The 144,179-nt window shown below is 44.4% G+C and overlaps 3 protein-coding genes and 1 long non-coding RNA gene across 9 annotated transcripts; 3 read left to right on the forward strand and 1 right to left on the reverse strand.

Moving 5' to 3' along the window:
* Positions 1–228: 228 nt before the first annotated feature.
* On the reverse strand, positions 229–51,094 carry LOC140741700 (phosphatidylserine synthase 1-like). 2 transcript variants are annotated; one of them, XM_073072030.1, is made up of 13 exons: positions 50,734–51,083; positions 48,371–48,462; positions 48,198–48,242; positions 46,775–46,899; positions 43,456–43,614; positions 36,848–36,999; positions 31,341–31,482; positions 24,771–24,883; positions 22,131–22,196; positions 12,254–12,353; positions 9,218–9,283; positions 7,979–8,057; positions 229–2,154 (listed from the first exon to the last, which is right to left on the reverse strand). In XM_073072030.1, the coding sequence occupies exons 1-13, from the start codon at positions 50,910–50,912 to the stop codon at positions 2,045–2,047; spliced, it is 1,428 nt and encodes a 475-aa protein (XP_072928131.1). In that variant the 5' UTR covers positions 50,913–51,083; the 3' UTR covers positions 229–2,044. The 2 variants fall into 2 exon arrangements, 1 of the variants encoding a protein (XP_072928131.1); XR_012102129.1 differs by having other exon boundaries at positions 2,097–2,154; positions 12,254–12,333; positions 50,734–51,094.
* On the forward strand, positions 18,879–43,070 carry LOC140741775 (uncharacterized). The gene is made up of 3 exons (XR_012102138.1): positions 18,879–19,115; positions 20,522–20,621; positions 42,578–43,070. It is a non-coding gene; the product is annotated as an uncharacterized lncRNA (long non-coding RNA).
* Positions 51,095–51,566: 472 nt separating the features above from the next.
* mterf3 (mitochondrial transcription termination factor 3) lies at positions 51,567–95,077 on the forward strand. 5 transcript variants are annotated; one of them, XM_073072260.1, is made up of 8 exons: positions 51,567–51,655; positions 52,821–53,168; positions 55,927–56,079; positions 68,737–68,926; positions 79,455–79,602; positions 84,003–84,074; positions 88,872–89,033; positions 92,713–95,077. In XM_073072260.1, the coding sequence occupies exons 2-8, from the start codon at positions 52,841–52,843 to the stop codon at positions 92,905–92,907; spliced, it is 1,248 nt and encodes a 415-aa protein (XP_072928361.1). In that variant the 5' UTR covers positions 51,567–51,655; positions 52,821–52,840; the 3' UTR covers positions 92,908–95,077. The 5 variants fall into 5 exon arrangements, with proteins under 5 accessions (XP_072928361.1, XP_072928700.1, XP_072928442.1 ...); XM_073072341.1 differs by having other exon boundaries at positions 51,568–51,679; XM_073072430.1 differs by having other exon boundaries at positions 51,607–51,662.
* A 3,783-nt stretch (positions 95,078–98,860) lies between these two features.
* uqcrb (ubiquinol-cytochrome c reductase binding protein) lies at positions 98,861–109,248 on the forward strand. The gene is made up of 4 exons (XM_073072721.1): positions 98,861–98,973; positions 102,952–103,023; positions 103,746–103,912; positions 108,420–109,248. Exons 1-4 carry the CDS (start codon positions 98,955–98,957, stop codon positions 108,495–108,497), a joined length of 336 nt encoding a protein of 111 aa, XP_072928822.1. The 5' UTR covers positions 98,861–98,954; the 3' UTR covers positions 108,498–109,248.
* The last annotated feature ends 34,931 nt before the right edge of the window (positions 109,249–144,179 follow it).

Below are 144,179 nucleotides of genomic sequence, written 5' to 3' on the forward strand. Positions count from 1 at the left end.
AATGGAGGGTTATGTGGTAGAGTGGGTTTAGTACTTTTTTTTAAGGATTATATGGGTCGGCACAACATGGAGGGTTGAAGGGCCTGTACTGTGCCGTACTGTTCTATGGTTCTATAGTTCAAATATTACTCACTTAACTATTCTTAGTAACAGAAATTTTGACCAAGGGTGCCCAAACTTTTGCATGCCACTGTATATTGAAAAGAAATCACACATAAATAGAATAGGTTGATATTTCTGAAGTGATTTATTTGGAACCCCTGTCTGTTAGTATTCCAAATGTAACAGATTTCCTGAGTGAAGACTGTCAGTTTTGAAAAGAAAGTTCATATAAGATTGGACATTAGTTTGTGTATCAGACCTGCCAGTTGCTATTGTGATGATTGTTGTACCATAGGCTCAAAAGAGACCAGTTCCACACAAAAATTATAATCAACATTATTTTCAGTGGCATCAAAGCTACAGAGTGCATTGTCCAGCATTTCATTACTCAAGTTTTCTGATGGATTATCATGATGAGAATTACAAACATGTCAAGAAATTGACCAAAGAAAATAAAGTCATTCATATTTCTATCTCATTTCTATTTGTAACAGGATGATAAACACTAATGATTCTGCAGATTCTGGAAATCCAGAGCAACACACAGAAAATGATGGGGGAGCCCAGCAAGGCAGGCAGCCTCTATAGAAATGAATAAACCTGTCATGTTTCAGGCCACGACCCTTCATCAGGACTGGGGAAGAAGGGGGAAGGTGCCAGAATAAGAAGATGGTGGGGTGGGGGGGGGGGGGGGGGGGGGGGGAGAGAGGAAAAGCTGCAGGTAACAGGTGAAGCCAGTGGGTGGGGTTGATGAAGTGAAGCTGGGAGTTGATAGGTGGAAAGGGCCGAAGAAGGAATCTGATAGGAGAGAAGAATGGCCCATGAGAGGAAAGGAAGGAGGATGGGCACCGGGGGAGGTGAAAGACAGGTGAAGAGAAGGTGGAGGTAAGAGGCCAGGGTAGGGATGGCAAGTTATCTTCATTCATGACTTATTCTTGTAACAAGTAAAACAGGATTATTTCATTCTAAAAATTGTCAGATGCAGTCAATATCAAATATGACTGCATTTCAAATCAGTGTACGAGTTCCACTGGATACTAGAATGAAGTAACTAGCACGATGTACTTAATGGAATTGTATTCTCTATTTATATTATCTATTGAATAAAAATACAACAGGTGAAATGTTCAAGACTTAAATGAAAATTCAGGAAAAAAATCTGGAATAAAGGTTATAAAACCCCTTCAACAGTTTGCAAGGGTTGGGCCTTCATTAACCAAGCAGTTTTACGCCATTTCACTCAACACAAATTGAAATCAATAACTACAGCATTTGGCACAAATTATATATACTGTATGACTGAAGCAAGCTTCACACAAACTCTTAACAGAGCAACTGTTCAGAGTGATCACATTGCAGCAGAAACCAGTCAAAAAGTGCTTTCCTGGAAACTGTTCCCTACGCTCCACTAACCTAACTGCATTTCAGTGTTAGTTAACGCTGTGGTTGGCTAACCTAACTGCATTTTAATGGTTAGTTAATGCTGCGTTCAGCTAACCTAACTGCATTTCATTGTTAGTTAATGCTGCGTTCCACTGACCTAACTGCATTTCAATGTTAGTTAACACTGCAGTTGGTTAACCTAACTAGTTAACGCTGCATTCCACTAACCTAACTGCATTTCAATGTTAGTTAACGCTGTGGTTGACTCTATCAACTCAAAACTAAATCGCCAGCAAAAAACTTAAAATGTTTTAAATAAAAATATACAAAAGCTTCAAGAATTTCTTTTCTTTAAACAAAATGGTAAGAAATAATGTAGGAACACGTTAAGCTGATGAGTTGCTCCAAAACACTAAAACTGCTTAGTCATCACGCACCATCCCTCAGCTACCAAACTCATCAACCAGCCTTTTCATTCTGTTTGTCGGCTTTCCAAACGCTTTCAGATCCAGCTCCGGACTTCCTCGTGGAAGATGGACTCCACCTCAGTGAAACCACCTTACTTCCTGCCAAAGCCATTACTCATCCGACATTTACCAGAAGGCCTTTTACGCTTCGTCATGCTCTTGTCCGCTCTGGTCACGTCTGACACTTCGCAATTTCCATCGCCTGGATAAAACAGAAAAGAATCTATTCTGTGAATAAAACAAAATGGAAGGCTAAAGTTCATCAACACAAAAGAAAATCTGAGATGCTGGAAATCAAGAACACAGACAAAATGCTGGAAGAACTCAGCAGGTCAGGCAGCATCTATGGAGGGGAATAAACAGTAAACATTCCAGGCCGACACCCTTAATCGACACTGGAAAGGAAGCAGGAAGATGCCATGATGGAGTGAGGGGAAGGAGGACAAGCTGGAAGGTGAAAGGTGAAGCCATGTGGGGGTTGGGCCATGTCCTCCTCTTCTGCCACGATGAGGCCACACTCAGGTTAGAGGAGCAACACCTCAGATGCTGTCTAGCTGGCCTCTAACCTGACAGAGTAAATATTGATTGCTTCAACTTCTGGTGTGTTTTCCCCCTCCACCTATCTTCTTCATCAATTTCCCACACTGGCCTCTTGCCTCTTCTCCTCACCTGCCAATCACCCCCTCCTTCCCTTTTTCCAATGATCCATCTCCTCTCCTATCAGATTCCTTCTTCTTCAGCCCTTTATTACCTTTCTCAGTGATCACCTCCAGCTTCTTACTCCCTCTCCATAGATGTTCATTCCTCACCACAGATGTTCATTCCTCTCCATAGATGTTCATTCCTCACCACAGATGTTCATTCCTCTCCATAGATGTTCATTCCTCTCCATAGATGTTCATTCCTCACCATAGATGTTCATTCCTCTCCATAGATGTTCATTCCTCACCATAGATGTTCATTCCTCACCATAGATGTTCATTCCTCACCATAGATGTTCATTCCTCACCATAGATGTTCATTCCTCTCCATAGATGTTCATTCCTCAACATAGATGTTCATTCCTCACCATAGATGTTCATTCCTCACCATAGATGTTCATTCCTCACCATAGATGTTCATTCCTCACCATAGATGTTCATTCCTCTCCATAGATGTTCATTCCTCTCCATAGATGTTCATTCCTCTCCATAGATGCTGCTTGACCTGCTAAGTTCCTCCAGCATTTTGTGTGTGATACTAAAGTTTACCAAGTTCCCTTTAGTCAATCAGCTAATTTATAAGAGTGTTGCTCAGAACGTTGACTGGTTTGTGTCAATTGTTCTCAGTTACTGATCTAAACTTACCAATGTTGTACTGAACCAGCTCAAAAGCAAATCAGAAACACCCAAACACACATCGCTCTCAGTTACTGATCTAAACTTACTAATGAAATTGCAGAGCTAGCTACAAATACACAAAAAATTTACCACTTTGTAGAGACATGAACAAACACAAAGGACACGAAAGCAATTCGTTGAAAATACTTGAACTAGAACTTACTTTCTGCAGGCTCAAAGTGAGTATTTTAATCCGTAAGTGGTGTCTATTGCATAACGTCTTCATTGTTTTACGAATACAGACATAGAACACTACAACACAGAAACAGGCCCTTCAGCCCTTTAGTCTATGCCAAACCATTAATCTATTTCCATCAACCTGCACCCCGACCATGGCCTTCCATACCCTTCCCACCCAGCTACCTATCCAAATTCTGTTAGATGTTGAAATCAAACCTGCATTCATCCCTTCTACTGGTATTTCACTTCACTCTCTCACCACCTTCTGAGTGAAGAAGTTCCTCCATAGTTTCTCATTAAACATTTTACCTTTCACCCTTAACCCCTGACCTCCAGCTCCAGTCTGATCCATAGATAGGGTAAATGCAAACTGGAATTTTCTACTATCTGACCCCTCATGAATATGTATATCTCTATCATATCTCCCCTCATTCTCCTACACTCCAGGGAATAAGGTTCTAACCTATTCAAACTTTCCCTATAACTCAGGTCCTCCAGTCCCAACAACTTCTTTTGAAAACCGGTTTGTTTCCTCATAGCCAATGTGGTTGTGGCTTTGAATTCCAGATGGGAACTATTTTCTCATCATTGTTGCAAACTGCTAATCCTCTGCCTGGTGACATAGCATTTGACTATTTAATTGATTTTATCTTTGCAATTTAACAATTAATTACCTGCTAGTATTTTTATAATTACTTATATATATATAACTGCTTAGTATGTTTCCTCATGGTCACAGTATGTATATACAGCTGTTCAGTGTGTCCCCTAGTGGTCACAGTCCGTATATGCAGTTGTTTAGAGTGCCCCTATTGGTTATAGTTGCTTATATCATTCTGGAAAGTTCAGGAGTTTCTCTGGTGTTACATTATTTGAATAGGGGCTATCTGATTGGTTAACTCTTATCTATCAATTTGAATGGAATGTTTATCTATGGGGTATAAAAAAGGTCAAGGTTGATACACCATCTTTTCCTCTGGTCTCTTTGAGTTTGAATGTACTTAGCTATCAGACTTTTTTCGGCTCTACATTTCCAACTCTTGGTGTTCTATTAACATGAAATAAAACAATAGTGAAGCAACGAGTTTTTGAAGGGTGTGAGGGAAGAGAAGTGAGTGCCATTACTATTACTAGAGAGAAGGTGCTCAAAAAGCTGAGAGATCTAATGGTAGCTAAGTCACCCAGACCAGATGAACTGCACTCTAGTGTTCTGAAAGAGGTAGTGGTACAGATTGGGGAGGCATTAGTAATGATCTATCAAAAATCATTGCACTATGTCATGGTGCCAGAGTAATGGAAAATTGCAAGTATCACTCCATTCCTTAAGCAAGGAGGAAAGCAGCAGAAAGGAAATCATACGACAGTTAGCCTGATCTCAGTGGTTGGGAAGATGTTGGAACCAATCATTAAGGATGAGGTTATGGAGTACTTAGTGACACAGGACAAGAGAGGACAAAGTCAGCAGAGTTTCCTTCTGGGAAAATCCTGCCTGACGAACCTGTTGGAATTCTTTGAGGAGATTACAAGTAGGACAGATAAAGAAGATGTAGTGGATGTTGTACATTTGTACTTTCAGAAGGCCTTTGACAAGGTGCCACAAATGATGCTGCTTACCAAGTTAAGAGCCCATGGTATTAACAGAAAAGTTACTGGCATTATTAGAGTATTGGCTGATTGGTAGGAGGCAGTGAGTGGGAATAAAAGGATCCTTTTCTGGTTGGCTGCGAGTGGTGTTCTGCAGGGACCACTTCTTTTTATGCTGTATATCAATGATTTAGATGATGTAATAGGTGGCTTTGTTGCCAAGTTTGTAGATGATACGAAGATTGGTGGAAGGGCAGGTAATGTTGAGGAAACAGGTAGGATGCAGAAGGACTTAAGACAGATTAGAAGAATGGGCAAGAAAGTGGTAAATGGAAAATGCATGGTCATGCATTTTGGTAGTAGAAATAAATGCGCAGACTATTTTCTAAATACGGAGAAAAGCCAAAAATCTGAGATGCAAAGGGACTTGGGAATCCTTGTGCAGAATGTCCTCAAGGTTAGCTTGCAGGTAGAGTCACTGGTGAAGAAGGCAAATGCAACTTTAGCATTCATTTCAAGAGGTCTACAATACAAGAGCAAGGATGTGATGCTGAGGCTTTAAGGCACTGGTGATGCCTCACCTTGAGTATCGTGAACAATTCTGGTCTCCTCATCTAAAAAAAGATGTGCTGGCATTGGAGAGGGTTCAGAGGAGGTTCACAAGGATGATTCTGGGAATGAAAGGGTTATCATACGAGGAATGTTTGATGGCTCTGGGTCTGTATTCGCTGGAATTTAGAAGGATGAGGGGGAATATCATTGAAACCTTTTGAATGTTGAAAGGCCTAGACAGAGTAGATGTGGAAAGGATGTTTCTCATGGTAGGGGAAATCTCAGACAAGAGGGCACATCCTCAGAATAGAGGGGCATCCATTTAAAACAGAGATACGGATAATTTCTTTAGCCAGCAGCTGGTGAACTTGTGGAATTTATTCCCACAGGCAGCTGTGGAGGCCAGGTTATTGGATGTATTTAAGGCAAAGCTTGATAGGTTCTTGATTGGACACAGAATCAAAGGTTATGGGGAGAAGGGTGGAGAGTGGAACTGAGGAGGGAAAAAAAGGATCAGCCACGATTGAATGGCGGACAGGATTCAATGGACCAAATGGCCTAATTCTGCTCCTATGTCTTATGGTATTATATTTAAGGCTTAGGTTTCCTGATCGGTCAGGGCATCAAAGGTTATGGTGAGAAGGCAGGTATATAGAACCATAGAACACTACAAACAGGCCATTCGGCCCTCCTAGTCTGTGCCAAAACTTTATTCTGCTAGTCTCATTGACCTGCACCCAGTTCATAACCCTCCAGACGTCTCCCATACATGTAACTATCCAATTTATTCTTAAAACTTAAGAGTGAGCCTGCATTTACCATGTCAGATGGCAGCTTGTTCCACACTCCCACCACTCTCTGAGTGAAGAAGCTCCCCCTAACGTTCCCCCTAAACCTTTCCACTTTCACCCTTAACCCATGTCCTCTAGTATTTATCTCTCCCAGTCTAAGTGGAAAGAGCCTACTCGCATTTACTCTGTCCATGCCCCTCATAATTTTGTAAACCTCCATCAAATCCCCCCTCATTCTTCTACGCTCCAAAGAATAAAGTCCTAACCTGTTCAATCTTTCCCTGTAGCTCAACTCCTGAAGACCCGGCAACATCCTAGTAAATCTTCTCCACACTTTTTCAATCTTACTGATATCCTTCCTATAGTTAGGTAACCAGAACTGCACACAATACTCCAAATTTGACCTAACAATGTCTTATACAACTTCACCATAACATCCCAACTCCTATACTCAATACTTTGATTTATGAATACCAGGATGCCAAAAGCCTTCTTTACAACCGTCTACCTGTGACGCCACTTTGTCCTTCTAAAATGCAACACCTCACATTTGTCTGCATTAAATCCCAACTGCCATTTTCTGGCCCATTTTTCCAGATCCCTCTGCAAGCTTTGAAAGCCTTCCTCACTGTCCACAACGCCTCCAATCTTAATGTCATCAGCAAACTTGCTGATCCAATTTACCACATTATCATCTAGATCATTGATATAGACAACAAACAACAATGGTCCCAGCACAGATCCCTGAGGCACACCACTAGTCACAGGCCTCCAGTCTGAGATGCAATCATCCACTACCACTCTCGTCTTCTCCCACAGAGCCAATTTCAAATCCAGTTTACAACCTCTCCATGGATAGCTAGTGTCTGAACCTTCTGAACTAACCTCCCATGTGGGACCTTGTTAAATGCCTTACTAAAGTCCACGTAGACAACATCCACAGCCTTTCCTTCATCTACTTTTTTGGCAACCTCCTCGAAAAACTCTACAGGATTCATTAAACACGATCTACCATGCATAAAGCCATGCTGACTATCCTTAATCAGCCCTTGGCTGACCAAATACTTGTATATCCGATCTTTCAGAACACCTTCCAATAACTTAACTACTACTGATGTCAGGCAAACCGGCCTGTAATTACCTAGTTTACTTTTGGAGCCTTTTTTAAACAACGGAACAACACAAGCTACCCTCCAATCCTCCGGCACCACACCCGTGACTAAGGACATTCTAAATATTTCTGCCAGGGCCCCTGCAATTTCTACACTAGTCTCTCTCAAGGTCCGAGGAAATATCATGTCAGGCCCGGGGGATTTATCTACCTTTATTTGCTGTGAGGCAGCAAGCACCTCCTCCTCTTTAATCTCTATATGTTCCATGACACTACTGCTTGTTTCCCTTCCTTCCATATCCGCTATGCCAGCATATGGAGTTGAGTGGGATCTGGGAATCAGCCAAGATGTAATGGTGGAGCAGTCTCAGTGGGCTGAATGGCCTAATTCTTCTCCTAGATGTCATGCTCTTATTTCAATGCACAAACCTTTTGCGTGTGTGTCACCAGGCAGTGGAGAGATATCAGTGCTGTTAACTGACTCCTCATATTCACACTCGGAAAGAGTCTGAAAGACAGAAAACATCAAAGGGAAAGTCAAAGTAATTTTTTAAAATCAAAGTACTTAGAGGCCACTTTATTAGGTACAATGCAAATATCTAATCAGCCAATCATGTGGCAGCAACTCAATTCATCAAAGCATGGAGACATGGTCAGGAGGTTCAGTTGTGTTGAGGCTAAACATCAGAATGGGGAAGAGATGTGATCTAAGTGACTTTGACTGTGGAGTGATTGTTGGTGCCAGACAGGGTGGTTTGAGTATCTCAGAAACTGATCTTATTTTATTTATTTACTTACAGATACAGCACACAGGAGACCCTTCCAGACTTACAAGCCACGCTGCCTCAGCAAACCCCGACAAGCCCAATTTAACCCTAACCCACTCAGGGGACAATTTACAATGACAAATTAACCTGCCTGGGACATCTTTGGACTGCGGGAGGAAAACTGGAGCATGTGGAGAAAACACACGCGTTGCCTGGGGAGGACATTACAAACACTTTAGAGGCCGGAATTGAGCTCCGAACACAGAGACCCTGAGCTGTAATAGGGCTGTGACCATGACAACCGCCATCTCCTGGGAGTTTTGCATGAACCACTCTCTGGAGTGTAAAGAACGAAGGAAAAGCAACCAGTGAGCGGCAGATCTGTGGGGGAAATCACCTCGTTAATGAGAGAGGTCAGAGGAGAATGGCCAGACTGGTTCGAGCTGACAGGAAGGCGACAGTAACTCAAATAACCACACGTTACAACCGCCATGTGCAGAGAGCATCTCTGAACGCACAGCACATTGAACATTGAAGTGGATGGGCTACAGCAGCAGAAAACCATGAGCATACTCGCAGTGGCCACCTTATTAGTTACAAAAGGCATTTAATAAAGTGGCCACTGATAAAAGTCACCACGTACTATCTTGAGATACATTTCTTTCTAGACAGTTACAGGAAAATAAAGAATACAATCGAATTGACAAAAACCTGTATGTAAGCCGAGACTGAGAAATGACCAATGTGGAAAAGGGGACAAAATGTGCAAACAGTCCGTGGGGTGGGGTGGGGGGGTTGGAGACCTCATTGCAATCTATTGAATATTGAAAGGTCTAGATAGAATGGATGCACAGAGGAAGTTTCTGGTAGTGGGGGAGAACAATGCCAGTCACAAACTCACCTTCTCACGTTCAGTCTGTTCAGCATACCACACCATTCCCGCAAGGCAAAGGAAGGTAATGAAAGCCTGGAATGAGTGAGAAATCCAGATAAATGATCTTCAGTCTTTTCCGAGACCAATTTACACACAATTTAACAAAACAGCAAACATCACATTTTTTTTGGATTCATTTATAGTTCGAATGTGGCAATTATATTCGAGCGGTTGGCAAGGAAGCACAGAACATTCCAGAACAGTGCAGGCCCTTCGGCCTATGATATTGTGCTGTCCTTTTAAACATATTCCAAGATCAATCTAACATTTCCAAAAAGCAGTTATCATTCATTCCCTCAACATCTCAGTTGCTGGTCTCAGACATTGTCACGAGGATGACTGGATTACTGTTTCTCATCACCACCATCAGGGAACAGGTACAGGAGCTTGAAGACATTTTAGGAACAGCCTCGTCCCACTCCATCAGATTTCTGAATGTTTTTTTACACAGAGTAGTGGGTGTGTGGAACACCCTGCCAGGGTGCTGGCAGAGGCAGATACATCAGGTGCATTTGAGAAACTCTTAGATAGGCACATGGATGATAGAAAAACAGAGGGTTATGTGGGAGGGAAGGGTTCGATTGGTCTCAGAGTATGTGGGCCGAAGGGCCTGTACTGTGCTGTAATGCTCTGTGTTCTATTGTATACACATTAGAATATCAAAATGTTCTTCATTACTAAGCAAGACCAAGAATGAATTGTTGCATTTTGTCTACAATAAACCACCTTGAGACCATCATTTTCCCCCATAATGAGACCATGAAATAAAATATTACCAGAAATATTAATTTCTCTGCAAATGTAAAATCCCAGCAAATTTATTAGTCATGTGAGTAAACAAGAGTTACATCAGAGCATTTGTAACCAATCCAAGCTTGAGTACAATTATAGCAGTTCTTTAGGCCTGTCCGGTGTCTGAGGGCTGTGTATGTGTGTGGGTGGGGGGAGGGAGGTTTTGCAGTTGTTATTTGTTGCTTCGTGTGTTGTTTTGCTTTTAATTTTATCACACTGATGTGACCAATGAACCCGTCTGTACGCCTTTAGAATGTGCAAGGCAACTGGAGCACCCAAAGGAAACCCACCCGTTCACAGGCGGCAGTCAGAAATGAATCTGTGTCGCGGATGACACCACTGTCACAGGCCGAATCAAAGTACACAAAATGCTGGAGGAACTCAGCAGGCCAGGCAGTGGAAAATGTTTCTCTATAGATGCTGCCTGGTCTGCTGACTTCCTTCAGCATTTTGTGTGTGTTGCTCAGATTTCCAGCATCTTGTTTATCAAAATCAGAATCTGATTTAACATCACCAGCATATGTTGTTGTTGAACTTGTTAACTTTGTGGAAGCAGTACAATGCAATACATGGTAAGTGTAGAAAAAAAAGTGTGTGTGTGTGTGTGTGTGTGTGTGTGTGTGTGTGTGTGTGTGTGTGTGTGTGTGTGTGTGTGTGTGTGTGTGTGTGTGTGTGTGTGTGTGTGTGTGTGTGTGTGTGTGTGTGTGTGTGTGAGACAGATAAATTAGAGTAAGTAGTACAAAAACAGAAATTAGAAAAAAGTTTAGGGGGTTCAAAGTCCATTTCAGAATCAGATGGTAGAGGGAAAGAAGCTGTTCCTGAATCGCTGAGTGTGTGCCTTCAGGCTTCTGCACCTCCTCCCTTATGATAACAGTGAGAAAAGGGCATGCCCTGGGTGCTGCAGCTCTGTGATGATGGATGCTTCTCCCTGAAGATGTCTTGGATACCACAGAGGTAGTATCCAGGATAGAGCTGACTAATTGAAAGAAAGTACAACAGCACATCTACTTGCTCAGGAGGTTCCACGAGTCATCAGAAACCTTGACAAACTTGTGTGGTGGAGAGTGTATTGACTGGGTAGATCAGAGTATGGATTGGGAACACCAATGCCTTTGAGTGGAAAATCCTACAAACGGTAGTGGATTCAGCCCAGTACATCGCAGGTAAAGCCCTCCCAACCATTGAGCACATCTACATATAACGTTGCCGTAGAAAAGCAGCATCCATCATCAAAGATCCTCACCACCCAGGCCATGCTTTTTTCTCGCTGCTGCCATCAGGTAGAAGGTAGGAGCCTCAGGTCTCGCACCACCAGGTTCAAGAACAGTTACTACCCCTCAAACATCAGGTTCTTAAACAGAAGGAGATAGCTACACTTATCTATTAAAATGTTCCCACAACCAATTATCTCACTTTAAGGACCCTTTATCTTGTTATTTCAATCTCTCATTATTTATTGCCATTTATTTATATTTGCATTTGCAGCTTGCTGTCTGCCACACTCTTGCTCTTTCTTGTTCACAGTTACTGTTCTACAGATTTGTTAAGTATACCCGCAGGAAGGAGAATCTCAGGGTTGTGTGCGGGGATGCATGTACTTTGATAATAAATTTTACTTTGAACTTTATTCAATTTCACTTGCCTCATCACTTAATTGTTCCTACACCTATGGATTCACTTTCAAGAACTCTTCATCTCATGTTCTCGATAGTTATTGCTTGCTTGCTTATTTATTTAGTTATTTATCTATCTAGCTAGTTAGCTATTTATTTATTTATCTTTTTCTCTTTTAGCATTTGCACAGTTTGGTGTTCTTGCACATTGGTTGTCTACCCTGTTGGTGTGGCCTTTCATCGATTCTATTATGGTTATTGGATTTATTGAGTATGCCCGCAAGAAAATGTGTCCCAGGTTCGTATACGGTGACATATCTGTACTTTGATAATAAATTTACCTTGAACTGCGAAGTGTTTTGCTAACCACTACACCACTAAGCTGCTGTGTTGTGCTCTGTGTTGTTCTGCCAAGGATGGTAGGAATGCTAAGTCGTTGCCGGAATGTGTGGCGATGCTTGTGGGCTGCCCCCAGTGCACCCACAGCCTGTGTTGATGCAAGTGACACATTTCACTGTATGCCTTGACGTACATGCATTAATAAATCTGAATCTGAAGCCAGTTGATTATTGGAGCAATAAGCAATGATCTTTCTTACCATGCAGAGCAGCCAGAGGATGACATACAAGCCCACGGTTTTGGAGAAAAGATCCTGACCGGACTTGATGCATACTATTGCTTCCAGAAAGGAAATGGCACTGTTAACATTTTTTAAAAAGAAAGTTAGACAGATCTCATAAATACAGCCCAACTCACAGCCAGGTACACACTCTAACAGATTTGGAATTAAGTTGAACTATTTTTGTATTGCAAAAGGCAATTGTTCTCAGAGATAGAAGACAGAACAATCCAGCAAGCTGCACTACACAGAAACCCACCTATCTAACCCTAGCCTAGTCTAATCACAGGGCAATTTACAATGACCAATTAACCTACTAACTGATATATCCTTGGACTGTGGGAGGAAACCAGAGCACCCGGAGGAAAACCACACGCACACTGGAAGGACGTACAAACCCTCACACTCGGCTTCAGAACCGAACTCTGAAACCCCCCCCCCCCCAGCTGTTATAGTGCTGCACTACCTGTTACGTCACTGTGGCGCCCAAATAATAAATTAAGTTCAAACTCCAGCAATAGATTAATACAAGACAGCAGATTGATACAATGACATGTAGCATTTATAAATGACAAATTCAATTGTTTACTGGGATGTGACTACTTGGGTGGGTTTGCAAGCAGGAACTTCGGAACAAGGTCAATGTTGAGGAGAACTGGAGGCTTGGGGAACGAGTAGATAATGGTTTTGTTTGTATTATATACAGACTCTGATGTGTAACCAAATGGTGTCAACAACAATCAGACCAAGATACAAGCAGGCGATGAGGCTGAAATCACAGTGGGCTACTTACAATGTTTGGAAACATGTAAAATAACAGGACACAACAGCACAGTACAGGCCCTTCAGCCCTCAATATTGTGCCAACATTTTAACCCAACCCTTCCCTCCATCTATCTGAGAGTTTCTCAAATGTCCCGGATGTAGCTGTCTCTATCACCACTCCTGTCAGGGCGTTCCATGCACCCACCATTCTCTGTGTTAAAAAAAAATCCACCTCTGACATCGCACCTATACATTTTCCCAGATGCCTTAAAAATTGTGACCCCATGTACTAGCCATTTCCTCTCTGGTAAAAAAAGACTGCCTGTCCAGTCAAACAATATCTCTTACATCTTGTACACCTCTATCAAGTCACCTCTCATCTTCCTTCACTCCAAACAGAGACGCCCTAGCTCACTTAACCTATCCTCTTAAGACATGCTCTCTAATCTAGGCAGCATCCTGGAAATTCTCCTCTGCACCCTCTCTAAAGCTTCCACATCCTTCCTATAATGAGGTGACCAGAACTGAACACAACACTCCAAGCGCAAATGGAATAGGAACTAAAAAGGAGCAAAAGTCGACCTCACATTTCACAAGAGTGGGGAGGGGAGAGGTGGTTAAAACCAGGGGGGTGGAGAACAACTTTAGGTTGAATGATAGAGTTACGTCAGAGTTACATTTTTACCTAGAGAGTGGTGGGTGTGCGCAAAGCCCTGCCGGGGTTGTGGTAGAAATGGTATACAAAATTATAGAAACATGGTTAACCCACAGCACAATACAGGCCCTTCGGCCCACAAAGCTGTGCTGAACACATACTTGCTTTAGAAATTACCTAGGGTTAACCATAGCCCTCTATTTTTCTGAGCTCCATGTACTTATCCAGGAGTCTCTTAAAAGACCCTATCGTATCCACCTCCACCACCATCGCCGGTAGACCATTCCATGCACTCACCACTCTCTGCATAATAAATTTACCCAACATCCCCTCTGTACCTACTTCCAAGCACCTTAAAACTATGCCCCCTCGTGTTAGCCATTTCAGCCCAGGGAAAAGCCTCTGACTATCCACACAATCAATGCCTCTCATCATCTTATACACCTCTATTAGGTCACTTCTCATCCTCCGTCGCTCCAAGGAGAAAAGGCTGAGTTCACTCAACCTATTCTCATAAGGCATGCTCTCCAATCCAGGCAACATCCTTGTAAATCTCCTCTGCACTCTTTCTATGGTTTCCACATCCTTCCTGTAGTGAGGCGACCAGAACTGAGCACAGAACTCTGAGTGGGGTCTGACCAGGGTCCTATATAGCTGCAACATTACCTCTCGGCTCTTAAATTCAGTTCCATGATTGATGAAGGCCAATGCACTGTATGCTTTCTAACCACAGAGTCAACCTGCGCAGCTGCTTTGAGTGTCCTATGGACTCGGACCCCAAGATCCCTCTGATCCTCCACACTGACAAGAGTTTTACCATTAATACTATAATTCTGCCATCATATTTGACCTACCAAAATGAACCACCTCACACTTATCTGGGTTGAACTCCATCTGCCACTTCTCAGCCCAGTTTTGCATCCTATCAATGTCCCGCTGTAACCTCTGACAGCCCTCCACACTATCCACAACACCCCCAACCTTTGCGTCATCAGATTTACTAACCCATCCCTTCACTTCCTCATCCAGGTAACTTATAATAATCACAAAGAGAAGGGGTCCCAGAACAGATCCCTGAGGCACACGACTGGTCACTGACCTCCATGCAGAATATGACTCGTCTACAACCACTCTTTGCCTTCTGTGGGCAAGACAGTTCTGGATCCACAAAGCAATGTCCCCTTGGACCCCATGCCTCCTTACTTTCTCAATAAGCCTTGCATGGGGTCCCTTGTCAAATGCCTTGCTGAAATCCATATACACTACATCTGCTGCTCTACCTTCATCAATGTGTTTAGTCACATCCTCAAAAAATTCAATCAGGCTCATAAGGCACGACCTGCCTTTGACAAAGCCATACTGACTATTCCTAATCATATTATGCCTCTCCAAATGTTCATAAATCCTGCCTCTCAGGATCTTTTCCATCATCTTACCAACCACTGAGGTAAGAGTCACTGGTCTATATTTTCCAGGGCTATCTCTGCTTTCTTTCTTGAATAAGGGAACAACATCCGCAACCCTCCAATCTTCCGGAACCTCTACCGTCCCTATTGATGATGCAAAGATCATCGCCACAGGCTCAGAAATCTCCTCCCTCACCTCCCACAGTAGCCTGGGATACATCTCATCTGGTCCAAGAGACTTATCCAACTTGATGCCTTCCAAAAGCTCCAGCACATCTTTTGAGGAAGTATAGATGAGGTGTATAGATAGGGTTAATGCAAACAAGCTTTGTCCACTGAGAGGTTGGGCGAGACTACAAGTAGAGGTCATGGCTTAAAGGTGAAAGGTGAGAAATTCAAGGGGAACATGAGAGAAAACTTCACTCAAAGGGTCGCGAGTGTGAACAAGCTACTAGCACAAGTGGTGCACGAGAGCTCAATTTCAACCTTTAATATGAGTTTAGATATATTTAAATGGATATATCTATGCATTAGAGTAAACATCTTTATGTTTATTTATTTATTGAGCTCGATTTCAACATTTAAGATAAGTCTGTAGAGGTACGTGGATGGGAGGGGCATGGAGGGCCATGGTCCCAGTGTAGGAGTTGACAGATTAAATGGTTCAGCACAGACTAGATGGGCTGAAGAGCCTGTTTCTGTTTCTGTACGTTTCTATAACTCTCTGTATTATCAACAGTTTTGGGCAACTTTGCTAAGAGAGGATGTGCTGGCATTGCAGAGAGCCCAGAGGAAATTTCCAATTGAAGAGTGTTTGATAGGTCTGGGCCTGTGCTCGCTGGAGTTTAGAAGGATGATGGTGGAATCTCATAGAGCATAGAAATCTACAGCACATTACAGGCCCTTCGGCCCACAATGTTGTGGCAACAGGTTACCTACTCTAGAAACTGCCTCGAATGTCCCCACCACATAGCCCTCTATTTTTCCAAGTTCCATGTACCTATCTAAGAGGCTCTTAAAAGACCCTGTTGTATCCGCCTCCACCACCGCTGCCGGTAGTGCATTCCACGCACCCACCACTCTCTGTGTGAAAAACTTACCTGACATTCCCCCTGAACCTACTTCCAAGCACCTTAAAACTACGCCCCCTCGTGTTAGCCATTTCAGCCCTGGAAAAATGCCTTCAGCTATCCACATGATCAATGCCTCTCATCACCTTAAACACCTCTTTCAGGTCACCTCTCATCCTCCGTCGCTCCAAGGAGAAAAGGCTGAGTTCACTCAACCTATTCTCATAAGGCATGCTCTGCAATCCAGGCAACATCCTTGTAAATCTCCTCTGCACTCTCTCTATAGTATCCATATCCTTCCTGTAGTGAGGTGACCAGAACTGAACACAGTACTCCAAGTGGGGTCTAACTAAGGTCTTGTATAGCTGTAACATTACTTCAGGCTCTTGAACTCGGTCGCACAGTTGTTGAATGCCAACACACCATACGTCTTCTTAACAACACTGTCAATCAGTGCACTGTGGACTCAGACCCCGAGATCGCTCAGATCCTCCACACTGCCAAGAGTCTTACCATTAATACAAATTCTGTCTTCAAATTTGACCTACCAAAATGAACAACTTTACACTTATCTGGGTTGAACTCCATCTGCCACTTCTCAGCCCAGTTTTGCATCCTATCAATGTCCTGCTGTTACCTTTGACGGCCCTGCAGAGTATCCACAACACCCTCAACCTTTGTGTCATCAGCAAACTTACTAACACATCCCTCCACTTCCTCATCCAGGTCACATAAAAATCACAAAGTGGAGGGGTCCTGGAGCAGATCCCCGTGGAACACCACTGGTCACCATCCTCCATGCAGAACACGAACCACCTACAACTCCCCTTTGCCTTCTGTGGGCAAGCCAATTCTCCATCCACAAAGCAAGGTCTCCTTGGATCCCATGCCTCCTTAGCTTCTGAATGAGCCTTGCATGCGGAACCTAATCTCATTGAAACCTATCAAATGTTGAAAGGCCTGGATAGAGGATGCTTCCTGCAGCGGAGGAGTCTAGGACCAGAGGGCACAGCCTCAGAACACAAGGACATCGCCTTAGAAAAGAGATAAGGAGAAATTTCTTTAGCCTGAGGGTGGTGACCATTGCCACACTTGGCTGTACAGGCCAAGTCATTGGGTATATTTAAAATGGAGGTTGATAGGGTCTTGATTAGTAAGGGTGTCAAACGTTACAGGGAGAGGGCAGGAGAGTGGGCTTGAGATGGACAATGGCGAATGGGCTGAATGGCCTCATTCTGATCCCATGTCTGATAGTCTGGAGAGCTAGGTGAAGAGTGAGGCAACAGGTCTCCTCCAAAGTGATGGTCATGTTTACTGCTTGAGGCACTGAAATCTCAGGAAAACTACTCGTCTAAATCCTTCTGTGATGTACCAGTACAATTCCTGTGGGATATGCTTCAAATCCAAAAAGGAGAATGTTACACACGCTGAGGTTATTTTGCACTGTGGCATCAGAAGCAAACAAGCTAATTGCACTACACACGGATTCCACAAAGAACAATAATCCATAACCAAGACATTATTCTTTGTAACTTTATTCAAAAACTAAGTTTTTTTGTTACACACCTTCAATTGTAAAACTTGGCTTTCAGTGAAATCTGTATTCAAATACTAAATTTTTTTATTACACATTTTCAATTGCAAAACTTGATTTTCAGTGAAAACTGTAACAACATGATTTGGAAATTTTGTAAAAAGAATTATGGCAAAGGAAGATAGCTAAATTTGGAGGCGGACAAATTCCTTGTTTCCTGGGAAGAGAAGGAGATTGGACTACCAGACTTAGGAACAGTTCTTGAACCAGAGGAGATAACTTCACTTGCCCCACCAGTGAAACTTTCCCACAACCTATGGACTACCTTTCAAGGACTCTTCATCTCAGGTTCTTGATATTTATTGCTTATTTATTTTGAGTTTATTATTATTTTGATCTTTTTTGTATTTACTGTGAAAGACCACAAAAGATGAATCTCAGGGCTGTATATGGTGGCATATATGTACTTTGATAATAAATTTATGTTGAACTTTGGCAGAAAAGCCAAAAAGAATTGCAAATATTTAGATCCCAGCACTGTAAAGTGAACACACAGTACACAATGGATCCCATCACAATACACAAATGTTTCTGGTAAATTTCTCTATCACTGTGCGGCAGTATAATAGTGTACTTTCCAGATCCATTTGTTTGCATGTGACACTAATGGTCAGAATGCCAGAAACACTCATCAGGTTAAGAGCAATCGTGGAGAGAGAGAAATAGTGAATGATTTAATCAAAGGACATTACCCTGAAATATCAGAACCTCCCTCTCCCCTCTCTCATTCATCCACAAACAGTTTTCAGCATTTTCTGTATTTCTAACATACAGACCATATTAACAATTTCTCGTTATTCGATTAACCTGTGAATCCATGAATACTACCTCACTATTTTGCTCCCTTCTTACACTATTTATTTTTTATGTTTCATATTGTTAAGTTTTTATGTATTGCACTGTACTGTTGCCACAGAACAAGTTTCATGACCTATATCAGTGATATTAAACAGGATTTGTGGAACGCATTATCATAACCACACCATGTCTCAAGGGAAAAATTTAGCTTCAACATAGGTTTAGTCAGCAGAGGGCAATCAAACCACCTTAGTGTATTTACCCTTAGTTTGAATATTTATACATTATCACCAGGTCTACACCTGTTCTTGATCAATAAATAGCAAGTCTTTCTGACAAGGGCAGTAAACAACCCTCCCTTACTGCCTGTACTGAGTGCAAGAATTCAACTTCAAACCCTGCTACAGAACCAGATACGAGGAAATCTGCAGATGCTGGAAATTCAAGCAAAATGCTGGGGGAAACGCAGCAGGCCAGGCAACATCTATAGGACTAAGTACAGTGGATGTTTCGGGCCGAGACCCTTCGTCAGGACTAATTGAAAGAAGAAATAGTAAGAGATTTGAAAGTGGGAGGGGGAGGGGAGATCCAAAATGATAGGAGAAGACAGGAGGGGGAGAGATGAAGCTAAGAGCTGGAAAGTTGATTGGCAAAAGGGACACAGAGCTGGCGAAGGTGGAGGATCATGAGACGGGGAAGCCTAGGGAGAAAGAAAGGGGGAGGGGAGCACCAGAGGAAGATGAGAGCAGGCAAGGAATGATTGTGAGAGGGACAGAGAGAGAAAAGAGAGTGAAAAAAAGGGGGAGTAATAAATAAATAAGGGATGGGGTAAGAAGGGGAGAAGGGGCATTAACGGAAGTTAGAGAAATCAATGTTCATGCCATCAGGTTGGAAGCTGCCCAGACGGAATATAAGGTGTTGTTCCTTCAACCTGAGTGCGGCTTCATCTTAACAGTAGAGGAGGCCATGGATTGACATATCAGAATGGGAACGGGACGTGGAATTAAAATGTGTGGCCACTGGGAGATCCTGCTTTCTCTGGCGGATCCAGCGTAGCCGTTCAGCGAAACAGTCTCCCAGTCTGCGTCAGGTCTCACCAATATATAAAAGACCACACCAGGAGCACCGGACGCAGTATGCCACACCAGCCGACTCACAGGTGAAGTGTCGCCTCACCTGGAAGGACTGTCTGACAGAACCAGATAATGGATGCACAGATTTACTGCAAAGCCAGCACCTATAAGCTCTGAACTCCCTACTTCTACAGTAACATATTCTCCCCTCTTCTTCATTTTCCCAGTCTTGCCTCTCACCTCTTCTCTTCACCTGCCTTTCACCTCCCCCTGCCGCCTCTGCTCTTTCCCTTTCTCCCATGGCCCACTCTGCTCTCCTATCAGATTCCTTCCTATCCAGCCTTTTATCTTTCCCACCCACCTGGCTTTCTACTTCAGCCTCCCTCCTCCACCCACCTGATCTCGATTGTACTCCCACCACTCCCCCACCTCCACCTTCTCATTCTGGCTTCATCCCCCTTCCTTTCCGGTCCTGATGAAGGGTTTCGGCCTGAAACACCGACTGTTCATTCCCCTCCATAGATGCTGCCTGACCTGCTGAGCTCCTCCAGCATTGTGTGTGTTGTTCAGGATTTCCTGTTTCTGCAGAATCTCTTGTGCTTATCATCTGGTACTGCCACGTAGCAGTTCGCTTCACAGTGCTAGCTGCTGTCTGTAAGGAGTTTGACTGTTCTCCCAGTGACCACGTGGATTTTCACCGGGTGCTTCACTGTCCTCCCACGTTCCAAAGATGTACCGGTTCGGGTTACTAAGTTGTGGGCATCCATTACAGGCCTCTCCCAGCATAATCCTCACTGATAAAACGACCCATTTCAATGTATGTTTTGATATACTTATGACAAAGAAAACTGATCTTTATCATTCTCTCCTTAATCTTTTCTTCAAGGCTGCAAGTTCAAGACAGGGACATACAGGCTGGTGAGCTGAACTTTGGAGCTGGGAAAGGTACTACCAATATTTAGAAAGACAAGAATTTGTTAGGGATGGTAAGTATCAAATTCCATGTGGAAAATGCGTCTTGTGAATTTGATCAAGTCCAGGATCAGAAACCGGTTTACTATCATTGACATGCATTGTGAAATCTGTCGTTTTGCAACAGCAGTACAGTGCAATATGTAAAGAGTTACTACAAATTGTGAGATAGACAGAAAGATTGAGCAAAATCCTGAGGTAGAATTCAAGAGTTCATTGTCAATTCAGAAATCTGGGGGCGGAGGGGAAGAAGTTGTTCAAAGTACAAAGCTTAAAAGTCTGAGACAGGTAGAGGGTTTACAGCGAAGCACAGGGAAATAAGACGTTAGTGGACTCTTTTCTCAACACTTCCATCAGGAAAAAGGTACAGGAGCCTCAGGACCTACAAACCAGGTTCAAGGACAGTTATTACCTCTCAACCATCAGGTGCAGATAACTTCACTCACCTCAACTCTGACCCGATTTCACACCCTACAGACGCACTTTCAAGGACTTGATAACTTATGCTCAGTATTATTTATTAAAATACTTATTATTAAAATTATTATTAAATTTAATTATTTATAATCTTTTATTAATTTAATTATTATTAAATAGCAGATTTCAAAAAGTATTTACACAAATTATCTACATGATGGACTGAATGATCTACATCTATGATTTATTTTGCACAGTTATTTATAGACTGACAAACAGCCAAAGATTTTCATAAATGTTACTGCATTTCCTTATTTCCCTGTAAATGCCCACAGAAAACGAATCTTGGGATTTATACACACACACACACACACACACACACACACACACACACACACACACACACACACACACACACACACACACACACACACACACACACACACACACACACACACACACACACACACACACACACACACACACACACACACACACACATTATACAAACACAAGATTCAAGACAGAGGTTGATAGATTCTTGATTGGTCAGGGCATAAAGGGATACAGGGAGAAGGCAGGAGACTGGGGCTGAGAGGAAAGTGGGATCAGCCATGATGAAATGGTGAAGCAGGCTTAATGGGCCAAATGGCCTAATTCTGCTCCTGTCTCTTATGGCCTTAGGGTCTAAGTTCAATAGACAATAGGTGCAGAAGTAGACCATTCGGCCTTTTGAGCCTGCACCGCCATTCTGAGATCATGGCTGATCATCTACTATCAATACCCGGTTCCTGCCTTGTCCCCATATCCCTTGATTCCCCTATCCATAAGATACCTATCTAGCTCCTTCTTGAAAGCATCCAGAGAATTGGCCTCCACTGCCTTCCGAGGCAGTGCATTCCAGACCCCCACAACTCTCTGGGAGAAGAAGTTTTTCCTTAACTCTGTCCTAAATGACCTACCCCTTATTCTCAAACCATGCCCTCTGGTACTGGACTCTCCCAGCATCTGGAACATATTTCCTGCCTCTATCTTGTCCAATCCCTTAATAATCTTATATGTTGCAATCAGATCCCCTCTCAATCTTCACAAACAAACACACTTACCCAAAGACCCAGCACTGAGTTCCGACTCTTTTGCATTGACTATCGGTAAGATATGCGTAATACTGTCTGTAAACAAAAAAAAAAAACAGCATTAAACACCAGTAACATAACCAAATCAAAATGTGTCATGACATGTATGGTCATGCACTTTGGTAGAAGAAATGAAAGCATTGACTATTTTCTAAATGGAAAGAAAATATAAAAAACGGAGGTGCAAAGGGACTTGGAGTCCTTATGCAGGATTCCCTAAAGGGTAATTTACAGGTTGAGTCAGAGGTGACGAGGCCAATGCAACGTTAGCATTCATTTCAAGAGGACTAGAACATAAAAGCAAGATGCAATGTTGGGGCTTTATAAAGCACTGGTGAGGCCTCACTTGGAGTATTGTGAGCAGTTTTGGCCCACTGATCAAAGAAAAGATATGCTGATATTGGAGAGGGTTCGATGGGGTTCACAAGAATGATTCTGGGAATGGAAGGGTTATTGTCTGAGCAGTGTTTGATGGCTCTGGATCTGTACTCACTGGAATTCAGAAGAATGACGGGGGATCTCATTGAAACCTATCAAATACGGAAAGGCCTAGATAGAATGGATGTGGAAAGTATATTTCCTCTCATGGGGAAGTCTGGAACCAAAGGACACAGCCTCAGAATACCAAGATGTCCCTTTAGAACAGAAATGGAGGAATTTCTTTTGCCCAGAGGGTGGTAAATTTGTGGAATTCATTGCCACAGAAGGCTGTGGAGGCCAGGTCATTGGATATATTAAAGCAGAGTTTGATAGATTCTTGATTAGTCGGGGTGTCAAAGGTTAAGGGGAGAAGGCAGAAAAATGATGAGCCCAAAGACGTACTGGTTAGGTTAATTGGTAAATTGTCCTGCGATTAGGTCTGGTTTAATCAGGGTTGTGGGGTTGCTGGGTCAGCAAGGTTCGAAGGGCTGGCTCTGGCTGTAATGCTAAATAACTGCATGGGGATGGGGTTGAGAGGGATAATAAATCAGTTATAACGTAACGGTGGAGCACACTTCATGGGCCAAAAGCACTAATTCTTCTCCTAAGTCTTATGGTCTAAATGGCAGGTCAGAAACATTTTGGAAAGTTAGTATTACAGAAGTTTTGGCAGTAAGTAATATTCCATCCAACAACTCCTTCATTAACACTTAGCCCCTGAACATCACAGGAAGATTTCAGTGAAATGCACGCCATTAAACAATTAAATGTTAGTGATGAAAAATGGTTTAGAATCTGTCTGTAGATTAAATAGTTTGTTATGTAGTTCAGTGAGCAAAAGGACATCAGGGGGGGAAACAGGGATGTTGTTCAACAGTGCGGTGCTTCAGCTCATCTGAAAATTAACATTGGAAAAGCTACAAACCGGCACGGAGGGCTTGAAGAGTGACGTGTAGTGGTGTACAGATGACGGAAATCAACAGCACCACACACAAAATGCTGCAGGAACTCAGCGGGTCACGCAGAATCAATGAAGGAGAAAAAACAGTCAAGGTTTTGGGCCGAGACCCTTCCTCAGGACTGGAAAGGAAGGGTCTCAGCCTGAAACATGAACTGTTCATTCCTCTCCATGGAAGCGGCTTCAACTGCTGAGTTCCTCCAACATTTTGCACGTGATGGCAGATAGCTCGACTGGTGGTGTCTAGATTGCCAACAGATGGTGTCATGGGAACAAGTTCAAATTCAAGTTTAATTGTGATTCAATCATACAAGAGTACCAATGAGCACAACCAAATGAAACAGCGTTACTCCAGGGCCAAGCTGCAAAACACAATCACACACAGCTCAAAGCTCGAAGTTATCAGTAAACATACAGTCACACAGAATAATAATCCAAGACGCTGAGTCGATAAATGTTGCAGCAGCCTGACCCATCTCCCTCTCTCATGACTACACTCGGGTGTGAGGTACAGGAGTGTTGGCCCAATACACTCGCCTCGATACCCAACTGCCTCTGGGGCTGTGCACTCACTTTTAGCGACTCTGTTTCACGTTCTGTGTGCTGTTCGTTGACTTTTTACATTGTATGTACAATTTGCTCCTCTTTTCGCATAATGGATGTTTTGACAGCCTTTGTGGAATGGGTTTCTTTGTGGATTCCATTGTTTCTTTGCTTTGTGACTGCCTGCATTGAGATGAATTGCGGGCTTGTATATACAGTACATGCTTTGATAATGAGCATATTTTGAACTTTGGAGGAAAGAACATCTTTAGAAGCATCTATGGAAATGAATAAAGAGTCCAGTCCTGATGAAGGGTCTCGGCCAGAAATATTGACTGCTTATTCAGTTCCATGGATGCTGCCTGGCCTGCTGAATTCCTCCAGCATTTTGTGTGCGTTGCTCTGGATTTCCAGCATCTGCAGAATCTCTTGTGTTTATTATCTGTGCAGTAACGTTCTGTGTTCTAGATTGATGGGTTCAAGAAACAATAAGAACAAAGGAAGCAGGAGATTGTGTATGATGTTTATACAGGGATGAGAAGAAATGAGGACAGGAAGAGGCAATGTAACTTCGGGAAAAGTAGGGTATAACAAATAAGCAGACTCTTGAAGAAGAGAAAACAAACCATCTTCATTTATAAACACCACAGGAGACCAGAGTTTTCATATAAAATGTAAAGTTTCTTTACCGTACAGTAGGAGCAGTGATCACACCAATAAAGAGGATTCGACCATAACTCAAGGCGTGGCTCGCTTGAAACACAAAGATATGTTTCAAGAAAAATGTATTCAGTTCAGTCAGCTGAAATAGAAAAGAGAAAAAAACCTCATGACACTCTCCAAAATAACCCTCAGCTTTCCTGAGCAAAATATGAAATTATCAGGAATAGAAACATAGAAAACCTACAGCACCATACAGGGGCTTCGGCCCACAATGGGGTGCCAAACATGTACTTACTTTAGAAATTACTTAGGGTTACCCATAGCTCTCTGTTTTTCTGAGCTCCATGTACCTGTCCAGGAGTCTCTTAAAAGACCCTATCGTATCTGCCTCCACCACCGTTGCCGGCAGCCCATTCCACGCACTCACCACTGTCTGTGTAAAAAACTTTCCCCGACATTCTCCTTTGTACCTACTTCCAAGCACCTTAAAACTGTGCCCTCTCATGTTAGCCATTTCAGCCCTGGGAAAAAGCCTCTGACTATCCACACGATCAATGCCTCTCATCATCTTATACACCTCTATCAGGCCACCTCTCATCCTCCGTCGCTCTAAGGAGAAAAGGCCGAGTTCCCTCAACCTATTCTCATAAGGCATGCTCCCCAATCCAGGCAACGTCCTTGTAAATCTCCTCTACACCCTTTCAATAGTTTACACATCCTTCCTGTAGTGAGGTGACCAGAAATGAGCACAGTACTCCAAGTGGGGTCTGACCAGGGTCCCAAATAGCTGTAACATTACTTCTCGGCTTGTAAACTCAATCTCACGGTTGATAAAGGCCAAAGCAATGTATGCCTTCTTAACCACAGAGTCAACCTGCGTAGCAGCTTTCAGTGTCCTATGGACTCAGAGCCCAAGATCCCTCTGATCCTCCACACTGCCAAGAGTTTTACCATTAATACTATAATTCTGCCATCATATTTGACCTACCAAAATGAACCACCTCACACATATCTGGGTTGAATTCCATCTGCCACTTCTCAGCCCAGTTTTGCATCCTATCAATGTCCCGTTGTAACCACTGACAGCCCCCCACACTATCCACAACACCCCAAACCTTTGTGTCATCAGCAAATTTACTAACCCATCCCTCCACTTCCTCATCCAGGCAATTTATAAAAATCACAAAGAGTAGGGGTCCCAGAACAGATCCTTGAGGCACACCACCGGTCACCGACCTCCATGCAGAATATGACCTGTCTACAACCACTCTTTGCCTTCTGTGGGCAAGCCAGTTCTGGATCCACAAAGCAATGTCCCCTTGGATTCCATGCCTCCTTACTTTCTCAATAAGCCTTGCATGGGGTACCTTATCAAATGCCTTGCTGAAATCCATATACTCTACATCTACTGCTCTTACTTCATCAACGTGTTTAGACTCCTCCCTTGCCTCCCACAGTAGCCTGGGGTACATCTCATCCGGTCCCGGAGACTTATCACAACTTGATGCTTCCCAAAAGCTCCTGCACATCCTGTTTCATAATGTCTATATGCTCAAGCTTTTCAGTCCTCTGTAAGTCATCCCTACAACCGCCAAGATCCTTTTCCGTAGTGAATACTGAAGCAAAGTATTCATTAAGACACTCTGCTATCTCCTCCGGTTCCATACTCACTTCTCCACTGTCACACTTGATTGGTCCATTTCTCTCATGTCTTATCCTCTTGCTCTTCACATACTTGTAGAATGCCTTGGGGTTTTCCTTAATCCTGTCCACCAAGGCCTTCTCATGGCCCCTTCTGGCTCTCCTAATTTCATTCTTCTTGCTAGCCTTATAATCTTTTAGATTTTTATCATTACCTAGTTTTTTGAACATTTCATAAGCTTTTCTTTTCTTCTTGAGATTTTCAACAGCCTTTGCACACCACGGTTCCTGTACCCTACCACCCTTTCCGTCTCATTGGAATGTATCTATGCAGAAAGCCACGCAAATATTCCCTGAAAATTTGCCACATTTCTGCTGTACATTTCCCTGAGAACATCGTTTCCAATTTATGCTTCCAAGTTCCTGCCTGACAGCTTCATATTTCCCCTTACTCCAATTAAACACTTTCCTAACTTGTCTGTTCCTATCCTTTTCCAACGTTATGGTAAAGGAGATAGAATTGTGATCACTATCTCCAAAATGTTCTCCCACTGAGAGATCTGACACCTGACCAGGTTCATTTCCCAATACCAAATCAAGTACAGCCTCTCCTCTTGTAGGCTTATCTACATATTGTGTCAGGAAACCTTCTTGAACACACCTAACACACTCCACCCCATCTAAACCCCTCGCTCTAGGGAGATGCCAATCAGTATTTGGGAAATTAAAATCTCCCACCACGGCAATCCTGTTGTTATTATACCTTTTCAGAATCTTTCTCCCTATCTGCCCCTCGATGTCCCTGTTACTATTGGGTGGTCTATAAAAAAATACTCAGCAGAGTTATTAACCCCTTCCTGTTTCTAACTTCCACCCACAGAGACTCAGTAGACAATCCCTCCATGACTTCCTCCTTTTCTGCAGCCGTTACACTCTCTCTGATCAACAGTGCCACGCCCACACCTCTTTTGCCTCCCTCCCTGTCCTTTCTGAAACATCTAAAGCCCAGCACTGTAAGTAACCATTCCAGCCCCTGAGCCATCCAAGTCTCTGCAATGGCCACAACGTCAAAGCTCTAAGTACTGATCCACGCTCTAAGCTCATCCGCTTTGTTCATGATGGTTATTGCATTAAATGTTGCAGACTGTTCAGCAATTTAGTAACATTTTCAAAACAGAAATCTACTCAAAATCAGAAAAAATGACTAAATATTGAATTCCAGGTCTTTATCTGAAAAATTGTCACTGTAAGCTTTCAGAACAAAACTTGAGCACGACATTGTGGGCCGAAGGGTGTACACTGTGCTGTAGTGTTCTAATGTCAATGTTCACAACAACCCCGTCTGGCATTGTCAGAGCAGAAGTAATATAAACAACTAACGCTCGGTGAATATTAATGTCAGCCTTCAAATCAAACCTTGTTAGATACACAAAAAACCATGTGCCGGTAAGCAGTGAAATCATTCAATAGACTAACGCTGAACCTGCAATGAAAACCTCACTCACTCAACCTCTGAACAGAATCGACAACCTGCACACTCACTTTCAAGGTCTTTTATTGTGTACCTTTGATAATTTTTTGTGTTAACCACCTGTTATTATTATTATTATTCCAAATGCAGCAACGTAAGATTTAGATGCAGTTTCAGAAACGGTGAGTACAAGCCCATGGCCTATGGACAACAGTATTCACTGGAGATTGGAGGAGTGGGGCAGGGAGAGGTCAGATCAACATTGAAATTTACCAAATATTGAAGACCCCAGATAGAGAGGGCATGCAGACAACATACAGTACACACGAGGAAATCTGCAGATGCTGGAAATTCAAACAACACACACAAAGTGCTGGTGGGACACAGCAGGCCAGGCAGCATCTATAAGAAGCACTGTCGACGTTTTGGGCCGACACCCTTCATCAGGACTAACTGAAAGTAAAGATAGTAAGAGATTTGAAAGTAGTGGGGGGAGGGGGAAATGAGAAATGATAGGAGAAGACCGGAGGGGGTGGGATGAAGCCAAGAGCTGGAAAGGTGATTGGTGAAAGTGATACAGAGCTGGAGAAGGGAAAGGATCATGGGACGGGAGGCCTCAGGAGAAAGAAGGGGGGGGGGGGGGGGGAGAAGCACCAGAGGGAGATGGAGAACAGGCAAACAACTAAATATGTCAGGGATGGGGTAAGAAGGAGAGGAGGGGCATTAACGGAAGTTAGAGAAGTCAATGTTCATGCCATCAGGTTGGAGGCTACCCAGCCGGTATATACGGTGTTGTTCCTCCAACCTGAGTTTGGATTCATTTTGACAGTAGAGGAGGCCATGGACAGACATATCAGAGTGGGAATGGGACGTGGAATTAAAATGTGTGGCCACTGGGAGATCCTGCTTTCTCTGGCGGACCGAGCGTAGGTGTACAGCGAAACGGTCTCCCAGTCTGTGTCGGGTCTCACCAATATATAAAAGGCCACACCGGGAGCACCGGACGCTTTATACCACACCAGCCAACTCACAGGTGAAGTGTCGCCTCACCTGGAAGGACTATCCGGGGCCCTGAATGGTGGTGAGGTATAGCACTTGTTCCGCTTACAAGGATAAGTGCCAGGAGGGAGATCGGTGGGAAGGGATGGGGGGGGGGGAGAGACGAGTGGACAAGGGAGTCGCGTAGGGAGCGATCCCTGCGGAAAGCAGAAGGGGGGGGGAGGGAGAGATGTGCTTGGTAGTGGGATCCCGTTGGAGGTGGCGGAAGTTACGGAGAATTATACGTTGGACCTGGAGGCTGGTGGGGTGGTAGGTGAGGACAAGGGGAACCCTATCCCGAGTGGGGTGGCGGGCGGATGGGGTGAGGGCAGATGTGCGGGAAATAGGAGAGATGCGTTTGAGAGCAGGGTTGATGGTGGAAGAAGGGAAGCCCCTTTGTTTAAAAAAGGAAGACATCTCCTTCGTCCTGGAATGAAAAGCCTCATCCTGAGAGCAGATGCGGCAGAGACGGAGGAATTGTGAGAAGGGGATAGCATTTTTGCAAGGGACAGGGTGGGAAGAGGAATAGTCCAGGTAGCTGTACATACAGTACAGGCCTTTCAGCCCACAATGCTGTATCGACTTTGTAATCTAATCTAAGATTAATCTAACCTCTCCCTTCTACATAACCCTTCATTTTTCTATCATCCATGTACTTATCTAAGAGTTTCTTAAATGTCCCTAATATATCTGCCTCTACCACCACCCCAGCAAGGTGTTCCACAGACCCACCACCCTTCGTGTAAAACTCTTACCTCTGATATCTCCCCTCACTATAGTTTCCTCCAATCACCTTAAAATCATGACCCCTAGTATTAACCCTTTCTGCCCTGGGAAAAGTCTCTGGCTGTCCACTCTATCTATGCCTCTTATCATTTTGTACATCTCTATCAAGTCACCTCTCATCCTCTTGCGCCTCAAAGAGAAAAGCCCGAGCTCACTCAACCTCTCCTCAACAGGCATTCTCTCTAATCAAGGTAGCAGCCTGGTAAACCTCCTCTGCACCCTCTCGAAAGCTTTTAAATGAAGAATATCTCTGTAAAGCATTCCTTGCATAAGGTAATGAGAACTGAACACATTATTGCAAGTGCGGTCTAACAGGGCTTTATAGCTAAACGATACCTCACAGCTCTTCTTTCTACATTATCTACCGCACCACCAACCTCGTATATAAACTCAGCAGTCTCTATTACAGAAAGGTCTCAGAAAGGCTTTGAATACAGAACATCCAAATTCAATGGAGGTGCATACCAGGCATGTGCTGTATACCCAAAGGGAGAATCAAATTCAAGATTCAAAATTCAAGATTGTTTAATGTCATTTCCAGTACACAAAATAATTGTTACTCTGGATCCAGTGCAGCACAAAAAACACAATTAGATAAAGAACACAATAATTAAAAAAAACAATAAATATAAATACATAAGACAGCTTACATTCATAGACTGATTGTATGCCCATAAAGTGATGATAGGTACAAGGGTGTCTGTACAGAATGTGACTGACAGGAAATGATGAAGTAGTGGTGTTTGGGGGTGTGGAGGGGTGGCTTAGTGGCTGGAGGTGTTGATCAGCCTTACTGCTTGGGGAAGGTCACTGTTTTTGAGTCTAGTGGATAGCCTCTCCCTGCTGGGAGTGGGACAACCAGTGTATTGGCAGGGTGGGTGGGAGCCTTCGTGACGTTACAGGACATTGAGGAAGAGGTTATAGGCCAGGCATCTAGCCTTGAGCTCTTCCACTTCCTCTGTGTGGGCCGCCCCATTGCTGTTGGTGATGAGCCCCACAGCTGTCGTGTCATCAGCCAACTTGCCGATGTGATTACCCGAGTGCCTGTCTGTGCAGCCATGTGTGATCAGAGTGTACGGCAATGGGCTCAGCACTCAGTTGCGTTGAGGGTGATAGGGAGGGCAGGGGCTGTGCATCCTGACTATCTGAGGTCAGTTGATTAGGAAGCCCGGCACTCAGTTGCACAGTGGAGTATTTAGACCAAGGAGTAGGAGTTTGTTCCCCAAGGTCTGTGAAACAATAACATTGAATGACGAGATGAAATCCAGAAACAGCTTTCTGACTCACGCCCCTCTTTTCTATGTGTGTCAGGGTCAGGCGAGTGACAACGGCAAATGGGATTCATTTATTTATTTTGCAACACAGTGTGGAATAGGCTCTCCCAACACTTCGAGCCGCGCAGCTCCAGCAACCCCCAACAACCCCTAAGCTAATCATGGGACAATTTACAATGACCAGCCGACCTACGTGGTACATCTTTAGGAAACCAGAGCACTTGGGGAAAACTCCCAGACAGCGCTGGAATTGAACTCCCAACCCGAGCTGTAATAGTGTTGTGCAAACCACTGGTCTGCCAGCACCCGTTCTGAGCCCCTGAAGCTGAGAACTGCACCAAGGAATCCTTTATTACACTGGATTATTTTCTAGGCTTGTTCTTTACCTGCCAAATTATCAGAAAGAGGTAAATTCCAGCAACTCTCTGCACAGAGGATTTCGGGTCAAACCAACGGACGTACGTCCAGCTGGCTGGCGTAAACTGCAACACGGCTCGTTTCAGCTTCCCACTGGTGCTGTGAATGGTCCTGATCAAAAGAGATATCGTCATTGCAAACATACACTCCCTCCACCCTCACAGAACAAATACATCCTCTAAAACACTCAAAATAACATCACATAACTCACTGTAAGCCCCCTTTGTAGGTATTATACATGTAATTTCACATTCTGAATAGTATCAATGTAAAGGTTGCCATGAACACAATGGGCCTGTGCCGTCAATTTCTTTGATTCTAAATGTGGCAGGGAATTAAGCAATGGCTCTCAGGTTGGAGGAGTAACACTTCATATTCAGTCTGGTTAGCCTCCATGATGGATGAACATCAATTTCTCCTTCTGCTAAAAAATGTTTTCCCCTCCCCCTTCCACTTTCTTCTATTCCCAATTCTGGCCTCTTACCTCGTCTCCTCACCTTCCCCTTATCCCCTTCCACCCTCCCTTTCTCCCATGGTCTACTCTCCTCCCGTCAGGTTCCTTCTTCTCTGACCCTTGACCTTACTCACCTATCACCTCCCAGCTTCTTACTTCACCCTCCCCCACCTGGTTTTATCTATCATCTAGCCTGCCCTGCACCCCTCCTACCATCGCCTTATTCTGGCATCTTCCCCCTTCCTTTCCAGTCCCGATGAAGGCTCTCGGCCTGAAACGTTGACTGTTTATTCCTCTCAATAGATCCTGCCTGACCTGCTGAGTTCCTCCAGCATTTTGTGTGTGTTGCTCTAAGCAACTGCTGTCTTGTTACAATAAAAATGAACAAAGTTGCAAGAAAGACCAGCTTAATAAATTAAATGTTAAGATCTTGGAAAAAGGTTAAAAGATTACTGATAAGACAACTGTAAGCCCTGTAAAACCTCACATAATGTCAAACATAACATCGTTTTATGTTCCACAGGGAGTGTGGGTTTCCTCCGTCTGCTCCAGGTTCCTCCCACATTCCAAAGACATATCGGTTAGTTGGTTAATTGGTCATATAGGTGTAATTGGGTGGTGCGGGCTCGTTGGGCTGTGTTGAATCACTAAATTAAAGAAAAATAAGTAACCCTAACTCAGATAGATGCATGAAATGAAATGAAAGCAACAACAAAGCTGAGAAGAAGAGGTAATAGAAAAATACTCAGAGAAAGGGTGTGGCCCAGTAGCAGAGCAGTTCGCCTTTTCTCCTTGAATGGCTCGAGTGAACTCAGCCTTTTCTCCTGGAGCGACAGAGGATGAGACGTGGCCGGATAGAGGTGTATAAGATGATGAGAGGCATTGATCGTGTGGATAGTCAGAGGCTTTTTCCCAGGGCTGAAATGGCTAACACGAGAGAGCAGTTTTAAGGTGCTTGGAAATAGGTACAGAGGAGATGTCGGGGGTAAGTTTTTTACTCAGAGTGGTGAGTGCGTGGAATGGGCTGCCGGAGTCAGATACGATAGGGTCTTTTAAGAGACTCCGGGATCGGTACATGGAGCTTAGAAAAATAGAGGCCTATGGGTAACCTTAGGTAATTTCTAAAGTAAGTACATGTTCAGTATAGCATTGTGGGCCGAAGGGCCTGTATTGTGCTGTGGGTTTTCTATGTTTAGCTTAATGCTTTACAGCACTAGTTCTCCCTGTGACCACCTGGGCCTTCTCCGGGTTCTCTGCTTTCCTCCCACAGTCGGAAGGTGTACAGGTTATGGCTGGTCAGTTTTGGCACGGTACGTTGATGTCAGAAGAATAACCACACTTGCTGGCTGCCCCCAGCACAGCCTTGGACCATGTTGGTCATCGAAGCAAACGACGCATTTCACTGTAAAGCTCATCTTTAATGGTTAAAAGGATTTCTAAGGAAATATATTTGGAAAGAATTTAAAAACTAGAAAAGCAAAGAGACGGATGAGATTAAATCGTCTTCAACCATGGGAAAATAAATGAAAAGAAAATTTAGAAAATAGAGTAAACACAACTAATTGATAACTATCAATTTGCGATAACAAAATGGTAGAAATAAGAGTTACTCAATCTCAATACCTCTATTTGGAAGTGACATTAGCACTGTGAATTCTGCCTGACCACGTGGGTTCCCCCACATTCCAAAGGCGTATGGTTAGGGTTTGTAAACTGTGGAGTTATGGGTATGCTATGTGGCGTAAGACACAGAACACTACAGCACAGTACAGGCCCTTCAGCCCATGATGTCTGCCAAACTTTTAACCTATTCTAAGATGAATCTAACCCTTCCCTCCCACATAACCCTCCATTTTTCTATCATCCATGCAGCTATCTAGGAGTTTCTTAATTGTCCTCTACCAGCACCCCTGTCAGGGTGTTCCACACACCCACCACTCTCTGTACGAAACCTACCTCTGATATCCCTTCCCTATATTTGGAAGAAAAAAGTCACAAAGGCATTTAAGACAGAAAAAGTGGGAGCGGTTGCAAGAGAATTCATAGATCATTTCAGTCTGGACAGATTGTATATTAAAAGAATTTAGTGAAGAGATGATACTGTTGGCCAGAAGAAACTAGTCTACAATTGGCGGATCTGATGAATCAAGGACAGGGGAGGCAAACAAACCAGTTATCTTGGCTTCCCCCCCATTTTGTGGCCTCTGAACTGATTCTGGATTATCTAATCAGAGCAATTGAATGTGGACACAAGGAGCTTCAGGTGATGACCTGCTGAACCAGAGACCATTCTCAGATGAATAGCTACATATTATGCAAAATGCCAAAGAAGCAATCTGTAATCTCGTTAGACTCCATCTGGGTCGCCTCATTTAACTGGTTTGGAAGACTCAAATACACAAGGCTGGGGTGGACAGAGGCATGAAACGATGTTGGCTGTAGCCCTGTACAATGACCAGTAAGGTGACCCAGGTAGGTCAGGTGACCTTGAGCCAAAGGGATGGAGATCCACCAGTTCAATTGATGAGGAACACGAGAAGAGTCAGGAGCTCCAAATACGCAGGGACAATACCTCTCCAGCAACCAAACAGCAATCATCGTGGATCAATAAAGCATGTTTGTCTGTCTGTAATACCTTTTCTCTTAATTGACTGTTCATGGCAGGTCAGGGATTCTACTAGGGTGCATACAGGTAGCTAGTTTGTTCTGGTTGTCAGATGCGAAATTTCCAGACTCCCAGGCTCCCCGATGGCCACATCTGCACTGAGATGCAGCTCTTTAGAGACCGTGTTAGGGAACTGGAGCTGCAGCTCAATTACCTTCGTCAGTGATAGACAGGAGCAACAGGAAGGTAGTCACCACAAGGCTACAGGAGACAGATAAATGGGTGACTGTCAATAGAGAGAAGGGAGAACATCAGATGGCGGAGAACACCCCTGTGGCCACTCCTTTCAACAATAAGTACTCCATTTTAAATACTGTTGGGGGGATGACGTAGCTAGGGGAAGCAACAGTGGCCACGCCTCTGGCACTGAGTCTGTCCTGTGACTGAGAAGGGTAGGGAACTGAAAACGATAGCAGCAGTAATAGGGCACTACATAGTCAGGGGACAGATAGGCGATTTTGTGGACGTGAAAAAGAAATATGGATGGTAGTTGCCTCCCAGGAGCCAGGGTCCCTGATGTTTCTAAATGTGTCCACAATGCCCTGAAATGAGGGTGAGCAGCCAGAAGCTGTGGTACATATTGGTACCAATGACATGGGTAGAAAAAGGGAGGAGGGCCTGAAACAAATACAGGGAGTTAGTTAGGAAGCTGAGATGCAGGAACTCAAGGGTAGTAATCTTGGGACTGTTGCCTGTGCCAAGCAACAGTGAGGATAGGAATAGAATGAGGTGGAGGATAAATGTAAGGCTGAAGAACTGGAGTGGGGGCAGGGATTCAGATTTCTGGATCATTGGGACCTCTCCTGGGGCAGGTGGGACCTGTATAAAAGTGAAGGGCTGCCGCTGACTCCAAGGTGGATCAATATCCTAGCGGGCAGGCTTACTACAATTAGCAAAAATTAGTGGGAAGACAGAGGATTGGGAAGTTTGTCTAAAACCTACAGAGAGCAACTAAAAGAATCATTAGAAGGGAAACGATGAAATATAAAAGCATGCTAGCGAACAATATCAAAGTGGATAGTAAAAGTTTTCTCAAGTATGTTAAAAATAAAACATTAATGAGAATGGACATAGGATCACTAGAAAATGAAGCAAGAGAAATAATAACAGGGGACAAGGAGATGCCTAATGAATTAAGTGAGTATTTTGCATCAGTCTTCACTGTGGAAGATAATAGCAGTATGCCTGATGCTGTAGTGTGTGAAGGAAAAGAAGTGGATGCAGTTACCATTACAATAGAGAAGGTGCTCAAAAAGCTAAAAGACATAAAGGTACATAAGTCACCTGGAGCAGATGAACTGCACCCTAGGGTTCTGAAAGAGGTAGCTGTAGAGATTGTGGTGGCATTAGAAATGATCTTTCAAAAATCATTTGACTCTGGCATGGTGCCAGAGGACTGGAAAACTGCAAATGTCACTCCCTTCTTTAAGAAAGGAGGAAGGCAGCAAAAGGGAGATTATAGTCCAGTTAGCCTGACCCCAGTGGTTAGAGTCAATTGTTAAGGATGAGGTGATGGAGTACTTGGTGACACAGGACAAAATAGTACAAAGTCAACATGGTTTCCTTCAGGGAAAATCCTGCCTGATGAACCTGTTAGAATTCTTTGAGGAGATTACAAGTAGGATCAAGGAGATGCAAGCAATGTCATATATTTGGACTCTCAGAAGGCCATTGACAAGGTGCCACACATGATGCTGCTTACCAAGTTAAGAGCCTGTAGTATTACAGAAAAGTTACTAACATGGTAGAGCATTGCCTGATTGGTAGGAGGCAGTGAGTGGGAATAAAATGATCCTTTCCTGGTTGGCTGCCAGCGACTAGTGGTGTTCCACAGGGGTTGATGTTGGGACTACTTTTTATGCAGTATGTAAATGATTGAGATGATGGAATATATGGCTTTGTGGCCAAGTTTACAGATTATGCGAAGATTGGTGGAGGGGCAGGTAGTGTTGAGGAAACAGGTAGGATACAGAAGGACTTAGACAAATAATGGGTGGGGACACCATTCTTGCAAAGACAGTGCCCAGAAGGCAATGGCAAACCAATTCTGTGGAAAATTTTTCCAAGAACAATCATGATCAAAGACCATGATCACCCACATCATACAACAGGGCACATAATGATGCTATCATACAACTTGGCACATAATGATGATAGAGTAAATACAAGCAGGTTTGTTCCATTGAGGTTGGCTGAGACTGGAACTAGAAATCAGGGGTTAAGGGTGAAAGATGAAGTGGTTAAGAGGCTTGTTCTATGTTCTTTAAATCAGGCAGTTTGGACCATTGGGGCAAAGGGTTCTGACATGCCATAAGTAGCTTTACTAAAAAAGTAGAGATGAACTTAACAATACCTACTTGAAACTTCCCCAGTGGTAGGTTCTCATTTCTAGGAAACGACAGACCACCATCCCCAGCCAGATGCCACCTCCATTGCACAGCAAGATGTCAAGAATAACCTGATCCCACCAGCATTCAGCAAAGTTCGGCAAAAGGTGCATAAAAAACAGCTGAAAGGAAACAAAAAGGAGCATTTGGGGATGGAGGAAAAATTAATTTCATTGTCTTTCTACATACACGTGTATATAACTAAACATAGAAATCTACAGCACGTTACAGGCCCTTCGGCCCACAATGTTGTGCCGACCATGTAACCTACTCTAGAGACTGCCTGGAGTTACCCTACCACATAGCCTTCTATTTTTCTAAGCTACATATACCTTTCTAAGAGTCTCTTAAAAGACAATATTGTATCCGCCTCTACCACCGTCGCTGGCAGTGCATTCCATGCACTCACCCCTCTCTGTGTGGAAAAACCTACCTCTGACATCCCCCTTTGTACCTACTTCCGAGCACCTCAAAACTATGTCCACTTGTGTTAGCCATTTTAGCCCTGAGAAAAAGCCTTTGGCTATCCACACCATCAATGCCTCTCATCATCTTATCAGGTCACCTCTCATCTTCCGTCTCTCCAAGGAGAAAAGGCCAAGTTCACTCAACTTATTCTCATAAGGCACGCTCCCCAATCCAGGCAACATTGTTCCTCTGGTGGCAAGGTGTGAAGCATAATATGTTGACACACAAGGTACATATAGTTATGATCCAGCACGTACAGTCACAAAATAATATCAGTACTTAAGTCCCTGAGTAGCACAGCCAGCTGACTGACAGGTTGACGTAAAGTGTGAGGTGCCTGTTTATGTAAGACAGTGTAATGTTACTGACACTTTTATCATAAAACAAGCAGTCTTATAAATAGGAGAATCAGCGGCAATGGAAGATGAAAAGTGAGACCAGTGTGGGACGAGAGTGTGTCTGTGAGTTGGAGACCTGGGAGAGAATTAAGAGCATTAAGCCAGGACATCCATGTTCTGGGTGTTAGCAAGGTGTTGAGAAGTTTATCATCCATAAGCTGTTACCCAGAATGACCGTTCTGATTCTTAAGCTGTGGTACCTTCTGTCTGATGGCTGGTCAAAGAACAGATGGGAGAGGACTTTGACAACGTGGAGACACTGTCTGATACATGTTCTCAATGAGGAGAGAGAGAAAGAGACCCTAATGATGTCTTCCAGAAATCTTGGCATGTTTAATGCACAAAATCAGCATTAATTAATATAGAACACTACGGCACAGTACAGGCCCTTCAGCCCACAATGTTGTGCTGATCTTTTAAACTACTTGAAGATCAATCCCTTCCTTTCTTAGCCCTCCATTTTTCTATCATCCATGTGTCTACCTAAGAATTTAAAAAAAATGTTTCTAGTGTAACTGCCTGTACCACTATCCCTGGCAGGGTGTCCCATGCACCCACCAATCTGTGTGTAAGAAAAACCTATCTCTGATATCCCCATACTTTCCTCCAATCACCTTAAAATTTAGCACCCTTGTATTAACCATTTCCATGCTGGAGAAAAGTCTCTGGCTCTCCACTCTATCAATGCCTCTTATCATCTTGTACACCTCTATCAACTCAGCTCTCATCCTCCTTCGCTCACGAGAAATGCCCTAGCTTGCTCCACCTGTCCTTATGCTCTGTAATCCAGACAGCATCCTGTCTCCTCTGCATCCAGAACTGAACACAACACTCCAAGTGTGGCTGAACCAGAGTTTTATAGAGCTGTAACATTACCTCACAGCTCTCGAACTCAATCCCCTGACTAATGAACCAGAATTCAGATCTAATATCACTGGCGTACGTCATCCTTTGTTAATTTTACAGCAGCAGTACAATGAAATACATGATAAATAAATACAGAGAAATACTGAGTTACATTAAATGCATCTATCTCTAATAAATAGTTAAGTTAAAATAAACAGTGCAAAGTAACAGAAATAAGAAAAAAGTGAGGTAGTGTCCAAGGGTTCAATGTCCATTCATGAATTGGATGGCAGAGGGGAAGAAGCTGTTCCTGAATCACTGAGTGTGTGCCTTCAGGCTTCTGTACCTCCTACCTGAAGGTAACAGTGAGAAAGGGGCATGTCCCGGGTGGTGAGGATCCTTAATGATGGACACTGCCTTCCTAATGCACTGCTCCATGAAGATAACTTAGATACTATGGAGGCTGGTACCCATGATGGAGCTGATTAATGAAAGTCAACACACCACACACCTCCTTACACCCTGACAGTCTGCACGACAACTTTGAGGGGTCTATGGACGTGAACCCCAGGTTCCCTCTATTCCTCCACACTGCCAAGAAACCTCTCATTAACACCTTCTGGGTGAAGGAGCTGCACCACCAACAACTCACCTATTTAACCTTAGCCAAATCATGGCACAGTTCACAGTGAACAATTAACCTACTAACCAGTATGTCACTGGACTGTGGGAGGAAACTCACACGGTCACGGTGAGAACGTACAAACTACTTACCAACAGTGCCGGAACTGAACTCTGACCTCCAGCACCCCAAATTGTAATAGCTAAACACAACGCTGCATGGGGTTCTCAAACACAATAAACACAACCTCTCCAGTACAGGTCCTCGCCCTTCCGGAATTGAGTTGTTTTCTTGGTTTCTCACTGGGAACTCTACAAATCCCCGTCATCCGGGAATTGAGTTGTCTTCTCGGTCTCTCACTGGGAATTCTACAAATCCCTGTCATCCGGGAATTGAGTTGTCTTCTCGGTCTCTCACTGGGAATTCTACAAATCCCCATCATCCGGGAATTGCTTTCCCTTCTCGGTCTCTCACTGGAAACTGCACCTGAAGCCCAGATGAGCCATGGAAAAACACGTCTCGCATAGGTGATCACGAGTTTTAACAGTGCTATCCACAAGATGTGTACCGATTTAAAAAAAAGATTACAAAAACAATTCTTCTCGGTTCCGACTGAAGATTGGATTCTTCACCACAAAAAATGCAAGATTGCAACTCTAAAATCATTGATATTTCAGGAGTTTGAAGAGAGTTGATATGTCACCAAAGACTCATGCAAATTTCTACAGATGTACTACGGAAAGAATTCTGTCTGAGAGCATTGTGATGCCACTGTACAGGACCTGTAAAAGCTGCATAAAGTTGTAAACTCAGCCAGCTCCATCATGAGCACTAGCCTCTCTAGCAACAAGAACATCTTCAAAAGGTGATGTGTTAAGAAGACGGCATCCATTATTAAGGACCCCCTTCACCCAGGTCATGCCCTCTTGTCATTGCTAACACCAGTGAGAAGGGAGGAGGGACAGGAGCCTGAAGACACACTCAATGATTCAGGAACAGTTTCTTCCCCTCCGCCATCAGATTCCTGAATGGACATTGAACCCACAAACACTACCTTTTTTTTTTCTTTTTTTTGGTTCAGGTTTTGCACTATTTAATATACATATATCTTACTGTAATTTATAGTTTTATTATGATAAATTGCAATGTACTGCTGCCACAAAACAATAAATTTCATGACTTATGCCTGTGAAATTAAACTTGATTCTGATTCTCAGTAAAAATATAAGCAGCAATTGTCAGTCACAATATTCTCCAAGGAACACCCGATGGCTCCTACAAAAAATATTTTCTCTTTGACAGTAACAACATGGAGAGCAGCTGCTCCAGTTACCAGGCTGTTAACCCCACACTGGCTTCGGTCTGATGCAATTGTACTGAGCAGATTTGTGCTGGCTTGGAGAGGCTCATGACAATGCTTCAAGGAGTGAAAGGATGAATGTGTGAGGAACGTTTGAAGGCTCTGTTACTGCCTCACTGGAGTTTAGAAGAATGGAAGGTGGGATGAATCTCATTTTTTTAAGCGGGGAATCTACAAGCATAGGGCACAGCCTCACCACAGAAGGGCTTCCGTTTACAATAGAGATGCGAAGGAATTTCTCAAGCCGGAGGATGATGAATCTATGGAATTCATTGCCACAGACAGCTGTGGAGGTGGCCATTGAGTACACTTACAGCAGAGGTTGATAGGTCAGGGTGTCAAAGGTTACAGGGAGAAAACAGGAGAATGGTTTTGAGAGGGCTGATAAATCAGCCATGATGGAATGGCAGAGCAGACTTGATGGGCCGAATGGCCTAAATGAGTTTTGGGAATTGTTGCACACTCCTTATAAACTCCCATCCCTGTTGCATTTAAACTGAAAACAATTCTGAAAGTGCACCAGTTTCTTATATTTTGCACACTTAGAATATTAAATTTACATCCATGCAGTTTGTTATTGCCTGGGTAGTATAATTTAGCCCTGTTCCTGAATTAACACTTTTATTCCGATATGAGATCATGATTAGCTTGACTTGTCACACATACATCGGAACATACAGTGAATTACGACACTTGCATCAATAACCAACACAGATCGAGGATGTGCTGGGGCAGCCTACAAGCGTTACCATGCTTCCAACACCAACACAGCATGACCACAGCTCCCTAAACCGTGGGTCTCGCAATGTGGGAGGACACTGGAGCACCTGGAAGAAACTGACGCAGTCCATGGAGAATGTACAAACTCCTTACAGACAGTGGCAGGAATCTTTCATAAGGTCATACGATATGGGAGCAGAATTGGGCAGTCATCCCAACAAGCCTTCTCCACCATTCCATCATGGCTGATTATTATTCCTCTCAACCCCATTCTCTGCCTTCTCCCAGTAATCTTGAACGCACTGACTAACCAAGAACATATACCTTTAAATATACCTAATTACCTGGTCTCCACATCTGTCTGTCACAATGAATTCCGTAGACTCGCCACCCTCAGACTAAAGAAATTTCTCCTCATCTCAGTTCCAAATGGACGTCCCTCAATTCTGAGATGTGCCCTCTGATTCTAGACTCCCCCACTATAAGAAACATCCACTCTATCCAGGCGTTTCAATATTCGATAGGTTTTCTTAAGACCATAAGATATAGCAGCACAATTAAGCCATTTGGCTCATCATGTCGGCTCTGCCATTTCTTCATGGCTGATCCAATTTTCCTCTCAGAGCCAATCTCCTGCTTTCTCCCCCTATCCCCTCATACCCTGATCAATCAAGGATCGATCAACCTCTGCCTTAAATATACAGAAAGACTTGGCTTCCACAGCTGCCTGCGTTAATGAATTCCACAGATTCACCACCCTCTGGCTAAAGAAATTCCTCCTCATTTCCATTCTAAAAGGATGTCCCTCTATTCTGAGGCTGTGTCCTCTGCTCTTAGGAGCACCATAGGAAACAGCCACTCTACATCCACTCTATCAAGACCTTTCACCGTTCAATATGTTTCAGTGAGATCCCCCTCCCACTCTTCTAAATTCCACCAAATACAGAACCAGAGCCATCAAACACTCCTAATATATTAACCCTTTCATTCCTGAGATCATTCTCATGAAACTCCTCTGAAATGTCGCCAATGTCAACACATCATTTCTCCGATAAGGGGCCCAAAACTGTTCACAATACTCCAAGCGCAATCTACGAATACCTTATAAGCCCTCGTCATTACATCCTTGCTTTTACATTCTAGTTTAGGTCTCTCAAAATGAATGCCAACATTGCACACCCAGATGTGGAGGCAGAGTTAAGATGGCGCTAAACGGCAACTCCTTTGCTTGCATCTTCAGAAACAGCTCTATTTCCATCTTTAATATCTTTATTTTTCCCTTTCAGGGTTCTTTTGAAGACCCGGACCTGGAGTTACACACAGACTTCGGTTCTTTGCAGGAATGGGACCCGTTCTCGGGGTTTCAGGACAGGCCGTTATCTGATATGCTAAGGTTTCGGCCTGAGAGTCTCACTTGTATTTGGAAGCCTAAGATCTCGGGGCTCTGGGGATGGGTGGATCGAGGGTTGGTGTCACGACAGTAGACACGAGTGTCATCAGGGAGGCCAGAAAATCTTTCACTGTGGGCCCGAAGACCCGAGATCTTTGTGACCTTCAGGCACAGAGCTCGTAAAAAGTGATGAAACAGACTTTTTAACATCGTAAACCAGCTGGTTGTTGATATGTCTCCCGCTTGCTGTGAAAATGGGGGACACCTCCCTCTCCCTTATTAGGGAGAAAGAGAGAACCTGTGGTTTGTCGAATGTAGGATGAAACACGAAGCTTTGGAGTAACTGCAAGTCTGTGTCTTTGCTGTTGCTTTGCTCACACTTGAGTGTTCGGTGGCGGGTGCTGATACTTTTGTTTTGCCAGTGGGGGGGAGGGGGGGTTGTTGTTCGCTGCCGCTCACACACAGGGAGGGGAGGACTTTGGGGTTCTAACATTTTACTGTCGTTCATTCTTTGGGGCACTCCTCTGTTTTTGTGGATGTTTGTGAAGAAAAAGCATTTCAGGATGTATATTGTATACATTTCTCTGACATTAAATTGAGCTTTGAACCTTCCTTATCTCAGACTTGACCTGCACGAGGACTCCCAAGTCCTTTGCAGCTCAGATTTTTGAATTTTCTCCCATTTAGAAAACAGTCCACGCCTTTATTTCTTTGACCAAGGTGCACAACTATGTACTTCTCAACACTGTATTCCTAGAAACTCCAAGGCCGTACCTCAGTCATCTCCCATGTGATACTGATGGTCCAGCAGAGGCCATAGCTGCGAATCAGCAATGCCTTCATAGCCCAGCCCCAGAAGTGTCCAAAGGCGAAGATGTCAAAGTGGCTGAGAATCCTCTCCCAACTTATGTCATGACAGTTTATGGCATATTCCTATCAAAAACAAAACACAAGCAAAACATCTTAAATACAAGAGATTCCGGAAATCCAGAGCAACACACACAAAATGCTGGAGGAACCCAGCAGGCTGGGCAGCATCTATGAAAAGGAATAAACAGTCAACGCTTCATGCCAAGACCCTTCATCCTATAATTTTTTTAATAGTGGCTCTGTTAAAAGACCAAGAAAAACAATTATAGTTTTTCTAATATTTGTTTTTACAGTTTCAAAAACCAGAGAAATAAAAGGTATTAAATTGCTATTTGTGCTAAGAACCACTGAAGGAAGGAGTAACACACAATGTATGCTGTGTGCTTGTATGCTGGAGATATAGAAAGTTCAAAGTAAATTTATTATCAATGTACATATATGCCATCACTTACAGCTTAAGATTTGTTTTCTTGCAGGCATTCTTAATAAATCCAATAACCATAAAAGAATCGATGAAAGACCGCAACAATAGGGCGGACAACCAGTGTACAAAAATCAAACTGTACAAATACAAAGAAAGAAAAATATAACAATAAATAAACAAGCAATAAATATTGAGAACATGGGAAGAGCCTTGGAAGTGAGTCCCTTGTGGGAACATTTCAGTGACGGGGCAAGTGAAGTTGAGTGAAGTTATCCCCTCCGGTTCAGGCACCTGATGGTTGAGGGGTAAAAACTGTTCCTGAACCTAGTGGTGTGAGTCCTGAGGCTCCTGTCCCTCCTTCCTGATGGCAGCAGAGAGAAAAGTGCATAACCTGGGTGGTGGGGTATGGAGAGCATGGCATGTCAGATGCCGGTGATAATAAACCCGATTTTGATGATGGATGCTGCTTTCCTGTGACACTGTTTCATGCAGATGCGCTCAATAGCAGGGAGGGCTTTACCCCGGTAGACTGGGCCGTATCCACGACTTTTTGTAGGTAGTTCCATTCAAGAGCATTGGTGTTTCCATACCAGGCTGTGATGCAGCTAGTCAATATACTCTCCACCACACATTTTTAGAAAATTGTCTAATTTTTTAGATATCATGCCGAATCTCCACAAACTCCTAAGTAGAAGTGCTGCCGTGCTTCCTTCCTAATTGCACTTGTGTGTTGGACCCAGGCCATGCCCTCCGAAATGGTAACACCAAGGAATTTAAAGTGGGTGACCCTTGACCCTCTCCATCTCTGATCCTTGGATGAGGACTGGCTCATGGACCTTCAGTTTCCTCCTGAAGACAATAATCAGCTCCTTGGTCTTGCTGACGTTGAGTCAGAGGTCAGATTTTCAATTTCCCTCTGATATGCTGATTCATCACCACCTATGAATCGGCCTACGATAGTGGTGTCATCAGCACACTTAAATATGGCATTGGAGCTGTGATCAGCCACACAGTCATGCATCAATTAATATTGTGAAATTCTGGACAGTATTAATAGTCAGCTACGAGAGACAGTGGAGAGATTGAGTGTCATAAATAAGGTGTCTCTGAAGTGTAATTCATTGGTCTGAACGCATTTGGAGTGTTGGAGCAGGTTTGGGTCCGATATATTTATAAATTTCACCAGTAAATCTTTGCCATTTTAAGATGAGACAATAAAACTGCAGAAACTTTTTTCCCCAGTTTTAATCAATGGTTAATTTATTGAATATGATTTGCAATGTCCAGTTTGTGTTGTACGCTGATATCCAGCATCACTATAGGCAACTAGCAACTTTATATATTAATATATATAAAGTGTACTCTAGTAAATTGGGACACATTGGAACCAGTACATTTTGATCCAATTATGCAGTTGTCCCATTTAGCCAAAGTTTCATGGAAATAGTTAAAAAGGTATTAAAAATATTGAAGTATTGTTTAACAGAGTGACAAGTTACGTACTTAAATGAAAAACTAAACAAATTAGAACACTACCAATACTACAGAACTGTGTATTAGTTACTAATAGTTATCAGCAGAGGAATTCATCCAGTGTATGTGTTCTTTTGATTGACTGTAAACGAACAAAACCAGTGCAGACACCTAGAGCAGATAATAGATTGCCTTCCTGCATGGAGCAGTGCCAAAAATCAGATTTTTAATTCAGCATCCATCTACCCAAATGGATAACATAACACAACTGATATAAAAATATGAACAATTTTAAAAATTTAAACAAGATTTAAAAATCTGTGCTCTAAGCACATTGCATTGTCTTAACAGCCACATAAAAATGTCAATGACTGACGCTATTTAGAAACTTTTAAGCAAGTCTCCTGTCCCAGTTAAGTAGCAGAATGTCCCAAATAAGCAGCACATTTAAAAGCAAAATACTACAAACATTGCGATTATCAGTGATGAATGAAAAAAGGAATATCGACCAGAAGCATTAACTGTTTCTCTCTCAACAGAAGCTGCCTTAGTTATTATTGATAACTGCAGCCTCCCAGTCCAACTGATATTCTGCCTTGTCCCACTGACCGGCACGCGGAGCCTTGTCCCACTGATCGGCACGCGGAGCCTTGTCCCACTGACCGGCACGCGGAGTCTTGTCCCACTGACCTGAACGTCTGTCTGTCTGTTTGCGGAGCCTTGTCCCACTGACCGGCACGCGGAGCCTTGTCCCACTGACCGGCACGCGGAGCCTTGTCCCACTGTCCGGCACGCGGAGCCTTGTCCCACTGACCTGAACGTCTGTCTGTCTGTTTGTGGAGCCTTGTCCCACTGACCGGCACGCGGAGCCTTGTCCCACTGACCTGAACGTCTGTCTGTCTGTTTGTGGAGCCTTGTCCCACTGACCGGCACGCGGAGCCTTGTCCCACTGACCGGCACACGGAGCCTTGTCCCACTGACCTGAACGTCTGTCTGTCTGTTTGTGGAGCCTTGTCCCACTGACCGGCACGCGGAGTCTTGTCCCACTGACCTTAACGTCTGTCTGTCTGTTTGCGGAGCCTTGTCCCACTGACCGGCACGCGGAGCCTTGTCCCACTGACCTTAACGTCTGTCTGTCTGTTTGCGGAGCCTTGTCCCACTGACCGGCACGTGGACCACAGCCGCCCACACCCCTCCCATCCAGGTGCTTATCCAAACCACTCTTAAATGTTGATTATTTCCAGCATGCCATTTCATTTCACGTTCGGTTGCAGTTAAAAGCATCTCTAAATCACAGAGAGAAAAGTTATTTCCTACAAGACGCACCATAATGTCGGCTTCTCGAGTGGCATAGCGCAGATTCGGGTCGAGCCAGTACATGACCGATTTCACTTGCTCAAAATTGAGGAAGAGCAGGAACACCAGGAAGAGGAAATAGAGCACGCTGAGACCTGCAGTATTACACAAGATACACAACAAGGTTACCATCGGGATAACCAACCTTCAGGAGAGCGGTCTCCAGATATTCATCCATTTCAAAATAAATACACGCTTAATCTAATCCTGATTTCAAAAAGTATTTGCACACGATTTCCTCCCACAGTTCAAAAACTGGTAGGTTAATTGGTCATTATAAACTGTCCTGCGATTAGGCTAGGATTAAATAGGTGGGTTGCTGGGCAGTAAGGGCCTATTCTGCAAGGTATCTATAAACAAACAGACTTACAGCTTTTGATAAATACAACTAGTAGAGATCTGTTCTGGGACCCCTCGGACGATGAGAGACTGGAGTTGGTGGACTGTGTATGTAGGTGGCTGGGTGGGAGGGGTGAACGGGGACTTGTTTATTGTTGTGTATGTTGTTCTGTTGAGCATGGTATGTAACGTTGGCACCAGAATGTTGCCCTCGCCTCAAACATTTAGAGGGGAAGGAGGACAAGCAAGAAGGTGACAGGTGAAGCCAGGTGGGTTCGGAATGGGGGCGGAAGGGGATGAAGTAAGAAGCTGGGAGGTGATAGGTGGATGAGGTAAAGGGTTAAAAAGGAATCTCATTGTAGAGAGTGAAACATGGGGGAAAGGGAAGGAGGGGAACTAGAGGGAATTGTTGAGCATGTGAGGAGAAGAGAAGGAGGGAGAGAAGCCAGAATGAGGAATGTAAAAAAGCGAGAAGACACTTCCTTACCCAATTTTTTATTGTCTCCTTCTCCCTTCCTTTTTAGTCTGAACCCAAAACATCGACTGCTTTTCTCCCTCCATAGATGCTGCCTGACTTGCTGAGTTCCCCCAACATTTGTGTGAGTTGTTCAAGATTTCCAGCATTTGTAGAACCTTTAGTGTTTATCTGGAAACTAAGTCTTCTGATCTATGACAAATCTACTGAAGACTCTGGCATAATGCAGTTGCAAAACACCCTCAAAAACAAAACAAATTCAAAACAGGGCACCACGACAGCACCATTACAGCTGAGGAGCATTCAATTTCAGCTCCAGTTTGTACATCCTTCTTGTGAGTGCATGGGTTTCCACCCAGTCCACAGACTTACCGGCTAGTAGATTAACTGCTCATTACAAAGTGTACTCTGAATGGGCCAGGATTAAATATGTGGTTTGCTGGGGGGGGGGGTCATTGGGACAGAAAGGCTCAATGTATCTCTAAATTAATTTTCTCAAAATGGAAAGGGATTTTCAATGAGTCCACCAAATCCATAATTCAGAAAGACAGGTAAGAGGAAACAATCATTTGGCCTTACCGAAAACCATCCTCCATATCGCTGGATGAGGTCGGGTAAAAGGACCTGAAATATTGAATTTAAAAGGCTGCTCAGCAGTATATTTTACAAAACAAAGCTGAAGAATGTATGAAAATTACTTTGTAAGAATTGTGTTTAATCACAATTCCCAATAATAACAATCAGAAACTTACCGTTAGGAAACGCTAAAACACTTACAATTAGAAAAAAGAACACCACTGAGAAAATGCCTTTCCAGATATTGTCTTCTGGACTTGAATCATCCCTAAAAAAATCACAAAGAATGTAGTCAAACAATTTGTGCACGCACTTGGCAAATCCATTAATATCACTTCACTGCTCTCTTCCCCCTATTTGTGATATTTACTGTGAACACTGCAGATGGAAGGACTAAAGCATTGTTGAGGATCCCGACCACAATCTCTTTGACTCTCAATCAGGAAGGAGGTACAGGAGCATCAGGAGTACGACTGTCAGACTGAGTAACAACTTCTTTCAGGCTGTGAGACTAACGAATACCCTGCCACTACAGAGGTCCCGTCAGGACATTGAGCTGGTTACTGTTTACTGTTTTTTTGGGCTGCACCTTATATGCATATTTATCAATTTACATGTGGTAATAATTTCATTTCTGTGGTGTGTTTTATCTAGTCATGATCTTATTGAATGGTGGGGTATGTGCAATGGGCCGAATGGCCTACTCCTGCTCCTATTTCTTATGTTCTATGTTTTGTGGGTGCACCGTGGTCCAGAGGAATATTGTTTCGTTTGGTTGGATACATCAATAGTCAGATGACGATAAACTTGACTATGGTCCGGAGGAACGTTGTTTCATTTGGTTGTATATACGTACAGTCAGATGACAATAAACTTGACTATGGTCCGGAGGAACGTTGTTTCATTTGGTTGTATATACGTACAGTCAGATGACAATAAACTTGACTATGGTCCGGAGGAACGTTGTTTCATTTGGTTGTATATACGTACAGTCAGATGATGATAAACTTGACTATGGTCCGGAGGAACGTTGTTTCATTTGGTTGTATATACGTACAGTCAGATGACAATAAACTTGACTATGGTCTGGAGGAACGTTGTTTCATTTGGTTGTATACATGTACAGTGGGGGGTGGGCGGGGTCTGGGCCTGATGTCCCGCTCACCCAGGGAAAGTGCACGCGCAATACCTTGCCTCTCCTTTCCCGGTGCAGTGATCGCCGCGTGGTCACTGTCTGGCTTGCTAGGCTGGAGGCCACTGCAAATGGCCTCTCCTACACTACTGCATCCGTAGCAACACCTTCTCGTTGGTGCCCCCCGTTTCCACCGAGCTTGCTACGTCATGGCGCGACTGAATGTCCGGCGGTATAATTGGATGGGTAGGCTGGGCTGGGCTCGTTAGCCTTGGTTGGCAGCCAGCCTAAGAGAAGGGCGACTCTGACTCCAAACCCGGGCTGTTGGGGCTTGTCAGGCCATCCACCTAGGAGAAGGACACTCCTACGTAACTCCTACGACCCGAGGACCTCGCTATCACCGCCCCAGCTTGGTAAGCTATGGCAGATGAACCCCAGGTGTAAAGGATGGAGCTAGTACCATGCACACTGCACTCCACCTAAAAAACCATTGTGCAGGCCGAAGGACACACCCACGTCTAAGACTGAAGCAGATGTGGGCAGCCCCCTTCCAAAAGCTTCGTTCACCAAGTCAAGCCACAATGATGATGATACATGTACAGTCAGCTGACAATAAACTTGAACAAAACAGAGATAATTGTATTAGGTTTGCTGTAATGTTCCTCAGGTTGATCATTCATACCTGCCCACCTCTCAGTAAACTGTCCACATGCCTCTCAACAACTATATTATTATTTTACTTAACAGTTCTTAGCTCTGGTTCCTTAACGGGGAGGGGAATAAGCTCCCACTGCTTGCGTCTGAAATGGACTCAGACAATCAGGTCCAGCTGCTGGCATTCATGTGTGACTTAGCTACAAAGCCCACCGTCAGGACACAATATGCCCAGCAGGTCCTCTGTGGCCGGAGTGACCCAAATGGACACGATGTGACCAGCGGGTCCTCTGTGGCCGGAGTGACCCAAACGGACACGATGTGACCAGTGGGTCCTCTCGGGCCGGAGTGACCCAAACGGACACGATGTGACCAGCGGGTCCTCTCGGGCCGGAGTGACCCAAACGGACACGATGTGACCAGTGGCTCCTCTCCGGCCAGGGTGACCCAAACGGACACGATGTGACCAGCGGGTCCTCTCGGGCCGGAGTGACCCAAACGGACACGATGTGACCAGCGGGTCCTCTCGGGCCGGAGTGACCCAAACGGACACGATGTGACCAGCGGGTCCTCTCGGGCCGGAGTGACCCAAACGGACACGATGTGACCAGCGGGTCCTCTCGGGCCGGAGTGACCCAAACGGACACGATGTGACCAGCGGGTCCTCTCGGGCCAGAGTGGCCCCATGGAGAAGAGCTGGGTCACTGCCGCCGGAGCGCAGACACGCCACAGCCGGGCGCGCCCCCACACTACCTGGTGAAGGCGAAGTACATGACGCTGACGATGGTGAAGGTGAGCAGAGTGATAGTGTGCGGCTTGTAGAAGAAGTCGATGGTGATGTCCTCCACTTGCTGCTCGTTGATCATTCTGAAATGCAGCCTGTACTCGGCGTCGTCCTTGCTGATGGTCCGGCTGTCTCCCGCCGCCGCCATGGCTGCAGGCCGCTCGCTTCCCCCGGGTCCCTCCGCCCGCCGCAGGGCACCGGCAATCAAACCGGGCACGGGGGAGGCTCGGTCCCGTCTCAACCACAAACCACCCCTGCACTCCCACAGAATTGCAGCAGATATCAGAGGAGTGAGGTATTACTCTAACAAATTGTAGCTGTTTGGTCAATGTTGTTTACTACATGGACACGATCAACAAAAGATGGAAGTATTTTTGTGTCCATCCCCGCTCCTTTGTGCGATGGGCTGACCCGCGCTGGAAGTGGCGCACCCTTGCCCACGTGGTCGGCTATGCCCTTTTATGATTGGTTGCTAGCTCTCCAATAGCGTACGGAAGCGCAGCTCTCTGCTGCCTCTCCCGGGTCCTATAACCCTCCCGATCGAAAGCGGAGAAACGAGAAGGGCGCAGGGAGGCATCCCCCAACGTCAAACACTCCCAGACATCTCACTCCCAGACGGATAGAGCTGCTATCATAGGAATTCCATTTACAAATTATACATATTATGTAATTGTTAAATATTGTTTGTATAATGGAAGAAATGAACAAAGCGAAGGATGTGTTTCTTTGTATCCCCCCCCCCCCCCAGTCCGCCGTGCGGTAGCCTCTCCCGCTGGAAATAATCACGTGGTCCAAGGGCTCGTCTCGCGCCCTCTTCCCGGAAGTGAATTTGGGCTCTTCCCGTCCCGAGTCTCACTCTCTCCCGGCAGAGCGGCCGTGAACGGTTCATCGGTATCTTGTAAACTTTATAAATTGGTGTGCTGTTATTGGTTTATTTATTATTAGCTTTTCGAACTCAATACCTAAAAATATACACACACAGTTAGCAGTTCTAACCGCCAGCTCCAGCTCATTTTTAACCTTGCATCTTTTTATATTTTAATTTCATGTCTATTTTTATGTTATCTTTTTTCATATTTCATTTTAGCTGTGTCATCTGAATGAAAAGTCTCTATAAATAAATATTATTTGTTGTCACATGTACCGAGATATAATGAAGGATTTGTCCTGCATGCTGAGAATAAATTACTATATAGTGTGTTGAGCACTAAAGAGTTTCAGTTACAGAGAAAGTGCAGGGCTCGCAGACAGTAAAGTGAAACGTCATATCGAGGTGAGGAGGCCAGCTTACTGTACAAGTTCTGATAGGCTGTTCTTGGGTCTGCTGGCTTTTGTATCTTCTCTATGGGAGGCAGGACAAGAGAGAATGTCTGGGGTGAGTGGGGTCTTTGATTAAGCTGGCTGCTTTTTTGAATTGGTGAGTTCTGCACAGCAGATATTTTTTGTCTGTACATTCAGCTTTTTTTAACTCTACTGACTGAACAAATCAGATATCAAGTTCAAGTTTATTGTCATCTAACTATACATAAATTCAACCAAATGAAACAACGTTCCTCCGTACCACGGTGCACCCACAAAATATATATCAGACAGCACATAAAACAAAATATGACCATAAATAAGTTAATAAAATATAATTTAGAATGTACATTGTGCACAGCACAGGTAAACAGCTTGCTGTCCTAATGATGAGACCCTGGTGGTGGCAGGGCATTCATTAGCCTCTCAGCCTGAGGGAAGAAGCTGTTACCCAGTCACAGTCCTAGTCCTGATGCTCCTGTACCTCCTTCCCGATGGTAGTGGGTCAGAGAGATTGTAGGATGGGTGGTATGGATCCTCAACGATACTTTAGTCCCTTTGTCTGCAATGCTCCCTGTAAATTGGGTGGGGAAGGGAGATCCCAGTGATCTCTGTGGTTTTTACTGCCTTCTCTAGAGTCTCCAGACACACACTGCTCAGAATTTCCCAACAGTTGAAATATATAGTTAGAGAATTAACTTTTAAGGCATTTCCTAAGAATACAACTCAGTTCATGCATTAACTTTCTTGTTTGCAGAATCGTAATTTGAGTGAAAGATGTCTTCAGCGCTTTGCAGCATTTGCTGCAGGTGGTCTGCATTGAGAATCTCTGGTCTGGTTTTTTCTTCAAACAAAACAATGAAGGCGATTCCTGTGGCGTCATTTACCCTTAAGTCTTGGACTGGCGTACATACACATCGACGTTCCCTCGTCCAAAGCCACCGAAGGCTGAGAAATCCAAACTTCAGCTCTTCGGCAACGGATTCACCACCAAGCAGAGAAGGTGACACGGTCCACTTTACAGAAAGCAGTCCGTTGCAATATACAAATTACGACCATGGCAAAGCAGAACTGCCTGGTCTGGAGGATGAGTTGCAACCTTTCGGTAAGCTGCTGCACTTTGTTTAGAATTTGTTGGTGAAAATGGTGTGCCTGCTCATTGACATTAACTAGATTTGAAATCTTCAAGTTTAATTGTCATTCAACCATGCACATGAATACAGCCATGCAAAACCTCGTTCCTCCAGAGCCAAGGGACAAAACACAGAACCAACAGCAGATGTAACGCATAATGATGATAGCAGAGAAACAAAAATTAATCTAGCCCAAGTCCCTGAGTGTCCTGGCCTGTAGATTGATGGTGTCCTGGAGCCATGTTTCTGTAAGGAAAAGCCAGCAGCAGTTCCTTTCCTTGTGCAGGTGCAGACGAACGTAATTCAGCTTGTCTCCCACAGGGCGAGCACTGACAGGAGGGACCAGTCCCCTATCCATTCATTACCATGTTGAAAAATCAGAATCAGGTTTATTATCACAGGCACATGACGTGAAATTTGTTAACTTAGCAGCAGCAGTTCAATGCAATATATAATCTAGCAGAGAGGAAAAAAAATAGTAATAATAAATAAACAAGTAAATCAATTACATTATATTGAATAGATTAAAAAAGTGCAAAAACTGAAATATTGCATATTAAAATGAGGTCGTGTCCAAAGATTCAAAGTCCATTTGGGAATCTGATGGCAGAGGGGAAGAAGCTGTTCCTGAATTGCTGAGTCTGTGTCTTCAGGCTTCTGTACCTCCTGCCTGATGGTAACAGTGAGAAAAGGGCATGCCCCGGGTGCTGGAGGTCCTTAATAATGGACACTGCCTTTCTGACACACCGCTCCCTAAAGACATCTTGGGTACTTTGTAGGCTAGTGCCCAAGATGGAGTTGACTAGATTTACAATCTTCTGCAGCTTCTTTCGGTCCTGTGTAATAGCCCCTCCATAACAGACAGTGATGCAGCCTGTCAGAATGCTCTCCACGGTACAACTATAGAAGTTTTTGAGTGTATTTGTTGACATGCCAAATCTCCTCAAACTCCTAATAAAGTATAGCCACTGTCTTGCCTTCTTTATAACTACATTGATATGTTGGGACCAGATTAATTCCTCCGAGATCTTCACACCCAGGAACTTGAAGCTGCTCACTCTCTCTCGTCTATGAGGATTAGTATGTGTTCCTTTGTCTCACCCTTCCTGAAGTCCACAATCAGCTCTTCCGTCTTACTGACGTTGAGTGCCAGGTTGTTGCTGCGGCACCACTCCACTAGTTGGCATATCTCACTCCTGTACGCCCTCTCATCACCACCTGAGATTCTACCAACAATGGTTGTATCATCACCAAATTTACAGATGGTATTTGAGCTATGCCTAGCCACACAATCGTGTGTACACAGAGAGAAGAGCATTTATCATGAGAAATCTAGTAAACTACACAAACAGTACAAATATCAAAGTAAATTTATTGTCAAGACTACATATGTCACCAGGTACAATCTTGAGATGTATTTTTGTGGGCATACACAGTAAATATTGACTTGTTGATTATTATTTCTTAGAGACAGCAGTTACAAGCATTTAGAGAAGCATATTCTGATAAGTCAACACATACAAAAGCTGGAGGAACTCAGCAGGTCGGGCAGCATCCGTGGAAACGAGCAGTCAACTTTTCAGGCCGAGACCCTTCGTCGGGACTGAAGAAGGAGGGGGCAGGGGCCCTATAAAGAAGGTGGGGGGAGGGTGGAAAACCAATCAGAGGAAAGATCAAGGGGAGGGGATAGGCAGGAGAGGTGAAGAGAGGAAAGGGGAAAAGCACTATGGGTAGTAGAAGAAGGCAGAATCGTGAGAGGTGATAGGCAGCTAGAAGAGGAGGCAGAGTGAAAGTGGGATAGTGGAAAGGAGAGTGAGGTTTCTATGTTTTCTTCACCTCTCCTGCCTATCCCCTCCCTGCTTCCCCTCCCCCACCCCTTGATCTTTCCTCTGATTGGTTTCCCACCCTCCCCCCACCTTTATAGGGCCCCTGTCCCCTCCTTCTTCAGTCCCAATGAAGGGTCTCGGCCCGAAACATTGACTGCTCGTTTCCACGAATGCTGCCCGATCTGCTGAGTTCATCCAGCTTTTGTACGTGTTGATTTGACCACAGCATCTGCAGTGTACTTTGTGTTTAATATTCTGATAAGGGTAGTTAGCATGGCTTTGTGAGATGCAGGTTATGCTACAGAGCCTGATTGAATTCTTTTGAAGGTATGGCAAAGCACATCGATGAAGATAGAGCAGTGGATGCATTGTACATAGATTTTACTGAGGTGTTTGAGGAGATTCCTAAAATAAGAACAAAATTATTTACCTCCTTCCTGCTGAATGGTCAGCTGTTTATTCCTCTCCATAGATGCTGCCTGACCAGCTGAGTGTCTCCAGCATTTTGTACGTATGGGAGGGTAATTGTTCCAACTGCTGGGGGCGTCTCAGTAGCATAGAGGGTAACATGACACCGGGAGTTCCTGAGTTTGGAGTTCAATTCCGGCACCGTCTGTGAGGAGTTTATATGTTCTCCCCATGACTGAGTGGATTTCCTCCGGGTGCTCCGGTTTCCTCTCACAGTCCAAAGACGTACCAATTACGAGGTTAATTAGTTTTTGTAAGTTGGCCTGTAACTAGGCTGGGTTTAAATCACTGGGTTACTGAACGCCACGGATCGTTGGGCCGGACAGGCCTGTAACACAGTGTATGTAAATAAAATAAATAAACTGTCTCACTTCATCATTCATCACATTTTCTTAACGTTTGCTCACTATGGAATTGTATTCCATTTAAATTCCAGTATTCAACGATGTCCCATCGCAATCTCCATTTCAAGATCTATCTGAGGAAAAAGCTTTGCACATTGAAGTTAGTCCACTCCTTCCTCCAACCTCTTTCACCCTCCGCGACTACGTTGACCGGTCGGAGACTCTAACGAAGCTGGTGCTCCTGGGTAAGTGCTAAACACAGAATGTAGACCTGTACAGCACACGAACAGGCCCTTCAGCCCACAATGTGGTGCTGAACCATTAAATTAGTAATCAAATGGCCAACTACCTAATCCCCTCTGCCTGCACAATGTCCATGTCCTTCCATTTCCCTCACATTCGTGTGTCTATCTAAACGTCTCTTACAAGTCCCTGATGTATCTATGTCTACCCCCACCCAAACACCACAATCCAGGCACCCACCACTCTGTGTGTAAAAAAAAAACTTGCCCCTCACATCTCCTTTGAAATTACCCCCTCTCTCTTTAAATACATTCTGTTCAAGATGGTTTAACGTCATTTCATTACACAAGGGTAAAGGAAAACAAAATAATTGTTACTCCAGATCCGATGCAGCACAAAATATAAACACAATAATAATAATCAAAGCACCGTAAATATAAATACATAATTGAGTTTAGATACACAGACTGGTTGTATGTCCATAAAGTGACGCTTGGTACTGGAGTGTCTGTACAGAAGGTGGCACTGACAGGATATGACCATGTATGATGGTTGAGGGTGTGGAGGGGTGGGTTAGTGGGCGGAGGTGTAGATCAGCCTTACTGCTTGGGGAAAGTAACTGTTTCGAGTCTGGTGGTCCTGGTGTGGATGTTACGTAGCCTCCTGCCTGATGGGAGTGGTATTAGACATTTTAACCTTGGGGGAAAAGACCCTGTAACTCGGTTTGGTTAGCGGCTTAATCTAGGGGGTGACAGCCCTTGGCCCGGACAAACTTAAGAAATCTTGTTTGGGTGGGGTGGATGCTGTGCGATGTTAAAAATTAGTACCAAGAAATAACAAACAGTACACAATATGCGATTAAACAATTGAGCTTTATAATTCTTAATTTGACTATATGGTTAGTAAAGAAACAAAAAGAAGAAAAGGGCCCACTCTCATAGAACAGTCTAATGCACAACGTTGGAGCTCACGGTTCAGTCCACTGGTTCCCTGTCAACCTCCTCCAGGCGTAGCCGGCCCTCGGACTCTCACTCCGTCCGGCGGCCTACCAACTCTCTCCATTCGCGTCTTCTCTCCTCATCTCTGCCCGGCAAAAGACCCCGAAATTAAAGAAACAACACGCCTCTCATTGGATGGCCCACATTCCAAAGTCCCCGTTATCTCTAGTCATAACCCAAACATTACTGCTACAGAGAAACCATTACCTTAGCAGTCAAACCTTACAGCGTGTTACACCCCTATCAGATCTCCCTCAGCAAAGAAAATAATCCTGGTACACTTCTATCAAGTCACCTCTCTTGAGTTCCTCCAGCATTTTGTGTGTTTTCCTCAAAGGAAAAGACCAGCTGGTCCGATGAGTCTTTCTGATAAAATTAAAAACACAGAAACATAGAAAACCTACAGCACAATACAGGCTCTTCGGCCCACAATGCTGTACCAAACATGTACTTACTTTAGAAATTGCCTACCGTTACCTATAGCCCTCTATTTTTCTAAGCTCCATGTACCTATCCAGGAGTCTCTTAAAAGACCGTATTGTATCCGCCTCCACCATCGTTGCTGGCAGCCCATTCCATGCACTCACCACTCTCTGTGTAAAAAACTTACTCCTGGTATCTCCTCTGTACCTACTCCCAAGCACCTTAAACCTGTGTCCTCTTGTGGCAACCATTTCAGCCCTGGGAAAAAGCCTCTGACTATCCACACGATCAATGCCTCTCATCATCTTATACACCTCTATCTGGTCACCTCTCATCCTCCGTCACTCCAAGGAGAAAAGGCCGAGTTCACTCAATCTATTCTAATCAGGCACGCTCCCCAATCCAGGCAACATCCTTGTAAATCTCCTCTGCACCCTTTCTATGGCTTCCACATCCTTACTGTAGTGAGGTGACCAGAACTGAGCACAGTACTCCAAGTGGGGTCTGACCAGGGTCCTATATAGCTGCAACATTACCTCTCGGCTTATGGAGTCATAGAAACCTGAAGCACAGAAACAGGCTCTTTGGCCGATCTAGTCCATGCAGACTAACCATTAGTCTGCCTACTCCCATTGACCTGCAGCTGGACCACAGCCCTCCATACCCCTCCCATCCAAGTACCTATCCAAACTCACTTAAAAGTTGAAATCGAGCTCACATGCACCACTTGTGCTGGCAGCTCATTCCACACTCTCGCCACCCTCTGAGTGAAGGAAGTTTCCCCTCAAACATTTCACTTTCACCCTTAACCCATGACCTCTGGTTCTAGTCTCACCCAAACTCAGTGGAAAAAGCCTGCTTGCATTTACCCTTTCTATACCCCTCAGAGTTTTGTCTTCATGGTGCACTAAGGAGATCTCACCCCACACATAGATCCCTCAAAGTTGACATGGTGGTTAAGGAGGAGTGGGGTGTCAGGGGACTGAGTTCCAGAGCTTCGAGGTAATGTTGCAGCTCTATAAACCCCAGTAAGACCACCCTTGGAGAATTGTGTTCAGTTTTGGAGCATCGTTTTTGGAAGGATATAGAAGCTTTAGAAGGTGCAGGGGAGATTTACCAGGATGCTGCCTGAATTAGAGAACATGGGGTAGGTTGAGCAAGCGAGGGCTTTTCTCTTTGGAGTGAAGGAGGATGAGAGGTGACTTGATAGAAGTGTACAAGATGGTAACAGGCATAGATCGAGTGGACAGCCAGAGACACTTTCCCAGGATAATAGGAGAGGGAGTAATTTTAAGATGATTGGAGGAAAGTGCAGGAGGATGTCGGGGTGAGTTTTTTTTACATAGATCGTGGTGGTTGTGTGGAATGTGCTGCCAGGGGTGGTGGTACAGACAGATACATCAGGGATATTTGAGAAACTCTTAGATGTACACATGGATGGTAGAGAAATGGAGGATTCTGTGGGAGGGTTGGATTGATCTTGAAGTGTGTTAGAAGGTGGGCACAACATTGTGGATTGAGGACCCTGTACTGGGCTGTAATGTTCTGAGTTATTTTATTGGCCTTCTGAACACTTAAGTAGCCCGCTGCGATTTCAGCCTCGTCGCCTGCTTGTATCTTGGTCTGATTGTTGTTGACACCATTTGGTTACACATCAGAGTCTGTATATAATACAAAACCATTATCTACTCGTTCCCCAAGCCTCCAGTTCTCCTCAACGTTAATCTTGTTCCGAAGTTCCTGCTTGCGAACCCACCCAAGTACAGTCACATCCCAAAGTGGGAGGGAAGGGCCAGATTGACCTTAGAGCAGATTAAAAGGTCGGCACAGCATTAAGGGCTGAAGGGCCTGTACTGTGCTGTGTTCTGAATAGTTCCTGGCAATCTGAATCACTGCTTGGAACAGAAACTGCTGAGGCAGACAGGAAGGTTGTAGTCAGAACTGCCCAATGCATCACCGGCCCCAGCCTACCCACCATTGCGGACACTCAGACAGAAAGGTGCCGGAAAAGGGCCAGTAACATAAAGGATCCCACCCACCCTGCTCATGGACTGTTTGTCCCACTCTCATCAAGGAAGAGGCTACGCAGTACCCACGCCGGGACCACCAGACACAAAAACAGTTACTTTGCCCAAGCAGTAAGACTGATCAATGCCACCACTCAGTAACCCTACCCCTCCCCCTCCCCAACCCCAACCACAACCACCATTGCTTTATCCCGACTAAATGATTCCACATCCACAATTCAGTCAGAATAAGTAAGGAAGGAGAAAGTAACCAATGATACAAACCCTGGTTAGTGAACAGTCTCAGTCAGGGACTTATCCTGTTGTGCAAACCCTGGTTAGTGATTGGATCAATGTAAACGGTCTCAGCCAGGGATTTATCCTGTCACAAACAAGAGATAATCTACAGATGCTGGATAACCAAGCAACACGTTCAACATGCTGGAGGAACTCAGCAGGCCAGGCAGCATCTATGGAAAAGAGTACAGTTGACGTTTTGGGCCGAAACCCTTCAACAGGACCACAGAAAAAAAGCTGAGGAGTCGGTTTAGAAGTTTGAGGGAAGGGATAGAGAAACACCAGGCGATAGGTGAAACCAGGAAGGGGAGGGATGAAGTAAAGAGCTGGGAGGCTGATTTGTGAAAGATATAGGGCTGGAGAAGAGGCTGGGACCTGATAGGAGAGGACAGAAGGCCATGGAAGAAAGAAAAGGGGGGAGGAGCACCAGAATTAGTGCTGGACGTGGAGGCTAATGAGGTGGTCTTGGTGGCAGAATCCTATTGGAGATGGCGCCAGTTGTTATCCTGTTATACAAACCATGGTTAGCGATTGGAACAACGTTAATGGTCTCAGCCAGGAATTTAATCCTATTGTTGTTTAAACTTTTCCAAAAATTAGTACTCCGTTATTTAATTTTGTTTTATTTGTGACACTTTTTTTCTGCTGTCGTAGTTATATGTGCTGTGTGCTGTTAGACCTGAGGAACACTGTTTTGTTTGGCTGTATTCAATGTGTGGTTAAATGACAGGCAAAATCATAAGACCATAAGATATAGGAGCAGAAGTAGGCCATTCAGCCCTTCGAGTCTGCTCTGCCATTCTATCATGGGCTGATCCAATTCTTCCAGTCATCCCCACTCCTCTGCCTTCTCCCCATACCCTTTGATGCCCTGGCTAATCAAGAACATATCAATCTCTGCCTTAAATACACCCAATGACTTGGCCTCCACAGCCACTCGTGGCAACAAATTCCACAGATTTTCCACCCTCTCACTAAAGTGCATCTCTGCATCTCTGTTCTAAATGGACGTCCTTCAATCCTGAAGTCATGCTCTCTTGTCCCAGACTCCCCTACCATGGGAAATAACTTTGCCATATCTAATCTGTTCAGGCCTTTTAACATTTGGAATGTTTCTATGAGATTCCCCCCTCATTCTCCTGAACTCCAGGGAATACAGCCCAAGAGCTGCCAGACGTTCCTCATACGGTAACCCTTTCATTCCTGAAATCATTCTTGTGAATCTTCTCATTGAACATTCTCCAATGTCAGTATATTCTTTCTAAAATAAGGAGCCCAAAACTGCACACAATACTCCAAGTGTGGTCTCTCAAGTGCCTTATAGAGCCTCAACATCACATCCCTGTTCTTATATTCTAAACCTCTAGAAATGAATGCCAACATTGCATTCACCTTCTTCATCACCAACTCAACCTGGAGGTTAACCTTTAGGGTATCCTGCACAAGGACTCCCAAGTCCCTTTGTATCTCTGCATTTTGAATTCTCTCCCCATCTAAATAATAGTCTGCCAGTTTACTTCTTCCACCAAAGTGCATGTCCATACACTTCCAACATTGTATTTCATTTACCACTTCTTTGCCCATTCCCCTAAACTATCTAAGTCTCTGCAGGCTCTCTGTTTTTTTCAATACTAACCATTTCTCCACCTATCTTTGTATCATCGGCAAATTTAGTCACAAATCCATTAATACCGTAGTCCAAATCATTGTCATATATTGTAAAAAGCAGCGGTCCCAACACTGACCCCTGTGGAACTCCACTGGTAACCAGCAACCAGCCAGAATAGGATCCCTTTATTCCCACTCTCTGCTTTCTGCCTATTAACCAATGGTCCACCCATGCTAGTAACTTCCCTGTAATTCCATGGGCCCTTATTTTGCTAAGCAGCCTCATGTGCGGCACCTTGTCAAAGGCCTTCCAAAAATCCAAGTACACCACATCTACTGCATCTCCTTTGTCTACCCTGCTTGTAAATTCCTCAAAGAATTGCAGTAGGTTAGTCAGGCAGGATTTTCCTTTCAGGAAACCATGCTGGCTTTGGCCTATCTTGTCATGTGCCTCCAGGTACACCGTAATCTCATCCCTAACAATCGAGTCCAACAATTTCCCAACCACTGATGTCAGGCTAACAGGTCATATGCATAAAGTTCCTCTGCCATCTCTGCTTCTCACGTTATAATATCTCCAGCTTCATTTTGTATTGGTCCTATATCTACCCTCAACTCTCTTTTACCCTTTATATACTTATAAAAGCTTCTAGTATCTTCTTTGATATTGGTCGCCAGTTTCCTTTCATAATTCGTCTTTTCCTTCCTGATGACCTTCTTAGTTTCCTTCTGCAAGTTTTTAAAAGCTCCCCAATCCTCTATCTTCCCACTAGCTCTGGCTTCCTTGTATGCCCTCTTTTTTGCTTTTACTTTGGCTCTGACTTCACTTGTCAACCACGGTAGTGTCATTCTTCCCTATGAAAATTTCTTATTTAGAATATATCTGTCTTTCACTTCCCTCATTTTTCGCAGAAACTCCAGCCATTGCTGCTCTGCTGTCCTTCCTGTTAGTGTCCCTTTCCAGTCAACCTTGGCCAGTCCCCTCTCATGTCATTGTAATTTCCTTTATTCCACTGAAATACTGACACATTGGATTTTACTTCTTCCCTCTCAAATTTCAAAGTGAACTCGATCATATTGTGGTCACTGTTCCCTAAGGGTTCCTTAACCTTAAGCTCTCTTATCACCTCCAGATCATTGCAAAACACCCAATCCAGCACAGCTGATCCCCTACTGAGCTCAACAACAGGCTGTTCTAAAAAGACATTCCTTATACATTCTACAGATTCTCTCTCTTGACGTCCATTACTGACCTGGTTTTCACAATCCACTTTCATGTTAAAATCCCCAACGATTATCATGACATTGCCCTTCTGACACGCCTTTTCTATTTCCTTCTGTAATTTGTAATCCACATCCCGGCTGCTGTTCGGAGGCCTGTATACAACTGCCATTAGGGTCCTTTTTCCCTTGCCATTTCTTAACTCAACCCATAGAGACTCTACACCTTCCGATCCAATGTCATCCCTTTCTAATGATTTAATATTATTTCTTATATAAGAGAGCCACACCACCCCTTCTGCTTACTAACCTATCTTTCTGATACACCGTATATCCTTGAATGTTCAGCTCCCAATGGCAGCCATCCTTTAGCCAAGTTTCAGAGATGGCCACAACGTCATACTTGCCAATCTGTAGCTGAATTTCAAGATTGTCCATTTTATTCCTTATGCTGTGTGCATTCAAATACAACACTCTCAGTCCAGTATTTGTTGCTTTCTGTTTTAACTGCACCATGTCTCTATTGCCCTGTAATTCATCCCACTGGCTGTGATTATGCCTCATCTCCTGCCTGTTCTTTCTATCATCTCTGTTGCATGCTATCTTTGATTTATTTCTGTTTTCCCCTTCCTCAACTCTATCACTCCGGTTCCCATCCCCCTGCCAAATTAGTTTAAACCCTCCCTAACAGCTCTATTAAATGTTCCTGCTAGGACATTGGACCCCTTTGGGTTCAGGTGTACCCTGTCCTTTTTGTACAGGTCTTACCTCACCCAGAAGAGGCCCCAATGATCCAGGAATCAAACGTGAACTTGTCTTCCTCATACAAACTGGCAACTTGATTCAGAGTTTAACCTTGAATGAGAAGAAAAATCTTTTACTGATTGAGTCCTGAGTATTTTGCTTTCTGCCAACATATAAAGTGCAGATAGTCTGCATAACTTTTAATACTTAAATCAAATTTCCCCAAAATCTAAGGCTTTCTCAACAAAAGCCCACTTTGTGTCTATGGATTTACAACCATGTTTATATTAATAGGCATTTGTTTGAAGTAGCTGCAGGCGTTTGAAATCTCACCCCGTGTGAAAGGCATAAAGCTTGATGCCATACTGCAGTTGTAGGTAGCCTTGTTAAGAATATTCAAATAGTTTTTATTGCATTATAACGTGTCTGTCTAAAATTGTCTTTATAAATGGCCGACAATATTCTCCGTTCACTTTGAGGCACCTGAGAAGCGGAAGTGATTATTTTTTCATTCTTCTGTTACGTTTTGCTTTCCTTGTGAAAACAATGCCTGCTCCTCTTCCTACCTGTGTGCGTGTGATGTAGAAGCAGAATCAGTACACTCCATCAGGGCAGATTCTCCATTCTCCAGCCTTCTCCCTGTACACTCCATCAGGGCTGATTCTCCATTCTCCTGCCTTCTCCCTGTACACTCCATCAGGGCTGATTCTCCATTCTCCTGCCTTCTCCCTGTACACTCCATCAGGGCTGATTCTCCATTCTCCTGCCTTCTCCCTGTGACTCCATCAGGGCTGATTCTCCAATCTCCTGCCTTCTCCCTGTACACTCCATCAGGGCTGATTCTCTAATCTCCTGCCTTCTCCCTGTACACTCCATCAGGGCAGATTCTCCATTCTCCTGCCTTCTCCCTGTACACTCCATCAGGGCTGATTCTCTAATCTCCTGCCTTCTCCCTGTACACTCCATCAGGGCTGATTCTCCAATCTCCTGCCTTCTCCCTGTACACTCCATCAGGGCTGATACTCCAATCTCCTGCCTTCTCCCTGTGACTCCATCAGGGCTGATTCTCCAATCTCCTGCCTTCTCCCTGTGACTCCATCAGGGCTGATTCTCCAATCTCCTGCCTTATCCCTGTACACTCCATCAGGGCTGATTCTCCATTCTCCTGCCTTCTCCCTGTGACTCCATCAGGGCTGATTCTCCATTCTCCTGCCTTCTCCCTGTACACTCCATCAGGGCTGATTCTCCAATCTCCTGCCTTCTCCCTGTACACTGCATCAGGGCTGATTCTCCATTCTCCTGCCTTCTCCCTGTACACTCCATCAGGGCTGATTCTCCAATCTCCTGCCTTCTCCCTGTACACTCCATCAGGGCTGATTCTCCAATCTCCAGCCTTCTCCCTGTGACTCCATCAGGGCTGATTCTCCATTCTCCTGCCTTCTCCCTGTGACTCCATCAGGGCTGATTCTCCATTCTCCTGCCTTCTCCCTGTGACTCCATCAGGGCTGATTCTCCAATCTCCTGCCTTCTCCCTGTACACTCCATCAGGGCTGATTCTCCATTCTCCTGCCTTCTCCCTGTGACTCCATCAGGGCTGATTCTCCAATCTCCTGCCTTCTCCCTGTACACCCCATCAGGGCTGATTCTCCATTCTCCTGCCTTCTCACTGTACACTCCATCAGGGCTGATTCTCCAATCTCCTGCCTTCTCCCTGTGACTCCATCAGGGCTGATTCTCCATTCTCCTGCCTTCTCCCTGTACACTCCATCAGGGCTGATTCTCCAATCTCCTGCCTTCTCCCTGTACACTCCATCAGGGCTGATTCTCCAATCTCCTGCCTTCTCCCTGTACACCCCATCAGGGCTGATTCTCCATTCTCCTGCCTTCTCCCTGTACACTCCATCAGGGCTGATTCTCCAATCTCCTGCCTTCTCCCTGTGACTCCATCAGGGCTGATTCTCCAATCTCCTGCCTTCTCCCTGTACACTCCATCAGGGCTGATTCTCCAATCTCCTGCCTTCTCCCTGTGACTCCATCAGGGCTGATTCTCCATTCTCCTGCCTTCTCCCTGTACACTCCATCAGGGCTGATTCTCCAATCTCCTGCCTTCTCCCTGTACACTCCATCAGGGCTGATTCTCCAATCTCCTGCCTTCTCCCTGTACACTCCATCAGGGCTGATTCTCCATTCTCCTGCCTTCTCCCTGTACACTCCATCAGGGCTGATTCTCCATTCTCCTGCCTTCTCCCTGTGACTCCATCAGGGCTGATTCTCCATTCTCCTGCCTTCTCCCTGTACACTCCATCAGGGCTGATTCTCCAATCTCCTGCCTTCTCCCTGTACACTCCATCAGGGCTGATTCTCCAATCTCCTGCCTTCTCCCTGTGACTCCATCAGGGCTGATTCTCCATTCTCCTGCCTTCTCCCTGTACACTCCATCAGGGCTGATTCTCCATTCTCCTGCCTTCTCCCTGTAACTCCATCAGGGCTGATTCTCCATTCTCCTGCCTTCACCCTGTACACTCCATCAGGGCTGATTCTCCATTCTCCTGCCTTCTCCCTGTAACTCCATCAGGGCTGATTCTCCAATCTCATGCCTTCTCCCTGTACACTCCATCAGGGCTGATTCTCCAATCTCCTGCCTTCTCCCTGTACACTCCATCAGGGCTGATTCTCCATTCTCCTGCCTTCTCCCTGTGACTCCATCAGGGCTGATTCTTCAATCTCCAGCCTTCTCCCTGTACACTCCATCAGGGCTGATTCTCCATTCTCCTGCCTTCTCCCTGTAACTCCATCAGGGCTGATTCTCCATTCTCCTGCCTTCTCCCTGTAACTCCATCAGGGCTGATTCTCCATTCTCCTGCCTTCTCCCTGTACACTCCATCAGGGCTGATTCTCCAATCTCCAGCCTTCTCCCTGTACACTCCATCAGGGCTGATTCTCCATTCTCCTGCCTTCTCCCTGTACACTCCATCAGGGCTGATTTATTGTCTCCAATCTCCAGCCTTCTCCCTGTAACTCCATCAGGGCTGATTCTCCAATCTCCTGCCTTCTCCCTGTACACTCCATCAGGGCTGATTCTCCATTCTCCTGCCTTCTCCCTGTGACTCCATCAGGGCTGATTCTCCAATCTCCTGCCTTCTCCCTGTACACTCCATCAGGGCTGATTCTCCATTCTCCTGCCTTCTCCCTGTACACTCCATCAGGGCTGATTCTCCATTCTCCTGCCTTCTCCCTGTGACTCCATCAGGGCTGATTCTCCATTTTCCTGCCTTCTCCCTGTGACTCCATCAGGGCTGATTCTCCAATCTCCTGCCTTCTCCCTGTACACTCCATCAGGGCTGATTCTCCAATCTCCTGCCTTCACCCTGTACACTCCATCAGGGCTGATTCTCCATTCTCCTGCCTTCTCCCTGTGACTCCATCAGGGCTGATTCTCCATTCTCCTGCCTTCTCCCTGTAACTCCATCAGGGCTGATTCTCCAATCTCCTGCCTTCTCCCTGTACACTCCATTAGGGCTGATTCTCCAATCTCCTGCCTTCTCCCTGTGACTCCATCAGGGCTGATTCTCCATTTTCCTGCCTTCTCCCTGTGACTCCATCAGGGCTGATTCTCCAATCTCCTGCCTTCTCCCTGTACACTCCATCAGGGCTGATTCTCCAATCTCCTGCCTTCTCCCTGTACACTCCATCAGGGCTGATTCTCCATTCTCCTGCCTTCTCCCTGTAACTCCATCAGGGCTGATTCTCCAATCTCCTGCCTTCTCCCTGTACACTCCATCAGGGCTGATTCTCCAATCTCCTGCCTTCTCCCTGTAACTCCATCAGGGCTGATTCTCCAATCTCCTGCCTTCTCCCTGTACACTCCATCAGGGCTGATTCTCCAATCTCCTGCCTTCTCCCTGTAACCTTTCACACCCTGCCTAATCTAAACCCTATCAACGTCCACTTTAAATATACCCAACGACTTGGCCTGCACAGCCGTTTGTGGCAATGAATTCCACCCTCTGGCTGAAGAAATTCCACCTCATCTCTTTTCAAAAGCAATGTCTTTGTGTTCTGAGTCTGTGCCCTCTGTTGTAAGCTCGCCCACTATAGGAAGTATCCTCTCCACATCCACTCCTTTCAATAGATGAGTTAGATAGAGCTCTTATAGATAGCGGGGTCAAGGGATATGGGGAGAGGGCAGGAACAGGGTACTGATTGTGTATGATCAGCCATGATCACAGTGAATGGCGGTGCTGGCTAGAAGGGCCAAATGGCCTACTCCTGCACCTACTGTCTATTTCCTATTGTCTATAATACAGACAGACATACTTTATTGATCCCGGGGGAAATTGGGTTTCGTTACAGTCGCACCAACCAAGAATAGTGTAGAAATATAGCAATATAAAACCATAAATAATTAAATAATAATAAGTTAATCATGCCAAGTGGAGATAAGTCCAGGACCAGCCTATTGGCTCAGGGTGTCTGACACTTCGAGGGAGGAGTTGTAAAGTTTGATGGCCACAGGCAGGAATGACTTCCTATGACGCTCAGTGTTACATCTCGGTGGAATGAGTCTCTGGCTGAATGTGCTCCTGTGCCTAACCAGTACATTATGGAGTGGATGGGAGTCATTGTCCAAGATGGCATGCAACTTGGACAGCAACCTCTTTTCAGACACCACCGTCAGAGAGTCCAGTTCCACCCCCACAACATCACTGGCCTTACGAATGAGTTTGTTGATTCTGTTGGTGTCTGCTACCCTCAGCCTGCTGCCCCAGCACACAACAGCAAACATGATAGCACTGGCCACCAGACTCGTAGAACATCCTCAGCATCATCCGGCAGATGTTAAAGGACCTCAGTCTCCTCAGGAAGTAGAGATGGCTCTGACCCTTCTTGTAGACAGCCTGAATGTTCTTTGACCAGTCCAGTTTATTGTCAATTCGTATCCCCAGGTTATTTGTAATCTTCCACTATGTCCACACTGACCCCTTGGATGGAAACAGGGGTCACCGGTGCCTTGGCCCTCCTCAGGTCCACCACCAGCTCCTTAGTCTTTTTCACATTAAGCTGCAGATGATTCTGCTCGCACCATGTGATATGTTTCAAATCCCTTGTCCATTCTTCTAATCTCCAGGGAGTACATACCCACCCTTTCATTCGTGAAATAATTCTTGACCCTCTGGACTCTTTCCAATGCCAGCCAATGATAAGGAGTCCAGAGCTGCTCACAATACTCCAAGTGCTGACTGACCAACGCCCTAGAAAGCCAGAAATTGTTGTTAGGCCTCTGTGGTCAGTATGTGCCTCTCTGAATCTGTGGTCAGCAATGAATTGTCACCATTTTACTGTCATGTATTTACAATTCCAGGTGTAGATCTGTCTAAACTAGAACGGCGACCCAATGTGGCCAACATGCTGTTGCGGCTAGATTTTGACAGAGATGTGAAAGAGCGACTTCTGTTCCTGAAAGATGTGGGAGTCAAAGAGGATTTTCTTGGAGCGTTCCTGACTCGAAATCCCTTCGTTCTAACCGAGAACATAGAGAATCTGCAGAAGAGGTAAAGAATGGGATTGGGGGAACAATAGAGAGAACTGAATTAGTATATTCTTGGAAGTATTTTCGGGAATACGCAGGGCCTTGGTCAGGTTGGATGGGACTGGGAGCATTGGAAACTGATAGGTACAGGGGAACACATTTCAAAGAGCTTTGACAAGTGGCTGGAGATATGGGAGATGGACCTTTAGCCAGCTTACTTGCCTTAGCCCATCAGCCCTACTGGGGCCCAGGCTGCGGACAACAGCTCACCAGACTTCTCTGTCCCAGGCCTGTCTTTCACATTGTGGAGCCATAGAACACTACAGCACAGAAACAGGCCCTTCAGCCCATCTAGTCTGGGTTTAGGGGATAGCATTGGTACCTCCATGTCTAACTCATCCTTTCGCAGCTGGCCTTGGGAACATCCACGGCAGAGTTATAAGACCATCAGATACAGGAGCAGAATTAGGCCACTTGGCCCATCGAGTCTGCTCCACCATTTCATCATGGCTGATTCAATTCCCGTCTCAGCCCCAATCTCCTGCCTTCTCATTGTATCACGCTATACCCTGACCAATCAAGAATCTATCAAACTTTGCCTTAAATATACATAAAGAATTGGCCTCCACAGCTGTCTGTGGCAAAGAATTTCGCAGATTTATCACTCTCTGGCTACAGAAATTCCTCCTCATCTCTGTTCTAAAAGGACATCCCCCCCCCCCCCCCCCCCATTCCGATGCTGTGTACTCTGGTGTAAGGCTCTCCTACCCTAGGAAACATCCTCTCCACATCCACTCTATCATGGCCTTTCAACATTCGATAGGTTTCAATGAGGTCACCCCTCATTCTTCTCAATTTGAGTGAATACAGGCCCAGAGCCATTAAAAGCTCTTCATATGACAAGCCATTCAATTCTAGAATAATTTTCGTGAACCTCCTTTGAACCCTCTCCAGTTTCAGCACAGCCTTCCTGAGGTAAGGGACCCAAACCTGCTCACGGCCTCAAGAGTGCTTTATAAAGTTTCAACATTACATCCTTGCATTAAAATTCTAGTCCTCTTGAAACGAATGCTAACATTGTTTTGCTCACCACATACTCAATCTGTAAATTAACCTTCAGGGAAACCTGCACAAAAGTCCTTTTGCGCCTTTGTTTTTTGGATTTCCTCTCCAGTTAGAAAATAGTCAACCTTTTCATTTCTTCTGTAAAAATGCATGACCGTACACTTCCTGACACTGTATTCCATCTGCCATTTCTTTGCCCATTATCCTAATCTGTTTTAAGTCTCGATGTGGACTCTCTTCTTCCTCAAAATTACTTGTCCCTCCACCTATCTTCATGTTGTCTGCAAAATCAGAGCAACAGGTCAACGGCAGATGCCATCTCTCTGGCACTACATTCCTCCTAGAACACCTGGAGAATAAAGACGCATATGTAAGGCTCCTTTTCATCGACTACAGCTCTGCCTTTAATACCATCATTCCAAATAAACTGATTCCTAAGCTCCGGAACCTGGGTCTTAGCACTCAGATCTGCAGCTGGATCTTCAACTTCTTTACAGACAGGACCCAGGCTGTAAAAATAGGGAACAAGCTCTCCTCTACAATCACTCTGAGCACCGATGCCCCACAAGGCTGTGTACTCAGCCCCCTGCTGTACTCACTGTACACCCATGATTGTGTAGCCAATTTTCCATTGAACTCAATATATAAGTTTGCTGATGACACCACAATTGTAGGCCGTATCTTGGGTAATGATGAGTCTGAGTACAGAGAGGAAATTAAGAACTTGGTGGCATGGTGCGAAGAGAATAACCTATCTCTCAACGTCAGCAAGATGAAGGAATTGGTTGTTGACTTCAGAAGGAGTAGCGGACCACATGACCCCATCTACATCGGTGGTGCGCAGGTGGAACAGGTCAAAAGCGTTAAGTTCTTCAGGGTGAATATCACAAGTGACCTGACTTGGTCTAACCAAGCAGAGTCCACTGCCAAGAAGGCCCACCAGCGCCTTTACTTCCTGAGAAAGCGGAAGAAATTTGGCCTGTCCCCTAAAACCCTCACTAATTTTTATAGGTTCACCATAGAAAGCATTCTTCTAGGGTGCATCACAACCTGGTATGGAGGTTGTCCTGTCCAAGACCGGAAGAAGCTGCAGAGGATCGTGAACATAGCCCAGCACATCACACAAACCAATCTTCCATCCTTGGACTCACTTTACACCGCACGCTGTCGGAGCAGTGCTGCCAGGATAATCAAGGACACGACCCACCCAGCCAACACACTTTTTGTCCCACTTCCCTGTGGGAGAAGGTTCAGGAGCATGAAGATTCATACAGCCAGATTTGGGAACAGCTTCTTTCCAACTGTGATAAGACTGCTGAACAGATCCTGACCCGGATCTGGGCTGTACCTTCCAAATATCTGGACCTGACTTGCACTACCTTACTTTCCCTTTTCTATTTTCTAATTATGGTTTATAATTTAAATTTGTATTATATTTGCTTCGATTTGTACTTCAGGGAGCGCGAAGCGCTGAAACAAATATCACTCTGATGATTGTACACTCCAGTATCAATTGTTTGGTGACAATAAAGTATTTGTATTTGTAAATTTGCTACAAAGCCATTAATTCCACCATCCAAATCATAGGTATATAACGTAAAAGGAATTGGTCCTAATGCAGACCCCAGTGGAACACCACTAGTCAGCAGCAGCCAACTAGAAAAGGCTCCCTTTATTCCCACTGTTTGCCTCCTGCCAATCAGCCACTGATTTATCCATGCTAGAATCTGCTGTAATACCGTGGGCTCGTAACTCATTAAGCAGCCTCGTGTGGCACCTTGTCAAGGCCTTCTGGGAATCTAAATACAGGCAGTCCCCGGGTTACGTACGAGTTCCGTTCCCGAGTCCGTCTTTAAGTCGGATTTGTACGTAAGTCGGAACAAGTACATCTGGTATTATTTAGCGTCAGTTAGTTAAACGTTTTTCTTAGTATATAGTATATATTTTACCTTTCTGTGCATATAAAACACTTAAGAAACGTATGTATTCCTATAATTAAACCACTGCGTTGCTTAATAATAATTGTAGCTTTCATCGGGGCAGGGCCTTTCACATGCTCCATTGTTCTCACTTTATCCTTTAACATTGTTCAGGTTGTTGACTGACTAGCCTAACGCTTTTCCAATGACCGATGGCATTTCACCTCTTTCCGATCGCTTTATTATTTCCACTTTATTTTCAATTGCGATCGCTTCCCGTCAATGGAACAGAAACACTGCGGGCAGCGGGTTCCGAGGTCCGCTGGGTCCTAAGGACCACCGTACTGAGGCAGGCCAAATGGGACAAGTGGGGGCTGTGCTGGGTTTGGGTATTTGATTCTCCACAATATTCTGTGTGGGAATTTAAACTGGAGGTGGCAGTGCTTTTTTTTACGAGGTCGAGTTGCGAGCTCAACATCAACCCGGCACGGATGATACGGGAGTCACTGGATCGACATCAACCCGGCATGGAGCGGTCTGTCACTAGATCGAACTCGGGAACTTCCGTTCTCCAGCCCGGCGCTGATCTCACTGCGCAACCAGCCAACCGGAACGGGGGGGGGGGGGGGGGGGGGTGGGGTGGGTGGTGGCGGGGTCAGGGTGAATCTTACTAAGAAAAATTTAAGCCAAATACAAAGTTAAACACTCAACACACTGTCAACGGCAATGACTTAAAATGGCGGACGGCGTCACGACCCAACTTAAAATGGCAGACGGCGTTCTTCCTCAGTTTGTAAGTACGAGTTGTCCGTAAGTCGGATGTTCGTAACTCGGGGATTACCTGTATATATCCTGTACCTTCCAGAAATTCCAGCCGTTGCCGCTCTGCCATCATCCTTGACAGTGTTCTTCTACGATCAATTCTGTCCAACTCCTCTCTCGTGCCTCTGTAGTTTCTTTTACTTCACTGTAATACTGACTTCAGCTTCTCCTTTTCAATTTTGATCATATGATTACATGCCCCTGAGGGTTCTTTTATCTTAAGCTCTCTAATGAATTCTGGTTCTTTGCACAGCACCCGATCGAGAATAATTAATCCTCCAGAGGGCACAATCATGAGCCGCTCTAAAAAGCCATCTCACAGCAACTCTAGAAATTCCCCCTCCTGGATTCCAGCACCAACCTGATTTGGACCATAAGACCGTAAGACAAAGGAGCAGAATTAGACCATATGGCCCATTGAGTCTGCTCCACCATTCAATCATGGCTGATCCTTTTCTCCCCCGGCTCAGTCCCACTGCCTGGCCTTCTTCCTGTAACCTTTGATGCTGTTTCCAATCAAGAATCTATCAATCTCTGCCTTAAATATGCCCAACGACCTGGCCTCCACAGCTGCCTGTGGTAATAAATTCCACAAGTTCACCACCCTCTGGCTAAAGAAATGTCTCCACATCTCTGTTTTAAATGGACATCCCTCTTTCCTGAGGCTGTGCCCACTTGTTCGAGACTCTACAACCATGAGAAACATCCTTTCCATATCCACCCTGTCTAGAACTTTCAACATTCAAAATGTTTCAATGAGATCCCTTCTGATCTTTCTAAATTCCAGTGAGTACAGACCCAGAGCCATCAAACGTTCCTTGTATGATAACCCTTTCAATCCCGGAATTCCTTGTGAACCTCCTCTGAACCCTCTCCGATGCCAGCACATCTTTTCTTAGATGAGGAGCCCAAAACTGTTCACAATACTCAAGGTGAGGCCTCACCAGTGCCTTATAAAGCCTCAGCATCACACCCTTGCTCTTGTAGCCTCGACTTCGTGAAATGAATGCTAACATAGCATTTGCCTCCTCACCACCGACTCTATCTGCAAATTAATCTTCAGGGTGTTCTGCACAAGGACTCCCAAGTCCCTTAACATCTCAGATTTTTGGATTTTCTCCCAATTTAGAAAATAGTCCGCACATTTACTTCAACTACCTAATTGCAGGACCATGCATTTTCCAACATTGTATTTCATTTGCCACTCCCTTGCCCATTCTCCTAATCTGTCCAAGTCTTGCAGCCTTCCTGTTTCCTCAACACTACCTGCCCCTCCACCAGTTTTCGTATCATCTGCCAACTTGGCACCAAAGCCATCTATTCCTTCATCTAAATCATTGATATACAGCATAAAGTTGTCTGAACACCAACCCCTGCGGAACACCACTAGTCAGTGGCAGCCAACCAGAAAAGGAACACCAGAGAGCATATGTACAAAATTAAGGGAGGGAAGTTTATGGGAGACATCGGGTAAGTTTTTTACACAGAGAGTTGTGAGTGCCTGGAATGACTTGCCAGGGATGGTGGTGGAGGCTAAAACATTAGGGGTATTTAAGAGCCTCTTGGACAGGCACTTGGATGAAAGAAAAATGGAGGGTTATGGGGTAGTGTGGGTTTAGTACTTTTTTTTAAGGATTATATGTGTCAGCACAACATGGAGGGCTGAAGGGCCTGTACTGTGCTGTAGTGTTCTATGGTTCTATGGATCCTTTTATTCCCACTCACTGCCTCCTATCAATCAGCCAGTGCTCTAACCATGTCAGTAACTTTCTTGTAATGCCATGGGCTCTTAATTTGGTAAACAGCCTCATGTATGGCACCTTATCAAAGGCCTTCTGAAATCGGGGATTGCTAGGCAGCATAGATTGAAGAGCTGGAAGTGCCTATTCCACACTGTATCTCAAATACGTCAATAAAATGGATGTTTAGATTTGAGGGTGTTGGCACCATTGCCACCCCTCCAGGCTGCATGTTCACACACTGTTTTAAATCTACCCAATGACTTGGTCTCACAGCTGTTTGTGGCCATGAATTCCACAGTCACCACTCCTCTTCACCTCCATTCTATTCTGAGGCTGTGCTCTCTGGTCCTAGACTCCCCTACTCTCGGAAACGTCTTCTCTCCACATCTACCATTCAGACCTTTCAATATCTCCAGAGCCAACTATTGAAATCAGTTTGTGTATCAATGAACTTTCTCCCCGATCCTTCAACTCTTGTGCTTGGGTAGTTCTGCTTTTTCTTTCCCCATCTCCTTAACCGAAATCCTCACACGTCCATGGGTAACCAATGGCTCCGGTTTTCCATCGTCTACAATTCTACATAGGGTATTGGGCATGGAAGTTGGAAGATGCAAAAAAGAACATTACAGCACAGTACAGGCCCTTCAGCCCACAATGCTGTGCTGACCCTGTAACCTACTAAGATCAATCTGCCCCTTCCCTCCTACATAGTCCTCCATTTTGCCATCATCTGTGTGCCTTAAAGTCTTATTACTGTCCCTAATGTATCTTCCTCTACCACCACACCCACCATTCACAAAACCACTGACATCCCTCCTATGCTTTCTTTTATAATCCTTTCCCTTCCCCCCCTTTTTAATGATGACAGAGACCCAGTCTCCTACAATGTCTTGATGTCGTTATGTGCCGAGTCGAATGGCGTGGGAAATCATAGTCTTTCCATGGCCATGAATGTACTTGGCAGTTTTTTTTCTGCAGAAGAGGTTTGCTATTGCCTCATTCTGGCCAGCGGGTGACCCCAGCCATTATCAGAGATGGTCTGCCTGGCGTCAGTGGCCACATAACCAAGGCTTGTGATGCTGCTCCCATGGCTTCACGTGACCCTGATCGGGGGTTGGGGGAGCAGCAGGGTAAGCACCTTGTCCAAGGGTAACCTGCAGGCTAGTGGAGGGAAGGATATTGGGCATTTATTTAAACCATATTATTTAAAATATGGCAAAGGGAGGGAAACCCACACAGAAAAGAAGAGACAAGTGATGCAGAGACCAAAGCTAGAGTTAGTGAAGAAAAAAGTAAGAGTAGAGTGCATAAAAGTAAAAAGCAAAAGTCGCGAAGGTCACTAGATTCTAAAAGGACAATGAGTATAAGGGCACTTTATCTAAATGCCCGTTGTTTTAGAAACAAGGTTAGTGAACTTGTGGCACAAATCAGTACCAAGGCATTTGATTTAGTGGCCATTACGGAAACCTGGTTGCAAGGTGGAGAAGATTGGGAATTAAATATCCAAGGGTATCACATAATACGGAAAGATGGGCAGGAAGGAAGAGGAGGTGGGGTGGCGCTCTTGATTAGGGATGAGATCAGGGCGATTGTGGGAGATTATATAACATCTATGGAGCAGAATGTTGAGTCCATCTGGGTAGAGATTGAGAAAAGTAAAGGGAAAAAAATCACTGGTGGGTGTTGTCTATTGGCCACCTAATAAAAATATTGCAGTGGCAGAGGTGATTAACCAAGAAATAACTGAGGCTTGTAAGGATGGAACGGCAGTTGTCATGGGGGATTTTAACTTCCACATAGATTGGGTGAATCAGGTTGGTCAAGGAAGTCTTGAGGAGGACTTCATAGAATGCATCCGTGATGGCTTTCTTGAGCAGCATGTTAGTGAACCTACAAGGGAAAATACTATCTTAAATCTAGTCCTGTGCAATGAGACAGGTAAGATTAACGATCTTGTAGTCAGGGATCCTCTTAGAAAGAGTGATCGTAGTATGATTGAATTTTGCATACAGATGGAGGATGAAATAGATCTAAAACTAGTGTATTATGCTTGAACAAGGGAGACTACAATGAGGGAGGAGTTGGCTAATGTGGATTGGGAGCACAGGCTATTTGGTAGGACAATTGAGGAACAGTGGAATACGTTCAAAGAGATTTTTCACAGTGTTCAACAAAAGTATATTCCAGTCAAAAGTAAGGACAGTAAGTGTGGGGAGAGCCGGCCTTGGATAACTAAGGAAGTAAAAGATAGTATCAAATTAAAAGCTTGTGTACAAAGTCACAAAGAGTAGTGGGAGACTGGAGGATTGGGAAAACTTTAAAAAGCAACAGAAAACAACTAAACAAGAAATAAGGAAAGGGAAGATAGAGAATGAAAATAAATTAGCACAAAATATAAAAGCAGATAGCAAAAGTTTTTATAAGTACAGTATATAAAGCGGAAGAGGGTAGCTAAAGTCAGCGAGGGTCCCTTGGAAGACAAGAAGAGGAAATTGATATTGGGTGATAAGGAAATGGCTGAGGCATTGACCAGCTATTTCGTGTCGGTCCTCACGGTGGAGGACACATCTGATATGCCAAAGAAGGATGTTATGGACGAAATGGGAGGTGAGGACCTCGATAATATCACTGTCACTAAAGAGATAGTGATGAGCAAACTAGAGGGCCTGAAAGTAGATAAGTCCTCTAGCCCTGTTGGGATGCATCCCAGGGTGTTGAAGGAATTGGTGGAGGTTATAGTAGGCGCGTTGGTAATCATTTACCAAAACTCTCTAGACTCTGGGCAGGTCCCAACGGATTGGAAGACAGCAAATGTCATGCCACTTTTTAAAAAAGGATGCAGGCAAAAGGCAGACAATTAGGCCAGTTAGCTTAACATCTGTAGTCAGGAAAATGCTAGAAGCTGTCATTAAGGAAGAAATAGCGAAACATTTAGAAAGGAGTAGTTGCATTAGACAGACGCAGCATGGATTCAGAAAGGACAGGTCCTGTTTGACAAACTGACTGGAGTTCTTTGAGGACATAATGAGTGCAGTGGATAGAGGGGAACAGTGGATGTCATATACTTGGATTTCCAGAAGGCGCTCGATAAGATGCCGCACAAGAGACTTATAGATAAGATACAGATGTATGGAGTTGGAGGAAGAGTATTGGCATGGATAGTGGATTGGTTAACCAATGTAAGGCAGAGAGTTGGTATAAATGGGTGTTTCTCCAGTTGGCAGTCAATGGTGAGTGGGGTGCTGCAGGGGTTGGTGCTGGGCTTGCAGCTGTTTACCATTTACATTGATGATTTGGAAGAGGGTACTGAGTGTAGCATAGCAAAATTTGCTGATAACACTAAAAAAGCAAATTGTACAGAGGATGTGGAAAGTCTGCAGAGGGATATAGATAGGTTAAGTGAGTGGGCCAAGGTCTGGCAGATGGAATACAACGTTGGTAAATGTGAGATCATGCACTTTGGAAGGAATAATAGAAGAGCAGATTATTATTTAAATGGTGAAAGATTGCAGCATGCTGTTGTGCAGAAGGACTTGGGAGTGATTGTTTATGAATCGCAAAAAGTTGGCTTGCAGGTACAACAGGTTATTCAGAAGGCAAACAGAATGTTGGCCTTCATTGCTAGAGGGATTGAATTCAGGAGCAGGGAGATCATGCTGCAAATATACAGGGTACTGGTGAGGCCGCACCTGGAGTACTGTGTGCAGTTCTGGTCTCTATACTTGAGGAAGGATATACTGGCTTTGGAGGCAGTGCAGAGGAGGTTCACCAGGTAGATTCCAGGGATGAAGGGTTAACCTATGGGGAGCGATTGAGTCATCTGGGACTGTACTCACTGGAATTCAGAAGAATGAGAGGATCCTATAGAAAAATACAAAATTTTGAAAGAGAGATATGATAGAGATAGAAAAGTTGTTTCCATTGCTAGGTGAGACTAGAACTAGGGGACATTGCCTGAAGATTCAGGGGAGAAGATTTAGGACAGATGAGGAGAAACTGTTTTTCCCAGAGAGTGGTGAATCTGTGGAGTTCTCTGCCCAGGGAAGCAGTTGAGGCTTCTTCACTAAATATATTTAAGATACAGTTAGATAGATTTTTACATAGTAAGGGAATTAAGGGTTATGGGGAAAAGGCAGGTAGATGGAGCTGAGTTTACGGTCAGATCAGCCATGATCTTATTGAATGGCGGGGCAGGCTCGATGGGCTGGATGGCCGACTCCTGCTCCTATTTCTTATGTTCTTATGTAGGAGCGCTTACTCTTCCCTTGGTACAGACATATCTCTGCCCCACCAACCTGTCGTGATGGTTCCGTGAAATACCGGTGACACTTTAGAAAAAAATAAACATGAATGTAAAATAGTTGTGCTGGTAGTAATATTAGTACTAATATTAAAGCCATTGAATAATCCTATCATACATAACAGCTGTTCAAAAAACATGGCTAAGTAAACTTTTAATTATATTGTCTTTATAGCTACAAAGCATTATATAATGTTTTATTAATTAGTATTAGGTATTTATAATTATTTATTTTATCAATATGATATCCTGATATTTGTTATTATTTACGAGAAAGGTTTCTGCACCACGAAGTCTCACGGTACTGAAGTGGTTAACATGACGCTATTACAGATCAGGACGTTCAATTCTGGTGCCCACTGTGTGTGCATGGGTTTCCTCTGGGTGCTCCGGTTTCCCCCCATGGTCCAAAGATGTACCAGTTAGTAGGTTAATCGGTCATTGTAAATTGCCCTGTGGTTGGGTTAGGGTTAAAAAGGGCCGGGCAGCTCAGTGGGTGGACAGAAGAAGCCTGTTCCACACTGTGTCTCCAAATAGAATAAATAAAATAATGTTTCTTTACAATGTGCTGTGTAAGGACAGTGTATTGTACTAGGTGTAGTATGATTCATTGTATATACAAATTTCTAGCCGTGCTGATGTAAATCACAGTCGGTTTTGTCATGTGAGTCTTTTAAGAAAGTATGTGCTTTTCCCTTTCAGAGTACATTATCTGCAATCTCAGAAATTCAGCAAAGAAGCCATTTCACGGATGGTGTCAGCAGCTCCTTACTTGTTGAATTTCAGTGTGGAAAGACTGGACAACAGGCTGGGATTCTACCAGAAAGAACTGCGGCTAAGTACACAAAAGGTAAGTGCACAACTTCTCACTTCAAAGTAAATTTATTATCAAACTACGTGTCTGTCACCATATACACCCCTGAGATTCATTTCCTCACAGGCATTCACTGTAGAACTGGAGTCAGATGCCTGAGGGATGGTGGATGTTGCCAGGTCAGTTTTGGGAAAGTTTGAATAGGTTAGGACTTTATTCCCTGGAGTGTAAGAGAATGAGGGGAGATTTGATAGAGATATATATAATTATGAGAGGTACAGACAGGGTAAATGCAAACATGCTGGTATTGGTGAGACCAGAATGCGAGGTCACGGGTTAAGGGTTACGGCAAAATATTGAAGGGGAACTTCTTTACTCAGAGGATGGTGTGAGTGTGGAACGAGCTGCCAGAGGAAGTGGTCAATGCAGGTTCAATTTCAACATTTAAGAGAAATTTGGATAAGTACATGGATGGGAGGGGTATGACGGTCTAAGTGCAGGTTGATGGAATTAGACAGAGTTATAGTTTATCACAGATTAGATGGGCTGAAGGACCAGTTTCTGTGCTGCAGTGTTCAATGACTTGCCACTTGAATGAGACTTCATGTAACTTCTCTTTCTATGCCAATCCTAGAGTCCAGTTTATTTATTTGTGTGTGTGTGTGTGTATGTACGTACACATACAAACACGCAGTGCCTATAAAAAGTCCTCATGTTTTATTTTTTTACAATATTGAATCACTGTGGATTTAATTTAGCTTTCTTTGACACTGATCAACAGGTAAAGATTCTTTGCTGTCAAAGTGAGAACAAATTTCTACAAAATGATTTAAATTAAATAGATATAAAACACAAAGTAATTGATTGCATAAGTATTCACCCCCTCCTTTAATATGACACACCAAATCATCACTGGTGCATCCAATTGGTTTCAGAAGTCACATAATTAGTTAAATGAAGATCACCTGTGTGCAGTCACCGTGTTTCAATTGATTGTAGTAAAATACACCTGTGTCTGGAAGCTCCGACTGCCGGTGAGTCAGTATCCTGGCAAAAACTACACCACGAAGACAAAAGAACACTCCAAGCAACTTCGCAAAAATGTTATTGAAAAGCACAAATCAGGAGATGGATAGAGGAAAATATCCAAGACATTGAATATCCCTCGGAGTACAGTTAAGTCAATAATCAAGAAATGGAAAGAATATGGCACATAGAACATAACAGCACAGAAACAGGCCTTTTGGCCCTTCTTGGTTGTGCCGAACCATTTTTCTGCCTAGTCCCACTGACCTGCACCTGGACCATATCCCTCCAAACCCCTCTCATCCATATACCTGTCCAAGTTTTTCTTAAATGTTAAAAGTGAGCCCGCATTTACCACTTCATCTGCCAGCTCATTCCACACTCCCACCACTCTCTGCGTGAAGAAGCCCCCCCAATGTTCCCTTTAAACTTTTCCCCCTTCACCCTTAACCCATGTCCTCTGGTTTTTTTCTCCCCTAGCCTCAGTGGAAAAAGCCTGCTTTCATTCACTCTATCTATACTCATCATACTTTTATACACCTCTATCAAATCACCCCTCATTCTTCTACGCTCCAGGGAATAAAGTCCTAACCTATTCAACCTTTCTCTGTAACTCCGTTTCTCAAGCCCCGGCAACATCCTTGTAAACCTTCTCTGCACTCTTTCAACCTTATTAATATCCTTCCTGTAATTTGGTGACCAAAACTGCACACAATACTCCAAATTCGGCCTCACCGATGCCTTATACAACCTCACCATAACATTCCAACTCTCATACTCAATACTTCATTCTTTATTGTCGCCAAACAATTGACACTAGAGCATACAATCATCACAGCGATATTTGATTCTGCGCTTCACGCTCCCTGGAGTGCAAATCGATAGTAAATATAATAAAAATTTAAAATTATAAATCATAAAAGTAAAAAAAATAGAAAAGGGAAAGTAAGGTAGTGCAAAAAAAAACTGAGAGACAAGTCCGGATATTTGGAAGGTACGGCCCAGATCCAGGTTAGAATCCGTTCAGCAGTCTTATCACAGTTGGAAAGGAGCTGTTCCCAAACCTGGCCGTACGAGTCTTCAAGCTCCTGAACCTTCTCCCGGAGGGAAGAGGGACAAAAATACTTTGATTTATAAAGGCCAATGTACCAAAAGCTCTCTTTACTACCCTATCTACTTGTGACGCCACTTTTAGGGAATTTTGTATCTGTATTCCCAGATCCCTCTGTTCTACTGCACTCCTCAGTGCCCTACCATTTACCTTGTATTTTCTACCTTGGTTTGACCTTCCAAAGTGCAATACCTCATACTTGTCTGCATTAAACTCCATTTGCCATTTTTCAGCCCATTTTTCCAGCTGGTCCAAATCCCTCTGCAAGCTTTGAAAACCTTCCTCACTGACCACTACACCTCCAATCTTTGTATCATCAGCAAATTTGCTGATCCAATTTACCACATTATCATCCACATCATTGATATAGATGGCAAATAACAATGGACCCAGCACTGATCCCTGTGGCACACCACTAGTCACAGGCCTCCACTCAGAGTAACAATCCTCCACTACCACTCTCTGGCTTCTTCCATTGAGCCAATGTCTAATCCAATTTAATACCTCTCCATGTATACCTAGTGACTGAATCTTCCTAACTAACCTCCCATGTGGGACCTTGTCAAAGGCCTTACTGAAGTCCATGTATACAACATCCACTGCCTTCCCTTCATCCACTTTCCTGGTAACTTCCTCGAAAAACTAATAGATTTGTTAACCATGACCTACCACACACAAAGCCGTGTTGACTCTCCCTAATAAGTCCCTGTCTATCTAAATACTTGTAGATCCTATCTCTTAGTATTCCTTCCAATAATTTACCTACTACCGACGTTAAACTTACCGGCCTATAATTTCCGGGATTACTTTTAGAGCCTTTTTTAAACAACGGAACAACATGAGCTATCCTCCACTACTATCACAACTTTCTGTCTTCTGCAGTTGTCTGTTATCTCTCTGCAGATTTGCTCCTCCAATTTTCACTGACTATTGGGTGGTCTATAATATAACCCCATTAATGTGGTCATACCTTTCCTGTTTCTCAGCTCCACCCATATGGCCTCAGTAGACAAGCCCTCTAATCTGTCTTGCCTGAGCACTGCTGTAACATTTTCCCTGAGTAGCAATGCCACCCCCCCCCCCCACCCTTCATCCCTCTGCCTCTATCACGTCTGAAACATCGGAACCCTGGAACATTGAGCTGCCAGTCCTGCCCCTCCTGTAGCCAGGTTTCAGTAATGGCTATGATGTCATAATTCCATGTGTCAATCCAGGCCCTTAGCTCGTCAGCCTTCCCCACAATACTCCTTGCATTGAAATATACACACCTCAGAAGATTATTGCCACCACACACAACCCTTCTATTTGTGACTTTGCATGAACCTTTAACATCATTTATTTTCACCCCCACTCCACTATCTACTCTGGCACTCTGGTTCCCATCCCCCTGCAAATCTAGTTTAAACCCTCCCCAATAGCACTAACAAACCTCCCTGCAAGTATATTGGGCCCTTGTAGTTCAGGTGTAACCCGTCTGTCTTGTACAGGTCCCACCTGCCCCAGAAGAGGTCCCAATGATCCTGAAAACTGAAACCCTGCCCCCTACACCAGTTCCTCAGCCACGTGTTCATCCTCCAGAGCATCCTACTCTTACCCTCACTAGCACGTGGCATGGGTAGCAATCCTGAGATTATCACCTTTGAGGTCCTACTTCTTAACTTCCTACCAAGCTCTCTATACTCACTCTTCAGGACCTCCTCACTCTTTCTTCGTGACATCTGTAAACCTGCCTAGAACAGGCTGTCCTCAAAAACTGAGTGACCGTGCAAGAAGGGGACTAGTGAGGGAGGCCACCAAGAGACCACTGACAACTCGGGAGGAGTTACAAGCTTCAGTGGCTGAGATGGGAGAGACTGTGCATACAACAACTGTTGCCTGGGTGCTTCACCAGTCACAGCTTTATGGGAGAGTGGAAAAGAGAAATCACTGTTGGAAAAAACTCACATGAAATCTCAGCTGTTCCTGAATCATTGAGGGTGTGTCTTCAGGCCCTTGTACCTCCTACCTGCTGGTGGCAATGAGAAGAGGGCATGTCCTGGGTGATGGGGGTTCATAACAGATGCTGCCTTTTTGAGGCGTCACCTTTTGAAAATATCTGGTGCTGGGGAGTCTGGTGCCCATGATGAAGCTGGTTAAGTTTACAACTCTGCAGCTTTTTCCAATCCTGTGCAGTGGCCCCTCCGTACCAGATGATCATGCAGCCGGTTAGAATGCTCTCCACGGTACATCTGGAAAGAGTTTTGCTTTTCTTCTCATTTAAAATGATGATTTTAGTAATGTGTCCTTTATCCTTTCCCAGACATGTGACCTGGTCACTCGACTCCCCAAATTGTTAACTAACAGCTTGGAGCCAGTGAAGGAAAATCTTAAAGTAAGTGGAATTTCACCCAAAATCGCTGTTTCTTCATATCAGATTCAAATAAAATTCCAGCCCTGAAGAAGGGTCTCAGCCCAAAGTGTCGACTGTTTGTTGATTTCTACAGATGCTGCCTGACCTGCTGAGTTCCTCCAGCATTTTGTCTGTGTTGCTTTGGATTTCCAGCATCTGCAGAATCTCTTGTCTTACAAATTTTTGGGAACATTATAGACATAGAAATTTTACAGCACATTACAGGCCCTTCGGCCCACAATGTTGTGCTGTCCATGTAACCTACTCTAGAGACTGCCTAGAATTTCCCTCGTGCGTAGCCCTCTATTTTTCTAAGCTCCTTGTACCATTATTTAGCCACTGGAGTCCAATTAGCTGGTAGACAACAGTGCATGCACGGACAACAGATCAATATATAGTGCTAGGAGGGTTCATTGCTCTAAAAGAAACAGATCCTCCCCCTTTAGAGTAATTGAACATAAAACTTTATGTACAAAACATTCAATTTCCCTTTCATAAAACCATATTCTAAATAACATGCTTTCACAATAACAGTCCATAACTAACTTCACTATACAGTCCTTTGGGTGGCTGTCTGTTTCTTTCAGGATACCCCTGTGGCCCTGTGGAGTGGCATCGGGTTTGTCTAAGACAATGTTCTCAGTTTCCGGTGTCATGTTGCTGTCAGTGACATGATCATCACTGAGAGGGAAGTCCAGTGACTGTCGTGTGTCCATCTTGTTGGATGCAGTCAGCTCAGGTGTGTTCTTTGACTGAGCATTCAGTACCTGGTTGACATAACGTCTCCGTGTCTGATCTCCAGCATCCACTTTGTACGTTAGTGATCCAGTTCTTGTAGCTTTCCCACCAGGTGTCCACCTGTCTTCTCAGTAATCACGTGCTGGGACCTCCTGTCCAGTCTCAAAGCTCCTTGCAGATTCACTTAGCAACTGGCTGAACTGCTTATTCTGCACTTTTATCTTTTACCAAATGCATTATCATACATTTCCCAACACTGTATTCCATCTGCCACTTTTTTGCCCTTTCTTCCTTAGTCTAAGTCCTGCTGCAATCACAATGCTTCCTCAGCACTACCTACCCCTCCACCTATCTTCATATCATTCGCAAACTTTGCCACATAGTCATCAATTCCATTATCCAGATCATTGACAAACAATGTGAAAAGCAGTGGTCCCAATACTGACCCCTGAGGAACACCTCTAGTCACTGGCAACAAAGGTTTCAAAGGTACATTTTATGTCAGAGAAATGTATACAATATACATCCTGAAAAGTTTTTTTATTCACAACCATCCAGGGGAGTGGCCTCAGAGAATGAACGACAGTTAAATGTTAGAACCCCAAAGCCCCCCCACCCCAGCTCCCCTCCCTCCCACGCGTAAGCGACAGCAAGCAACAATCCCCCCCTCCCCCACCAGCCAAAAAAACGTATCAGCACCCCCCCACCGAGCACTCAAGTGTGAGCAAAGCAACAGCAAAGACACAGACTCGCAGTTACTACAAAGACGGCTTGTTCACTCGATAATTCAACGTACCACAGGCTCTCTCTCTCCGTAATAGGGGAGAAAGAGATGTCTCCATTTCACAGCAAGAGGGGAGACATAACAAACAACTCGCTGGTTTACGATGTTAAAAGTCCGTTGCATTTCTTTTTCTGAGCTCTGTGCCCAAAGATCTCGGGTCTCTGGGCGCACAGCTGTAGATCTTTCAACTCCCCTGATGACACAGCGATCTCCTGCCCGGACACTGACCGTCAATCCGCCCATTTCTAGACCAATGAGATCTCGGTCCTCCGGAGGCGAGCTGAGCTCTTCGGCCGAGCCCTTGGAGTGCCGAGTAACGGCCGAGCCCTTGGTGTGCCGAGTAACGGCCGAGCCCTTGGAGTGCCAAGTAACGGCCTGTTGTGAAACCCTGTGAGCGGGTCCCATTCTACAAAGCCGTGTAACTTCAGTTCAGAGTCTTCAGAAGAAGCCTGAAAGGGAGAAATAGTGATATTAAAGATGGAAATAGAACTGTTTCCAAAGATGCAAGCAAAGGAGTCGCCGTTAGGTGCTATTACTCCTCCTAAGCAGGTGTTTGATTTGTCGTCGCATCAACAGAGTCCTGATATACAGAAAGGAATTTGTCCACCTTGTGCTGTAGAGAAATGTGCTTCTTGTCCATCGCTTTAATGGACTTTTTGGATAAACCTTTCAGCTAACCCATTCATTGCTGGATGGAAAGGAGCTGATTTGAAATGTCTGATGCCATTTTTCTTCATGAACAGTCGGAAATTTTCTGATGTGTATTGTGGTCCGTTGTCGTTCTGGTAAGCCATTTCAGGCAAAGGTAATCCTCAGAGCGGATCCAGTCTCTGCTGAGGTGCTTGACTTCATTGGTAAAACCTCCGGCCACTTCAAATGAGCATCCACGGCCTCAGGAACACAGAGTCCGTGAATGGCCCAGAGTAGTCAGTACGTATTCTTTGCCATGGTGATGACAGCCATTCCCAGGTGACTGTGGGAGTGCATTTTGAACATTTTGGCATTCCAAACAGCTTTTGGCCAAGTTTTCAATCTGTTTATCAATTCCTTTCTCAAATGCCTTCTCATTAGCATTAAGCAGCTGTGACAGCCTCTGGTTAGTGCTACCATTTGGGCTGCAGTAGTCTGTTGACGCCGCACTGAGAACTTTGAGTGGCAGTCTAATTGGATTTTTTTCAACAATTCATGTCCGAAAAGTGCTGGCTCTCTGCATTTCAAAATGTAAAGCTCTAATGGTTGTTTGTCGGCCTCCATGTGTCATGTTTATTTTCATTTTGCCTTTGGGAGACTCTTTTTCGCTTGTGTAAGTCTTTAGTATCACTGAGATAGTCTCTAATGGTATCTTAGACAACAGTCTGCTGTAGTCAGCCTCTGGAGTTATGGACAAAGCTGACCTTGTATCCGTTTTACACCAGACACATCTATTGTAATCCAGATTAGTTTTTTGATCTGCTTCAGTTATACTATGCAGTTCTAGGCATGACAGTTCACCTTGGTCAGGCTCTGTGTTGTCTGATTCAGTTTTACATTCGGTAACTTTATGCATTTGCTTAGTTTTGTGTTTGGGACTTTTCACTCCGTTGTGCTTTTTCTCTGCCTTGCACACTCTCTCTGTGACTTTGCCTGTGACACTTTCTGCAAACTTTTTCTTTGAACCAACAGTCATTTGCATCCTGGGAGAGTTTGCCACATCGATAGCATCTTTGGCTTTTTGTACCATTCAGGGACATTTTGTGCATTTCACATTCTAACCTCTTTTTCTGTAGTTCTGCTGCACCGTTTGCTGCAGTCTCTAACGATATTTCAATGGTCAATGCCCGTTCTAAGGTTAGGTCTCTTTTGGACAGTAGCCTCCTTTGAGTGCTTTGACTATGCATACCACATACAAGCCTGTCCCTTAAGGCAGCAGAAAGTCCATCTCTAAAGTCACAGTACTGGGAAAGTTTGTGCAGTTCTGCAACGTACTCAGAAATGCTTTCATCCTTTGACTAGTTCCTTTCATAACATCTAAATCTCTCAGCTATTGCCAGCGGTTTAGGGCTCAAGTAATTTTGTAAAATTGTAACAATTTCATCGAACATTTGCTTACTGGCTTTGCAAGGGTTACTAAGTTTTGCAAGAGACTGTAGATTCTTGCACCCATTGAGCTCAGAAGTGTAGGGGCTTTCTTTTGCTCCTCGACGTTGTTCACATTACAGTACAGTTCAACCCTCTCGATATATGACTCCCAGTCACAAACTGGGGTTTTCCTTGGTTACAGTGGATGCCCATGACAGCTTCTGTGCCTTGTCATGTCCTTCACTCTCCACGAAGCAATACAGAGCCACCTTCCTGGCCGTTGGATATGCCCAGTCCACTGGAACTAACATCATATGATAGGACAGGCACGTTCCTATCTCACTGGGTGGTGATGGGGTGGAACCTCCATCGCTGAAATCCCACTTCTTCACACAGGTCTGAATGAAATTGTCAATTATCCAACAAACATTTTGTTTCTCAGTGTACAAAGAGAGATTGACACAAAAGATTTGCAGATTTGAAGGAGTGGACCAGAGCAGAAATATTTTACTGTATTTAGCATTGTTTCTATTTCACAGTCATTTATAGGCACTCATAGTTTGTATCTAGTAGATGCATATACTGCTAATTCCATCATGCAGTGTACAATAGAATTAGGTCTAGATTCATGAGAATGATCCCAGGAATGAAAGGGTTAACATATGAGAAGTGTTTAATGGCTCTGGGCCTGTACTCACTGCAGTTTGGGAGAGAGAATGAGGTTGGCTGTCACTGAAACCCATCGACTATTGACTGGTCTGGACAGAGTGGATGTGGAGAGGATGTTTCCTATTGTGGGGGAGTCTAGGACTAAAGGGCACAGCCTCAGAACAGAGGGGCGTCCATTTAGAACGGAGGTGAGGAGGAAATTCTTTAGCCAGATGGTGGTGAATCTGTGGAATTCACTGCCACAGGCGGAGGTGGAGGCTGGTTATATTTAAAGTGAAGATTGATAAGTTCTTGATCAGTCAGGGCATCAAAAGGTTACAGGGAAAAGGAAGAATGGGTTTGAGAGGGATAATAATTCAGCCATGATGGAATGGTGGTGCAAATTCGATGGGTCAAGTGGCCTCATTCTGCTCCTATGTTTTATGGTTTAATACTTTTGACTTGAACTTGATGTTTGTATAATGACTGCGGAAGTGAGTTTGCATCTGATATATCCAGCTCCATCATTCAGGCACCTTTATTGTTTCCAGGTGTGTCGGATTGAATTGGGCTTTCGTGAGAATGAAATCCAGCACATGGTCACTTGTGTCCCAAAGCTTCTCCTTGCCAGCAAGAGCAAACTGACCAGACTCTTTGATTACCTGCACAACACGATGGGCATTCCTCACCATCTGATTACAAAATTTCCTCAGGTGAGTCAAGTTGTTTACTTCACTAAAGCTCACACTGGCCCTTTCCCTTTTTCCACCAAACAGTTCCTCCGACTGAAACGGTGATTTCCTTGCAATTCTGCATTCAGTCTTCACAATCTAGTGGGTTGGAGGAATTTGATAGATAGGAGTGCCCTCTCCCTTTCCTTTCTCCTGTGGTGCCCCTCCTAGACTATAAGACACACTGTAGAAGAAGAATTCGGCCATTCGGCCCATTTGCTCCACCATTCCATCATGGCTAATTTATTATCCCTCTCAACCCCATTCTCCCAACTTCTCTCCATAACCCACCTTCCTCCCTGCTTCTTCAACACTACTTCTCCATCCGTTTTTGTGTCATCTGCAAACGTGACCACAAAGTCATCAATTCTGTCATCCAAGTCATTGACATGTAACGTAAAAAGAATCGGTCCCAACACAGACCCCTAGTGTTATCACTAGTCACCGGCAGCCAGTCAGAAAAGGCTCCCTTTATTCCCACTCTTCGCCTCCTGCCTATCAGCCATTGCTCTATCCAGGCTAGAATCTTTCCTGTAGTACCACGGGCTCTTAACATGCTAAGCAGCCTCATATGCAGCACTTTCTGAGAGGCCTTTTAAAAATCCAAGTACACAACATCTACCGATTCTCCTTTGTCTATCCTGCTTGTTATTTCTACAAAGAATTCCAACATAGTTGTCTGGCAAGATTTTCCTTTGAGGAAACCGTGCTGACCAAGGCCTATTTTATGATGTGACTTCAAGTACCCTGAGACCTCATCCTTGATAATCAACTCCATTGTGGAGTTATAGAGTACTTGGTGATACAGGACAAGATAGGACAAAGTCAGCATGGTTTTCTGAAGAGAAAATCTTGCTTGACGAACCTGTTGGAATTCTTTGAGGAGATTACACATTATATAGATAAAGGGGATGTAGTGGATGTTGTATATTTGGACTTTCAGAAGGCTTTTGACAAGGTGCCACACATGAAGCTGCTTATTAAGTTAAGAGCCCATGGTATTACAGGGAAGTTACTAACATGGTTAGAGCATTGGCTGATTGGTAGGAGGAAGCGTGTGGGAATAAAAGGATCCTTTTCTGGTTGGCTGCCAGTGACTAGTGATGTTCCGCAGGGGTCATTGTTTGGACCACTTTTTTTTATGCTGTATATAAATGATTTAGATGATGGAATAGATGGCTTTGTTGCCAAGTTGCAGATGATGTGAAGATTGGTGGGAGGGCAGGTAGTGTTGAGGAAACAGGAAGGCTGCGGAAGGACTTAGATAGATGAGGAGAATGGGCAAGAAGGTGACAAATGAAATACAATGTTGGAAAATGTATGGTCATGCACTTTGGTAGCAGAAATAAATGTGCAGACTATTTTCTAAATGGGGAGAAAATCCAAGAATCTGAGTTACAAAGGGACTTGGGAATCCTTGTGCAGAACACCCTAAAGGTTATCTTGCAGGTAGAGTCAGTGGTGAGGAAGGAAAATGCCATGTTAGCATTCATTTCAAGAGATCTAGAGCAAGGATGTGATGCTGAGGCTTCATAAGGCACTGATGAGGCCTCACCTTGGGTACTGTGAACAGTTTTGGGCTCCTCATCTAAGAAAAGATGTGCTGGCATTGGAAAGGGTTCAGAGGATATTTCCAAAGGTTATTTTGGGAATGAAAGAGTTATTACATGAGGAACGTTTGATGGCTTTAGGTCTGTACTCTGACTTCAGAAGGACGGCGGGGTGTGGGGGGGAATCTCATTGTAACCTTTCAAATGTTGAAAGGCCTAGACAGAGTAGATGGGGGAAGGATGTTTCCAATGGTGGGGGAGTCTAGGACAGCCTCAGGATTGAGGGACATCCATTTAAAACAGAGATGTGGAGAAATTTCTTTAGCCAGAGAGTGATGAACTTGTGGAATTCATTACCACAAGCAGCTGTGGAGGCCAGATCATTGGGTGTATTCAAGGCAGAGTTTGATAGGCTCTTGATTGGACATGGCATCAAAGGTTACGGAGAAAAGGCTGGGGAGTGGGGCTGAGGATCAGCCGTGATTGAATGGTGGAGATAACTCGCTAAGCCAGGTATGTCTTACAGTCCAACATCTTCCCAACCACTGAGGTCAGACTTATTGGCCTATAAGTTCCTTTCTTCTACCTCTCTCCCTTCTTGAAGAATGGACTGACATTTGCAATTTTCCAGTCTTCCAGAACCAGTCCAGAATCTAGTGTTTCTTGATGATTGTTACTAATGCCTCAGCGATTTCTTCAGCCACCTCTTTCAGAACCCTGGTGTGTACACCAACTGGTCCAGGTGACCTTTCTTCATATTTTTCAGTTTCTCTAGAACCTTCTTTCTAATAAAGGCCGATGACACTCGCGGGCTTCCACCATATTGCTGGTGTCTTCCACAGTGAAGACATCCTGACCCTGGCACCAGGGAGGCAACATACCATCCAGGTGTCTATTGTGCCCACAGAGCCTTGTCTCTGTTCCTCTGACTAGGTAATCACCTATCAACAGTGCAGTCCTCTTCCCCTCTCTGCTCTTCTGAGCACAGCACCAGGTTCAGTGCCAGAGACTGGGTCACTGTGGCTCCTCCGGTAGGTCGTCCCCTCAATTGCATTAAAGTTTTATTTATTGAGGGGAAGGCCACTGGTGTACTCTGCACTGGCTGTGCGTTTCCCCTTCGACAGTCACCGTCACCTGTCTCCTCCAACCTCAGGATGACTACCTCCTGCCTATGACCTCCTCATTCTCCCATATGAGTCGAAGGTCATCGAGCTGCAGCTCCAGTTCCTTAGTACAGTACGTGTCTCAGGAGCTGTTGCTCGGTGTACCTGGTTCAGATGTGTTTATGCAAGACACAGGAGATCTCCCAGACTTCCAGCATGCCACACACAGTCCAAAACACTGCCCCGGAGTCATTCTCACGTCATTATTTGTACTAATAGATAAGGATAAACAAATAAGAACAAAAAGAAAGTAACTTACAAGATGCTTTACCTCATCCAAGTCTGATCTCGCCTGAGCCTGATGAGTCAAAGCTGCTCTAAACACTGCCACTCAAAGGAATGGTGGCTCCGCTTGCACTTGTGTTATTTTTATTTGCCCTTTCTGATGAATCCTCGGTGACTGGTTGCTGTCTCTGCCCATCCACTCTATCAGTTGCCTCTCATCCCTCTTCACTCCAAAGAGAAAAGCCCCAACTCACTCAAACTGTCCTCTTAAGACATGCTGTCTAATCCAGACAGCCTCCTGGTAAATCTTCTCTGCACTCTCTAAAAATTCCTTACCTTTCCTATAATGAGGGCTATTCTTCTAAATAATTTTATATGTTCATTTTCATGTGAATGGAAGTTATATTTTCTCTATAAAGTCAAGATACACATTTAGTTAACATTATTTTCATTAAATATAATAAACATCTTGATAAAAATAGATTTTCCTCGAATAATATCAATACCATAGCACAACTTGTTGTCAATAAATATTACATCTGATATATTTAATTGAGTTGATTTACTTTGCATGTAGACACTGTCCAGCTGGAGAGCATTCCCATTGTCTACTACTGCATTGTCAATTATATTGGGAAAATGGGCATTCAAAATATCAGATCTTTGTGTAATTGATATTTGAGAACTCCTGCACCTAATAAAAGGTTCCTGTTCCTGCCCTAGGTTTTCAATGCGAAGTTTCTGAGAGTGAAAGACAGACATCTGTTTCTTGAACATCTGGGTCGGGCCCAGTACGACCCATCTCAGCCTAACTACATTTCACTGGAAAGCCTGGTTGTATTGCCTGATGACGTATTCTGTGTGACGTTGGCCAAAGCCACGTTGCTAGACTTTGAGACTTTTCAAAAGATGCTCTAAGTTCTTTTGTGTGGTTTCAAAATACATCGATCGACGTGAAATGCAAGTTTCATTGGCATTCAGCCACGGCCGAGTGAAACAGTGTCACTCCAGGGCTAGAGTACAAATCACAGAACCAACAGTCACACACAGCACAAAGCACATATCGGATAGCAGTAAACATACAGACCCACAAATAAATACATATATATTTACATGTCCTGTAAATTCAGAATCCGGTTTTATATCACCGGCATGTGATGAGAAATTTGTTTATTTAGTAGCAGCAGTTCAATGCAATACATAATATAGAAGAAAAAAATAATATAAGAATCTTATTCAGTATACTTTATACAGTATACATATATTGAATAGATTAAAAATCATGCAGAAAACCAGATGGTACATGGGTGTTATTGGCAAGAGCAAGCAGTTAACAGTCTGCAGACAAATGTGTATGCAATCCATTGTGTCATTCCACTTAGTGAACACTGGAGGGCAGCATGGATGGAGGGTGGGGTTTGTGGGGATGTGTGTTGCTCTGGATTTCCAACATCTGCATAATCCCTTCTGTTTATAATTTTGCCTGTCACACATTTTCTTATTCCTAACAACACTACTGACACGGCTCTTGAGATTCTTCCATCCAATTACACACTAGGAGCAATTTACAGTGATTGTTTAAATTACCAATTTCCATGTCTTTGGGACATGGAGAAATCCATGGGATCACAGGAAGAACATGCAGGCTCCACACGGACAGCAGTAAGGTCTGGCTACTGTACGAGGCAGCAACTCCACAACCTGCATCTGTACCTTCACGCTGTTTACTTCCATCCAACTGTACAAATACACAACCAAACAAAACAACATCCTTCTTCACCATGCTGCTCCCCTAATGCATATATAACACACAATGTTACAAAATATTATCATAGATAAGTTAATAAAATATAATTTAAAAGGCATGTAGTAAGTAGTACAGGTAAACAGTGAACAGCTCGCTGTCCTAGTGACGAGGTCTCGGTGGTGACACGGTATTCATTAGTCTCACCGCCTGGGAAAGAAGCTGTTACCCAGGCTGGCGGGCCTAGACTGATGCCCCTGTGCCTGCTTCCAGACGGTCATAGCACAAAGAGATGGTAGGGATCCTCAGCAATGCTTCAGGCCCTTTGTCTACAACACTTCCTGGGAAATGTCACAGATAGAGGGGGAGACAGACCCACGTAAACCTCTCAGCACATTTTACTATCAACTTCCAGATTTGTAGTGAGCCTGGCCATAATGTCAGATGTGTTTGATAATACTTTGGGAAGGAAAAAGTAAATATAATCTGAAACCTTTTTTAGGATTATACATTTTTACTGCAGGTTAGTACATTGTGGAAGCAATGTACTCAGTGAAATTAATTAAACCTTCCTACAATTAATTATTAAACACTTTCCACATTTTTGCCAGTTTTAGAAAGATTCTATTGCTGAACAAGAAATGAATGCACCACAACATACATACACATACATATTCAGTACGACATAGGAACTTTCTCCTCCTCCCCCTCCCTCTCCACCTCCCTCTCCCCCTCCCTCTCCGAGACAAATTGTACACTGTTGAGAGATGGGACAAGAGAGAACGTCTGGGGTGGGTGGGGTCTTTGATTAAGCTGCTTTCAAGTTTACTGTATGGTCGGATATATCTACAACCGAACAAAACAATGTTCCTCTGGACCACGGTGCACTCACAAAACATAACATGCACAGCACATGAAACAAAATATTACTACAAACAAGTTAATAAACTGTGATTTAAAATGCATGTGAAATGTGTAGTAGCACAGTTAAACAGTAAACAGCTGACTGTCCTAGTGACGAGACCTCAGTGGTGGCAGGGTATTCGTTAGTCTCACATCCTCAGGGAAGGAGCTGTTCCCCAGTCCGACAGTCCCAGTCCTGACACCCCTGTACCTCCTTCCCAACGGTCGTGGGTCAGAGAGATTGTGGAACCTCAAAATCTCTTTGCTTGCAACACACCTGGTGAATGTGACAGATAGGGAGAGGGGAGAGGGGAGTTAGACCCCGGTGATTCTCTCAGCAGCTTCCACTAACAAATATGATATGAATGTGTTTTTCTGGTTAATGTTTGTGTTCTGAGATCAGAAGTTTTATTTTTATTAATAAATGACTTTTGAAATGTTTCACTTTCAATTTATTATCATCACTTTCACCCTCCACTGCTCCTGATTGGTCACACTGTTTCTCCAATATCAGCTTTAAACTTTTCAGCATCAGTACAATGGAATACATAATAAATAGAGAGAAAACAAGCTGAATTACAGTGAGTATATATATATATAAATAATAGTTTAATTAGTAGTGCAAAAACAGAAACGAGAAAGTAGTGAGGTAGTGTCCATGGGTTCAATGTCCATTCAGACATTGGATGGCAGAGGGGAAGAAGCTGTTCCTGAATCACTGAGTGTGTGCCTTCAGGCTTCTGTACCTCCTACCTGATGGTAACATGAGAAGGGGGCATGTCCTGGATGATGAGAGTCCATAATGATGGACGCCCCTTTCTTAGATGTCTTGGATACTGTGGAGGCTAGTGCTCATGATGGAGCTGACTCTCTGCAGCTTACTTCGATCCTTTGCAGTAACCCCCTCCTTACCAGACATTGACGCAGCCTGTCAGAATGCTCTCCGTGCTGTGTCTGTAGAAGTTTGAGTGTATTAGGTGACAAACTCCTAATGAAATATAGTAATCTGCAGCAACTTCCTCTGGATCACAGGTTCCCAGCCTGGGGTCCATAGACCTCTCGGTTAATGTCCATGGCATTAAAAAGGTTGGGAATCCATGCTGTAGAGGAATATCTGGAAAACAGGAACCATGTCTTTGAACCTCACCCCAGGCTTCAACCTTCCTCACAGACCCTCACCCCATCACCAGCTATTGTTGGGCTAGACTGTTAGCAAACTAGAGTTACGGAACTGGATCACTCAAAGTAGATCAGAAACACAAGAGACTCTGCAGATGCTGGAAATCCAGAGTAACACACTCACAATGCTGGAGGAACTCAGCAGGTCAGGCAGCATCTATGGAGAGGAATAAACAGTCAATGTTTTGGGCTAAGACCCTTCATCAGGACTGGAAAATGCCAAGATAAAAGATGGGGAAGGTGATAGATAAAACCAAGGTGTGTGAGAAAGGTTAACGGTTGAAGAAGGAATTTGATAGGAGAGGAGAGTGGATCACGGGAGAAGCAGTCCTTCCGGGTGAATCTTCTGGGATCGTCTCTTGTATCCAGTGCTCCGGGTACAGCCTCGTCTCCATTTGGAGCCCACACAGATTGGGGACTGCTCTGTTGAGCACGTTTGCTCCATCCACACAGAGCGGATTTTAATTCCAATCCCTATTCCCATTCTGACATGTTGTTCCACGGTCTCCTCTTCTGCCACTCCCAAGATGGAGGAGCAACATTTCATATTCCATCTAGGTAGTCTCCAGCCTGATGGCATTAACATTAACTTCTCCAAATTCCAGTAATTTCCCCCCCTCAAACCCTCGTCTTCAATTTCCCCACTCTGGGCCCTCCTCTTACCTCTTCTCATCTAACACCTCGCTCCGGTGCCCCTCCCACTTCCCACTTCCCTTTCTCCCATTGTACACCCTCCTCTCCTATCAGATTCCTTCTTCTTTGCCCCTTTACTTTTTCCACCTACCACTTCCCACCTTCTTACCAAACTCCTCCCCCACCCACCCAGCTTCACCTATCACCTTCTAGCTTGTACTCCTTCTCAGCCCCATCTTCTTATTCTGGCAATTTACCCCCTCCTTTCCAGTCCCGACGAAGGGCCTCAGCCCAAAATAATGACTGCTTATTCTCCTCCATAGATGCTGCCTATTCTACTGAGTTTCTCCAGCATTTTGTGTGTGTTGTTCTGGATTTCCAGCATCTGTAGAATCTCTTCTGTTTAGAAAAATGTGAGGCAGTGCACAAGGGTTCATTGTGCATTCAGAAATCTGATGGTGAAGGGGAACAAGCTGTTCCTGAAACATTGAGTGTGTCTTCAGGCTCCTTCACCTCCTCGCTGATAGTAGCAATGAGAAGAGGGCAGGTCCCAGGTGATGGGGTGCTTAATGATGGATGCCACTTATTTGAAGCATCACCTTTTGCAGATGTCCTCAATGGTGGGGCAGCTGGTGCCCATGATGGAGCTGGCTGAGTTGACAACTTTCTGCAGCTTTTCTGGTCCTGTGCAGTGATCCTTCCATACCACGATTAGAATGCTCTCCACAGTACACCTGCTAGTCTGGTGACATACCAGATCTCCTCAAACTCCTATGAAGAATAAAATTCTCGCAGAGCTGTACAGGAACGAAGGGGTCACCTTCTCAGACCCAACGGTAGGGCATGTAAGATTGAGGACAGGAGACGGAGGGTGGTGAACCTCTGAAATTCTGCACTGGGAGGGCTTGGGAGGATCACTCATTGGGGAAGGGGAGGGGAGATGGTGGACTTGTACTGCGCGAATGCGCGTGACCATTAGCAATAGCGGGTTCCCATACTGTGTACCCAATTTCCCTCGGGATCAATAAAAATGTCTGTCTGTGAATGCGTGCGCGTTGCAATGGTGGGTACATATTCTGTGTGAATGTGCATGCTCCTTGGAAACAGCAGCTTCACATACAAGGTGAACACACATGCCCACTAGCCTCGACGGGAATGCACGCACGAACCTTGGCAATGGCGACTTCACATACCAGGTGTGTACGTGCAAATCTTGGCTGTGGCAAGCTTCTCACCCCTGAGCAACGGCCAGTACAGGCATGGCTGCTCGGTACAGAAACTGCACTGCAACTGACAGGAAGGCTCCACAAAGGGTAGTCAGAACTGCCCAGCGCATCAGTGGCATCATCTTATCCACCATCAAGGACATAAATACAAAAAGAGTCAGTAACATCATGAAGGATTCCACCCACCCTGTTCATGGACTGTTTGTCCCCTCCCATTAGGGTAGAGGCTATGTAGTACCCACACCAGGACTGCCAGACTCAAAAACAGTGACCTTCCCCAAGCAGCAAGGCTGATCAACCACTAACCCACCCCTCCACACCCCCAAACACCACTACTTTATCATTTCCTGCCAGTCACCTTATGTACAGACACTCCGGTACCTAGCATCACTTTATGAACATACAATCAATCTGTGTATATACAGTTGATACATTATGTATTTATGCTTATTGTGGCAACTGTGGCAAAGAATTCCACAGCTTCACTACTCTCTGGCTACAGAAATGTAAATGGGGTGTACACCATCTGGTCCAGGTGACTTATCCACCTTCAGACCTTTCAGTTTCCCAAGAACCTTCTCTCTGGTTATGGTAACTTCATACACTTCATGACCTCTGACACCTGGAAATTCCACGGCTAGTGTCTTCCACAGTGCAGACTGATGCAAAATACTTATACTCAGCTTATCCGCCATTTCCTTGTCCCCCATTACTACTTAGCCAGCATCGTTTTCCAGTGAATGCTGGAATGACTCAGCAGGTCAGGCAGCATCCGTGAGTTGTGTACGTATTCTTTGATCCACAGCATCTGCAGTTGTATTTTTGTGTTTTGATTCGTTTCCAGTAGTCTGATATGCACTCTCACTTCTCCTTTACACTTTATGTTCCTGAAGAAACTTTTGGTATCCTCTTTTAATATTATTGGCTTGCTCACTTTCGTATTTAATAACTTTTTTAGTTGCCTCCTGCTAGTTTTTAAAAGCTTCCCACTAATTTTTGCTCTATCATATGCCCTCTCTTTGGCTTTAATGCCCTCTATTATACCATGTCTTTTAGTTTATTGTGTTTTTTTTGCACTGCATCGACCCTGTCCCCTTTACACTTGTGTACCGGAAATGACATCAAACAATCTGGACTCTTTAATATACCGCGTGAACGCGTACGCACCCTTCGGCAACGACGGCCGTTCGTACGTGCGCGCCCCATCGGCCCCGACGTATAGCGTGTACGTGCGCGCACCCAGATCCACGGCAACCTCACGTCAGTGCAGCGGGGAGAAGATGGCGGCGCGGGCCCCAGGTCAGGAATGGCGGGTTTGAGGCCGGGGGAAAGTCGCCGGTGTTGGGACAGGGGCGGTGCAGTAACGGGGAGCGGAGTGGAGGGAAGGTTGGGATCGGTGGCCGGCGTCGGCTCCGCACCGGCACCGGGACGGGGGAGGGGGTGGTCGGAGTCTGACCTTGGCGTGTCCCGGTGACTCCCGGCTGATGCTCTCACCGGGCACTCGAGTTACCGAGGGGACAACCAGCTTCCAGGCCGAAATGTGGTGAAGGTGTTGTGTTGGATATCGGTTTATCATTGTCTGATCTGGCAAACGTACAGATCAAATCGTTATTGAGATACAACGATAACACAATGCAGAGTAAAGTGGCGAAATCAGGAGCAAAAGTACAGTCATACACGGTGAGCCCATGAATGAGAGTCAAAGTTAATATCACTGGCATGTGTGGTGAGATTTGCCGTTTGCAGCAATTTCTACATTGAATATATAAGACAAACTATTTTACAGTAAAGATTATATATATATAAGAAGAGGGACGCCTCACGTCTTAATAAGCTGGTAAGGAAGGCGGGCTCTGTCGTGGGCAAAGTACTGGAGAGTTTAACATCGGTAGCTGAGCATTATTAATGCTTTTTGAGATAGTGATTTAGATGCATATCATATTTTTTACTGAGTTAAGTATTGTATGTAATTAGTTTTGCTACAACAAGTGTATGGGACATTGGAAAAAAGTTGAATTTCCCCATGGGGATGAATAAAGTATCTATCTATCTATCTATCTATCTATCTATCTATCTATCTATATATATATATATAACACACAGAGTAATGCAACATAAAGTGAGGTAGTGTACATGGATTCATTGTCCATTCGGAAATCTGATGGTGGAAGGGTAGAAGCTGTTACTGAAATGTTGAGTGTGTCTTCAGGCTCCTGTGGCTTCTGTACCTCCTACCTGATGGTAGCAATGAGAAGAGGGCATGTCCTGGGAGATGGGGTCCTTAATGATGGATGCCACCATTTTGATGCATTACCTTTTCACAATGAACCCTATCTAAGTTCTTAAGCAGATTCCTTCCTTAATACCTACCTGCCCCTCCACCTATCTTCATATCGTGCATGACCTTGGCCAAAAAGCCATCAATTCCATCATCCAAATCATTGACATACAACATAAGAAGTAGCAGACCCAACATAGACCCCTGTGGAACATCACTATTCACTGGCAGCCTGTCAGAAAAGGTTCCCTTTGTTCCCACTCTTTGCCACCTGTCATTCAGCCAATGCTTTATTCTTGCTTATTTCTTTCCTGTGGCATGGGCTCTTACCTTGTTAAGCAGCCTCATATGCAGCACATATGGTCAAAGGCCTTCTTAAAATATGAATACACCACATTCAACTATTCTTCTTTGTCTTTCCTGCCTTTTATTTCCTCAAAGAATTCCATAAATTTGTGAGGCAAGACTTTAGGACACCGTGCTGACTTTGGCCTACTTTATTGTGTGCCTCAAAGTACTCTGATACCACATCCTTAACAATCAACGTTTTAGTTGCTTTCTGTTGTTTTTAAAAGCTTCTTGACCATCTAACTTCCAATAATTTTAGCTGTATTGTATACTCGCTGGTTTTTATGTTGGCTTTGACTTCTCTTGTTACCCACAGTTGTGTCATCTTTCTTTAGAACACTTCTTCCTATTTGGGATGTATATATCCTGTGCCTTCCAGATTGCTTCCAGAAATTCCAGTCATTGTTGCTTTTCTGTCATCCCTGCTGGTGTTCTTTTCCAGTTAATTCTGGCCATCTCCTCTCTCATGCCTCTGTAATTCCCTTTATTCCACTGTAATGATACATCTGACCTGAGCTTCTCAAATTTCAGGATTTATGAATTCAATCATATTATGATCATTTTTCCTCAAGGGTTCTTTTACCTTAAGCTCTAATCTGATTCATTGCACAACACCCAAACCAGAATAGCTGATCCTCTAGTGGGTCAACCACGAGCTGCTCTAAAAAAGCCATCTCGCAGGCACTCTAGAAATTCCCCTCCTGATTTTCCCAATCTACCTGCATATTGAAGTCTCCCATGACTATTGTAACATTGCCCTTTTGGCATGCATTTTCTATCTCCTGTTGTAATTTGTAGACCACATCCTTATCTGTATACAACTCGTATCAGGGTCTTGCCCTTGCAGTTCCTTAGCTTTATCCACAATGATTCAACACCTGCTGACCCTATGTCGCCCCTTTCTAATGATTTGATTTCATTTTTTACCAACAGAGCAATGCTGCCCCCTCTGCCTTCCTGCCTGTCCTTTTGGCATAATGTGTATTCTGGGACATTAAGCTCTCGGGTATAATCTTTCAGCCATGATTCACTGATGCCTACAACATCATACCTGACAATCTGCAACTCTGCTGCAAGTTCATCTACCTTATTCCATATTCTGTGCACATTCAAATACAACACCTTCAGTCCTGTGTTCACCTTTCCCAATTCTGTCTGCCTTTTATGTTGCAGCTCATCCTGTTGACTGTCGTTTTGACCCATCAACAGCCTCCCCTCTTTGCCTCTGTTTGTGAACCAGCTACATCATCTTCAGCACGATGAATCGCCTTTCCTATGATACTTCTTGCATTGAAATATACACAGCTCAGGACATTAGTCACACCGTGCTCAACCTTTTGATTCCTAACTTTGTCTGAGGTCTTACCAGCATCTACTGCCACAACCTTACACTAACTATTCAGGCACTCTGGTTCCCATCCCCCTGCAATTCTAGTTTAAACCTCACCGGGCTGCATTAACAAACTTTAACTGCTAGGATATTTGTCCCTCTCCAGTTCAGGTGCAAACTGCCCCACCTATGCACGTCCCACCTTCCCTGGAATGGAGCCCAATGATCCAAAAATCCCTCCTACACCAACTCCTTAGCCATGTATTAAACTGTATAAACTTCCTAGCTCTGGCCTCACTAGTGTGTGGCATGGGTAGCAATCCTGGGATCATAACCTTGGAGGTCCTGCCTTTTAACTTGGCTCCTAACTCCCTATGCAGAACCTCGTCACTCGTCCTCCCCATGTCATTGGTACCTTCTGGCTGTTCACTTCCCATTTCATCTGCCAGATTGTCCTATTCTTACCCTCACCAGTGCTTGGCCAGAAAGCAATCCTGGGATTGCTACCCTGGACATCCTGCTTTTCAGTTTTCTACCGAGCTCCCTAAATTCTCTCCTCAGGACCTCCATTTTCCTACCTATGTCATAGGTACCAATATGCACCACAACATCCGGCTGTTCACCCTCCCTCATTAGAATGCCCTGGACGGACCCGATCCAAGACATCTCTGACCTTGACATCTGGGAGGTAACATACCATCTGGGTGTCTCGTTCACGTACGCAGAATCTGCTTTCTGCTCCTTTAATTATGGACTCCCCTATCACTATTGCAGTCCTCTCCTCGTCCCTTCCCTTCTGAGCCACAGGGCCAGACACCTGGTTGCTGCGGCTTCCATCACCCCCAAACAGTGAAAGGAACAGCCACAGAGCTACTTTGTACTGGCTGCTTATTCCCTTTCCCTCTTCTTGAGGCAGCTGCTCTTGAAAATGCCCTTGATGGTGGGGGTTGTGCCCGTGATGGAGTTGGCTGTGTCTGTGACTGCAATCTCTTGTGATCCTGTACATCGGTGCCTCCATACCAGGGTGTCATGAGAAAGTAGGAAGATGAAAATGGATCAGTGTAGACATGGGTGCACAATAATTAGCATGCCTTGGTGGGTCAAAGGGCCTCTTTCTGTGCTGTACTGTCTTCTGTATTTCTCTGAATCAGGGGTTCTAAGCTAGAGTCCACGGACCTCTCAGTTAATAGTAGGGGTCCTTGGCATAAAAACAATAGGGAACCCCTGCTGTATATCATGGAGAAAGGACCATTTAACCACAATTTAGTGATCTCATTTTAAGATTTGTCTTACAGTAACTTGTTTTCTCATCTTCCCATAGTCAAAGCATCAGTTGGCTTGCTGCCGAAGTTGCGGAAATGGTACTATAATGCTGCAGGATTTAATAAGTTGGGTAAGTTTCTGTTTATTGCACTGATTTTTTCCACATTGCTCCCAGGGCTGTAATGGCCAGTACCAGAGGACATCCATATAAGATGTGTAGAGAAGAGATTAGGGGAGATGTTAGAGCTATTTAAGGCAGAGGTTGATAGGTTCTTGATTATTCAGGGCATCAAAGGTTACGGGAGAAGGCAGAAGGATGGGGTTGAGAGGGGCAATAAATCAGCCATGATGGAATGACAGCAGATTCAATGGGCTGAATGGCCTAATTCCATCCACGTGGCTTTAGCGGTATCTTTTTTTAGCAGCTGTTACTAATCAGTCACATTACAACTAATGCAAGTAATGGTGGACAGAAACTTCTTCCAGGACTCCTGCGATATCTTTCCTAGCAACCGTTGGGCAACCATCTGTTTTTTACTTGTCTATTTAAATGTTTTCTAAAAATGTTGTTGTACTCTCATTGTTGGAAAACAGAGCAAAATCCACTTCATTGTTGACAGCTGCCTCACTAGACGTAAAGAATATCCCTCACCTGTTACCTTCTAGCTTGTCCGCCTCCCTGTCCCCCAGCTTCATTATTCTGGCTTCTTCCCCTTCCTCCAGAATGTGACGTACATGTGACAAATAAAGCTAATCATTAAACTTAGTAATTTTTTAAATTTAAAGACGCCAATGTCATCATGCGTTTTCTGAATTTGCCATGTCCATTGTTTCACATAATTGTTTTCGCAGGTCTTATGCGAGATGACACTCTGTACGAAGATGATGATGTGAAGGAGGCTGTGAGAAGGTTGCCTGAGAACCTTTACAATGATAGAACGTTCCGCATAAAGCGAGCTTTGGACTTGAGCATGAAGCACCAGATCCTTCCCAAAGAGATGTGGGTCAAGTATGAAGAGGTACCATTTGATCACTGACTTTTTGTGCACTATGAAGCACTGTACTGATACACACTCAGTGGCCACTTTATTAGGTACTCGGTGTGGTCTTCGTTTCTCCATGTTGTGTATTCAGAGATGCTCTTCTGCACACCACTGTTTTTATGCATGTTTATTTGAATTACTGTCACCTTCCTGTCAGCTTGAATCAGTCTGGCCATTCTCTTCTGCCCTCTCTCATTAATAAGGCATTTTCACCCAAGGCATGCTCACTGCGTGTTTTTGGGGGGTTTTGTTTGCACCATCCTTTGTAAACTCTAGAGACTGTTGTATGTGAAAATTCCAGGACAGTAGCAATTTCTGAGGTGCTCAGACCACTAAAGCACCCTGTTCGGCACCAATCATCATTCCACGGTCAAAGTCACTTAGATCCCGTTTCTTCCCCATTCTGGTGTTTCATCTGAATAACACTGGAACCTCTTGACCATGTCTGCATGCTTTTATGCATTGAGTTGCTGCCACCTGATTAGATATTTGTATTAACAAGCAAGTGTATCTAATAAAGTGGCCACTGAGTGTATATTTGGATAATTTCTAATCACCTATTGCAACTATACAGCTGATGATAATGTGGTGATGTTTCAGAAGCATCAGATTCAGTGCTTGGATATATCAGTCTGCATATGTGGGTGTCTTGCCTTGTGTCTTCCGTCCCTTTTTCTCTCCAGCCCTTTAATATTAGAAAAAGGGCAGAGCTTTACCGGAATAGGAACTCGAGTTCTTTGAGTTCAAGAGTTGTGAGGTAATGTTGCAGCTCTATAAAACCCTGGTTAGACCACACTTGCAATATTATATTCAGTTTGTATTTGAAGTGTTACTAGTTAATCTGTCCCATACTTTACAATATTTAATATTAATGCACCTTAGTTTGTTATTTATGTGTGATTCCTCTGTAGATTATCTTCCATAAGTTATCGTGTGTTACGTGTACTTTACACCCTAATTTGAAGAAACGTCTCCTTTCTATATACATTATATGGTTATTTATGTTATGTACATATATGTAGCTAAATGACAGTAAACTTGACTTGACTTTATGTCTTTATAGAAGGATGTGGAAGCTTTAGAAAGAGTTCAGAGGAGACTTATCAGGATCCTGCCTGAATTAGAGAGCCTGTCTTATGAGGACAGGTTGAGCAAGCGAGGGCTTTTCTCTGCAGTGAAGTAGGATGAGGTGTGACTTAATAGAGGTGTACAAGATGAATATATTGAGTGGACAGCCAGAGAGTTCCTCAGCGTGCAAATACAAGGGGGAGTAATTTTAAGGTGATTGGAGATTTTAAAGGAGCTAGAAACATAGAAAACCTACAGCACGATACAGGCCCTTTGGCCCATAAAGCTGTGCCAAACATGTCCCTATCTTAGAACTACCTAGGCTTTACCCATAGCCCTCTATCTTTCTAATATCCATGTAGCCGTCCAGGAGTCTCTTAAAAGACCTTATCGTATCCGCCTCCACCACTGTCACCGCCAGCCCATTCTATGCACTCACCACTCTGCGTAAAAAACTTACCCCAGACATCTCCTCTGTACCTTGTTGGAAAAAGAGAGAGAGAGAGATACCGCTTCTACCTCTTCCAACGATTCTGAGTGAGGCACAGAGTGATATGTATTTACTGACATTTACCTTTATTGTTCAAACTAACAAATACATGAATTCATACACTAAATACCTTGTGCGCACACCTGCTAAGTATCCCTGACTCTCCTGGATAGTCAAAGAATAGCAAAGGTATTACCCGGGCGGAGGAATTTATGCTGGCCAGGCGCTCCTTGTTCCTCGTGGTCCCGATTCACTCTCCACGTGCTTCACGCAGGGTTCTTCTCGCTTGTATCTGCGATGGTTATTCTTTGAAGTTACCGCCCTCGGCACACACAAAGCATCCACTTTTATATCCATTGCTTATCAATTCAAATGTCGCATTCCCGTGTCATTGGCCGCAGGTCATGTGTCTGGCCTTTAACACCTGGTCATTGGTTCTGGTCCAAGCCAGCATCCATCTATTGTCCTCTTCCCATCAAGGGACAGTTGCTGACTCTTGGCTCTTTGTTCTCAGTCGGCAATGAGCTTGAATCGCCTCAGGCATTCACAATCCTGCATGTTATAGCCAACCAAAGAACACCTCACAAATAACTCCTTATTTGGAAATGACCTCCAGTTCAGCAGATTACCTGAAGAGTCCAGCATGTCAAGCTCACAAAATGGAGAATCGAGTGTCTTCACAAAATGGCAGCCTCCATCCCCCAAGCACACGGCAAGAACAAAGACTGCTTCCACTGTCCTTGATTCATTTGAATTCACTGATTTGAAGATTGTCATTCTTGCTGGCCAACAACCTACTCCCAAGCACCGTAAAACTGTGCCCTCTCGTGCTAGCCATTTCAGTCCTGGGGAAAAACCTCTGACTATCCACATGATCAATGCCTCTCATCATCTTGTACACCTCTATCAGGTCACCTCTCATCCTCTGTCGCTCCAAGGAGAAAAGGCTGCGTTCACTCAACCTATTCTCATAAAGCATGCTCCCCAATCCAGGCAACATCCTTGTAAGTCTCCTCTACACCCTTTCTATGGTTTCCACATCCATCCTGTAGTGAGGCAACCAGAACTGAGCACAGTACGCCAAATGGGGTCTGACCAGGGTCCTGAATAGCTGCAACATTACCTCTCGGCTCTTAAACTCAAGTTTAAGAGTTGTGGGAGGTAAGTTCTTCACACAGACAGTGGTGGGTGCATGGAATGCCCTGCCAGGGGTGGTGGTAGAGGCAGATACACAAGTGTCAATTTACGATCTCTTAGATGGGAAAATGGAGAGTTATGTAGGAGGGAAGGGTTAGATTGAGTAGGTTAAAAAGTTAGCATAATATCGTGGGTCAAAGAGCAAGTATCGTGCTGTAATGTCCTGTCTATCAATATGAGGCTGAGTCATAGAGCAATTCTGTGCAGTGAATCCATACTGATCCAATTTCATGTAGTCATCCCATATGTGTAAGCTCCCAGCTCTCCATGTATCTGCAAGTGCTTCTTGAATGATGCTATTATACCTGCCCCAAACACTTACTCAGTTCCCCGTCTGTGTGAAAATGTTGCCTCTCTGCCTAAACCTACATCGCAGTTTTGGACAACCCTAAACTGGCTTGCTTTTTATGATCTACATTCTCTTTGGTCCAAGGGGCTAGCTATTGCAGTGAGTTATACTCCTTTGCCCAGAGGAAGGCATTGACAAACCATTGCTGTAGAAAAAAATTACCAAAAACAATCATGGTCGTGGAAGGATGACACGGCACATAATGAACAAACGTTACTCCGCTAGGATAGCTTTCTACTCAACTTCTTCAAATCTTACTGGCATAATCTGTTCAGTACTATTAGTAGAGCCATGCTTACAATTTAACTTCTTGTACTGGTAATCAGTTTTACTTTTGAACTATTCTCCTGACAAAATATTTCCTAATGTATTTACCAACTCTTGTTTTTGGTCATTGTTGTTCTTCTCCCACTGATTTTTTTATTAACATGAAAAAGTAAAATTTTTATATAAATCCTTGAAGCATAGGGGAATGAGGGGAGAGTCAGTAGAGGTATACAACATTACGAGTGGCGGTGTGGAGATACGTCTTTACCAAAGGAGGTGTAAGGTGCTCCTTCCCTCTGCTAGCCTGTAGGTCACCCTTGGGCAAGGTGTAGCACCTGCTTAGCAACCCGCCACCGATCAGGGTCACGGGGATCAGGTGGATGGTCATGCGAGCAGCTGGAGCATATCAGAAGTCCTGGTTATGAGCCCACTGACACCAGCCAGGCAATCCCTGAAGAGTATTGATAATGGCTGGGGTCACCCATCTTAGAAACATAGTAAACCTACAGCACAGTACAGGCTGTTCGGCTCACAAAGCTGTGCCGAACTTGTCCTTACCTTGGAGATTATCTAGGGTTACCCATAGCCCTCTATTTTTCTAAGCCCATCTTGTAAAGACACTGACTAGAAGAAAGCAATGGCAAATCACTTCTGTGGAAGAATTTGCTAAGAACAATCATGGTCAAAAGTCATACAACATGGCACATAATAATGATGATGATACAACACTATGAGGGGTATAGATAGGATAAATGCAAGCAGGCTTTTTCCACCAAGAGTAGGTAAGATGAGATGTAGAGGTCATGGGTTAAGGGTGAAAGGTGAAGTGCTTAAGGGGAACCTGTGGGGGTACTTCTCTCACAGTGGGGTAAGAGTGTGGATGTATATTTGATTTCAACATCAAAGAGAAGTTTAGATAAGTTCATGGATGGTATGGGGGGGCTACGGTCCAAGTGCGGATCGATGGGAATAGACAGATGAATAATTTGGCATGGACTAGGTGGGCTGAAGAGTTTGTTTCAGTGCTGTAGAGTTCTTCGATTATGACTATAAATGCCCTGCTCCTCAGATATTTACAGAACTTGACAAAATACGTTTTCTTTGTCTTCTAGGATATACGCTACCTTCATCCGTATCTTAAAGAAGTTATATCTGAAAGACAGGAGAAGGAAGAATGGAATAAAAAATAAATAGGATTCTTTTCATTACTCTATGCCTGTCATGATCCAGCTTCAACAATGTAGGGTAATTGATTCCATTCCTGGAGAAATAAGTTCCGCTCTTCAACTACAAGGAAGCAGTTTATTTGTTTGGACACTGGACTACTAGTTTAAAACTCATTCTTTAATTCTCTTTGCCAATTTAATCCATGTGAGTTATTTTAAATAAATATTGTTCCTCATTTCTGAGTTTGATAAGCGGATTAATGTAAGTTCAGAAATGGTGATGTCGCAGTTAGTGCAGAGCTCGGGGCATTCCAGCACGATGTGCTATGGTCTTCAGAGGTTAGGGATTAACACTTCACTCAAATCACAAAGCAACTAATTTAGACTGGAGTGAAATTACACATTAGTATAGTGGTTAGTGTGATTCTATTACGGCTCGGTGTCGTGGTTCGGAATTCAATTCCAACACTGTAAGGAATGGATTTTCTCCGGGTGCTCTGCTTTCCTCCCACAGTCCAAAGATGCAACAGTTACTAGGTTAATTGGTCATTGTAAATTGTCCTGTGAATAGGTTAGGGTTAAATAGATTGCTGGGTGTTGTGGCTCGCTGGGTTTGTTCCATGTTGTATCTCAATAAATAAAACATAGTCTATTGCAGTATTGGCAACTTCATCTGGTATAATGCAAAACTACACAACAAACTTACAAATTATCATTGTAAGTTTATCCTTAAATTATTTTTCTCTGATTTTGAAATAAATGAATTTACAAATTGTTTTGCTACCTTATTCAGCAGTGATTTTAAGATTGTCTTGTAAATTGGCCAACAGGGTCTTCCATTCTCATTGCTTGGTACGAAATGACACAGACAGATGTAGTTCGCAGTCCATCAAAAATCAGGTTTAATATTACTACGTCTTATGAAATTTGTTTGGCAGTGGAAGTACATTGCAATGTATAATAATAAAAAAACTATATATAAAAAATTATAATAATAAAAAAGTAGTGAGGTATGGGTTCGGCCATTCGGAAATTGGATGGTAGAGGGGAAGAAACTGTTCCTGAAGCATTGAGTGTGTATCTTCAGGCTTCTGTAACTCCTTGATGATAGCAAAGCGAAGTGGGCATGCCCTGGGTGATGGGGTTCCTTAATGATGGATGCTACCTTTTAAAGATGTCCTCGATGATGGGGAGGATTGTGCCCATGATAGAGCCCTATGCAGCTTTTACTGATCCCGTGCAGTGGCATTCTTATTAAACTCTAAAACATTCTAACAAAGAATCCTGGCAAAGCGTCTTGGCCCAAAACATCAACTGTTCATTCCCCTCCTGCGGCCTGACCTCCTGAGCTCCTCCAGCATTTGTGCATGTTGCTAACAGTACTGATTTTGAGTGGCTCTGGAGTCATAGAGTGCAAGTTCTAGCTCTACTGGTGTGGATCTAAGTCTAATTATACTGAGGGGTGTATGGAAAAAGACCTCAAATTATTGTGGAAGCAGGTTCTAGGATTTGTGAAGTTAGAAAGTGAGGTTTCTAGGTTTTGAAGATGGAGAAAGTTCTGAAGTAAGTGATTATTGAGACAAAGTTTTAAACAGAACTTTTCAGCAGAGTAGAGGCCCTTCAGTTCATAATGTTGTGCTGTCTTTTAACTTAAAGTCTAGGTCTAAGATCAAATTGGTGTAGTCTTTCATTGATTCTATTATGGGTTTATTGGGTATACCCGCAAGGAAATGAATCTCGGTTGTATCTGGTGACATATGTACTTCGATCATGAATTTTCTTCAAACGTTTGAACCTTGAACTTTCAGATTGGCCTAATCTTTCCCTCATACATAACCCTCAATTTTTCTTGTCATCTATGTGTCTAACAAAGAGTTTCTGAAATATCCCTAATGTAACTGCTTCTACCATGGAAGAGGTATCCCATCTAAAGGAACACACACAAAATGCTGGAGAAACTCAGCAGGCCAGGCCGCATCTATGTTAAGGAATAAAATGTCAGAGTTTTCAACCAAGACCCTTTATCAGGAGATATCCTATCTGATGGGAACAGTGAGGCAATCCCAGATTCATTATGAGGAAAATGTAGGAAAATTCAGAAAATGATTTTAAGATTTGCAAGCTAGGGCTGGAGTTCCAAGGGTTAAAATGCCTAATAATAGTGTACATGCATTTAAGATGAGAGAAGTAATTTCAAAGGAGATGTGAGAGGCAAGCTTTTACACAGTGGTGGGTGTCTGTAATGCACTGCTTGGGGGTGATGGTAGAGGTAGATGCATCAGAGATTTTCGAAAAATGTTTAGATCGGCACATGAATGTGAGGGAAATGGAAGGATGTGAACATTGTGTAGACAAGGGATTAGGTTAGTTGGCCATTTGATGACTAATTGGATTGGCACAACATTGTTGGCCGGAAGGCATGTACCGGTGCTGAACTGTCGATGTTCTAAGTGTGTTGCAGAGTTGTCCTGGATGCTGAAAATAGTGGTGGAGACAGGAATATAAACTGCAATCTGGCACGACACAGGAAGAATCACAGAGCATGAGATGTGACAAATTTGTTTTTGCCTTTTCAGACATAATGATAAAAAGATGCAGTAATTATCTAGGGGATGCATAATTTTACAACATTTCTACACAATATAAATCAGTCATGATCAAATGCCGGAGCAGACTCAATGGGCTGAATAGCCTAATTCTGCTCCCATGTGTATGGTCTTTACAATGCTTGTGACATGTAATATTTAAATTTATTAAACAAGGCGCATCAAAAAGAATTGCCACAGATTGAAAGATTTATGTATTATTTTTAAATAAAGATGAATTTAAAACATTTTTAAATATTCTGAACCAGATAAAAATGTTATCATCTCTAAACATTTACAACAATGAGGAAGCACAGGGGCTAAGCAGTTAGCACGATCGCTTTACGGCTTTCACAATCAGGCTTCGAATCCCGCTGCTGTTTGTATGTTCTCCCCATGACTGCTTAGATTTCCTCTGGGTTTCCTCCCACAGTACAAAACACATTGGTTATGGTTAGTCGAGGGCATGTTATGTTGGTGTCGGAAGAATGGTGACACTTGCAAGTTGCTGCCAGCACGTAGTTGGACTGTGTTGGTCGTTGACGTAAAACGTTTCATTTAGCGGTATGTTATGAACATAGAACCTTACAGCACAGGAATAGGCCTAATTGACCTGCAATATTGTGCCACACTAATTAAATTAGCCATCAAATGGCCAACTAAACTAATCCCCTCTGTCACTCAATGTCCATATCTTTCCATTTTCCTCACATTCATGTGCCATAAGACATAGGAGCAGAATTGTGCCATCTGGTCCATCAAGTTCGCTCTGCCATTCAATGCCTGTCTAAACATCTCTTAAAAGTCCCTAATGTTTCTGCCTCTACCACCACCTCAGACAGTGCATTCCAGGCACCCACTACTCTCTAAAAACTTCACTTCTCTGATATTACCCCCTCACCTTAAATGCATGCATGCCCTTTGGTATTAGACATTTTAATACTGGGAAAAAGATACTGCTTGCCTACTCCATCTGTGCCTCTCATGATCTTATAAAGCTCTATCAGATCTCCCCTCAGTCTCCACTGCTCCAGATAAAACAACCCAAATTTGTCCAACTTCTTGTTACAGCACATACCCTCTAATCCAGGCTACCTCCTCTTCTGCACCCTCCTCAAAGCCTTGACATCCTATAGTGGGACAATGTAACTGTGGCAAATAAAGCTAATCTTTATCTTTTCAATTTTGCATAAGAACCTACGAAAAGGTAATCACATGCTACTGATTGTAGATGTGTATGTCTGAGGTGTTGGTGATGTCAAATCTATATTAGACATTCCAGTGCAGTGGTTCCCAAAGTGGATGATATCGCCCCCGGGGTGCTGTGGGTTTTTAAGGAGGCGATTAGGATAAATGGGGCAATTGCGGGGGATTGCAGGTTTAATTTCAGAAGTGAATTACTTCTTATAAGCATTTGATTCTCTGCCTCATAATTGATTACAATGATCTTATATTCATCTCATCTCTTGTTAAGTCACCATTCTCTTAGACTTTACTCAAAGTGCATTATAGTTGAAAAGCAATGTGAATACTTCTGAGTTTGGCATATCAGGAGAAATCTGGACTGAAGAAATGTTATTTCCGGGCCCTGCCTGCACATTATTGTCATTCATTACTGTAGTATAGTGTTAGCTAGTACAATTCCCATACCCTAATCACGCAGTGATGCAACTCCTGGAAATTAGGGTATGACATTCAATGGGATAAAGTTCATAATCTGTGCTTTCGAATGGTCTTGACCGCATTTCTCTAGCCCATGGCCCAACTGAGATATCGCTGCCTCATTTTATGTAGCTTTAGGCAGAAAGTAAGGTTGTGCCCGAGCTATGATGTCATAACTTTCCCTTTTACAGATCACAGCGCTTAAAGTTGGACGTGAACAATAGGTAAACATGAGAAAATCTGCAGATGCTGGAAATTCAAGCAACACACAAAATGCTGGTGGAACACAGCAGGCCAGGCAGCATCTGTCGACGATAGTAAGATACTATCTTTCCTTTCAGTTAGTCCTGACGAAGGGTCTTGGCCCGAAATGTCGACAGTGCTTCTTCCTATAGATGCTGCCTGGCCTGCTGTGTTCCACCAGCATTTTGTGTGTGTTGCGTAAACAATAGGTGATTGACTGTGGTCGTTAATCCATAATGAAAGGAAGTGTAGACAGTATAATGTGGAGAATGTGAAATATCAATTTATACCAGCATCAAGCAACCGATATCAGCCAATGTGTTGTGTGGAAAAAGATGTTTCAAATGAGGTAATGAAACCATCCAGGATTCTTGAACATTTGAAGAGACATTGCTAAGGCAAACAAGAATTTGGCTTATTATCAGTCACTTCATGAAAACGTTCAGTAACGGAAATCACTTTAAAGCATGTTTGCCAGCACTTCACAACAAAACAGTATGGTTTGAGTGCTTCATACAACATTTCATTGCTAAATCTGAAAAGCCCATACAATAGGAGAAGAATTGATTCTGCCAGCAGTGAAGAAGGTTCCGAGTACGGTTTCGCATAACTCAGCAGACTGAAATAACACTGGACAACAAGTTTTTTCAGAAGTGTTGCTTCCTCAGAATTTTTTTTTTGTTTATGATAGACTGCTTGAAGATGAACACAAATATAATTTCAGACTACTTGTATTACATAGGAATTTGGAGAAACAACAAAGTAACTTTTATTGAATATAATGTGTTTAATTGCATAATGGTTCTGATGCTTTGCAATATTCAACTAAGTTAAAAATACTTTGTTAATGATTTTCATTTGTACTCAGTGTCTGAGGCTTCTCACTTAAGTGTCCAACAATAATTCACCAGCATTGATGGATTCCAGTTGCCCTGGTATCTTTTTTCCATGACCGCAATGTCCTGGTGAAACCTTTTCACCCAGCTCGTCACTAACAGCACCAAGATTTGCGGGGAAGAAGTCTAAATGGGAATGCAGAAAATGAATCTTTTAGTGACATGCTGCATTTCATGGTTCTATATGCCTGAAGATGCCGAGAAAAATTTCAACAACTTCCTTGAATGCCTTCCATGTGATTTTCTCCGGTCCCACTAGAAATTCTTCAAATTGCCTGTCATTGATGACCTGTTTGATTTGTGGACCGACAAAAATGCTTTCCTTAATTTTGGCATCAGTATTCTGGGAAGCATCTGTCTCAAATTTCAAAATCCTTCATAGAAATTTTTGTGCCTGGTGATCCTTACAGTCCTGAACCCAATAATTATTACTAAAACCTGTCCTGCCATGCAGCAGCTGTGCCGCCTAAGCATCCCCAAGCATGCCTGGACAAGATAGGAAACTTCCCAGTTTAAATTGTAGGCAACATTTTAATTGGCTTGAATTATGATTTGAAATCATAAACATAAGTTTATTTAAAAAAAGGTGCATGATAGGAAAATTTTCATGATCAGTAGCCCAAAATTCATAAGATACACTTAATAGACAATAGGTGCAGAAGTAGCCCATTCGGCCCTTCGAGCCTGCACCGCCATTCTGAGATCATGGCTGATCATCTACTTTCAATACCCAGTTCCTGCCTTGTCCCCATATCCCTTGATTCCCCTATCCATAAGATACCTATCTAGCTCCTTCTTGAAAGCATCCAGAGAATTGGCCTCCACTGCCTTCCGAGGCAGTGCATTCCAGACCCCCCAACTCTGGGAGAAGTTTTTCCTTAACTCTGTCCTAAATGATCTACCCCTTATTCTCAAACCATGCCCTCTGGTACTGGACTCTCCCAGCATCTGGAACATATTTCCTGCCTCTATCTTGTCCAATCCCTTAATAATCTTATATGTTGCAATCAGATCCCCTCTCAATCTCCTTAATTCCAGTGTGTACAAGCCCAGTCTCTCTAACTTCTCTGCGTAAGACAGTCCGGACATCCCAGGAATTAACCTCGTGAATCTACGCTGCACTTCCTCTATAGCCAGGATGTCCTTCCTTAACCCTGGAGACCAAAACTGTACACAATACTCCAGGTGTGGTCTCACCAGGGCCCTGTACAAATGCAAAAGGATTTCCTTGCTCTTGTACTCAATTCCCTTTGTAATAAAGGCCAACATTCCATTAGCCTTCTTCACTGCCTGCTGCACTTGCTCATTCACCTTCAGTGACTGATGAACAAGGACTCCTAGATCTCTTTGTATTTCTCCCTTACCTAACTCTACACTGTTCAGATAATAATCTGCCCTCCTGTTCTTACTCCCAAAGTGGATAACCTCACACTTATTCACATTAAGCGTCATCTGCCAAGTATCTGCCCACTCACTCAGCCTATCCAAGTCACCCTGAATTCTCCGAACATCCTCATCACATGTCACACTGCCACCCAGCTTAGTATCATCAGCAAATTTGCTAATGTTATTCTCAATGCCTTCATCTAAATTGTTGATGTAAATCGTAAACAGCTGTGGTCCCAATACCGAGCCCTGTGGCACCCCACTAGTCACCACCTGCCATTCCGAGAAAGACCCATTCACCGTTACCCTTTGCTTTCTATCTGCCAACCAGTTTTCTATCCATGTCAATGTCTTCCCCCCAATGCCATGAGCTTTGATTTTACCCACCAATCTCCTATGTGAGACCTTATCAAATGCCTTCTGAAAATCGAGGTACACTACATCCACTGGATCTCCCTGGTCTAACTTCCTGGTTACATCCTCAAAAAACTCCAACAGATTAATCAAGAATGATTTGCTTTTGGTAAATCCATGCTGGCTCAGCCCAATCCTATCACTGCTATCTAGATATGCCACTATTTCATCTTTAATAATGGACTCTAGCATCTTCCAAACAACTGATGTTAGGCTGACAGGACGATAGTTCTCTGTTTTCTCCCTCCCTCCTCTCTTAAAAAGTGGGATAACATTAGCCATTCTCCAATCCTCAGGAACTGATCCTGAATCTAAGGAACATTGGAAAATGATTACCAATGCATCCGCACTTTCCAGGGCCACCTCCTTTAGTACCTTAGGATGCAGACCATCTGGACCTGGGGATTTGTTAGCCTTCAGTCCCATCAGTCTACTCATCACCGTTTCCTTCCGAATGTCAATCTGTTTCATTTCCTCTGTTACCCTATGTCCTTGGCCCATCCATACATCTGGGAGATTGCTTGTGTCTTCCCTAGTGAAGACAGATCTAAAGTACTCATTAAATTCTTCTGCCATTTCTCTGTTTCCCATAACAATTTCACCCAATTCATTCTTTAAGGGCCCAACATTGTTCTTAACTATCTTCTTTTTCTTCACATACCTAAAAAAGCTTTTGCTATCCTCCTTTATATTCCTGGCTAGCTTGCGTTCGTACCTCATATTTTCTCCCCGTATTGCCTTTTTAGTTAAGTTCTGTTGTTCCTTAAAAATTTCCCAATCATCTGTCCTCTCACTCACCTTAGCTGTGTCATATTTCTTTTTTTTTAATGCTATGCAATCTCTGACTTCCTTGGTCAACCACTGTGGCCCCTTTCCCCCCTTTTGAATCCTTCCTTCTCCGGGGGATGAACTGATTTTGCACCTTGTGCGTTATTCCCAAGAATACCTTCCATTGTTGTTCCACTGTCTTTTCTGCTAGGATATCCGTCCAGGTAACTTTGGCCAGCTCCTCCCTCATGGCTCCATAGTTTCTCCTGTTCAACTGCAACACTGACACCTCCGATCTGCCCTTATCCTTCTCAAATTGCAGATAAAAACTTATCATATTATGGGTACTACCTGCTAATGGCTCCTTTACTTCAAGATCGCTTATCAAATCCTGTTCATTACACAAGACTAAATCCAGAATAGCCTTGTCCCTGGTCAGCTCTCGTACAAGCTGTTCCAAGAATGCATCCCGTAGGCACTCTACAAACTCCCTATCCTGGGGTCCAGCACCAACCTGATTCTTCCAGTTCACCTGCATGTTGAAATCCCCCATAACTACTGCGACATTACCTTTGCCACATGCCAATGTTAACTCCCTATTCAACTTGCACCCAATATCCATGCTACTGTTTGGTGGCCTGTAGACAACACCCATTAGGGTCTTTTTGCCCTTACTGTTCCTCAGTTCTATCCACACAGACTCTACTTCTCCTGATCCTATGTCCCCCCTTGCAAAGGACTGAATCTCATTCCTCACCAACAGGGCCACCCCACCCCCTCTGCCCACATTTCTGTCCCTATGATAGCACGTATACCCTTGTATGTTCATTTCCCAGGTCTGATCTCCCTGCAGCCATGTCTCCATTATCCCAACAACATCATAGTTACCCATTCGCACCTGGGCTTCAAGCTCATCCGCCTTATTCCTGACACTTCGTGCATTGAGATATAGAATTTTTAGCCCATTTCTCCTCTCTCTGTTTAAATCGCTGTCTATTGTGCCTAACCCAGCTCCCCGAACTCTTATCGGGCTATACACCCCTTGAATTTTGTTGTCCTTCCTAAATTTACTTATTCTTTCTGCACATTTAACTCCATGTTCCGTCAGACCATCCCTCTGTACATGTGTCCTCCTCATCACTTGTTCCGCCTCTCCTTTCTCTACTACACACTTAATATTCCAGAACCGTGTAGTCCCCACCTGTCCTTTATTCTTCATCTCGCTATCCTCTCTCGCATTCTGGATCCCTGCCCCCTGCAAATTTAGTTTAAAGGTATCCAGGAAGCAAAATATTTGTTGTCCAGTGTAATTAAAACAATTCCGCTCAGCGACAACTCTGTTCAAACACAAAAAGATGAAATTGCAGAGAATATCTTAGAATATGGGCACATTGTGCAACATAGTTAGGACTACAGAATTTGCTCTGCAATTGGATGAGTCAACTCTGTGAGGCAATGAATGAATTCATTACGTTTCTCTTCATAATAGATGAAAGCATAGTTCAGAGTTATTTGCAAGGGGACTAGATACAGATGCAAAGGGGGAAATCAATATTTTGGGTTATTGAGTAATTTTTCAAGAGAAAGACATACCTCTCATCAATATTCTTGTTTATACAAGAGATGGGGCATCAATGACGACACCATTGTGAGGTTATTACCGTACTTCCTTGTTATTCCTAAATATGCTCTACCTGACATATTTACCACACACTGTAATTCACAGGTAACATCTTGTCACAAAAAAATCCAAGTGATTGGCAACACAAATCATAAAATGCTGTTATCACAGTGGTAAATATAATCCAGTCCCATATTCTCAATTCTCGACTGTTTTAAGAACTTTGTTTTGAGAATGATGAATTGCTTGCTGTTGCATACAGTAGTCTGGTGGTTCTCAAAAGCAAACTGCCCGAGATGTTTTTAGACACTTTTTGAAACTGATAAAATCCTTTGAAGATTTGATTACTTTATTCAATAATAAAAAAATATTAGACATGACATTGCTTATTTGTCAGAATTATTTGCAAAGTTTAATGAAATCAGTCTTGAAGTCAAATCAGTTGTCTCCACATTTCTGTCCCAGTTAACCCTGTTTAAGTGCAACATTGGCCACCGTGACCTTTTCCAATTTCCCAGCCTCTCTGTGTGGGAAAAGAAAGTATACCAGATGATGATCTTCAGGTATACTGTGCCCACCTGGATGAGCTGCATGAAGACATGTCAGACAGATTCAGGATCTTCTCTCAATCCAAATTCCAGATTGGATAAATCCATTCCAGAACACACGTAATGAGGAATTAACAGGAATGATGGAGAAAGAGCTGATATCAGTAGAAAATGACTGTGTTGAAGCCGTGGTTCAAAAATCATATCAGGACTTTTGGTTGCAGAAAGAAACACTATGCTGCACTGTGGAAAATGGACAAAATATCATTTATTGTCTTTCCAACATTACATTTAGTGGAGTGTAGTTTCAGTGCAGGTGCCCTACTTCTTTCAAAGCAATGAGACAGACTGCAAATTACTGAACATGGAGATCAGACTCCTTCTGTACAACATTCAGCCTGATGTTGAGAAGATATTACTGCACAAACCCATCCATCTCACTGAAAGGTGAAAAAGCAATGAAAGAGAGAATAATTTGTCTACTAATGTATGTTCTAAAATGTTGATGAAAATTGCTTTTACTGTTATTAAATTTAAAATGTTATTTGTAACTTTAAAAACATTTGAATAACTTGTGCAATTATTTGTCACTTGAGTTTGCAGTTCCTATTTTCTTCCACTGCATCGTAAATCAAAATGTTTATGTAATGGCCGGAAAGGGAGTAGGGGCACTGGGAATGTGGTCTAAGAGCTGCGGGGGTGATACCTCAAAAAAATGTGGGAACCACTATTCTGCCAAGTCAATGTACAACAGGTACCTTTCTGGATAATGATTCATTATCAATCTTAGCTCTGAAGGATACTGGCCAATCAGAGTGCCTGAATTCTCAGACTGACATTGCTGAGAAGATCTGCAATATATGTTAAATCCATGGATGAGATTCACAAACCTCTGTCTGACATCCAAAGTAAAACGTTGTACATGAAGTATCAAAATAGTGAATTATTTTTAAAAGTGTTTCTTCAGGAACTCATTTTCTTCCCCTCCACATTCCGGCCTCTGTTGCCTCCTGTGTCATCATCAGATTCAGGTTGTTTAATGTCATTTCCATTACACAAGTGTAAAGGAGAACAAAATAATTGTTACTCCGGATCAGATGCAGCACAAAAAACACACACACAATAAGATAACTTTTTGGATTGGGACAAGAACGGCAGCGTGAGAGCTAAATTCTGAAGGAACCAAGTTTTTTAAAAAACTTCTTTGAGTACAAGAAGGGTGAGACCGCGCAGGCGCGTGATGTAGACAGGACAGTGTGGAGAGTTTAAAAAGACCACCCTATACAGCGGACAGCAGAGTGTAGGGCTTTGGCTCAACGTGCTTAGGCCTGTAAAGGGAAGAGGCGAGAGTGTGGCACCATCTCTTTCTTTTCCCCTTGGCGAATCGGCCCGGACAGACGAAGGAACAGCAGGGCTCACACAGCTAACAGTACGAGCTGATGGTTTAAAAAGTTTGTGTGTTTGGCGAGGTAAGTGGGTGAGTAGACTTATTTTTCCTTGTTTCATTCCTGTGGAATTAGGTAGCATGTCTGCAGGGTTAGTACTTTGTTCAGGGTGTCAGATGTGGGAATCCCGGGAGACCTCCAGCCTCCCTGATGGCCACATCTGCGCCAGGTGCACCGAGATGCAGCTCCTCGGAGACCGTGTTAGGGATCTGGAGCTGCAGCTTGATGACCCACGGCTTATTAGGGAGAGTGAAGAGGTGATAGACAGGAGCTACAGGGAGGTAGTCATCCCTAGGTTACAGGGGTCAGAAAACTAGGTGACTGTCAGGAGAGGGAAGAGAAATGCCCGGATAGTGGAGAGCACCCCTGTGGCTGCCCCCCTCAGCAACAAGTATATCGTTTTGGATGCTGTTGAGGGGAATGACCTGACAGGGGACGGCCACAGTGACCGGGTCTCTGGCGCTGTTGTGCAGGAGGGAAGGAGGGAGAAGAGAAACGTGGCAGTCATAGGGGATTCCATAGTCAGGGGAACAGACAAGGAGATTCTGTGAGCCTGATAGAGATACCCGCATGGTGTGCTGCCCTCCAGGTTCCAGGGTACGGGATGTCTCCGATTGGGTCCAGAATATTCTGAAGGGAGAGGGCGAGCAGCCAGCTGTCTTGGTACATGTTGGTACCAATGACATAGATGGGAAAAGGGAGGAGGTCCTGAAGAGAGATTTCCAGGAGTTAGGAAGGAAGCTGAGAAGCAGGACCTCCAGGGCAGTAATCTCAGGATTGCTACCTGTGCCACGAGCTAGTGAGGGCAAGAATAGAAGGATCAGGCAGATGAATGTGTGGCTGAGAGACTGGTGCAGGGGGCAGGGCTTCAGATTCTTCGATCATTGGGATCGCTTCTGGGTGAATTATGACCTGTTCAAAAAGGACGGGTTACACATGAACCCAAAGGGGACCAATATCCTGGTGGGAAGGTTTAATAGAGCTGTTAGGTTTAAACTAATTTGGCAGGGGGATGGGAACCGGAATGATACAGCAGAGGAGGGGAAAAACAGAAATAAATCTAAGATGGTGAGCAACAAAGATGTCAGGAAGGACAGGCAGGTGATGGAGCAAATTTGCAGCCATTGGGATGAGTTGAAGTGCAATAAAAGCAAAAAGTACCAAATACTTTTTGAGACACTAGCGGGAAGGACACAGAGCAGCAGTGACTGGAGTTTATACGAGAAGTGAGGAAGGTGCAAGACAGATACATTCCAAAAAAGAAGAAATTTTCAAATGGAAAAAGGATGCAACCGTGGCTGACAAGAGAAGTCAAAGCCAAAGTAAAAGCAAAGCAGAGGGCATACAAGGAAGCAAAAGTTAGTGGGAAGACAGAGGATTGGGAAGTTTTTAAAAGCTTATAAAAGGAAACTAAGAAGGTCATTAAGAGGGAAAAGATGAACTATGAAAGGAAGCTAGCAAATAATATCAAAGAGGATACTAAAGACTTTTTCAAGTATATAAAGAGTAAAAGACAGGTGAGAGTAGATATAGGACCGATAGAAAATGATGCTGGAGAAATTGTAATGGGAGATAGGAGATGGTGGAGGAACTGAACGAGTATTTTGCATCAGTCTTCACTGAGGAAGACATCAGCAGTATACCGGATATGCAAGGGTGTCAGAGAAGAGAAGTGTGCGCAGTCACAATTATGACAGAGAAAGTACTCAGGAAGCTGAATAGTCTGAGGGTAGATAAATCTCCAGGACCAGATGGAATGCACCCTCGTGTTCTGAAGGAAGTAGCAGTGGAGATTGCGGAGGCATTAGCAATGATCTTTCAAAAGTTGATAGATTCTGGCCTGGTTCCGGAGGACTGGAAGATTGCAAATGTCACTCTGCTATTTAAGAAGGGGGCAAGGAAGCAAAAAGGAAATTATAGACCTGTTAGCTTAACATCGATGGTTGGGAAGTTGTTGGAGTCGATTGTCGAGGATGAGGTTACGGAGTACCTGGAGGCATATGACAAGATAGGCAGAACTCAGCATGGTTTCCTTAAAGGAAAATCCTGCCTGACAAACCTAGTGCAATTTTTTGAGGAAATTACACGTAGGCTAGACAAGGGAGATGCAGTGGATGTTGTGTATTTGGATTTTCAGAAGGCCTTTGACAAGGTGCCGCACATGAGGCTGCTAAACAAGATAAGAGGCCATGGAATTACGGGAAAGTTACATACGTGGATAGAGTGTTGGCTGATTGGCAGGAAACAGAGAGTGGGAATAAAGGGATCCCATTCTGGTTGGCTGCCGGTTACCAGTGGTGTTCCACAGGGGTCCGTGCTGGGGCTGCTTCTTTTTACATTGTATATCAACAATTTGGATTATGGAATAGATGGCTTTGTGGCTAAGTTTGCTGATGATACAAAGATAGGTGGAGGGGCCGGTAGTTCTGAGGAAACAGAGAGTGTGCAGAGAGACTTAGATAGATTGGAAGAATGGGCAAAGAAGTGGCAAATGAAATACAATATTGGAAAGTGTATGGTCATGCACTTTGGTGGAAGCAATAAATGGGCAGACTATTATTACATGGGGAGAGAATTTAAAGTTCTGAGATGCAACGGGACTTTGGAGCCCTCGTGCAGGATATCCTTAAGGTTAACCTCCAGGTTGAGTTGGTGGTGAAGAAGGCGAATGCAATGTTGGCATTCATTTCTAGAGGAATAGAGTGTAGGAGCAGGGATGTGATGTTGAAGCTCTATAAGGCACTGGTAAGACCTCACTTGGAATACCGTGTGCAGTTTTGGGCTCCGAATTTAAGAAAGGATGTGCTGACATTGGAGAGGATTCAGAGAAGATTCACTAGAATGATTCTGGGAATGAGAGGGTTAACATATGAGGAACGTTTGACTGCTCTTGGACTGTACTCCTTGGAGTTTAGAAGAATGAGGGGGGACCTCATAGAAACATTTCGAATGTTGAAAGGCATGGACAGAGTGGATGTGGCAAAGTTGTTTCCCATGGTGGGGGAGTCTAGTACGAGAGGACATGACTTGAGGATTGAAGGGCGCCCATTCAGAACAGAGATGCGAGAGGGTGGTGAATCTGTGGAATTTGTTGCCACGGGCAGCAGTGGAGGTCAAGTCATTGGGTGTATTTAAGGCAGAGATTGATAGATATCTGAGTAGTCAGGGCATCAAAGGTTATGGTGAGAAGGCGGGGGAATGGGACTAAAGGGGAGATTCATGATAAAATGGTGGAGCAGACTCGATGGACTGAATGGCTGACTTCTGCTCCTTTGTCTTATGGTCTAACTCAATAATGAAAAACAACAATGAGTATAAATATATAAGATAACTTATGTATACAGATTGATTGTATGTCCATAAAGTGATGCTGGGCACTGCAGTGTCTTTATATAAGGTGACTGACTGGAAATGATAAAGTAGTGGTGGTTGGGAGTGTGGAGGGTGGGTTAGTGGGTGGTCGTGTTGATCAGCATTACTGCTCGGGGAAAGTAACACTTCTTAAGTCTGGTGGTCTTGGCGTGGATGTTACATCGCCTCTTCCCTGATGAGAGTGGGACAAATATCATTGCTTCAAGTTCCTATTTGTGAACATCACCAAACCTGTCCTGGTCTAACCATGTAGATGCCATGCTGAAGAAAGCTCAGCTGTTCCTCTGCTTCCTCAGGAGGCTAAGTATATTTGGCATGCCTCACCGACTGTGTTACAGGGTGCACCACAGAAGGAAGTAAATTGTGGTAAACTATCACCACAAATGATGAAGAGGCTAGTGAAGGCGAAGCGAATTTGAGGGACGAGCCATGCTGGTGCACTGTAAAACTGACGCAGATGTTATTGGAATGTGTGACTTGGAGAGGAGAGAGAGTTTTGATGCCTGTCCAACATTAGCAGGGTGCGAGGCTGGATCGCTCTAAGCTCCCAGCTGACTTGGAGAGGTCAAGAACGGCTTCTTTGGCAGAAAAATCTAGGCCCAAAGCGAATCGCTGGGCGGCGTGTTCTAGGCCTGCAGTGATTCGCTTCAGCAGAGCCCGTGTCTCAATGCGAGGTCCCCTGTTTGGACGATTTAAACGCTGGCCCAGGTAGACTGGAAAGGTAGAGTGTCAAGTGTCAGGCCGATTGACCAATCAGAAGAAGGCCAATTCAAATTAACTAATCAGGAATAGGCAGTTCATATTCAGCCAATCAGGATCAAGCATTAAGCTCAGCCCATGTCCTGTTCAATTGAGAGGGTTTTTTTAAGGAGTTGTTGCTAGGGAGACTTGTCATTTGACTAACTTCTGCACAAGGAAGACAGTAGTGTTTACTGTTAAAATGTTGCAATCAGTATCTTTAAGTTTGTGTCTGTTAAGGACAAAGGATGGTAGGGATACATTTGATAAGCAGTAACAAAGCTTCCATAGTCAGTTAAAACCTCTCTTGCCCTCATCTATTTTTCCCTGCAGTATTGGATGAGATCTTCATCAAGACACTGGAGCTTCTTGCAATACCAGACAGAGCGGTTAAAGATTCCAAGATTCAAAGTACATTTATTATCAAAGAATGTATGAATTATAAAACCTTGAGATTTGTCTGCTTACAGGCAGCCACAAAGCAAAAACACCCGAAAGAACCCAATTCAATAAAGACCAACCCCCAATTCACAGAGAGAGGAAAAAACAAAAAAAACATGCAAACAGAACTGAGCAACAACAGCATTCCGAACCAGACTGAGTCCGTGGATCCGAATCCCTGGAGCTGTCCAGAGAAGACCAAGGGCTTGGTGTCATTGGGTAAGCCATGGCGAAGCTCACAGACACAAAGCACAGTCTCACAGCCTTGGAAGAGAGAACATCACAGGAGAGTGAGCAAAATCGGCCTGTCACCACCCTCTGTGTGAAGAAGCTTCCCTCTTGTTCCCCTTAAACTTTTCACCTTTCACCCTTAACCTCTAGTTGTAGTTCCTCCCAACCTCAGTGGAAAAAGTCTGCTTGCTTTCACCCTATCTATACTCCTCATAATTTTGTATATCTCTATCAAATCTCCTCTCAATCTTCCAAGTTCTAAAGAATACAGTTCTGACCTATTCAATCTTTCCTTATAACTCGAGTCCTCCAGACCTGGCAACATCCTTGTAAATTTTCTCTGTACTCTTTCAACCTTGCTTTCATCTTTCCTGTAGGTAGGTGACCAAAACTGCACACAATACTCCAAATTAGGCCTCACCAACGTCTTACACAACTTCAACATAACATCCCATCTCCTGTACTCAATACATTGATTTATGAAGGCCAATGTGCCAAAAGCTTTCTTTACAACCCTACCTACCTGTGATACGACTTTCAATAAATTATGTGTACCTGTATTTCCAGATCCCTTTGTTCTACCACACTCACCAGTACCTTACTGTTCACTGTGTAAAACCTACCCAGGTTGGTCTGACCGAAGTGCAAAACCTTGCACTTGTCTGCATTAAATTCCATCTGCCATTTTTCAGCCCATTTTTCCAGCTGATGCAGATCCCTCTGGAAACCATGATAGCCTCCTCACTGTCCACTACAACACCAATCTTGGTGTCATCTGCAGATTTACCAATCCAGTTAACCACATTATGATCCAGATCCTTGATATAGATGACAAACAACAACAGACCCATCACCGATCCCAGTGGCACTCCACTTGTCACAGGCCTCCAGTCAGAGAGGCAACCCTCTACTACTAATCCCTGGCTTCTCCCATGAAGCCAATGCCTAATCCAGTTTACCACCTCATCTCGAATGCTGAGCACCTGAACCTTCTTGACCAACCTCCGATGTGGGCCCTTGCTAAAGCCCATGTAACAGCCACTACCTTGCCTTCATCAACTTTCCTGATAACTTCCTCGAAAAACTCTATGATTGGGTAGACACAACCTACCATGCACAAAGCCGTGCTGACCATAAGATCATAAGATATAGGAGCAGAATTAGGCCATTTGGCCTATCAAGTCTGCTCCGATGTTACATGATGGTTGATCTAATTTTCCTCTCAGCCCCAAACTCCTGCCTTCTCCCCATTTCCTTTCATGCCCTGACCAATCAAGAATCTATCAACTTCTGCCTTAAATATACATAAGGAACTGGCCTCCACAGCTGCCTGTGGCAAATAATTCCATAAATTCTTCACTTTCTGGCTAAAGAAATTTCCCCTCATCTCCATTCTAAAACAACACGTCTCTATTCTGAGACTGTGTCATCTGGTCTTAGACTCTCCCACCATAGGAAACATCCTCTCCACATCCACTATCCAGGCCTTTCACCATTCGATAGGTTTCAGTGAGGTCACCCCTCATTCTTTTGAATTCAAGCCCAGAGCCATCAAACGCTCTTCATATGATGTTATTCAATCCTGGAATCATTTTTGTTAACCTCCTTTGAACCCTCTCCAGTTTCAGCACATCCTTTCTAAGATAAGGGGCCCAAACCTGCTCACAATACTCCAAGTGAGGCCTCACCAGTGATTTATCAAGTCTCAACATTAAATCCTTGTTTTTTGTACTATTCCCCTTCAAATGAATGCTGACATTGCATTTGCCTTCCTCACCACAGACTCAACCTGCAAATTAACCTTTAGGGAATCCTGCACAAGGAATCCCAAGGCCCTTTGTGCCTTCTTTTTTTTATATTTTCTCTCCTTTTAGAAAATAGTCTGCATTCCATCTGCAATTCCTTTGCCCATTCTTCTAATCTGTCTAAATCCTCTGTAGCCTCTTTATTTCCTCAAAGCCACCTGCCCCTCCACCTATCTTCGTATCGCCTGCAAACTTCACAACAAAGCCATCAATTCCATCATCCACATCACTGACATACAACGTAAAAGTCAGTCCCAATGCCAACCCCCTGTGGAACATCACTAGTCACTGGCAGCCAACCAGAAAAGGCCCCTTTATTCCCACTCTTTATCCATGCAAGAATGTCTCCTGTAATACCACAGGCTTGTAACTTGTTAAGCAGCCTCATGTGTGTCACCTTGTCAAAGGCCTTCTGAAAATCCAAGTACACAACATCAACCGATTCTCCTTTGTCTCTCCTGCTTGTTATTTCTTCAAAGAATTCCAACAGATTTGTCAGGCAAGATCTTTCCTTGAGGAAAACCATGCTGACTACGGCCTATTTTATCATGTGCCTCCAAGTACCCTGAGACCTCATCCTTGATAATCGATTCCAACATCTTCCCAACCACCGAGATCAGACTAACTTTCCTATAATTTCCTTCCCTCTGCTCTCTCTCTCTTCTTAAAGAGTGAAGTGACATTTGCAATCTTCCAGTCTTCCAGAACCATTCCAGAATCTAGTGATTCCTGAAAGATCATTACTGATGCCTCCATAATCTCAACAGCCACCTCTTTCAGAACCCTGCGGTGTACACCATCTGGTCCGGGTGACTTATCTACCTTCAGACCTTTCAGTTTCCCAAGAACCTTCTCCCTAGTTATGGTAACTTCACACACTTCATGACCCTTGACAGCTGGAATTTCCACCACACTGCTAGTGTCTTCCACAGTGAAGACTGATGCAAAAAAACATATTCCGTTACTCTTGCCATTTCCTTGTCCCCCATTACTTTCTCTCCAGCATCGTTTTCCAGTGGTCCGATATTCACTCTTGCCTCTCTTTTATACTTTATGTATTTGAAGAAACAGACTATCCCTAATCAGTCCATGTCCATCCAAATATATCCAGTCCCTTATAATACCTTCCAATAACTTTCCCACAACTGATGTCAGGCTCACCAGCCTATAACATCTTGGTTTAATTTTAGAGCCTTTCTTAAACAGTGGAAAAACATTAGCTATCCTCCAGTCCTCTGGTACATCACCATTTTCATTGCAAACATTTCCAATACAAATCCTGAGGGTTCGTTCCATTTGTTTATCTGAAGCAACTGAACTGAAAAGGCAAGATGAATTGGATACACAGGACCTTCATGTCCTGAACAGAGTAATGCTCCCGCTCGTCCCACTCTGTACTGATGTTACTTCCTGCACCCATGCTGAGCTCATCAATTTCATCAACTTTACCTTCAGCTTCCACCCTGCCCTTAAATTCACTTGCTCCATTTCCATTTCTGACACCTCCCTCCCTTTTCTCGATCTCTGGAGACAAATTTTTGACCAACATCTTTTTTTAAACCTACCAATTTCCATGGCAATCTTGACTCTACCTCTTTGGACACTGTCTCCTGTAAAAATACTATGCTCTTTTTTTCGGTTCCTTTGTTTGCACCACATCTGTTGCTAGAATGAGGCTTTCTGTTCCAGGACATCAACAAACGGGATTTTCCTTCCTCCACCATTGATGCTGCCCTAAACTCATCTACATTTCCTCCATTTCCCAAACATCTGCACTCAGCCCAGCTTCCCGCTACCTGAACAGTGATAGATTTCCTCTTGTCCATACCTGCCACCTCATGAGCTTCCTCATCCAACGTGTTAATCTCTGTAGCCACCGCCATCTCCAAATAGATCACGCCATTAAACATATCTCTACCTCCCCTTTCTCCTCCCTCTGAGATTCCCTTGTCCGTTCATCTCTATCCTGGCACTATCCCGCCAGTGGTCAATTGCTACACCTGCCAATCCACCTCCTCCTTCACGTCCATTCAGGGCCCCAAACTATCCTTCCTACTGAGGCAATACTTCATCGTGAATCTACTGCGGTCATCTATTGTGTCCGGTGCTCCTGAGGTAGCCTCCTCTATGATAGATAGATAGATAGATAGATACTTTATTCATCCCCATGGGGAAATTCAACATTTTTTCCAATGTCCCATACACTTGTAGCAAAAACTCATTACATACAATACTTAACTCAGTAATAATATGATATGCATCTAAATCACTAACTCAAAAAGCATTAATAATAGCTTTAAAAAAAGTTCTTAAGTCCTGGCAGTTGAATTGTAAAGCCTAATGGCATTGGGGAGTATTGACCTCTTCATCCTGTCTGAGGAGCATTGCATCGACAGTAACCTGTCGCTGAAACTGCTTCTCTGACTCTGGATGGTGCTATGTAGAGGATGTTCAGGGTTTTCCATAATTGACCGTAGCCTACTCAGCGCCCTTCGCTCAGCTACCGATGTTAAACTCTCCAGTACTTTGCCCACGACAGAGCCCGCCTTCCTTATCAGCTTATTAAGACGTGAGGCGTCCTTCTTCTTAATGCTTCCTCCCCAACACGCCACCACAAAGAAGAGGGCGCTCTCAACAACTGACCTATAGAACATCTTCAGCATCTCACTGCAGACATTGAATGACGCCAACCTTCTAAGGAAGTACAGTCGACTCTGTGCCTTCCTGCACAAGGCATCTGTGTTGGCAGTCCAGTCTAGCTTCTCGTCCAACTGTACTCCCAGATACTTGTAGGTCTTAACCTGCTCCACACATTCTCCATTAATGATCACTGGCTCCATATGAGGCCTAGATCTCCTAAAGTCCACCACCATCTCCTTGGTCTTGGTGACATTGAGACGCAGGTAGTTTGAGTTGCACCATATCACAAAGTCCTGTATCAGTTTCCTATACTCCTCCTCCTGTCCATTCCTGACACACCCCACTATGGCCGTGTCATCAGCGAACTTCTGCACATGGCAGGACTCCGAGTTATATTGGAAGTCAGATGTGTACAGGGTGAACAGGACCGGAGAGAGTACGGTTCCCTGTGGCGCTCCTGTGCTGCTGACCACTGTGTCAGACCTACAGTCTCCCAACCGCACATACTGAGGTCTATCTGTCAAGTAGTCCACTATCACTGTTGGTGAGACCCGCTGCAAATTGTGGGACCATTTCATTGAGCACCTTTGCTCCATCTACCACACGCAGGACTTCCCGGTGGCTAGACACTTCAACTTCGATTCCCTTCCTGTTCTGACATGTTGGTCCATGGCCTCCTCTTTTGCCGAGAACAGACCACCCTCAGTGTGGAGGAACAACATCTCGACAGCCTCCAACCTGATGGCATGCATAAGGATGTCTCCTTTCAGTAAAAAAAACTCCCTCCCCCTCCCTTCTTCTTCTATACCTCGTACATAGAAAACCGACAGCACAATATAGGCCCTTTGGCCCACAAAGTTGTGCTGAACATGTCCTTACCTTAGAAATTTCCAGGCTATACTTACCTATAGCCCTCTATTTTACTAAGCTCCATGTACCTATCCAAAAGTCTCTTAAAAGACCCTATCGTATCTGCCTCCACCACTGTTGCCAGCAGCCCATTCCACGCACTCACCACTCTCTGAGTGAAAAATTTACCCCTGACATCTCCTCTGTACCTACTCCCCAGCACCTTAAACCTGTGTCCTCTTGTAGCAACCATTTCAGCCCTGGGAAAAAGCCTCTGACTATCCACACGATCAATGCCTCTCATCATCTTGTACACCTCTATCAGGTCACCTCTCATCCTCCGTCGCTCCAAGGAGAAAAGGCTGAGTTCACTCAACCGATTCTCATAAGGCATGCTCCCCAATCCAGGCAACATCCTTGTGAATCTCCTCTGCACCCTTTCTATGGTTTCCACATCCTTCCTGTAGTGAGGCGACCAGAACTGAGCACAGTACTCTGAGTGGGGTCTGACCAGGGTCCTAAAAAGCTGCAACATTACCTCTCGGCTCCTAAATTCCATCCCTCAATTGATGAAGGTCAATACACTGTACACCTTCTTAACCACAGAGTCAACCTGCGCAGCTGCTTTGAGTGTCCTATGGACTCGGACCCCAAGATCCCTCTGATCCTCCACACTGCCAAAAATCTTACCACTAATACTATATTCTGCCATCATATTTGACCTACCAAAATGAACCATCTCACACTTATCTGGGTTGAACTCCATCTGCCACTTCTCAGCCCAGTTTTGCATCCTATCAATGTCGTTCTGTAACCTCTGACAGCCCTCCACACTATCCACAACACCTCCAACTTTTGTGTCATCAGCAAACTTACTAACCCATCCCTCCACTTCCTCATCCAGGTAACTTATAAAAATCACAAAGAGTAAGGGTCCCAGAACAGATCCCTGAGGCACTCCACTGGTGACCAACCTCCATGCAGAATATGACCCATCTACAACCACTCTTTGCCTTCTGTGGGCAAGCCAGTTCTGGATCCACAAAGCAATGTCCCCTTGGATCCCATGCCTCGTTACTTTCTCAATTAGCCTTACATGGGGTACCTTGCCAAATGCCTTGCTGAAATCCATATACAGTACATCTACAGCTCTACCTTCATCAATGTGTTTAGTCACATCCTCAAAAAATTCAATCAGGCTCATAAGGCATGACCTACCCTTGACAAAGCCATGCTGACTATTCCTAATCATATTATACCTCTCTAAATGTTCATAAATCTTGCCTCTCAGGATCTTCTCCATCAACTTACCAACCACTGACGTAAGACTCACTGGTCTATAATTTCCTGGGCTATCCCTACTCCCTTTCTTGAACAAAGGAACAATATCCGCAACCCTTCAATCCTCCGGAACCTCTCCTGTCCCCACTGATGATGCCAAGAGCATTGCTAGAGGCTCAGCAATCTCCTCCCTCACCTCCCACAGTAGCCTAGGGTATATCTCTTTCGGTCCCATCACTACTATCACCAAGATCCTTTTCTATAGTGAATACTGAAGTAAAGTATTCATTAAGTACCTCTGCTATTTCTTCCGGTTCCATACACACTTTTCCATTGTCACACTAGATAGTCTTTCATGTCTTACCCTATTGCTGTTCACATACTTGTAGAATGCCTTGGGGTTTTCCTTAATCCTGCTCGCCAAGGCCTTCTCATGGCCCCTTCTGGCTCTCCTAATTTCCTTCATAAGCTCCCACCTAGTAGCCTTATAATCTTCTAGATCTCTAACATTACCAAGCTCTCTGAACCTTTTGTAAGCTTTTCTTTTCTTCTTGACTAGACTTATTTCAGCCTTTGTACACCATGGTTCCTGTACCCTACCATAACTTCCCTGTCTCATTGGAACGTACCTATGCAGAACTCCACACAAATATCTCCTGAACATTTGCCACATTTCTTCTGTAGGTTTCCCTGAGAACATCTGTTTCCAGTTTATGCTTCCAATTTCCTGCCTGATAGTCTCATAATTCCCCTTACTCCAATTAAACGCTTTTCTAACTTGTCCGTTCTTATCTCTCTCCAATGCTATGGTAAAGGAGATAGAATTATGATCACTATCTTCAAAATGCTCTCCCACTAAGAGATCTGACACCTGACCAGGTTCATTTCCCAGTACCAGATCAAGTACAGCCTCTCCTCTTGTAGGCTTATCTTCATACTGTGTCAAGAAACCTTCCTGAATACACCTAACAAACTCGTCCCCATCTAAACCCCTTGCCCTAGGGAGATGCCAATCAATGTTTGGGAAATTAAAATCCCTCAACATAACAACTCTGTTATTATTACACCTTTCCAGGATATGTTTCCCTATCTGCTTCTCGATATCCCTGTTACTAATGGGTGGCCTATAAAAAACACCCAGTAAAGTTATTGACCCCTTCCTGTTCCTAACCTCCACCCACAGAGACTCCGTAGACAATCCCTCCTTGGCATTCACCTTTTGTGCAGCCCTGACACTATCTCTGATCAACAGTGCCACGCCCCCACCTCTTTTGCCTCCCTCCCTGTCCTTTCTGAAACATCTAAAGCCTGGCACTCTAAGTAGCCGTTCCTGTCCCTGCACCATCCAAGTCTCTGTAATGGCTACCACATCATAGCTCCAAGTACTGATCCATGCTCTAAACTCATCCTCTTACCTATTACCATCTAAACTCATCCTCTTACCTCTTACCATCCTCATCACTTGCCTATTGCCTCCGCCCTTGGTCCCCTCCTCCTTCCCTTTCTCCTATGGTCAACTCTCCTCTCCTAACAGATTCCCTCCTCCCCAGCCCTGGGCTTTTCCTACCCACCAGGCTTTATCTATCACATTCCAGTTAGCCTCCTTCCCCTGCCTCCTCACCTTTTTATTTTGGCTTATTCTCCTTCCTTTCCAGTCTTAAAGGAGGGTCCCGGCCTGAAACGTCGACTATTTGGTCTCCATAGATGCTGCCGGACCTGCCCAGCTCCCAGCATTTCGTGTGTGCCACATACAGAACTTTCCGTCGACACTGTCTGTAATGCCTTCAGTGTCCACGAGGTGTCGCGAGGAACACACGAAACACGGGCCCGCAGGTTTCCGACCCGTGACGCAGGATCGCGCACACGTGAAGGAGAATATGGGGTAATTAATCCGATTCAGCGCAAGCAAAAGATACACAATGGATAAAGAACAGAATGTTAATAATAAATTCACAATAAATATAAATACATAAGATAGCTTATATACACAGATTGATTGTATGTCCATAAAGTGATGTAGCACAAGAAGTGTGTAGATACGGTGACTCTGACAGGAAATGATAAAGTTGTGGTGGGGATGGTCCTATGTTGAGTTTAACGCTGACTGGCAACTCCTGCGATTCCGCTGGTGCCGAATTGTATCAGTCTCTGCCATTCATTTGTCAACTGCGTGGAGGGGAGAGCCTGCTACATAGGGCACTCTTAAATGGTTTAAATGGTTCAACTGAATATCAGAGAACGGATAAAGTATACAACCTGAAATTCTTACTCTTCACAGACATCCACAAAACAATAAATCTCAGAGATGAACAATAGTAACTTCATAACCCCAAAGCCCCCTCCCCTCCCATGCACAAGCAGCAGAAGCTTCGACCCTCTGATTCCCTCCACTTGCAGAAACAGCGACCCTCCCCTTCCCCTCCCCCCAAATTACAGAAACATCGAATCCCCTTCCCCTCCCAAATTACAGAAACATCAACCCCCCTTCCCCCTCCCCCCAAATTACAGAAACATCGAATCCCCTTCCCCCTTTCCCCACTTACAGAAACATCGACCCTCACCTTCCCCCTTTCCCCACTTACAGAAACATCGACCCTCCCCTTCCCCTCCCCCAAATTACAGAAACATCGAATCCCCTTCCCCCTTCCCCCACTTACAGAAACATCGACCGTCCCCTTCCCCCTCCCCCCGAATTACAGAAACATCGAATCCCCTTCCCCCTTCCCCCACTTACAGAAACATCGACCCTCCCCTTCCCCTCCCAAATTACAGAAACATCGAATCCCCTTCCCCCTTCCCCCACTTACAGAAACATCGACCCTCCCCTCCCCCCCTCCCCCTGAATTACAGAAACATCGAATCCCCTTCCCCCTTCCCCCACTTACAGAAACATCGACCCTCCCCTTCCCCTCCCCCAAATTACAGAAACATCGAATCCCCTTCCCCCTTCCCCCACTTACAGAAACATCGACCCTCTCCTTCCCCTCCCCCAAATTACAGAAACATCGAATCCCCTTCCCCCTTCCCCCACTTACAGAAACATCGACCCTCCCCTTCCCCTCCCCCAAATTACAGAAACATCGACCCTCCCCTTCCCCCTTCCCCCACTTACAGAAACATCGACCCTCCCCTTCCCCTCCCCCAAATTACAGAAACATCGAATCCCCTTCCCCCTTCCCTCACTTACAGAAACATCGACCCTCCCCTTCCCCTCCCCCAAATTACAGAAACATCGACCGTCCTTTTCCCCTCCCCCCACTTAATGAAACATTGACCCTCCCCTTCCCCCCAAATTACAGAAGCGGAAGCACCAACACCCCCCCCCCCCCCACCCCACCATGCAGGCAAGAGCAAAAGCCCTGGATCTGCAGACCATAGCCCAGCCCTTTGGTATGTTAGACCGGCTCTGACTCTCCAGCGAAGGGGAAAGTGATCACTCTTACTACAGTGAGGACCGAGACCGGCAACTCTCTGTTCCAATGTTACATTCTTCTGTGTTGCTTCTCCAATTCATCTTCAAAAGAAAGTGAGAGATGGGTCACCTGAGAACAGGGCCTTCTTCAAGAGCAGCACACACGGCCTGTTCCTGGTGTTTCAGTCTCCCCCGATGCCCCAGTCGGTGAAATCAGCGAGGAACCGAGTTGTCCTGGCCTGCGCGTCATGCAGTCAGCTAGGACACAATGCCTATTGTTGACCCCAACCAACGGAGGACCTCATCTCGGATGTTATTAACAGTTAGTCACTAAATTAGCTCTGCTGCTCAACTAAAGTCAAAGTTCAAAGTAAATTTACTATCAAAATACAAACAAGAGAAAATCTACAGATGCTGGAAATCCGAGTAACACACACAAAATGCTGGAGGGCCCCAGTAGGCCAGGCAGCTTCTGTGAAAAAAGCATTAATGGTAAGACTCCTGACAATGTGGAGGATCAGAGGGATCTTGGGGTACGAGTCCATAGGACACTCAAAGCTGCTACGCAGGTTGACTCTGTGGTTAAGAAGGCATACAGTGCATGGGCCTTCATCAATTGTGGGATTGAATTTAAGAGCCGAGAGGTAATGTTACAGCTATATAGGACCCTGGTCAGACCCCACTTGGAGTACTGTGCTCAGTTCTGGTCACCTCACTACAGGAAGGATGTGGAAACTATAGAAAGGGTGCAGAGGAGATTTACAAGGATGTTGCCTGGACAGGGGAGCATGCCTTATGAGAATAGTTTGAGTGAACTCGGCCTTTTCTCCTTGGAGTGATGGAGGATGAGAGGTGACCTGATAGAGGTGTATAAGATGATGTGTGTATAAGATTGATTGTGTGGATAGTCAGAGGCTTTTTCCCAGGGCTGAAATGGTTGCTACAAGAAGACACAGGTTTAAGGTGCTGGGGAGTAGGTACAGAGGAGATGTCAGGGGTAAGTTTTTTACTCAGGGAATGGTGAGTGCATGGAATGGGCTGCCGGCAATGGTGGTGGAGGTGGATATGATAAGGCCTTTTAAGAGGCTTTTAGATAGGTACATGGAGCTTAGAAAAATAGAGGGCTATGGGTAAAGCCGAGGTAGTTCTAAGGTAGGAACATGTTCAGCACAGCATTGTGGGTCGAAAGGCCTGTGTTGTGCTGTAGTTTTTCTATGTTTCGACATTTTGGGTCGACTGTAAGTCCTGTCAAAGGGTCTCAGCCTGAAACATCGACGGTACTTTTTCCGTAGATGCTGCCTGGCCTTTTGAGTTCCTCCAGCATTTTGTGTGTGTTATTATCAAAGCATCTTTTTGTCACTATTTAGAACCCAGAGATTCATTTCCTTCCGGGCACTCACAGGAAAATAACAAAATAGATTAGAAAGTGTGTGGAATGGTGAACATGAAAAAATCAAAGTTGGAATGAATCTTTTCAAATGAACTCTTCAGAATTTGTTATTACTTCAAGTTTTACCATGTTTTTGTAATGTTTATATGAACGCCAGATTTCTGTGTATAATTACTGGGAGACTGGAGGATTGGGAAAACTTTAAAAAGCAACAGAGAACAACTAAACAAGAAATAAGGAAAGAGAAGATAGAATATGAAAGTAAATAGTACAAAATATTAAAACAGATAGCAAAAGTTTTTATAAATATATAAAGCAGAAGAGGGTGCCTAAAGTCAACGTAGGTCCCTTGGAAGACGAGAAGGGGAAATTGATATTGGGTGATAAGGAAATGGCTGAGGCATTGACCGGCTATTTTGTGTCGGTCCTCATGGTGGAGGACACATCTGATATGCCAAAGAAGGATGTTATGGACGAAATGGGAGGTGAGGACCTCGATAAAATCACTGTCACTAAAGAGATAGTGATGAGCAAACTAGAGGGCCTAAAGATAGGTCCCCTGGTCCTGATGGGATGCATCCCAGGGTGCTGAAGGAATTGGCGGAGGTTATAGTAGGCGCGTTGGTAATCATTTACCAAAATTCTCTGGACTCTGGGCAGGTCCCGGCGGACTGGAAGACAGCAAATGTCACACCACTTTTTTAAAAAGGATGCAGGCAAAAAACGGGCAACTATAGGCCAGTTAGCTTAACATCTATAGTTGGGAAAATGCTTGAAGCTATCATTAAGGAAGAAATAGTGAAAAATTTAGAAAAGAATGGTTCTATTAGACAGACGTAGCATGGACTCAGAAAGGGCAGGTTCTGTTTGTCAAACTTACTGGAGTTCTTTGAGGACATAATGAGTGCAGTGGATAGAGGGGAACAGGTGGATGTCGTATACTTGGATTTCCAGAAGGCGCTCGATAAGGTGCCGCACAAGAGACTTATAAATAAGATATAGATGCATGGCATCGGAGGAAGTGTATTGGCGTGGATAGTGGATTGGTTAACCAATAGAATGCAGAGAGTTGGTATAAATGGGTGTTTCTCCGGTTGGTAGTCAATGGCGAGTGGGGTGCCACAGGGGTCGGTGCTGGGCCCGCAGCTGTTCACCATTTCCATTGATGATTTGGAAGAGGGGACTGAGTGTAGCGTAGCAAAATTTGCTGATGACCCTAAACTGAGTGGAAAAGCAAATTGTACAGAGGATATGGAGAGTCTGCAGAGGGATATAGATAGGTTAAGTGAGTGGGCCAAGGTCTGGCAGATGGAATACAACGTTGGTAAATGCGAGATCATCCACTTTGGAAGGAATAATAAAAGAGCAGATTATTATTTAAATGGTGAAAGATTGCAGCATGCTGTTGTGCAGAGGGACTTGGGAGTGCTTGTTCATGAATAGCAAAAAGTTGGCTTGCAGGTACAACAGGTACAAGAAGGCAAATGGATCGTTAGCCTTCATTGCTAGAGGGATTGAATTCAACAGCAGGGAGGTCATGCTGCAACTATACAGGGTACTGGTGAGGCCTCAGCCCGGGAGTACTGTGTGCAGTTCTGGTCTCCATACTTGAGGAAGGATATACTGGCTTTGGAGGCAGTGCAGAGGAGGTTCACCAGGTTGATTCCGGGGATGAAGGGGTTTACCTATAAGGCAAGATTGAGTCATCTGGGACTATACTCTCTGAAATTCAGAAGAATGAGAGGGGATTTTATAGAAACAAGCACAATTTTGAAAGGGATAGAGAAGATAGAAGTAGAAAAGTTGTTTCCATTAGTAGGTGAGATTAGAACTAGGGGACATTGCCTCAAGATTCAGGGGAGAAGATTTAGAACTGAGATGAGAAGGAACTGTTTTTCCCAGAGAGTGGTGAATCTGTGGAATTCTCTGCCCAGGGAAGTAGTTGAAGCTTCTTCACTAAATATATTTAAGAAACAGTTAGATAGGTTTTTACATAGTAGGGGAATTAAGGGTTATGGGGAAAAGGCAGGAAGATGGAGCTGAGTTTACGGACAGATCAACCATGATCTTATTGAATAGCGGGGCAGGCTCGATGGGCCGGATGGCCTACTCCTGCTATTTCTTATGTTCTTATGAGGCAACGGAGTCACACAATCACTGTTCAGTAAAATTACAATCCTTGACACATATTGTATTTTCAGTCACTTTCAATAATAAGCATTTATGAAAAAATACAAAGTGCAAAAGAAGACAAATTGTGCAAATAAATAAATAATACTGGAATCATGAATTGTAGAGTTCTTGAGAGTGAGTCTGTAGTTTGTGGAATCAGTTCAATGTTGAGGTGAGTGAAGTTATTTCCACTGGTTCAGGAGCCTGATGATTTAAATGCCTCAACAATTATCTCCCAGTTGCATTCACATCTACCGTGATGACGTGCTTTGAGAGTTTGGTCAATCAACTCCTACCTAAGCCAGGACCTGAACCTGTTGTGTTTTGTCTATTGCCACAATAGGACTACCTTGGATGAAATCTCACTGACTCTGCACTTGTTCTTGGATCACCTGGACAATAGTGTCACCTACATCAGGCTGCTGTTTATTGACAACAGCTCAGCATTCAACACCATCATATCCTCAGTTCTAATCAGCAAGCTCCAAAACTTGAATCTCTGTGCCTCAATCAGCAATTGGATCCTTGACTTCCCCATTGGAAACCACAGTCAGTACAGATCAGAAATAACACCTCTTCCTCGCTGACGATCAACACTGGCACACCTCAAAGATGTGTACCTAGCCCAACAATCTACTGCCTCTACACCCATGACTGTGTGGCTAGGCACAGCTCAAGTGATGTCAATGACACAATTATTCTATACTTCTATAACATTTCTACAGGTGTGTGGTGGAGATTATATTGACTGGTGCATCACAGCCTGGTATGGAAACACCAATAACCTTGAATGGAAAACCCTCCAAAAAGTAGTGGATACAGCCCAGTCCATCCACTATTGATAACATTCTGGCAGGAAAGCAGCATCCAACATCAGGAAACCCCACCACTGGGGTCATGCTCTCTTCTCAATGCTGCCATCAGGAAGAAGGTACAGGGGTCTCAGGACTCACATGATCAGGTTCAGGAACAGTAATTACCCCTAAACCATCAGGTTCCTGAACTAGAGGGGATAACTTCACTCAGCTTCACCTGCCCCATCACCAATCTGTTTCCACAACCTGTGGACTCACTTTCAAGGACTCTTCATCTCATGTTCTCAAGATTTATTATTATTATTACTTGGTTCAAGCTGGTAAAACCTGGGGTATGGGCAGAGCCAATCACACTCATTTCTCAATTGCTTGGAACTTTTGGAATATTCTAGTGATGTTTAGTATTGTGGCTTTCTGAAGCTTTATGTAGATATTATTGTGTAGGCCTAATTGTTCAATGCTATTGTGCAGTGACGTTGGGATGATACCAGTTGTAGATATTACTATTGGCACGATGTATACTCCGTTCATGTTCCAAACTCCTTCAATTTCCTCTTTTAATTCAACATATTTCTGGTGTTTTTTATTTATTGATTTCTGGACGTTATGTATGTTTGGAATGGCTGTATCTATTAAGTCAGTTGTTCTTGCTTGTTTATATTGTATCATTATATCTGGATGATTAGTATAGAATGTCCTATCTGTAATAACAGATAGACGGTAATATAATTTGTGGGATTCTGACTCTAAAACTTCAGAGCTTGTATTTATAGTAAGGTATGGTGTCTTTTATGAGTTTGTATTTTAAAGCAAGATATTGGTGGATGATCACAAACAAGATAAAATATGCAGCTGCTGGAAATCCTAATAACACACACAAAATGTATCTCTGGAAAAAAGTCCAGTCGATGTTTTTGGCTGAAACCCTTCGGCAGGATGGAGCTATTTTACTCCAGTCCTGCTGAAGGGTCTCGGCTCGAAACATCAACTGTACTCTTTTCCATAGATTCTGCCTGACCTGCTGAGTTCTTCCAGCATTTTGTCTGTATATCTCGTATTTCCAGCATCTGCAGATTTTCTCTTGTTTGTGGAGAACAATTGTACTGGTTGTATCACTGTCTGATATGAGTGGGTTGGGGGAGAGGGACATTGCCCAGGATTGGAAAAAGCTGCAGAAAATTGTAAACTCAGCCAGCTCCATCATGAACACTAGCTTCCTCAGCATCAAGACCATCTTCAAAAAGCGATGCCTCAAAAAGGCAACATCAAAAGGACCCCCATCACCCAGACATGCCTTCCTCTCATTGCTACTGTCGAGGAGGAGGTACAGGAGCCTGAAGGCACACACTCAACAATACTTTCCCCTCTGCCATTAGATTTCTGAATGGCCAATGACTACTTACTTAATTTTTAAAATATACTTCTTAAAATTACTATCTAAATGACTATCTAAATCTAGATTACTATCTAAATGGAGTCAAGTTAGGAAAAGTGGAAGAACAACGAGATCTAGGTGTTGTTGTACATCAGTCAATGAAAGCAAGCATGCAGGTACAGCAGGCAGTGAAGAAAGCTAATGGCATGCTGGCCTTTATAACAAGAGGAATTGAGTATAGGAGTAAAGAAGTCCTTCTGCAACTGTACAGGGCCCTGGTGAGACCCCACCTGGAGTATTGAGTGCAGTTTTGTTCTCCAAATTTGAGGAAGGACATTCTTGCTATTGAGGGAGTGCAGCGTAGGTGCACAAGGTTAATTCCTGGAATGGCGGGACTGTCATATGTTGAAAGATTGGAGCGACTGGGCTTGTATACACTGGAATTTAGAAGGATGAGAGGGGATCTGATGGAAACATATAAGATTATTAAGGGATTGGACACGCTGGAGGCAGGAAGCATGTTCCCGCTGATGGGTGAGTCCAGAACTAGAGACTACAGTTTAAGAATAAGGGGTAGGCCATTTAGAACAGAGATGCGGAAAAACTTTTTGACCCAGAGAGTGGTGGATATGTGGAATGCTCTGCCCCAGAAGACAGTGGAGGCCAAGTCTCTGGATGCATTCAAGAGAGAGTTAGATAGAGCTCTTATAGATAGTCAAGGGATATGGAGAGAGGGCAGGAACGGGGTACTGATTGTGTATGATCAGCCACGATCACAGTGAATGGAGGTGCTGGCTAGAAGGGCCAAAAGGCCTACTCCTGCAACTACTATCTATTGTCTATTGTCTATAAAATAACTTATAGTTCTTTATTATTAGGTATGGTAATGTACTGCTACAACAAAACAACACATTTCATGACATGCACCAGTGATATTAAAACTGATTCTGATTCTGAAGGGTAATGACTGGTCCTGAACCTGGTGGTGTGGGACCTGAGGTCCTGTCTGGTCCTGATGCTGGTGGTGTGGGACCTGAGGTCCTGTCTGGTCCTGATGCTGGTAGTGTGGGACCTGAGTTCCTGTCTCGTCCTGAACCTGGTGGTGTGGGACCTGAGGTCCTGTCTGGTCCTGAACCTGGTGGTGTGGGACCTGAGGTCCTGTCTGGTCCTGATGCTGGTGGTGTCGGACCTGAGGTCCTGTCTGGTCCTGATGCTGGTAGTGTGGGAACTGAGTTCCTGTATCGTCCTGAACCTGGTGGTGTGGGACCTGAGGTCCTGTCTGGTCCTGATGCTGGTGGTGTGGGAACTGACGTCCTGTCTGGTCCTGAACCTGGTGGTGTGGGACCTGAGGTCCTGTCTGGTCCTGATGCAGATGGTGTGGGACCTGAGGTCCTGTCTGGTCCTGAACCTGGTGGTGTGGGACCTGAGATCCTGTCTGGTCCTGAACCTGGTGGTGTGGGACCTGAGGTCCTGCCTGGTCCTGAACCTGGTGGTGTGGGACCTGAGGTCCTGTCTGGTCCTGAACCTGGTGGTGTGGGACCTGAGGTCCTGCCTGGTCGTGAACCTGGTGGTGTGGGACCTGAGGTCCTGCCTGGTCCTGAACCTGGTGGTGTGGGACCTGAGGTCCTGTCTGGTCCAGAACCTGGTGGTGTGGGACCTGAGGTCCTGTCTGGTCCTGAACCTGGTGGTGTGGTACCTGAGGTCCTGTCTGGTCCTGAACCCGGTGGTGTGGGACCTGAGGTCCTGTCTGGTCCTGAATCTGGTGGTGTGGGACCTGAGATCCTGTCTGGTCCTGATGCTGGTGGTGTGGGACCTGAGATCCTGTCTGGTCCTGAACCTGGTGGTGTGGGACCTGAGGTCCTGTCTGGTCCTGAACCTGGTGGTGTGGGACCTGAGATCCTGTCTGGTCCTGAACCTGGTGGTGTGGGACCTGAGATCCTGTCTGGTCCTGAACCTGGTGGTGTGGGACCTGAGGTCCTGCCTGGTCCTGAACCTGGTGGTGTGGGACCTGAGGTCCTGTCTGGTCTTAAACCTGGTGGTGTGGGACCTGAGGACCTGTCTGTTCCTGAACCTGGTGGTGTGGGACCTGAGGTCCTGTCTGGTCCTGAACCTGGTGGTGTGGGATCTGAGGTCCTGTCTGGTCCTGAACCTGGTGGTGTGGGACCTGAAGTCCTATCTGGTCCTGAACCTGGTGGTGTGGGACCTGAGGTCCTGTCTGGTCCTGAACCTGGTGGTGTGGGACCTGAGGTCCTGTCTGGTCCTGATGCTGGTGGTGTGGGACCTGAGGTCCTGTCTGGTCCTGAACCTGGTGGTGTGGGACCTGAGGTCCTGTCTGGTCCTGAACGTGGTGGTGTGGGACCTGAGGTCCTGTCTGGTCCTGATGCTGGTGGTGTGGGACCTGAGGTCCTGTCTGGTCCTGATGCTGGTGGTGTGGGACCTGAGGTCCTGTCTGGTCCTGAACCTGGTGGTGTGGGACCTGAGGTCCTGTCTGGTCCTGATGCAGATGGTGTGGGACCTGAGGTCCTGTCTGGTCCTGAACCTGGTGGTGTGGGACCTGAGATCCTGTCTGGTCCTGAACCTGGTGGTGTGGGACCTGAGGTCCTGCCTGGTCCTGAACCTGGTGGTGTGGGACCTGAGGTCCTGTCTGGTCCTGAACCTGGTGGTGTGGGACCTGAGGTCCTGCCTGGTCCTGAACCTGGTGGTGTGGGACCTGAGGTCCTGCCTGGTCCTGAACCTGGTGGTGTGGGACCTGAGGTCCTGTCTGGTCCAGAACCTGGTGGTGTGGGACCTGAGGTCCTGTCTGGTCCTGAACCTGGTGGTGTGGTACCTGAGGTCCTGTCTGGTCCTGAACCCGGTGGTGTGGGACCTGAGGTCCTGTCTGGTCCTGAATCTGGTGGTGTGGGACCTGAGATCCTGTCTGGTCCTGATGCTGGTGGTGTGGGACCTGAGGTCCTGTCTGGTCCTGATGCTGGTAGTGTGGGACCTGAGTTCCTGTCTCGTCCTGAACCTGGTGGTGTGGGACCTGAGGTCCTGTCTGGTCCTGAACCTGGTGGTGTGGGACCTGAGGTCCTGTCTGGTCCTGAACCTGGTGGTGTGGGACCTGAGGTCCTGTCTGGTCCTGAACCTGGTGGTGTGGGACCTGAGGTCCTGTCTGGTCCTGATGCTGGTGGTGTGGGACCTGAGGTCCTGTCTGGTCCTGATGCTGGTGGTGTGGGACCTGAGGTCCTGTCTGGTCCTGAACCTGGTGGTGTGGGACCTGAGGTCCTGTCTGGTCCTGATGCAGATGGTGTGGGACCTGAGGTCCTGTCTGGTCCTGAACCTGGTGGTGTGGGACCTGAGATCCTGTCTGGTCCTGAACCTGGTGGTGTGGGACCTGAGGTCCTGCCTGGTCCTGAGCCTGGTGGTGTGGGACCTGAGGTCCTGTCTGGTCCTGAACCTGGTGGTGTGGGACCTGAGGTCCTGCCTGGTCCTGAACCTGGTGGTGTGGGACCTGAGGTCCTGCCTGGTCCTGAACCTGGTGGTGTGGGACCTGAGGTCCTGTCTGGTCCAGAACCTGGTGGTGTGGGACCTGAGGTCCTGTCTGGTCCTGAACCTGGTGGTGTGGTACCTGAGGTCCT

The sequence above is a fragment of the Hemitrygon akajei genome, chromosome 1, assembly GCF_048418815.1.
Source record: "Hemitrygon akajei chromosome 1, sHemAka1.3, whole genome shotgun sequence".
Lineage (NCBI taxonomy): Eukaryota > Metazoa > Chordata > Chondrichthyes > Myliobatiformes > Dasyatidae > Hemitrygon > Hemitrygon akajei.

What these genes read in the sequence shown, in the direction of transcription:
- LOC140741700 (XM_073072030.1), bottom strand. Translation starts at nt 50,912, where the DNA reads ATGGCGGCGGCGGGAGACAGCCGGACCATCAGCAAGGACGACGCCGAG. An exon ending in TGTTTTAGCGTTTCCTAACG is followed by an intron (nt 48,243 to 48,370) that starts GTAAGTTTCTGA and finishes TCAATATTTCAG; the next exon opens with GTCCTTTTACCCGACCTCAT. An exon ending in TGGTGACACACACGCAAAAG is followed by an intron (nt 2,155 to 7,978) that starts GTTTGTGCATTG and finishes TGTTTTATCCAG; the next exon opens with GCGATGGAAATTGCGAAGTG.
- mterf3 (XM_073072260.1), top strand. Translation starts at nt 52,841, where the DNA reads ATGTCTTCAGCGCTTTGCAGCATTTGCTGCAGGTGGTCTGCATTGAGA. An exon ending in GGATGAGTTGCAACCTTTCG is followed by an intron (nt 53,169 to 55,926) that starts GTAAGCTGCTGC and finishes TTTAAATTCCAG; the next exon opens with TATTCAACGATGTCCCATCG. An exon ending in TGATTACAAAATTTCCTCAG is followed by an intron (nt 89,034 to 92,712) that starts GTGAGTCAAGTT and finishes TTCCTGCCCTAG; the next exon opens with GTTTTCAATGCGAAGTTTCT.
- uqcrb (XM_073072721.1), top strand. An exon ending in TGCAGGATTTAATAAGTTGG is followed by an intron (nt 103,024 to 103,745) that starts GTAAGTTTCTGT and finishes TTGTTTTCGCAG; the next exon opens with GTCTTATGCGAGATGACACT. An exon ending in TGTGGGTCAAGTATGAAGAG is followed by an intron (nt 103,913 to 108,419) that starts GTACCATTTGAT and finishes TTTGTCTTCTAG; the next exon opens with GATATACGCTACCTTCATCC.